The 118153-nt window shown below is 37.8% G+C and overlaps 1 protein-coding gene across 2 annotated transcripts; it reads right to left on the bottom strand.

Annotated features, from left to right (window-relative positions):
* Positions 1–6454: 6454 nt before the first annotated feature.
* htr4 (5-hydroxytryptamine receptor 4) lies at positions 6455–104916 on the bottom strand. Of its 2 annotated transcripts, XM_087798512.1 has the most exons (8): positions 104636–104916; positions 67023–67101; positions 47811–47924; positions 42362–42562; positions 36612–36765; positions 31199–31767; positions 25305–25395; positions 8701–8783 (listed from the first exon to the last, which is right to left on the bottom strand). In XM_087798512.1, the coding sequence occupies exons 2-7, from the start codon at positions 67076–67078 to the stop codon at positions 25332–25334; spliced, it is 1158 nt and encodes a 385-aa protein (XP_087654638.1). In that variant the 5' UTR covers positions 67079–67101; positions 104636–104916; the 3' UTR covers positions 8701–8783; positions 25305–25331. The 2 variants fall into 2 exon arrangements, with proteins under 2 accessions (XP_087654637.1, XP_087654638.1); XM_087798511.1 differs by lacking the exon at positions 25305–25395 and having other exon boundaries at positions 6455–8783; positions 104636–104915.
* Positions 104917–118153: the final 13237 nt, after the last annotated feature.

Genomic DNA, 118153 nt, shown 5'->3' with positions numbered 1-118153 from the left:
TGCTCTGACGTCACCGTATGCCTGATGAGAAGTCGTCAGCTCACAATCTGATTGGTTGAAGCGTCAACGTGCTCTACACCTGTGTTATGCTTCAGGGCCCCCAGAACTGATGATAGCTTTTCCAGGTAAACTAGCAACTAAAACTGGTTCAACTCTGATTGGATAGATGCTGTTTACCATTGTTACCATTTGGAATTATTTATTAAGAAGCTATTCATGGGAAAAAATAATACATTTACAAATATTTTTTTATCTGATGTGAATGCTTTATTCCGAACATGTGTAGGTCCATTAGAAAATATAACAACTGCAGACAATAAAACAGAACCAATGAGATTAGGAAACAAAGATAGCGATAGTCAAAACAAAAATGATATGAACCCACATGTCCGAAAAGGAGTAGGCTGAAGCATAGGCTTATTTTGAAGCGTAAGCTTATTTATTATAATTAAAATAAGTCTGTAATTCAGATAGTTCTTAGGCCAGCAGATAAAGCTTTGCAGGCCCTGACCACCGAAATCTTCCATTAATATTACATACATTTACATTTTAAAATGTGTAATAAGTCGGAAGTTCTCAGATTCACAATACAATCCTTTTTTTTACTACTGATTTTTAAAAGGGCAAAGGTCCCAACTCTCCTGACTCACTCACATGTTTCAAATATTGAGGTCTTCCTCTCCAAGATCATGATCATGTTTTAAAGTCATTACTTTATAAAGCTCTCCCCCGTCTGAAATCGCGGCGAACGAGAGGTTACGGGTGCGTAGTCTATATGATGTAATAATGGCTTCACTCCTCCTCTGGCCAGCTGTATTCACACCCCGCTTTGTTTACACAAGGAGTCCCTTGGAGGTGAAGACCACCATAGAACGAGGGAACCTTTCAAACTGGAGTCTCAACTGAATCATACGAGTGGCCAACAGTCCAAGTCATGAGAAAAATAAAATACTTTAATATGAAAAGAATAGTCTGAAAAATTACATTAATCTCCCTTTAAATCTCTACAGGCTAGTTTTAGCGTAAAGTACTGCTGATGCTATATAATGAAACAGTTTCAAAGGCCACTAGATGGCACTCTTAGTGAAAATGATATTGGGTTATACAGTACATACAGTTGTGGAGGTCCTTCATCTTGATCCAGAGACAACACAAGGGTCTAAAAGAAAATCCCTGAAAAATGTTTTTTCATTTATTTTTAATTTGTAGATGTTTAAATAAACAAAAAGCCTCCATGGTGTAATACATCTAGTTTTCATGGCCAGAAATCTTGAGGCAAAGCGCAGAATCAGATTCACTTGTTTATTCATCCAGCGCCGGAGTTTAACCGCTGATATGTGTTGCAAACTCTCAACACTCTCGCTGTGACCTCGCCGGCCCATCATACTCACACATTCTAATTTTCCTCTCCACTACCCCCTCCAGAGTCCACCGGCCTTCAGCCCTCAGGACTTTACGAATCATCTCTACAGCCACTTCAAGATTAAAGTATAATCTCCAGGCTCTGCTGTTAATATGACAGCCTTTGACACTGAACCAAAGTCCTCCTTCCTATGCAGCGGACTGAAGTCTCAGCGTCAGTACGAAGGGAACTCAAGTCTTTTACTTTTAAACCGGTTCACTGAAACCACGACTGGTCTCAGTTTTTACCTATTTATAGGTCTTTCTTTATTTGTTTACACCCTTATTAACAGAATTTTATCGGACTATTGTAACAGTTTGTTTTCATGTCTTAACAAGGAGGAGCTGTCTCGCCTGCAGTTGATTCAGAACTCTGCAGCGAGAATTCTAACCCGCTCAAGTAGGAGAACTCACATTTCTCCCATCCTTAAAACTCTTCACTGGCTTCCAGTTTCTTTCAGGATCAACTTTAAAATGTTGGTTCTTACTTTCAGAACTATTCATGGTCAGGCTCCTCCTTACATCAGTGATCTGATTCAGCCTTACACCCCAGCTCGGGCTCTGAGGTCTGTGGATCAGAATCTACTTATGGTTCCACGCACACGGTTCAGAACCAGAGGAGAGAAATCTTTTCAGGCTGTTGCTCCTAAGTTTTGGAACGATCTTCCTCTCTCTTTACGCTTGATGGAGTCTAATGACTCCTTTAAGAAACATCTTAAGACGTGTCTATTTGTTCAGGCTTTTCCTTGATTTTCTGGAAGTCCTGTTGTGTTATCAGTTTTATCTTGATCTTTAAAATATATACTTTATTGAATATTGTTTTGATTGTTTAAGCGCTTTGTGACCCTGGTCTGGAAAAGCGCTATACAGTGCCGTGCGAAAGTATTCGGCCCCCTTGAACCTTTCAACATTTCGCCACATTTCAGGCTTCAAACATAAAGATATAAAATTTTAATTTTTTGTCAAGAATCAACAAGTGGGACACAATCGTGAAGTGGAACGAAATTTATTGGATAATATAAACTTTTTTAACAAATAAAAAACTGAGAAGTGGGGCGCGCAATATTATTCGGCCCCCTTGCGCTAATACTTTGTAGCGCCACCTTTTGCTGCAATTACAGCTGCAAGTTGCTTGGGGTATGTCTCTATCAGTTTTGCACATCGAGAGACTGGAATTCTTGCCCATTCTTCCTTGCAAAACAGCTCGAGCTCAGTGAGGTTGGATGGAGAGCGTTTGTGAACAGCAGTCTTCAGCTCTTTCCACAGATTCTCGATTGGATTCAGGTCTGGACTTTGACTTGGCCATTCTAACACCTGGATACGTCTATTTGTGAACCATTCCATTGTAGATTTGGCTTTATGTTTTGGATCATTGTCCTGTTGGAAGATAAATCTCAGTCCCAGTCTCAGGTCTTTTGCAGACTCCAACAGGTTTTCTTCCAGAATGGTCCTGTATTTGGCTCCATCCATCTTCCCATCAATTTTAGCCATCTTCCCTGTCCCTGCTGAAGAAAAGCAGGCCCAAACCATGATGCTGCCACCACCATGTTTGACATTGGGGATGGTGTGTTCAGGGTGATGAGCTGTGTTGCTTTTACGCCAAACATATCGTTTTGCATTGTGGCCAAAAAGTTCGATTTTGGTTTCATCTGACCAGAGCACCTTCTTCTACATGTTTGGTGTGTCTCCCAGGTGGCTTGTGGCAAACTTTAAACGAAGGCCAGATTTGTGCAGTGCACGACTGATTGTTGTCCTATGGACAGACTCTCCCACCTCAGCTGTATTATCTGCAGTTCATCCAGAGTGATCATGGGCCTCTTGGCTGCATCTCTGATCAGTCTTCTCCTTGTTTGAGATGAAAGTTTGGAGGGACGGCCGGGTCTTGGTAGATTTGCAGTGGTCTGATACTCCTTCCATTTCAATATAATTGCTTGCACAGTGCTCCTTGAGATGTTTAAAGCTTGGGAAATCTTTTTGTATCCAAATCCGGCTTTAAACTTCTCCACAACAGTATCTCGGACCTGCCTGGTGTGTTCCTTTGTCTTCATGGTTCTCTCTGCGCTTTGAACAGAACCCTGAGACTATCAAAGAGCAGGTACATTTATACGGAGAATTGATTACACACAGGTGCATTCTATTTATCATCATCAGTCATTTAGGACAACATTGGATCATTCAAAGATCCTCACTGAACTTCTGGAGTGAGTTTGCTGCACTGAAAGTAAAGGGGCCGAATAATATTGCACGCCCCACTTTTCAGTTTTTTATTTGTTAAAAAAGTTTAAATTATCCAATAAATGTTTGAAGCCTGAAATGTGGCGAAATGTTGAAAGGTTCAAGGGGGCCGAATACTTTCGCAAGGCACTGTACAATTAAAAATTACTTACTTACTTACTTACTTTTATTCTTGTAACTTTGGTACATTTTTTTGTTATTCCCACCACATAAAAAGGTTCTCCTGCTTTTTCCCGTTTCTCTTGAAGCAGTACTTGTATGTATTGTGGCACCTTAGATAGTTTCATATCCCACTGTGATCAAGACGTTGAAGCTCTTCCTGGCATCTCCATCTTTTCAACGAGCGCTTACAGTTCCCCTCTGGATCAGGAATGTCTCGGCGTGAAGTGTCTAAAGAAAGCAATCAAAGGATGAGCGACAAAAGCAGATGGAGCATTTAGCGTCGGATTAAAAAACAAACGTTGCAGAATTTGGAAAATAAAAGCGTCATGGAACAATGTAATCCTTTCTCGAAAATTACCAGGAGGGTGTTCGTCATCTCTTTCTGCGCCGTTATCACTTTTTTTTTTCCCTCTATTAGCTTCATCTCCACTTAATCTTCTCAAGAGACGCCGAGTCATTGACTTCTTCTTCGCGGAGGAGGAAAGCTCAGCGTGAAGATAGAAGAGCTTGTTGACGGCGAACACAAAAGAAAGTCAAGAGCAGGATTATCAACGAGTCTTTAATTAGCCTTTTTCATTCTAACAACAGATTCATATACGACGATCCGGAAATAAATACTCTGATATATATTTTCAATCTCAATTTGCACATTGCAAATTTCATTTCATTTTCCATCTTCCCATCTTTTACTTTCTGCATTTAAAGACGCTTACCGTAAGCAATCAACTTCATAGGACATATTCTAGGATCGTTTCTTTCTTAATAAAAAATGCAGATCGAAGTCTGAACTATTTAACAACCAAGTGATTCATGGCAACACTGTAGGCCCGACTTACGCTTTAGTGCCTAAAACAAAAATCTTAAAGTCTGGAGAATATGGTTGCTTATATTCTAAAAACCTAAATTTGTGACTAGAATAGCTTTCACAGATGATTTCCTGATTCTTAAACGTTTGAAACCGAGACATTCTCTGGCCAGAGCTGAAGTAGATCATCATCGACTGGTGCCGGGTGTGCTCTTGGACTCCTCCCTCCTTTCCAGTCACATCTTAAATAGCTTTATGATATTATTGTTTACATTTCTCAACACTAATAGAGGATTTAGTTTTTTTCTAACACAAAACCATTAGCACAACAATGCTATCCAATAAAACACAATGTTAGCTAGTTGCTATTATATACTTCTGTTTTTGAAAATGTGAAAACCTGATTACATTAGTTATATTCAGGATATTTAAAATCTTAGGTGGTTTCATTAAGTTAACTCACAAAACCACCAGCGGTCAAACAGCCGTACATTTGATTGAACAGTGCAATTGAATTTGTGGTGCAATTCAACGTTTTATTTCAGGACTCTCTGTGAGGACGATGAGGTGGTTCACCTTGGTGACTTTTTAAATTTATTCCAGGAAACAGGATCACAGACGCAAGATCAGATAAAGGGATTAGAATCAGGTTTGAGGGAGTCAAAGGGTGACTCGGCTGTGGCTGGGCAAATGGAAGTTCTGATGAAGCTGAAAAAACTGGCAACAGATAAGCAGGGGTTTGATGAAGATTTTTGAATTCAAACAAACTCGTCTTGAAAACGTTTCCGTGAGAGGCGGTTGGATTTCATCACGCCTTCTCGTGGTGTAATCTACCTGAAGTAACTCTGAAGCTCTCGGATGGCTTCACTTTCCAGCAGATTGATTTCTTTTAGGGATCTTGTGATGTGGCTGGTACATCTCCAACTCTTGCTTCATTAAATTCATGAAGGGGGTCCAATTTTAGATTCAACACACACAAGGGACCATGTTCTACTTTTGCGGTTGCCACGGAAACAGTAAGAAAATATTATGATTACATACCAGCGGGAATGGATCCATACCACACCCTTATGGGTAGAAGTTTTTTTAAGCGGGAACATGTATCGAAAAGAAGAAGTGGTAACTGTCCAAGGGGCATTCGATACCATGTCCACAGAAAGAAATAACATCTTAATCTAATTTCTCTTTGGTTTTTTTTGCCTAAAAGTGTTTTAAGAAAACATTCTGCAATGTTACATCAGCTTGTTTCTCTTGACACTTCAAGACACTCGTTTATGGTTAAAAAAAACAAATCTTGAACTTGAAAAATGGTAAATAAGTAAAAAAAACAAAAACAAATTACGCTGATTCAGTTTTATGATTAAATGATTTTGAACATTTTATTTAACCTGGTTTATTTTTTTTAATTTTAACATCAGTTTGTTTGCTCCGAAGGACCCGATTCACCCAAAGACCACTTATTGCAATTTTGATTTTCCACTCACTTTTGACCCCTCTAGCAGATTTGACTACTTTCATTGGAATGCCAAGCAAGAGATGGCAGAAGGTCACTTGCTATTGGTTTGATCCCATCTTGAGCGGTAGAAGCGACGTCATCCAGAGAGACTCCAGAGAGAGCAGTTTTATCTTCTCCTCCACACGGGCCAGACCGAGGACGCCGTTTGTCTGTCTTTATAAGAAGTGGAGGTTTTGACTTCATGAATTCAATTTATCTGACTTGCAAGAGCAGCAGTTGACTTTGAAGTCAAAATAGGTTTCTCTTTGGAAGTGGAAGACGACAAGCTGCTCCCCTGACGCTCGGAGGACACTTTACAATGTCACGTCACAGACAGATGGAGTCAAATATGATTCTTTAATTCAGGAAATGAACCTGCACATGTGCAAAAAAAAAAAACACTTTTGGATTTGTTCTGGTGTTGCATAGAATGATACTAAACAGTAAATAAATACTATTACTGTGGCGGAATGTTTTCAAAGGACACGCGAATATACAATCTTGACTTCAGCGTGGATCGCCATGGAAACAGATATTGCACCAGCATCATCACAATTACCTGCTGAATCATTCATGAGCATCTTTTTATTCATTGTGGTCCACTTACTGCTTATTGCATGGAGTTAAAAAACAATAGAACAAAGCAACAACAACAAGAACAACGCGTTTATAATGCACTTTTTTAATGCAGCCTTGTGACCACATTTTAGCTGAGTGGGGATTTAGAGAGTGTGACCTGGGAGACAAACATCCCGCGTGCTCATGGGCAAATGCCTTTTAAATAAAGAAATCGTATTTAATCTCTTCTGAATAAATAATACTAATGCCTGGTTAGTTTGGCTTGTTGTGACCTCTGAGATGATTGTTTGCACCAAACGTGCAAAATTTAGTTTAACAAACACCAACAGCTCAATATTACAATATTTTTGACAGTTATTTGGTCTGTTTGTTCTTTTCATCGTGAGCTATGCTGCGTTCAAGTAGGCAGGGAAAATACTGAATCATTAGTGCCAGACGCATCTTGCTAAATGCTAATACTAGCTAAATGCTAGTGTGTCTATGGTTAAATTGATCTGATCTAAAAAGTGATCAATCCACTTTGAGTCGCAGATTTCCAAGTCAAAAGTTCGTACCAGAGTCCCAAACTTGTAAATGAATCCTAAAATTTTCTCTAGAGTAACTTAGTTTTGCAAATAGAACCACCGAGTCCCACACATCCGAGTTAGTCATTGTGACCTTAGTAGAGAGTGAGAACACAGTGACAGTAGCGGATTCAACTTACTGAATCATACAAATCTGAATGCATCAATACAGTTTAAGATTATAGCAAATCTGCATCATGTGAGTCCTACAATTCCAAGTCATTTATTGAGACTCGACTAGTGAGAAGAGGTAAAATTTTGAGAGTAAAACCTTTGGTATCACGTGAGTCCCACATATCTGATTCAGTCCTTGCAAATTTAATAATTAATCATATTTATCATATTTACTGAATTATAGAAAATTGATAGTTTCCTCACAGTTTAAACTTGATATACATCTGCATCATGCGAGTCCTACAAGTCAAAGTCAATCATTGTGACTTCACTAGAGATGAAGTTATTGAGTTCAACTTACAATCAATTTTTTTTTCTCCGATTTATTTCAAGTTAGAATAGACTTGAACTGATATCATTTGAGTCCTACACATCCTATTTGAGTAATGAATTGAACTTACTAAATAATACAAATCCGAATCCCCCTTTACAAATATAGTATTTTTTTTAAATTGGCGTTGTGTGAGTCCCACACATCCAAGTAATTCATTGTATAATTAGTTGTGAGGAAGTAATTGAATATAACTTAATTGAAACTATTTCTGAGTGAGTTTTTTTAAATTTAAAATAGATGCAGAAACGTATTAAATCATACAAATCAGAACGTGTCCTAACTCACAAACCTGATTGAGTTATTTCAACTTAAATCATATGCAAATGTGAGTCCTACACGTCTAATTCCGTCTTTGGGACATAAATAGTGAATTGAACTTACTGAAGAATACAAATCTGAATGATTCTTTGCAAATTAAGCTTTATAAAATCTGTGTTATGTGAATCCCACAAGTCTAAAGTCAACCATTGTGACTTAAGTAGTGAGGAAGTAATTGAGTACAACCGATGTCTGAATAAAACAAAGCTAATATAGATGAAAACGGGTCATGTGATCACTTAGTGATCTTAGAGACCTTGGCCTTGAACGCAGCATTAGCACACACGCGAAATAAAAAGGTCATCATGTTAGAGCGATTCGGTCGAACACGTGCCGGCAGATTTCCATCAGCACCACTAGGCGGAAACACATTTGGTACAAGGACTGGAGCCAGAAACGAGACGGACGCCCGTGCATGTTGATATCAAAGAGCTTTGGCAACACGGTTAGCTGCTACACTTCCCAAAGCAGTGATAATCTCTCGGCCCCACGGCTCGACCTTCTCCGGACCCAACGTCTGCGAAGGGGTCCTCGAGGTCCGCCAGTCGTCTCCGAGAGTCTCCGTCTCGGCAAGACGACGCTGGCGTGCGGAGGCGACGGCGGGAGTTTTGCTTGGAGATTCCACCGACGAGTCGTCACAAGCAGGACTCGTGCGACTCCGAGTGCAGAGACTTCTTCTCCAGCTCTGCGTGGAGCCCGTTGTGAAGGACAGTATATCTGCGGGGAGAGGAGAGAGATCACATTAGAAACCTGATCTTCAAGGTGGAAAATGACATTAAAGTACAGCGAACAATCTTTACACTGCTCGTACCCACAACTCAGGATCAGAAGTTGTGCACATGAAAAACTACTCGACAATGTCTCACAGCAAACCGACGCCTACACTGCAAAAACTGGATGAATTTCCTGCATAAATAAGGGTATGATGGAAAAAAAAAAAAGATTTACTGTAAATTGTGGTTGTGGGAGTGAGAGTCAGAGGCGGCTGTACCAACGATGGATAATGAACACAACAGGAAAGTCTGTATCGACACAATGAAGTATAAAGAATATGTCTGAAACCTTGATTCAAACAAGTTGACGAGTGATAGTCTGGTAGGCATGACAACTAACTTTGACAAATCAATTTATTTCAATCTTATTTTTAGCTCAGTTTTCATCGAGCAGAAGCAAAGTCTTTAATATTTATATTTATTAAAAATGTTCTTTTTCTGCTATCCAAGCTCTAGTATTTAATCCAATTTATATACTTATATATATACACACATATATATATATCATAGTTATTCATTGTGATAGTGAGAAAGTAATTCTACATATACTATATAGATAGATATATATAATTAGAAAAGGAACAGATAACAAAGGAAAATAAAAAGATAATATATCCTAGAAGTTCTTTATTAACTTGTATGGCTAATACCCGCTGCTGTGCATGTGTTGGGCTCAGTTTTGAACCATTAAAAAAAAACAGAAAATTGACTTTATACAAAAAAAATTGTGAAATCATGAAAATAATCATAAATAATGAAAGTGTTGTTGTTGTTTTTTTAATAATGTTTTAGGGTAACTTTTTTCAATTTCTTACCATTTGATTATTTATGCATTATTTTATATAATCATGTGAAATAAGCTCCTTGGAGGGGGTTTGTTTTGTCTTAGTGCTTTACTAGTTCCCATATTGTTGTTTCTTTTTTTAAACATACTTTTTCGTCGTAATTATATTTTTAATTTTTATATTGAGATATTGTTTCAGTAAACCTGTAATAAGACATTATTATTAATTGATATGGTTAGTATCACAAAACTTTTACATTGGCCAAATACTTTCAGTCAAGTATTAGTTGATTTGTTTTGTTGAGTGTTTGATAAATTGATAAATCACAATTAATTGATAAAATAACATATATAAAATGTGATTTCCACAACACAATTTAATCAGACTGTAAAAACCTCCGTAAAACTACAAGCACACTCCAGCGTGAGTCCAGTTCATTAATTCACATCGAGTATCCATGAAGTGTTTTTCCAGCTGCAGACGTATTTTATTGTCCAATAAAAAAGGCAACTCAGCTGTAAACCTCGGTCAGCTTCTACCTTTTAAACCAGACTCATGATGGCTTTTCCAGTAAGCAGATACGACGCAGATAAATGTCGTCAGCACGACCTCCACACAACTCTGAAGGTATTGGACATCAGGGAGCGAAAAGGAGGAACCTAACTAAAAGAGTTTGGTTTTGGATTATGATAGATGTGTCTCATATTTCAGGTTCAATTGTTTGAACACGACTCAAGCTGCAGTGGGACATGCAGGTGGAGGTTTTTCAAAGGTGAAAGGAAAGTCTGGACCTCTTAAGGAATCCAGTTAAAGCAGCACAACTTTATATTTTGAACATTTTTTTCTCAGAATACAAAATAAAAAAATTCTCTCCAGGACAGAGATGTTAATTTTATATCAGAAGTAACTTTACCTCCAATAGAAATGAATGCAACTGCCATCTCGGCAGGGCACTAGTGGCCGTTTCTATAGTAACTTTCCTTTTTTTCCTCATTTTGTAAATTAAGCCAGAAACAAGTGTGTTCAATGTTGACCTGATCTAAATGTTTCCTCTGACTATTAAGATAGATTTAAAATGTCAAAAATGTTTTGCTCCGTTAAACATTTATTTTCTCTTAAGCAAAAAACATGACTTAAAAACACAATACAAATAACATACTTGTAAATATTTATACTAAAATTTAAAATACAAAAACTTCCAAATTCTACAATTTTAAAAAAGAGTTAACGTTGTATTAACATAAAATCAAAATAAATTAATTTAGAAAATTCAGAAGTCTCAAATCTACATTTTAAGTTGTGAATCTATTATAACCTCAGTAGCACTTAAAGCATATTTAATGGGGGTTTCTGAATTTCCCTAAAATTAAAATTCAGCAGCTGTTTTCATTTCTATAATGGATTTTTGATGATGATTTAGTTTAAAATGATTGACAGGTCACACCGCATCACTGCAGTGCTCTAATGTCTAGGTTTTGACATCAAAATATAAATGTTAATCTTGAGAACCGTTGCCGTCAAGACATGAATAAATCCATCGAAAATCTCCATCAACTGTCCTAAATAATGATGTGAAATATATATATATAAATATATATATATGGTTTGACCTATGACCCTCGAGGGTCGAAAAGGGCCTTCGTTTCCGGCGCAGGTTTGCCACATTTTTGCTGGCATTATGAAGAAATGTTTAGTCTGGGTTTAATCCGAGCCTTCTGTCTCTGTCCTCTGGCCTCATTAAACAAATCTCCATCCTGCCTCCCGCTCTGTGGGCTCAGCTGTGTACAAACAAAGCTCCAAATAAACACAGGACAGATCCAGTCACATGTAGCGCTCAGATTAGCATCCGTGTGGGAGAGACCGACGTCGACAGGATGTTGCACTAAAAATAACCCAAGGTTTTAATCTTTGATCTAAATGATTTTCGGTGATTTAGGTTCCATTCCAGCGGGAATTCAAAGCTGGTTTACTTTTGAAAATTGATAAATGGTTGTGACGATGAATTTCATGCGGCGTTTGGCAGCAGGAAGTGATGCCAGTTGCCGAAATGTCAAAACCCATCTTTGTAGCTTTGTTTTTCACGCTTTGACTTCTTCTTGATGGACGGAGAAAGCAAGAAAGTGTTGGGAAGAAGATCAATTTGTCCAGTTAGCATTGTTCTGCTAACGCTATATTCAAATCTCGCCAAATCAGCGCCGATATTAGGTCGAACGTGATTGTTTATGACGCATTCATGGGTGTTACATTTGGCAACAGATCTACAGAGGTTGCAGAGTGAATCAATACAAGTCAAATACCATCTTTCTGAAGCCTTGACATGAAAGATTTTTAACGTTTTAAAAAGTTTAACAAGTCTGTATTTGAAGTTGTTAAAGCAACACTGTTAGGCTAGCTGCTCATGTCCATCATTACGGACATACATTTCTGATTACTTTTTCTGATTACTGTGAAGAACCTCCCACTACTTAGTCGACATTTAAGGTGAACTATCACTTTAAATTCTTAATCAACACGAACAGTCTTGTTTGAAATGAAACCAACCTCAGAATATTTCACATTGTTTTTAATTTATTCATTTCCTGCCTCGGCATTTTGAGTTTAACTTCTGTTTCAGTCGAGTAAACAGGGAGATTCAATACATTCCCATTTTTTAGTAAATCTTTGGGGATTAATAATAAGAAAAATATATTTTTATTTCTGTAATATATGGATATATATATTTATACTTATTCTGTGTATTATGTCAGGCATTGTACTACAGGCAGTTCTTGACTATGTTTGTGTCGTCATGATGATGTGTGTGCGTTACGGAATTGCATAAGTTACGCACTTAGCGTACGTCGTTAGCGTACGTCGTCAGCGTACGTCGTCAGCGTACGTCGTCAGCGCACGTCTTTAGCGTACGTCTTTAGCGTACGTCGTTAGCATATGTCGTAAGCGTACGTCATTAGTGTACTTCGTTAGCGTACGTCGTCAGCGTACTTCGTCAGCGTACGTCGTCAGCGTACGTCGTCTGCGTACGTCGTCTGCGTACGTCGTCTGCGTACGTCGTTAGCATACGTCGTTAGCTTACGTCATAAGTGTATGTCGTAAGTGTACGTCGTTAGCGTACTTCGTTAGCGTACGTCATTAGCGTACATCTTTAAGGTACGTCTTTAACGTACGTCTTTGGCGTACGTCTTTAGCCTATGTCATTAGCGTACGTCGTTAGTTATAAACTACCAGAGCAACATCCATGCTTGCGTCACGTGTCCCTCTCTACACGAGTAAAGCTAGGAGACGAACCCGAATATATACAGTGGCGACGAGGATGGGATATCTCTAAAGTCAGAGAATCCCTTGGAGGCAGAAAAAAGGCGTGACAAGTAGATCTCAAACTTGTAGCTCTTAAAGATGAAGAGGCTAACGAGAAAGTTAGCGCGGAAGCTAACACAGACGGGACTACACACCTCGATGGCTGCTTTCCAAAATCGGTGCGATTGGAGAATATAAATAAATAAATAATTCTCCGTTGTTTTGGCCATGAAGCGGTGTTTATTTGCTCCGATCCATATAAAATGAAGATAAAAACAAATTTTGAGAATCACTCCGTAGCTCTTGTTTAATCAACAGATTTGAGCGGCCGCTCTGAAGGCCACACTCGTCCACTCTCGCCCTCTAATCGCACACTTTCCGTCTCCTCTTCAGATGATGATTCCAGGCACACTCGTCTGGAGAGTGCACGGCTCTCACGTCTACACTTCACTCTACCGGGTCGACAACAAGCAATCTGGGATCTGCTGGAGTGAGATGGAAGGAAGTCCGGGCGAGACGAGGTGAAAACAAAAGCATCTGCATTTGAATAGAAAGAGATTAACGCAGCGTTCAGTAGCAATCAAATGATTTGCCACGAAATTATTCAAAGTTTTTCGTCCACAAAAGAAAGTGGAATCTCAAGGAGCGGATATTTATTATCTTTTGAAAGCCTGGAAAATAAGATTCATGCGTTTTGTTGTGTAGAAAACGAGAGGTTTGATTTTTAAATAACATAAAAGATCTGAGAGCTTAAATATCTGTATTAGTTATTTTATGATTACATAGATTATTTGTAATCAGAGAAAAAGACGGAAAAAAAGTTTGAGAACAACAAAAATAAAAGTATTCATATTATTTTCTGTTTATCATCCTCGCGTACACAAGTTCTCTCCGAAGTCTCTACCTCCAAGGGACTCGTTGTATAAACAAAGCAGGGCGTGATTACAGCTGGCTGGAGGAGGAGTGAAGACCGTTATTCAACATAATGGACTCTGCTCTCGTAACCTCTTGTTCGCCGAGATTTCAGACGGGGGAGACTTCAACATTTGAAACTTGGTCAGGAGAGTTTTCACATTAGTTGCTCTTTAAATATAATAAAACATTTTATTAATGTGATAAATTAATAATGGGAAAAAGAGTATGTTTAAGGTCTGCTTCCTTATACTATTTCATTTTTAGTTACAGGTACATAAACCCCGAAATACTACAAAAACTGTCCTCTGGAGTTTTAGTATTTTGAAACCCCTGAACGATGCACGCACTGATAAAGACAATTCATAAGATTGACTTGTGAATATTTGCGCAACTGCAAATTATTTAAGTTAAATATCAAGTAACTCTTACTTTCCAGTATTGAGTACCTACCATACAAACATAACAGCTGTGAAAATGTATTTTACTTGATTACATCCACATTTTAACCTTTATCTTTTTAAATTAATGAAGTAATGTCTACTTGTTTTTCATAGGCAGGAACATCATTTTATTCTACATATTAAGTGGACACAACAAACCCCAGACAGGATTTTCAAACACCCCCTGGAAAATACTACAGATATATAAAAAGTACTTACATTTTTTAGTAAAATTATGTGCCAAAACGTGAAAGAAAAGGATACAGTTTTGATTTTTGTTATATAAAAATAACTTAAATCTTCACAACTGTTATGTTTTATGGTATACCTCACCATTACATTTACCTGAAAATGTGCGTACACATACATACATTATAGAAGTCAATGTTATGAGTAGTTTTTTCAGTGTACCTGTTCAATTGATGCATCTTAAAATACTCTTAATAGACACTAGAGAAGTGTTTTCCCCTCTCCAGGAGCTACAGGTGGAGGCAGGGATGAGTCAGACTTCTTGTGAGTGACGTCTGTCTGACGTGGACTAAAGAATAGGAACCGAAGGTTCCTCATTAGGTTCTAATAGTGGCCAGATTCCCCGCCGAGCCTTCAGGGATTCAAGGCGTCTCTCGAACAAAAACATTCTCCCTCATTTTACGCTTCTTCCGATTAACCAGCGAGGAGCTCAAAGACGGAGCTTGTTAGGGGGAGGTTAACCCACAGGAGGCGCCGGCAGGTTTGTGACGCACGAAGATGGACACTTTGATTCAGCATCATTTTATTTATTTTTAAACTTCTCTAAAGAGAGACTTTAAGCTTCCATCAGACTCGGGCCCTGAACTCGCAGCCGGGGTAATGGAGCGACGACTGACTCATCAGGACGGAAGTTTTCTTCCTGAACTTTGGCACAAAAGAATAATCATTTTGAGAAACACATTTCCTGAAAACTTTCATTAAACGGTGGATAGGACCTGAAGACACAGAATGAGAACAGTATGCCGTTAAAACAGGATTTGAAAAAAGAAAAGAATAAAAACAAATAAGACTGAATAAATGTAGATGAATAAAATAAAAGACAACAATAAAAAAGGTGATCTTTACATTAAGGGAAATATATGACGTTAAAACAATTATAAAATGGTAATAAGTAAAATAAATAAAAAAAATAACATTTTAAAAATAAACATAAATAATAATCATAATAAAATAATAATAAATAATAAAACAAAAACAAAACTAAGATAATATACTTATACTATACTAAAATTAATCAACTAATGACTGACAAACAACAATATAATTTATATAATAAATGAATACAATAAAATAAAAATAACAATCGTTATTATTATAATATTATTATTATAATATTATAATATAAATTTAAAACATGTAATACAATATAACATAATATAATATCCTATAATATAATATAATCATATTCTATACTATAAATAAATGACCAACCAACAAACAACTGTAAAATGTATATAATAATTTAATACATCAAATAAAAATAAATAAATATTCATAAATAATTAAAATTAATTAAAAACATGTTAACTAATATAATAAAATACACTTTTTGTAACGTAATATCATATACTATAACATAATATCATACTATTATATACTATACTATTATACACTATACTATACTATTATATACTATACTACACTATACTATTATATACTATACTATACCATACTTTTATATACTATACTATACTTTACTGTAAATACATGTCCAACAAACAAACAACAGTAAAATGTACATAATAAGTTAATAAATAAAATAAAATAAAACAAAATAAAATATCTGAAGTTTTCCTGATCCAGGTCAATGTCACTAAAAACAACTGTTGTTATTTTTTTAAATAAATAAATAATTTATTTATTCTGATTACATGGCTTTTGAGAACAAGGCATTATACAAGGAAGGAGAAGTACGTCTAAACTTTATAGGTCTTTGTTCAAGTTTGAAGTCAAGAGAAACTCCATGTATCCTCAAGGTTTATTTTCTCACCCCTGTCGCTCATTGAGATTTGCTGGGACCAATTTTTTCTCTTCTGTTATATTTAGAAATGTCTTCAGATCACTCCCTTATCATTTGACAGTTTCATTAAAATTGAACTGAATACAAAAAAGACAACTCTGTCCTTGAAAGCATCGTTCTCTGTAAAACCAAAGGCTCAGATGAAGCCTTTTACAAAGTGATGACCCTCGACTGACCGCGGCGGAGAGACGAGCGGCGCTGAGGCTGAAAACACCAAAAGTCAACTCCATCTTCATGTGAACATTAGAGCAGGCGTCGCCCAGGGCACTGACGCGTGAGGAACTCTGGGTCCTGCGAGGCTGCCGGGGTGCTCACACACACACACACACACACACACACACACACACACACACACACACACACACACACACACACACACACACACACACACACACACACACACACACACACACACACACACACACACACACACACACACACACACACACACCCCCCCCCCCCCCCCCACACACACACACACACACACACACTTAGCATGAGTAAGTGATCTGAGAGCTTAAATAAAACACTCTTCTATAAATACACATTCGCAGCAGCAAGTGCGTCGAGTTAGAGGAGTTTGGGAGTGTTTAGGACGGAGCAGAGATCACAGATGCGTTCACATCTGAAAGTCATTAAAACGACGTTCCTGACAGCAGAAATTCAACTGAAAATTCAGAGTCAATACATTAAAGAAACAACTCTGTGAAGTTATATTTATATTATGTATAGTGTTAAGTCGAACAAGACTGCGTGACTTTTCGTGTTGATAAAAAATGTAAGTTAAAATTTGTATTGTTGTGTCCACAAAAGTACGTATTTAAAAAATTAAATCACTACTACAAATTATGAAGGAAAAAGAACAAAGAAGAATTTTAAAATTAAGAGGAACAATTAATATTTTCATAATAGAACCTTTTGATCGTTTTATTTATTAAAATGCTTTTTTTTATGGATATTTCATTTATCGATATAATATGAATATTTCCAAATATCATTATTTAAAATGACCTTATTATAAAAAGTATATACAAATCAATCAGCTTTAAAACGATATTTGAAATAAATAAAAATAACATATATATTAAGGTGAAAATGACATTATTTATTGTAATTATGATCAATGATTTATATGTTTCCCACATAAATTTAAAGCGACTACTTAGTTTTAATATTGGAATACCCTAACAAATATGAGATGAAAAAACAACATTGTTTTGGATATAATTATTTTCTGTAGTATTTAAAAAAAAAAGATCTTCACTATAACTTTTCTGCTCTACACTCTAAAAGCAAGATAACAAAGCACCTATTAAATATTAAATCTGTTTTTCCGAACTTCCCCAGCTCTGGCGTGAATCTTACCCCGGACACATATCCGATCTGACTTGAACTCAGCAACGATTGTCTCTTCCTGTTTCCACACTTCCATCTCGCCCCAAACCAACTCAATATTTGGGGGATAAACTTCTTCCCACTTCCACTTCACTAGATAATGTCTGGTCGGCTTCGTCATCGACCACGACTGACTGAAGGCCCTTTTTTTTTCTTTTTTTTTTTCGTGTGCTCTCATCTGGACGTGGGAACATTCACGCTGACACTCCATTAGCTCGGACAGCCTATGGGGAAGACGGCGAGACGCCGGCCGGCCGCCCGGGAGTCTCCAGTGGGCATCACTGTATCTCACAACATGATCAACTCCGGGAGGTTCGTAAGATACTCGGCGGATTGTTCTTCTGCCGACCCTCTGCTGAATCGATCAACTCGATGCACTCTAATGTTTTCTATTTAGGATCTCAGGCTGAGTTGCCATAGCAGTTGCGGGCACGGAACATTCCTGCCGAGCTTCTCTTTACCTGGAAGGCAGGAAAGTTCACATCCTGCGTCGAAAATAGCTCCGTATTTACACGGCGTGAAGACTCCGAGACAAACATGTCCGTCAAAACAAGCAACAAGTAATCAATGACTGAAACCACAGGTTTCTGCATCAGCGAGAGAAATCCTAATTTCCGTCCATGTCACTGGATCATATCCCACTGTTTCGTACCCACACTTGACCTGCGGGGATTCCTGCTGTTTTATTTCCAATTAAAGATCTAAGCTGCCCATCTTAGCCACCACGACAACCTTGGAAATTCAACCCATTATCCCCGTCGCCATAATGAAGAACAGAATATTCCTGAATATGAATCCGTCCTCTTTGACTTGTGTCCTTTGATGCTGGTGGAAAGATGGAGGATCTTCTGCCGAGTTGTCGGTATTAAACGGCAACAAAAAAAAGATGATTCACGTTTCAAAAAGCTGCTGAATTAAAAAGAGAGATCAGACGCTCGTCGTTGAATACCGAGATCACGAATCCTATTCTGACTTATTGTCACGCTTCCCTGATGTAATGGAACCACGGGAATACGAGCCAGGATGGGACAACGTTGTTCTTTTATGACGATGAAATGAAGGAGAGAAAGAAGACTTTCACCAAATATGACCCAATTGATAATTCAGGTCAAGTTTCTTTTATGTTCAACTGATCCTGGATTGTGTCGGGGGTCATTATTTCATTGATTTACTTCTGCACTCTTTCTTGCTCTTTATTTTATTCCTCTTTTCACATTGAAACGTTCCATTTAACCATCATGAAAGGTTGAATTTTATGGTACTTTCTTCAAACATCCCACTAAAACAACGTACCGACCAAACGGCGTAAGAAAGATTTCCTTAACGACGCTTGAAAATTATGTTGCCAATATAACATTGAATTCCCATGATGCATTTCTGTATGCAAAGAGTTTTGTCCCGTGTTGAGAGAAGCTCCTGCCCTCCATTTAAAAAGGATTGATTAGCACTTTTAACATAGGGGCAGGGTTTAAAATCCACCAAATCACATGTGCCAGTTTGTAATTGACAGGAGGAAATACATGAGGAGGAAATATATAAGAAGGAAAAAGATGAGAAGGAAATAGATGAGGAGGAAAGACAAGAGGAGAAATCACATGAGGGGGAAATGGATGAGGAAGAAATAGACGAGGCGGAAATAGATGAGAAGGAAATAGTTGAGGAGGAAATAGATGAGAAGGAAAGACAAGAAAAGGAAATACATGAGGGGGAAATGGATGAGGAGGAAATAGATGAGGAGGAAAGACAAGAGGAGAAATCACATGAGGGGGAAATGGATGAGGAAGAAATAGACGAGGCGGAAATAGATGAGAAGGAAATAGTTGAGGAGGAAATAGATGAGAAGGAAAGAAGAGAGGAGGAAACACATGAGGGGGAAATGGATGAGGAGGAAATAGACGAGGAGGAAATAGATGAGAAGGAAATAGTTGAGGAGGAAATAGATGAGAAGGAAAGACAAGAAAAGGAAATACATGAGGGGGAAATGGATGAGGAGGAAATAGATGAGGAGGAAAGACAAGAGGAGAAATCACATGAGGGGGAAATGGATGAGGAAGAAATAGACGAGGCGGAAATAGATGAGAAGGAAATAGTTGAGGAGGAAATAGATGAGAAGGAAAGACAAGAAAAGGAAATACATGAGGGGGAAATGGATGAGGAGGAAATAGATGAGGAGGAAAGACAAGAGGAGAAATCACATGAGGGGGAAATGGATGAGGAGGAAATAGACGAGGAGGAAATAGATGAGAAGGAAATAGTTGAGGAGGAAATAGATGAGAAGGAAAGACAAGAAAAGGAAATACATGAGGGGGAAATGGATGAGGAGGAAATAGACGAGGAGGAAATAGATGAGAAGGAAATAGATGAGGAAATAAATGAGGGGGAAATGGATGAGGAGGAAATAGACGAGGAGGGAATACATGAAGAGAAAATACACAAGGAGGAAATAGACAAGGAGGAAAAAGATTAGGAGGAAAGACATGAGGAGGAAATAGATGAGGAGGAAATAAATGAGGAGGAAATAGACGAGGAGGAAATAGATGAGGAGGACATAAATGAAGAGGAAATAGACGAGGAGGAAATAGACGAAGAGGGAATACATGAAGAGAAAATACACAAGGAGGAAATAGACGAGGAGGAAATACATGAGGAGGAAAGACATGAGGAGGAAAGACATGAGGAGGAAATACATGAGGAGGAAATACACGAGGAGGAAATACATGAGGAGGAAAGACATGAGGAGGAAATACATGAGGAGGAAATACACAAGAAGGAAATACACAAGGAGGAAAGACAACAGGAGGAAATAGATGAGGAAAAATAGAAGAGGAGGAAACAGATGAGGAGGATATAAATGAAGAGGAAATAGACGAGGAGGAAATAGACGAAGAGGGAATACATGAAGAGAAAATACACGGGGAGGAAATAGACGAGGAGGAAAAAGACGAGGAGGAAAGACATGAGGAGGAAATACATGAGGAGGAAATAGATGAGAATAAATAGATGAGGAGTAAACATGAGGAGGGAATAAACGAAGAGGAAATAGATAAGGAGGAAATGCGGAAGAGGAAATTCATAGTAAATACACAACAAATGGAGAAGTAGGAAATACATGAGGATGTGTTGATGAGGAGTCAATAAATAAAGAGGAAATAGACAAAAAGGAACAACACTAGTAGGGTATACTTCTTAAGGAAAAACAGAAGGAGGAAATACATGAGGATTTATTGGACGAGGAGGAAATAGAAATACACAAGGAGGGAATACATGATATAGAAACTCATAGGGAGGAAATATACAAAATAATAGAGAAGGAGGAAATACATGATCAGGTATTAGATGAGTAGGAAATTAATAAGAAGGGTATAGACAATGAGGAACTACACCAGGAGGAAATACTTCACGAGGAAATACATGATGACTTAATACAGGAGGAGGAACTACATTAACAGGAAATAAATGAGGGGGTATTAGTCGAGGTGGAAATAAATAAGGAAATACACTAGGAGGAAATACATGAGGAGGAAATACATGAGGAGGAAAAACACAAGGAAGCATGTCTGACACTGTAGATATGGACACAGTATATATCTGGCATTCCGAAGTACATGAGAAGAAAGGTTGATAAAAAAAAACTGTACTTTTGTGTGTAGCAATAGTATGATTATCCCTAAGTTTCCTGGTAGATCGACCTCTTTAAATTCAGAGTCAAGATTTTTTATGAACCTAAAAAGCTGTGCAGCTCAAACAGCATAAGACAACTTTTCTTTTCCTATACGATAGAAAACAGTTTTGCTAAAAAGTGCATTTGATAGTTCAATTTTGAGTCTTTGTTGCAGTTAAAGAAAGTTGAAGTTAAAGAAAAAGCCATTTCTAAATGACCCTCTGAACTCAGTAGGGGGCGTACCCAGTTTGAACTTCAGAAAGTGTTACCTACTGCTGCCAAAACAACGTCCTACACCTGAAAACGATCCAAACAAAGTTTAATCTCATCATGACCTTTAAACCGGAGTCCTCTCACGTCTTTGACCGCAGCGCCGACCTTCTGTCGGGGAATTACATCAGCAGGTTTTGTTGTGTGTTTTTCAAGGCCAACATAATAAGAACCCAAACAGTGATTTGACAGGTTCTCTGACGGGATCATGTCATTGTCTGACCGTGTCGCGCAACGGTTGAGAAAACGTCTTTGATAAAACGGTTACTATCGGAGCGCTCGGACAGATGATGGATGGCGTTGACAGAGACGAGCCATCAGAGTCATCTTCACAAAACACTGTCGGCTCACAAACAAACTCGTATGTTGGTATCGTCTGAGCTGAGCGGAGTTTTGACGTAAGAAGATGATAAAATACCAGTGGTATGTAACAGAGACTTCACTGAATCATAGCCTCTGTGACCCGAAAGGAAATGGTTTTAACTCGATGACCTGCAAAATAAATGTTTGAGGGATTTTTATAAACAGGAAATGACTCGATGAACTACCTTAATCACACACAGGCGCTCTTAAGACCTGTATTGCAGGACAGGAAGTGATTACGACATAAAGAATTAACACTTTTTAGTGATTCCTTTTGGAACTAAACCACTAAGTCACTCAGATTTTGACCAGGTTTAACTTCCGCCACATTCATAGACGCATGACTCTACTTATGAGCTTCTAAAGCTTCTTTTTTTACGTGAATAATGCACAATAGGAACGCGACGACTCAGAAATACTCCGACTTTTTCCGTTGATTGATGGAATGCCTACCGCAGTACCATTTAAAGAGCTATAACTTGTAGCTCACTTATAGCTCTGAAAATGGCGCTTTGGTCCGCAGCCAGTTCTGATCAGGGGTTGCTAAAAGTAAATATATTTATATTAATAACAAAAGTGTTTTGTTCTTTTGGATGAATGTCTCAACTTGACATCACTAAAAAATACTTTTGCAAGAGTAGGGAAAATAATTCATCAATAAAATAATAATAAGAAAAATTGAATAACCAAAAAAAATGTGATTTTATTTTAAAATTACAAATTTTAACAAACGAAAAAAGAAAAATAAATCACAGAAAGTTATCAAATGGTTAAAGAAAAAGGTTAAGTGAAAATATGAAATTTAAAATAATAATTTAGAGAAAATAATCACTTTGAAATTAATACAAAAAGCGATATCAAATAAACATAATAATAATAAATGTAGGGTTGTATTATGATTAATGCAATAAAGTATCCGTTTCATAATTCATGATTAAGAAATCACTTTTTACCTGACAATTAACCTCAAAATTATATACTAAAAAATATATAGGCTTGGTTGAATCATGTGAACAAAGAAATGAGACTGTTTTGAAAATAAAATTGATGAACGAAGTAACAAAAAGTGTGAGAAAGTCTAAATATTAAAGAAATCTATTCAGATACGAAAAAAAAAAGAAAAAAGTTTTTATTTCAGATGGATTTATTATTATTATTATAACTATTATTATTGTTATAATTGTTATAATTTTCTTTTAACTTCAGTGTGTAAATTAATGAAGATTTTGACCATATGATGAACATTTTAATTATATATTTACTCTGTGACATAACCACATAAGAGAAATGTGTCCGTCACATTGTGGATCACATATACCTTTTTATAGATCCATGTTTTTAATGTTTTTATCATTGTAAGCATCACAGAAAGTCCTTGACTCCATTCTTGGAGCAGAACTGACGTTATTTTAGATAAAACTCCGATGCTTCTGTTCGAGGCTTTGTTTATTCCCCAGAATTATTTCTAAGAGTCTTTTTTTCAAAGCGGATTAAAGTTCAATTGTGAGATTTGCTGCTCGCGTTATCGCTCCGAGCGTACGTTATGTAAAACTTTAGATGTCAGACGTCCCGAATCTTTTGTTCAAGAATCAAGCGGGGCGGAATATGCAGGCGTCCCTTCAGAATTATTCAATTGATGAAAAGCCGCGAGCTAGATTAGCTCTTTTGGATCCGTGAATCATTAAACTCTTTTAAAACTCACTATTGTCAGATCGATGTGGATTAACATTTTAAAAATGATAGCAATCATCACATTTTAAATCAGTACATTGATAAGTCAAAACAATCTATAAAAGGTTATTTTCATGATGTAATATTTAACAAAAGAGAGAAAAACATGCTGAGTGTGCACGAGACAGGAAGTGCACCGCCCATGTGTCACAGTGAACACAGAAGTTCTCACGGAAGCTTGAACAGATGAAGATGAGCACTTCTGTTTTTCAAGGATTCTGTGAGCGTTCAGACTGAGACGTTGTCGGTTACGATACTTCAGAGGATGAGTGGGGATTTTCATGCTGAGCGTGCAAAGACCAAGAACATTTTTTATTGCACTTAACTCCACATCTCTGCAAAAACTTAGAGGCATGAATCAGCTAATTTCTGAAAACACCTTGATCAAATTCCGGTTCGCCACCATCTAGTGGTTGAAGCGTGATAATGCACTGGTTGATGAAAGCACAAAGTGTTAGCTATGCATATTTTCTGGCTGGTGGAGTCATCTTATAAAGTATTTTTCTAGTATGAAAATCTATGATAAAATAGAAATATAGACATAATATTGTAATGACTGTAGGCCAAGGAAATATAATCAACGGCCAGAAATGGTAGTTTGGACGCGCCTGAGCTATTGTGTCAAAACTGACAGTCCTAGTATTTGTTGACACTATTTTCTAATCTCATAATTTCTTTACTTCTTTACTTCTATGTTCTTTAGTTTTATCTATTTTCTCCATACATGCACTTAGTTCTTTTGTTTGTTCTTGTTCTGTGTTTATGAAACTTGCCGTGAACTGGAACCTAATTTCCCGAATATCTCCAGAGTGATTAATAAAGTCTATCTAATCTAATCTAATGTGTGCATAAAATAAATAAACTCTGGTTCTATTAGTTACTGTCTTAATATACATGTATGTTGACATATATAGAATGAATTTATTATATACTGTTATTTTTGTCATTTATGTACTGCTGATTCAACAAATATTTCTCGGAAAAATAAAGAAATATAAATTAATCAATGTAAAACAAGAAATAAACTAAATAATTGTTTGAAAAATGAGGAGCCAGTATTGTGTATTATAAGCACGTTTTGCACTTTTCTTTTAAGAAGAAGTTTGAGGCATGAAACTCAGCAATATTCAGCTGCTCCTGGACTAGTAACTCTCATAAAGCGGGATGATTTTTCTGCGATATATTCAGCACTTTTTCCCTAAAATAACTTCAGCAGATTATCACGGTGACTGAGCTGTAAAGTCTTGAAGTGACATCTTAATTTATTTGGCTTCAAACTGTCCATTTTTAGACCCAGTTGACCCTCCGGACTCTCCTCCTCACCCTCAAAATGAAGCCAAGCGCTACATAAGCGTTGTCATATTTTCTTGTCCGATTATATTCGACTCTTTCTGCATTTCTTTTTATCATTGTTAAATATTTTTTCAGGGGATGGGGGCAGGGGGGTCGGGGTCACCCCACTATTTGAGAAGTCCTGGTCTAATGTAACACATTCTCCTGTTCACTAAGGAATGAGACAGACACGCCACATGGGTGTGAGTGGGTGAGACAGGAGACTCACTTGAAAGACGCCATAGACAGACAGCAGCTAGACAGGCACTGGCCTGGTGTTGCAGAACCAGAGCAGCAGCTTGGAGGCCGAGGAGCAGCCGCTGGAGGGGTCGAGGTCGAGGGGAAGGGTGAAGACAGTTATGAAGAGTGGAGGAAGAGAAGGTGATCAATGGAAGACAGGGGGGGAGAGAGGGAGGGATGAGAGAGGAGAGAAGGAGAAACAAGGTTAGTATCCAGGTGACGAGGAATAAGTGAGTGCGGAAGAGAAATTCACAGGTTATTGTGTTAAATGAAGGCGTGAGAGACGACGTTGACAAAAAGTTAAATAGTATAAAATCTGAACATTAAAGCATTTTAACTGAAATGTGAGAGTTGTTTCTACGCATGTCAGTAAATCACAACTTTCTGTTCGTGGTCGGACCAGGAAGAATCAAATTGACAAAGACCGTCTTTTTTATATATATAAATGTGTCGTGTGTTAGAACGTCTTCTGAAATATTTCATTCGTTCATTAACAAGTTTTGGAAAGTTATGATTTTAAAGGCGTTCGTGACATCATCACAATACCACATCTTTTATATAATGGTGGGGGGAAAAAAAATCAGTGGTCGCAAAATATTTGTTCGAGTGTTATTGTTCATGGTCTGCACAGAAAAAAAAAACAATCTGTTATATTGACTATTACTAGGGGTCGATACTGTATCGATATTTAGCAATGTATCAATTGATTTATTTTTTTAAAGGAAAAAAAAAAACATGTATATATATATATACATATATCTCTTTAACCAGGTAATAAAATAACATTTAATTTTTAAACCACAGTTATTTAATGAATCACAGTTCAATCAAGTTAAAAAAATATATATATATTTTTGTTCGTTTTTGTTTTGAAATTACATTTCTGACCATTAGATGGCAGCAGTCATTATTTCGTATCTTCAAAACCTTGCAATTACACAACTATTATTATAATTTTATAAATAATATAAATAATAATAATAATTCGTTGATGTAACATTAGCATGTGATTCTTGACATGTCAAAACACTTGTTTACATGAAGTATACTAAAAAAAAAAGGCCCTATACTAGAGAAAATTAGTAAAAAACAAACTTCATACAAGTTACTTTTAATAGTTTTTAACAAAATTGAATGCAGATATTTAAGCATTTGTCAGTGCAAAAAAGATGTTGTACCCCTGAAGTAAAGCATGAAGTTGAGAATATTTTTTTTTAACAAAAAAACTAAACTATTCCTACAAAAATCTAAGAACCAAAAGAAGGCGACAGTAAAACTTCTTTATAGAAATGAGCCCTAATTCTCCAACATCGGAGTTCCTGTTTCTAGCTTCGTTATGTTTACAAACAGTCCAAACAAACTTCAGATAATTGGCTCCGAGGATCTATATTAGGAGATGCTTAATGACACAAACGCACCTCGACCTTTCCCGTCTCCGGGCCGGGAAATTAATGAGCCCCGAAAATACGACGCCTTCAAAGGTCAGAATGTGAAGACACGAAACCATTTTAAACTTCTTCTTCTCACACAACACTCTTAATTCTGCACACGTATGATGATAAAAGTAGCCGAGGTATCGTAAAAAAAAAGAATGGAATTCTTGGCTCTGCATCATTGACTCTATTGGTGATGGATGTGAAGGGTAAAACGAATGTGCTGAGGCCTGTTTAACATTCATCGTGAACGGCTCAGAAATAAACGCTGACAGGAAGAAGACAAAGGAAAAACAAACAAACAAATAAAAGCAGGGATATACACGACAGGTCGGGTGAAGATGAATGTGATCGTAAAGAGAGGTGGTAGTCTGGATTTCTAATGCTTGGACTGAACATATTTCACACTTATGATCAACCAAAGAAGTTGATCGATTTTTGGGGGAGTTTATCAGCTTCTTAGAAATGTCATTAAAATAAATGTATTCCAAATCAAAGGAGTCAATTATCAAAATCTCTTCTAGTTTATGTCGGGAATCATGTCTTGCTCTCCTCATTACCAGAACGTCTCCCTCCAGTGAATGATGGCTGGTTTAGTGCCGCTTGTTTTCTCTGGTTATGAAACATGACTCCAGGGGCAGACATTAAACTTTACCGTTGGGTGTCTTCGTAAATATGGATGGTGTTTATATGCTTTTGGAGAAAACGCTTTTCTGTCGAGCTTTTAGTTGGATCATTTCTGGTGCCCACATGTTTGATTCCTCATTTGTTGCGTTGTTTGTAGCTTCAAAAGAAAGGTGTTTCTACTGCAATGCTGAGCTGTGACAGTAAAACACGAGTGAGGTGTCCATGGAAGTTTTAAGTTAAGAAGAACAGAAGTGCTCATCTTAAGTTAAGTCTGATACTTTTACTGTAAGTGCAGCGATTAGATCTGCTATTAGATCATAGCAAACAAAACCACAAATAAATCAAATATAATAATTATTTGAATAATACATACGAGTTTAAAAAGTAGGTATTAACTATATATTATGTGGAGTTTGACTGTGGAGTCCTTTCCAAAAGTACATGAAGAAGAATGATCAGTCGCAAGGTCAGGAGAAGATGGATTGGGAATGAATGAACCAATTTCAAATGGAAATGTGCGACCTATTTTTAAAGGGCTGGATAAGAGCAGCTAAAATGTTGAAGACGATAACCTCATTAATTTAGCAAGTTTAAGTTTGATTTTACTTTCTCTGTTTTACATATTAAATATAAATCTTCATCTTGTATTGTATTTATACAACATTCTAAATGTTTGTTTTTTTTACCGTTTGATGTTGGGCCTGGTGGATACATACAATTACAAAAGAAAGAAAATTCAATAATAACATGTTTAAAAATGTAAATAAGTAGAAAGTTTCAAAAAATCAAAATCAAAGAGTAAATAAAGAAAGCCTCATAATGTCATAATACAATAATATAAATATACTGTACATATACATATATAAAAACTTGATTGAAAAACTATATTTCTATTGTACCACGACAATATAAATATAGAATTGATAACAAATAAAATGATGATCAAATAATAAAGAAAATATATTTAAAGTTGGACTTATACAAGTTCACAGAAAACATGATGGAATAATTATGTATGTATAATTGTAGGGGTTGAATTGTGTTCATTTCATGCCTTCACTTCACTTGCTTCTTGGTTTTATTTTCTTGTAATTTGTACATTCATTTTATATATATATATATATATATATATATATATATATATATATATATATATATATATATATATATGTATATATATATATATATTATACATCACCTTCTTTTTTAACAGTTGCCTAGCTTTTAATGCATTTTATTTTAGAAGTTTGTTTGTTAAAAAGAATAAAAGGAATATAACGGACCAAATGTATACATGATTGTATTATTATCAACAGAAATATTTAAAAACAACTATAATCCATTGAATATCCAACACTGTAAAATCATATGTTGTAATGTTCTTCTTGTTAATAGCAAAGAAGTAGAACAGTTTTGAACATACGGTTTGACTCAAACATCCATTAGAACGCACAATCTCGCGAAAGCTTATCATCGCAGCCCGACCGCGACCTTGTGACCACGAATGCCTTTGTTGCTCTGGATAATGTACATGCCACATGAAGACCTCGGTGGGTTGAAAGGTCACTGAGATAAATGTCGTCTCGAATATAGCATTTCCCACCTAGCACCTAGTATTATTCGTTTAAGTATGTTTCAAGGTTGGGTAGATGTTCTTCAAAATGTTGAGAGCATGATCAATCCCCTCTTTTCAGAATATTCCGTGAAACCTCCAAAGCTGCTACGGCTCTTTCACTGGGAGGTTGGGACAAATGTCTTTTAAGTATGTTTGACAGGCCACTTTAAATGTTTGGATAATGTTTTTGAATATAAATGTTTAGTTTTTGTGTTAGAACATATAATTAATCAACATAATTTGATGCCTGTGCTTATCAATCCGGCTTTAAAAAGGATCTGGAATTTTTACAGCCACTCTGGAGAAATTATTTTCTAAGTCCCTCTGCTGAGGATCTTTTAATGTCTTGTTGCTCGCAGCCCTTTTGAATCATCGACACATCAGGAAGAAAAGACGTTGATGGGCAGAGAATCCATTTTAGGAAATTTATTTCCTTATCATCTCCTTTACTGACCATGTGAAGATAACGGAAGCTATTAAAGCTAGACCCGGCAGTGAGAAAGCACAGACTGACAGTTGAAATTGAATCAGAGCGGTTATCACCTCGTCAAAGTTTGAGAGGCGCGATTAACTATGGCTTTATTTGCATCTTTTTAAGGCACTTGTTTTTGTTTTTTAAATCAGGTGATGAATGAAAGACCCAACGTTTGTTCAAGGTCTTGTCTCAGAGCTGAACTATCGGGATGTCTTTCAGAGAAAATGAGCTCACAGCTACCAAGGTGCAATAGAAGACGTTCAAATTTACACGTAGAGACAATTTAGAGATGATTTTGTGATACGATAATAGGGTGAGAGATTCGGCACAGTTGGGGCAACTTAACAGCCTATATCTGGACTTTGGTCAGAATTTACGCTGACGTATGCAGTGAGGAAAAAGATCTGATGGACTTGAGATGGTAGCAGCCATTTCGTTTGCCTATTTTGTACTTTTTATAGAATAAAAACTGTAATTATTCCTCTTAGACAGAGTATTTTGACAGATAGATGTCACTGGAGAGATTGTAGGAAGACGTTTGGTCGGTGGACCAGCGACAACTATTTTTGCAGACAAACAAGTTTGCAAGCAATACGTCATCACCTGGACTTTTTTCTTTTTGTGCAAACATCATCATGAAGAAACTACAGTACCTTTTTTGGATGAAACAGACTAGGACTTGACAAGCTATAATTGCAAACTTTTGACGGACTGTTGGCCAGCATGGGCAGAACCTTGAACGCCGACAACGACACTTAAACGTCGCCCTAGATGTTATGTTGATGGATTTTTCTCCCACTCAAGGTTCCTAGAGACGTTGAGAAATGTAGCTACGTTTACACTTTGAACCTCGACTTCTCTATCACCATTTGCAAAGACAAGACAACTGGTACGGCAGAGTTCTTCATCACAGACTTCTGCATATTCTAAGTCTTTTGCAATGAATGTCATGTATCATTCATATTAGGACCATAAACGTACGAAGACCACGTTGCACTTTTGACACAGTATTGAGGATTTTATCTTCCATTGACTCCAAGCCTTTTCTTCTTTCTATCTTTACATAACTGTGCTCAAGGGATCCTTTAATTCCAGGTTGGTACACAATGTTGGAGCTTGTGTTAGTCTATAGATCTCCCCTTTAGCTCTCTTTTCTCCACAAACCGACGGCCCACCCCCCTCAAGCATTATGTGAAAAGTCACCTCCTATTACCTCGTATACATAATCAATGGTTATTTGTTCGACAGAAACTCACCATTATCTCTGCAGATACCCCCCCCCCAGAGGCTGCTGACATTCAGTAGAAGGCCTTGACTTATTACTCCTACAACCCATTAGTATTTCTAAACATAGAGCACGGTTCGCCGGATAAGGCCGAGGCATTAACTATGTTCTCCGGGAGAGAGCAAATGTTTCAGCTTGGTATTCTTCCCTTCCCGTCTCGCTGCTCTTTCAGCGATTATATCAGTCCAATGAAGACAGATGCAGCGCTGCAGGTTATCATGCTCGGATCTTCGTTCCCACAAAAAGAGGTACAAGATTTATTTTGTAAAACATGAAATGAATATTTGTTTTATTTATGTTTTCTGACCTTTGCCAAAACCCCAAACCATGCATGCATTATTGTTTTACCAATGACATTTAACCATTTAAGAATTTGTGTCCAGAAAATTGTAAACCATTAAGTACTTTTTTGCCATATGGTATTACATTTCAAGATGGTTCTACTCACTTGAGAACGTGTGTCGAGCCGTTGATCTGTGTTGCCGTACATGGAGTTCCGCCGACGAGGATGGACGGCCTGCGGTACCGTTTCCTCCCACAGCACAGGATGATGAGGAAGGCACGACGGAAGGACTTGTTGAGGAAGGCGTAAAGGATGGGGTTGAGCATGGAGTTGATGTACCCGAGCCACAGGCAGGCGGCCCACAGTTTGTCTGGCACCGTGTAGTCTATAAACGGGTCCACCACGTTTGTGACGAAAAAGGGCGCCCAGCAGAGGCAGAAACACCCCATGATGATACAGAGCGTCTTCGCCGCTTTAGTTTCAGTTTTCATCCTGTGATTCCTTTGATGGTCGGCGGAGTCCGGCGCACCGGTGCCGGCGCCGCCGGCCCGCTGCAGCATGCTGATCTGAAGGGCGTGCGCTCGGGCGGTGATGTAGATCCTCTGGTAGGCCAGCACCATGAGGACCAGTGGGATGTAGAAGGCCACCACGGAGCAGGTGAGGGCATAGGGCTTGTTGACCATGAAGACGCAGGAGGTGGAGTTGCTGCCTTCCGTGTATCGCCTCTGCTCGATCTGGAGGAAAAAGACAAGGTCGCCTTTTTTAGCAGTACAAAGATAATAAAAGGAGCCACACTGGTTAGGTTTGGTTATTCACAAGTTATCAGCTTTAAGACCTTATCTCTGCCGTTAGTCCTACAGCCCATTTAGCCAACACTTTGGAAGTATCTCCCAAAATACTCCAACCAGCTTTTCAATCAATGTCTTTCATGAAATTAGACACCATTTCTTCTTCTGTCACTGATTTAGTAGGTCTTCACTCATCTGAATGTATTGATCAACTTAAAGGCTTCTCAAAATGAAATGCCTGTAGCTTGCCTGAACAAGCAGCTCTTCCATTAATCATAGTTGAGTCGCACTATCATCTCATCTCAGCAGGGAAACCACCGCTCAGAGCTTCACGATGAATAACGCAGGGATCAAACCAAACTGCTGTGGGAGGATGGCGCTCAGTATGGAAATCTGACGCCAACACCGTTAGTGTCTGACCATTAAATAGAGCAGCAAAGCATTAGTGGGCCCCAGGAAATGTCACCATTTAATATATATAACATAAATATAATTTAAAACCTTTGTTTGGAAGATGATGTTGGAGATTGAAGAGAAATACAAACGACAACGTTTATGGTTGAGGCGAATGAGGACACGATGGTGGGAGGAGGATGATCAAGGGAATTAAAGGATGAAGACACATTGAAATGATGAAGACGCCACTTTGTTCTACTTGTTCCTACTTTTCACAGCTGGACTACACTCCAAGATTCTCGAGGGCTTACTAGGCAAATCCTCATGAGCCTTAAAGGGACAGTAAATTTCACTAGTTGTCTACTCACCCTCATGTCAACTAAGGGTTGGGATTATTTTCAGAGTAATCTGTTCCTTTTAGAGTTATTGAAAAACAATCCATGTTTAATATAGCGACAGATTCTCAGCTGTTTCCATTTTCATCTTTGTCCAAAAAGACACTTAAAAACATCCAAATACCTCCATATTACTCATCTGTTACGTCCATCTTGTATTGATGTCTTGACAAGATAAATTTGTCAAAAAACCCGACCAGGACCAGTAGCAGTGCAGACGTATATTATGATATAATGTCAGTGTAGACTTCCTTCTTTGTCCACTATTTCCGTTGTCTTTGGACAACGATTGGTTAAGGATGGATACAGGCAACTTAATAACAAACTGAATTGAAACGAAAAAATCATATTTTTTGTCACTGCATTGGGGAGGATGAATATTGAATAAAAAAAATGGATTTCCAATGATGTATGCTATCATGATGATGAGTTCTCTGAGAGGGAGTGAGACAAAAAGATCATTTGTTGAGAAAGAAAGTGAGTCTGAGGGCGTGTACCTAGACACCAGGCTAATCCTCTAGCGCCTTTAAACTCCAAGAATCAACATCCAGATAAGGGGGAAACTGGCAAAGGAAATAATCCAAAGAACAACAACAAAAAAAACAGCAACTGAGGTATGTTGAGCATATTGTCAATGTAAAGAGGCAGCAAGTAGAAGTATGGATATACTGTACTGGAATGATTGTTACACCCCTGGTCTTGAAAAGGGCTCTAAATATAAATCACTTACTTACTTACATCGGTCCCAACTAGCAAAAGCTATTGATTCCCCTCAAAGATCTATAAGAGATTAATCAGAAGAAGGCAGTCTGCACTAAGGCAGGAGCCAATCGATTTATCTGTCTTGAAGTTTAATTCCATTTATTCTTTAAGAAATCATCAAATATCAAAAAAGCAAGTATAATCCACTAAGATCAACGACAAAGAATACGATCTTAAAAAGGCACAATTATTATAATTCCAGACTTTAAGAGTATTAAAGGACGTTTGATTCGTTGCACCACACGGACTCTCGCTCTCATCTGCTCCCACGTGAGCAATTATTCCTTGGATTCCTGAAGAGAAGATTGGCAGCCGCCTGCTGGACTGTGCTTTTAACAACAGGACTTTGTCCCCGGGGGAGAAGAAAACAGACTCCAGTAGTGGGAGTTCAATTATTGTAAAGTATTAGCTTCCAAAAGTAACACTTCGAGGCTAATGAGACACTTTTGAGTCAGTAGGAATTTTCCGGATACAAGACAATTCTAGGGAATTATTTTACATCAGTGGGTCTAATTTCACAATTGATATGAGTGACCTAGCTTAGCTCAGAAGAACTGAGAAGATTGTTACTAAGGAAAGACAACGGCAGAGGTGTCCAGACTTTTTTAGAAGAGGGCCATATTTGATGAAGAAAAAGTTTCATCATACCAAGGGTTATGACATTAGGGGTGTCTTTATCTTCAACCAGTTCAACACAAAATTGAAAATTGTTTTCATGGACTCACAGGAAAACCTTTTCACTATTGAGAATTGACGATCAACTAAAGGTTTTCAAAAGTATTGAGAAGTATTGATACTAAAATGTTGTATCCAAATACTTAAGAATTTATCTTCTTAATGGCTGTGACCCTGTAATTTAAAACTCTAATTATTTTTGTCATTTTGAATGAATGATTTATTTGTTGCACTGCCTCAGACCTGAAACATGTTATCATAGTTAGTTTTTAATGTTATTTTTTTTTATTATAAATGTTTAACGGGTGGTAGGGTTAATTGTAAAATTTTGTAACGGAGGTTATTTTATATAAGCATTTTTCTGGTTCATAAAAAAAACACATTTTTTATATCCTTGTGGTATCGAAAATTGTATTAAGTATTAAGTCGAAGATTTGAGTGACGATCCTAACATCAACAGGTGCATTCTGTGGGGTTTGCAATTTACTTGTGGGTCATAAAAAGTTTTTTGCAATGTGTTTATAGTTTATATCATAGACAGCGGGCCACATGTGACCTATTCAAGGGCCATAAATGGCCTGTACTAATCCTTTGAACATGTCTAATTAAGTGGTTACAATAATAATAAGTATATAAAAAATAAAATTATGTGTTAGGATGATGTATTCTATGTTAATCTTTGTTTCCTTTTTTGTGTTATTTCCTTTGATTTATGTTCTCTATATTTGCACTTTGTTTTTTTTCTTTGTTCTCTTGTTCTTATTTTTATGAAACTTTCTGTAGCTTCTATTGTCTAGTGTGAACTGGGAACCGAATTTCTCAAAGTAGATCTCCAGAGGGATTAATAAAGTCAAACTTCTAATGGGGAAGAAAAACTTTGAATTCATCTATCCATCCATCCATCCATCCATCCATCCATCCATCCATCCATCCGTGATAGTTTAACTTACTTTATTGTCTTCATCAACGTCAGAGTTTATTCAGACAATAAAGTGTTCCACCTCCAAATATGACAGTCGGTGTTTCGCCTCCATGAATGAATGGCAATTAAGAACAATAAACAGCTGGGATTCCGTTTTTTCTATGGTGTTTTTGGCACCCAGGTGTAGTTTTTGGCAGGAGCCACAAACTTTGCAGAATAATCAAGTGCTCTAATTAGACCCACTGAGAAAAATGTGTCACTGTGAGTCACTGGAGCTCAGTGTCGCATAAAAGTCAGACTATTAAAAATAAGCTTCCTTTTTTTTCGACCTCAAATTTACCTCTTAAAAACTTTTTACTTTGACAATTTTGGTGAGATTTGTTGTGATACATTCCACAGAGTCAACAGCATTATACATATATTTATTAATTCTATTTCTGTAGGTTTCTTCAGATTTTTAGTTTTAGTTTCTTCAGTTTTAATTTTGGCCTCAATACGAGTGTCCATTGTAATGCCACATGAAAAGGATGAACGAAAACTACAAATGGTGTTGTTATCTGGAAGATAATCGTCTCCTAGATTCATCTTCCACTATTATAGTTCGTCTTTTGACATCGATTGGTGGCGGATGGACATTAAAAAAAAGAAGATTCATGTATGCCAAATGATGATGAGTTCAATGAGGGGGAGTGAGACAAAAAGAGCAGTTATTAAGTGAAAAAGTGAGTCTTAAAGTTGTTTTGTTCTGGTTAAAAACCCCACTTTTAACTGTTCTTCAATCTTCATCTCATTCAGATGGCTTTTCATATATTCTCTTAATTTTATTTTATATAACTTGTTACATGTTGTGTTTGTTTAATTCAGACAGTCACATTTGTTTAAACATCAATCTGGAGTTTCTTTTTCTTTTGCAACAGCAGTTGATGTCAACTTTTTCATTAATTTATTCTGACTATTAACCTCAATTTGTTCGATGATTGGTGGCGGATGGACATTAGAAACAAGCATATTTCCTCATACAACTATAGATTATTTTAGAAATAAAACCAAAAGAAAATTCGAGCAGAAGTGCTTTTTAATGATGTACAGTAGTAAGTAGTATGATGATGAGTTTATTGAGAGGGAGTGAGATAAAAGACCAGTTATTGAGTTAGAAAGTGAGTCTTAAAGTTGTTTTATTCTGGTTAGAAGCTCCACTCCGGCTTTCTTAATTTCTTCAGATGGCTTTTTTGTAATCTTTCCTTTATAATTAACTGCAGATCATTTTTTTCTGAATGCCAAATAAAAAAGCTTTTTTTTTTTTATCTCTCTAATTAGTTTTTTATCTTTACAAACTAGTATTCTGTTAATTTGATTTTATATAACTTGTTACTTTTTGTTTTTTTAGTGTCTTTTTCTTTTGCAACAGCAGTTGATGTCAACTTTTTCATTAATTTTTTCTGACTATTTTCCTCAATTTGTCATTGATTGGTTGCGGAGGGAGACTAGAAACAAAAAGAAAGGGAGTGAGACAAAAGAGAGCAATTATTGAGTTAGAAAGTGAGTCTTAAAGTTGTGTTTATTTTGGTTAAAAACTCCCATTTGTCGTCTTAGTCAAGGTCTTAGATGGTCCAGGGTTCAAGAATAAAAACCTCACTCACCACGTGGTCAATGCCGATACTATTCCAGCCCTGCATGATGGGCAGGAAGGAGATGAAGGTGGGAATGCACCAGCAGCCCCCGATCATCAACGTGACCCTCATGGGCGTCATCTTGTTGCGGTAGACCAGCGGCTGACAGCAGATGGCGTAGTACCTGTGAAAAGACAGCGAGAACCAAAAAGTGTTGAAACAAAAGTCTTCAGCTCGGAAGGACAAACTCAACACGTCATAATCTACACTTGGCCGCCTTCCTTCGCTTCAATCCTCTCAGCATATTTCAGATGCTAACAGACAATCCCTCGGAATCTGTTCTTCGGCTCGTATTCCGAGCCATTACTCTCCCACGAGCGTGGATATACGTGGCACATTAAGATGCAGGGACTCCCAGCCATCTGCCCGGACGAGCCATCATCTGTGGTGACATCCTCATTTGCTCGCGAGCGCATGAATGGATTCGCATGAGTGATGGAGTGTAAAGAGGAGAGGAATGGGGTGAGAGGTCCGGGAAGAGACGAGGAACTGAAGGTTTATAGTAAAACCGGATCTGGCTCTACTTGTCATTTCTTGCTAAAAATGGTTATTTTAATATACTTTAATTACTTTTTATTATCCATCCATCCATCATCGGTTCAGTCTCCAGAGTCAATCCTTTTCTAAATTAAATAAACATCGATGATAGTGAGCTTTTCAGGAATAGTCCTTTTTTTCGTTTGAAATAGCTGCTGTTCCTTGAATAAAGTGTCAAGTTAATTTTGAATTACTTCCATAAAAGTTGTTTAAACCCAAAACTAAAAGATGAATCTGCATCCATCCTGCTGACGTCTTCCTCATAGTCACCATTTATTACCCGCTGTCCTTTTCACAAGTCGCATAAATAGTGATGCTTTCTCTCGCAGCTGTTCCCTCTATCTTCCGTCAGTTTTTCTCGCTCACTATTCTAGTTGTCTCCGGCACGCGAGCTGGTGTTGACTGGCAGCCAAGTTCCCGGAGAAGGAATAGTTCAGAGGCAACAGATGCTGCATCTTTTGCTGCAGGATCAATACCATTCTGATAACAAGCTGCAAAACAAAACAAAAAAAATCTCAGACTAGTATTTCTTCGTGACAGGATTTAGAAATCCTCTTCCCTGTTATTTTGACATATGTACTTAGAAAAAGAAGATAAAAAAAAATTCATTTAAAAATGCGTGGACTTCACTGTTTTATTAAGACTGGAAATAGCAATAATTGGGCATTATTTTGGATACAATATTAATGAAAATGTATTTCAATTCTGCATCTATTGTGTAAGATATAGAGGAATACATTTGGATTTTGGAGACAACAAAAAGAAGGAAAGATGTTTGGACACAAAGGACAAGAAGATGAAAGTGTTTTCAAAATTGAAAAGATTCAAAGAAAACTAAGAAATCTCTGAGCTTGTGCATCTGCGTTTCCACTTTCATACGTTTATAAATGAACCAACAACCTTGAACACACACTGATAACGTCAGCTTAGATTTATTTCACAGCCAGTGGGAAACAAACAGGATTCATCAATCACTTCAGTGTGTTCCCCACATAGAAAAATAAACTTTATCTTCCTTTTTGTACCAACTTTTGGTCACAGTCCAGTGAACTTCACTGACATGTCAATTCACATGACTGAATACTGAGTAAAAAGAGACAGGAGCTTCTGCTGGTGACAAATAAACCATATTTTTAGATAATTAATTTGTTACATTTTATCTCCAAGATACATCCAGATGCAAACATCTTTAAATAAAGAGAGAAATATCTTACAATCTCACTTTTGTTGCCAATAATTATAGATTTTTTAAATCAGAAATTAAAATATATCAATTTCAAATTTCATGTTGGTCGATATTAAATCAATTAACTTATTAAAGCCATTACATATCTTAATGATGCTGTATATTTTCAAATTATTATTACATTATTATACATTCAACTCTAGTTTTAACGGCGTAAATGTCTTTAACAATCCATTTTTTGAGTTTGTCTATGGCAATTTTGATTTCGTATTCATATCTTTAGACTTTATTCAATCACACTTATCTTTTTTATATTCTAGTCTTGTTATTGAAGTTCTCCAACGCTTCGTTTTACCTTTTTTTATTTCATTATCGAGATTTTCAGCTCATTATTGTCGCTATAAAGTTAAAATAAAATAATATGAAGCCGCTGGAAAGTGGAGAAATGTCTCCCAGTTGACCTAGGAATTCCAAGAAATCCTAGAGAGAAGTCTGGGTCTCTTCGTCCTGGTGGCTGCCCCCATGACAAGAGCTCAAATAAGAGGAACCAACTGGATGAACCAGGTCAAGTTTTGCATCACATGACTGTCCGGGATCATCCAGGCATGAATCTTGGTAATCCATGTAATCAAAAGCGACACACGCTGCTGCAGTTTTAACTTCTCCGGGGCGGTCAAGGTGCCCTCACTCGCTGCTGCCTCGGTTCTGCTCTCATTAGCGGGTCTCCGGTCCTGCCTCGGAGGAACCGCCCTCTCACGGGACGGATCTTCTTTTTTTTTCATTAAGCTGGCAGACCTTCCCTGACCTCGACACCGCCTCGGGGGCTTCTGGGACATGTAGGTCCTTAATACAAATTAAATAACGTGTTAATCTGACACACGCAAGGACACACACATCCTCCAGCTTCAGACTCCCAAATCCCGCTGCCTGTCCAGGGTGTCCTTTGCCTTTTTCACCCCAATGGGAGTACGAACCACAGCATATATTTCAGAGGTTACTACTGAAACGAATCTGAAGCAGCAACTTCTCTCATTTTTTCTCTTAATTCTTTCGTGTGTTGCTGAGAAAGCTTTTATCTCGACTCTGCAGAACCAACACAGGAAGGGAAGTTTCTCCTCCAACTGCCTTAAGAACTGATCCATAATCTTTTTCTTTTTTTTTTAATGTGTCTTTTGTTCTCTCGACTTTGAGATCAGCTGGGAAGAACCACAACTTTGTTAGCATTCTGGAGTTGATGGTTTCCTAAATATTAGCGCTGTTAGAAAGAAAATATATAAAAAGGAAATAAGACATTGAAAAAATATATATATACACACTACACTATTATACAATACAATTATATAAAATTAACATGCAAATATCAACGGCATCATTAAGTCCTCTGCAGCTAAAGAAATAATACTATTTTAAAGGAAGTTAAAAAGAACATTTTTTAACCATTGTTCTTTAATGATTCAGTAACGATCAGTTCAATCAACTTATTTTTATTTTTAAAAATTACACATTCACTTTATTTGTTAATTTTTGTTTTTTAAAATTAAACTTTCACCCACTAAATAGCAGGTGTCATTATTTCCTATGCAGACAAAATAAATCCTGCGAAATCCCAGCGATTGACTGAGGACGAGAGGATACAGCCGACTCCAACAGGTTTTAAACTGATGTTGGAACATATTTTGGTTTTAAAACAAATGAAAGCAGTTCCAACTATGACAAGGGTCATGTGGTCTGTAAATTCTGCCCCAAAGTCAAGTACTTGGACAATACTACAAATATATCCGATATGTTAGTACGGTAAACACAATAAATAGTATCATTGCTCAAGTATCCTGAGCTACTAGCCAATACACACCTATATAATATTGAAGCAGACAAATATGTTTACCACTTCTTGGACTAGGACCACCTCGTACACTGCCCTGTTTTGACAGGCCTCATTTCTACTACCTCCTGCCCTCAGCTCTGGCAACTGACCTCGTCTTTTGTCCAAAACACTTCATCTCCTCGGCCCCCTGCTGTACACTTTTGAGTCTGAGCTACACCCGTGAGGAGAGATTGCTGTCGAGAAAGAAAGACATAGTAAGAAAAGGGACTAGGGTGAGGATCAGATCTCTGGGAGGTCGGAAGGATGAGAGAGGCCACAGGGTCCTGAGTGGATTCTGCCTCCCCTGAATTGTTCCGGGACATGGCGAGAGCTTTTGTGTCGACGAGTACAATGCTCCTCCAGAAAGATAATTGAATAAAGAGACAATTTCCTCCGTCGCCGTTGCTGAGCTCAGAGCTTTTGCTTTGTTCAATTTAGGCTCTTATTTCTGCGAGTCCCAATAAGAGTAAAGATAAACATGAGCGTGTAATTGACCTTACTTCAGCAGAACAATGGCCGCCAAGCAGTGACTGTGCACGTAAACCACCTTATCTTGAAACGCATATAAAACACTCGATTAAATGAAATCAATCTGCTCTGGAGTTTAATGGGTAACAGATACTGGAACACATCAGAGGACTTGTCGATCTTTAGACACACAACTAATCCTAAAAAAACTGTAGAAAAAATAAGTACATCAAAAATGCTTGTATAATAAGTCTAACTCGGAACCAGGAAAAATAAATAAAACAAATACTGAAACTTGACAAGATTTCGTCATTTGAACAATAAAATATTTATTCTAAAATAATAGCGAAGATGTGAATAATTCCCAGTATGCCAGGGTTGCTGAGTGTCCTGGGAGAATATTTTACTGAAACAATTGTAAAGCAAAAAAAAAAAGTTTGGGTTTTTGTTTAACTTGTTATCATAAAATGTGATATTATTATAGTAATGGCTACACTTAGACAAAGGGTGGATTTACAATGAGCTCCCTGATTTCCTCCCACACCCCAGAAGCCTTAATAGGAAACTTAAAGATTTTGATGTTGTGGTATCGTTTCCAAGGAGTCCCTCACTTATTGCCCTATGGCAGTGATTCCCAACCTGTGGGCCTGCGAAGGTATTGCAAGTGGGCCGCAAAATCGTGTCCAAAATGGAATCAAATTTTTGTGGGAGGATCGATGTAACTATATAAAAATAAAAATACACATAAAAATGTTTATAATGTTAAAACAAGTTAAGTTTAAAAGGATATTAAACATTTTAATTATTTTGTCTGTGTGTGAGTCTGATACTGAAAGTGTTGCAACATGTTAAAGATGCTGTGTTAGTAACTGTGGAGCTTCTAATATGTATCTCCTTTATTGATTTCAGTCCTTAATGTTCAATCTTCAATAAAAAAAAGTGCTCTGAGAACGCATTACAATGCTTTTATTTGTATTTATTTATGGGCCGCAAAGGTTTTTGAGACTTTAAAGTGGGCCCCGAGTTGGAAAAGGTTGGGGACCACTGCCCTATGAGAAATGATCAACATCACAAAAATCAGAATGTAGAGAGAAGGGAAAAATAAGTAGAATTGGAAATTTTAGATGAAAACAAAAAGTAAAAAAACAACTTCCGGCTTTTCTGGTTTGATACCGAAATTGTCACGGGAGAGACTCTGCTGCATGACTCTGCTGCATGTCTTGTGTCTGCCTCAGGCTTCCTCCTAACTCCTCACTAGCCCAGGAGACATTAGAGACTAAAACCCTCCATATGTCAAGCGTGTCTTGAACAATCAAATTATCTTAAATCCATCAACTGAAGTCGAGCGTCCTTGAGAAGTCGTTTTGTAAAAGTCGTCAATATTCAAGTCAGTTCATTTGTTTTCCCTCCAGTTTTGCTCTCTGCGCATAAACAGTCCGGAAACCAACTCACACACCAGCGATCACGCAGCTCCACATGAGGTGTGAGATCCTACCAGGGGGGACAATGTCACACAGCATCATCTCCGTAAATCCCTGCAGATTTCACAGCAGCAGGAGGAGATGAAGCGTCAGAGCTAAGCGAGTGGAAGAAGCGACTTCATCTTATCCGCTTTGAGACCTCGGCAGATGGAAAAACAGACGCCGGACGAGAATGCAGACCCACCTGTCCAGAGCGATGCAGCACAGGTGAAGAATGGACGCGGTGGTCAGAAGGACGTCCAGAGAGGTCCGGACCAGACAGAAGGTCTCGCCGTAGATCCAGTGCTGATGCACCAGCTCGATGGCGCCGAACGGCATCACCAACACCGACACCAGCAGATCGGCGAACGCCAGCGACACGATGAAGTAGTTGGTCTTGATTTTCCTGAAGACAACAAACGTGGTTGACAAACGATTAAAAAGGTCGTCAAGTTATCGTTTGTGTTGCTTGACGACGCTAGTTTTTAAGATAAAAACATTAAACACATATTTGATGAAACTAATTTGATGGAGGAGAACAAGTGCAGGTTTAGTTCAAGGAGAGTCTCTGAGTGTTTGGTGAAGTAGGAGATAAATATGATGCCATTATTTAAAAAAATGATTTCACAGAATGAATCAGCACAAACGTTTTTAAAATGTGTTAATAGTTGTTGAATTCTTTGTTTACGAGTTAACGCTTGTGTCAGAGTCGCATGCTTGTGTTTTGGCAAGAATCTGGCGATACGATACATATCAAGAAACAAGGACAAACACAAGATATATTTCGACACTGTAGTAACGAGGATATATTTGTAGTATTGTCTAGTGAATTTACAGCCCACATGAACCTTGATGAAGTCATAACTACTTTTTTTTGTAAACCAAAATATGTCCAAACATAAACTTTAAAAACTGCTGGAGTTAACTGTATCCTCTCGTCCTCAGTCAAAACGCCAGGATCTCACTGGATTTCAGTGTTCCTTTAGCAGCACGTAATGAATGCTGCCATGTAGTGGCCAGAAGTTTAATTACAACTGAAAAATGAACAAACAACTTTTTCAACTTACTATTTTTATGTCAATTGGTAAAACTGTTTTACAGCAGTGTAAAAGTTTTATTGTCTGTTGTATAAAAAAAAGTCTAATATTGACACAGTATTTCTAAAATAACCAACTTCTGTAGTATGTGTTTCTTCTTAATTATATATTTATTATATATATTGTTTTTCTTGTACTTATGTTTATTGTCCTGCACTAATGTTTATTGTTGTCATATATATATACTTGATTATTTTATGTTTTATTATTTGATTCACATTATAATTGTTTCTATTATCATCAACAATACCGTTGTTCTGTTTTTTTTATTTTTAAACATGTTTACTCTTTGTCTTCAATATAATCTCTGTGCATTTTTAATCTCTTTTTTTGAATTGGTGTGACACCTTAAAAAAATATCATTGCATAATCTTATAATTCCAAAATTCTAAATCTATTATATTAATGAAAAGTAAATAGTTTAATTAAAAAAAAATCGTTCGTAAACAGAGGATTTTAATGGGGGTTTGTTGCCACAGCACGAGTTAGTAATGAACAGAGGAGCTCCTTGATTAAACGCGCTAAATAAAACAAAAGCTTCATTAACGCGCGTCAAAGGAGTTTTTTGGCTTCTCTTCAAAACAACGTTGATAATTAAACATTTGTGGATCACCTGGACGAGCTCTTTCATCCAAATTTGAAGGTTTTGTTTCCCCTCACAACACATTCTTGTTTTTGTCAACAAAACAGCGTGATGTGAAAATAAAAGCTTCGACTCACACGGCGCTCAGGGGGGCTTTCCTAGGTGGTTTATGGCATTTTCACAATGTGACGTGTCGTGACATTTAGAGACGGCAAGGTTGACTGAGCAAACGTTACACTGAAAAATTCTCGGAAGAGAATCTACGTCATACGTTAAAAAATAACTGAGACCTTTGTCATTTTTCTGGGGGGTTCCCTTAAATAAAGAAGTCATCGTTATATATTATGTTTGACACAATACAAGGTAAGGTAGACACTGTATTGTGAGGCTTAAGCAACCCATTGCTATTAATATATATTAACTATGGTATATGGCATTTAATCAATATTTAATGTATTTGAATTTTCATGGGGGTCTTCTGTCCCCTTATGCCCCCCTCCATCTCTCCATCTCTCCATCTATCTATCTCTCCATCTCTCCATCTCTCCATCTCTCCATCTCTCCATCTCTCTATCTATCTATCTATCTATCTATGTCACATGTCGAAGTCGTCCTCTCCAAGATGCTCCCTCATCATGACCAAGTTTTGAAGTTATTACTTTATAAAGTTCTCCTATGTCTGAAATCTTAGCGAACGAGAGGTTACGAGTCCATTATGACATAACAATGGCTTCACAACTCCTTGAGCCAGCTTAAATGATGCCGCTCTTTTTGTTTATACAATGAGTCCCTTGGAGGTGGAGACTTTTTCAGGATTTATTACGCACACAGAGACAAACCTTGATGCTTGACCAATCACGGCAGAGTGGGTGTGGTTATGGTAAACAAGATTAAGCACATTTTCTAATGTAAATATTTCAATGAAAAGAGAGTTTTGTAAAAGTTACAGCCTGTTAAAAGTAATAAATCCACCAACATGTTTTGCCTTCTTTTAGCACTAAGCAGTTTCCAGAAAAACGCATAGTACCTCAACTATTAAGGTAGACTTTTCATCAGAATTTTGCCGGCCCTTCGCCCTTAAAGTGAGAGGTCTGCAGTCTACATGCTAATGTTAATTTTTATAAACATCTATCTATCTATCTATATATATATATGGTTGACATTTTATTAAAAAATGGCCGTCCACAACCTCCCTTCCACTTTCCTGTTCATCAAAGTAACATTGTCACCCCAGTGGACACAGCCTGGCTGAATCCTCCTGGATGTCCTATTAATAACCGAGTGTGTTCGGTGGAGGTTCATCTTCCCAGCGAGTCTTTCATTCAGGTGATATCACATTACAGTTGCAGTCTGAGGGTCATGTTTACTTAAACCGGCCGAGTCTGAGTGATGTTCAGGCAAATGGGTCATTTATTATTTACAGCATCGGCACTGGCAGAGCATCTGTGTGTGTGTGTCTGTGTGTTTAAGTGTATGTGTAAAGTTGTGTGTTTGTCCACACGTTCGACCGAGTGTGAAAAACAGGGGCGAGTTGTAGCAGTGACTGTGTTTGTGTCGGCCCATTATTGATGAGTCGTTTAGCTCCGCTGAATCACCTTCTGGCCGAATCAACTCCCTTCTGGAGAGACGAGCGTGTGTGTGTGTGTGTGTGTGTGGGGGGGGGGGGGGTGTGTGTGTAGGTGTGTATGTGTGTAGGTGTGTATGTGTCTTCAGTTCAACGCCCGACAAGCAGCCCTGCTCTCATCTTGCATTAAATAATTAAACCATATTTTGCTCTGGCTAATAAAACTATTGATTTTGTCAACTTCATTCACACAGGAGTGATTTCACTGCTTATGTGAGGAATTCCCAGTGTGCCAGGGTTGTGGGGACAATATCTAACTCCATCATTTGTAAAGTAAAAAGCTATTTTTTTATGTTTTTGTTTCAACTTTGACATGAAATATTTTACTGACAACACTTAAAAGAGGTTGGGTTTACATTGAGCACTCCGATTTCCTCCCACACCACAGAAGCCTTAAGAGACAAGTGTATGTTGACCTGTCCAAGGTGTCCCCCACCCATTGCCCTATATAGCTGGGACATTTAGGTTGATAGATAGAAGAAGGGTGCATTTGTGGCAAGGTAGACATTCATTGTTGGAGAAGAATATTTTTCTAAAAGTATATGAACACAAAGACAAATGTAAATGTTACACTTAAATAAAGGGTGAAAAATAGACAAAAATAAAATGATCATTATTATTAGACTTTAGATTGTTTCGAGCTGGTAACTGTTGGGGATAAACCATCAGAAAGAACACTTAACCTTTTTGCTTTATAAAAAAAACATCTGTATATTATTCTAGTCTTTTTTTCCAATGGTTAACTTTGTTCGTGTTTCTCGGATAATCAATAACTTACGATGGAGTATAAAGATGCAACGGAAACAGTCCTTACTTCAGAGCAAAGTGGGATATTATATGAGAAGGTTCTGTATTACTATCATTGTTACGAGTAAAATTATTGTGATTTTAAAGCAAATCTTTAGTTTTTTTCTAGCCTGACACATTAAAAGAAAGTTTTGTGGTCATAATTATTATTATTATTAATAAAAGATGCCAAAAAAAACAAACATTAGAAACATTGATGAAAATAACCAGATAATTATAAAAAGCCTTATTTAATAAATAAAGCTGAACTACAAAGGAATAAAATGTGTTGGATTAATAAATGCGATGATTCTAGGATGACAATAAAATTGCTGGTGTGTCACTGACCTTATGCTCTGAAAAGAAACGTCATACGAGGCGTCAGTGGAAACAGAACTCTCATTTGGAGTCATTATCTAATTGTAATAACACAATTATCCAGACAGAGATTAACAATAATTACCGACGGATCTGACGACCGTCTCACTGACGCAGATTAATTTAACAGGAATAATGGAAGCGACACCGAAGCTGAACGGATAGTTCGGTGGGTTCAGAATCAAAGTTCAGGCGTATAAACTTTCGCTCTTCTCTTGTTTCTGCAAACGCTCCAGGAGAGGACAGCGAGGGAGATTCACCAAAATCCCTCGACGGGATAGAAAATAGCAGCTCCTGGAGTGTTGTTTCTCCTGGAGAGAGACTCCTTTGTGGATTCTCTTGCGTGTAAACAAGGACAAAACAACCAACAAAATGTTGGTGAGTTTTTAAACAATTTTGATGTTGTGAAAGGTCCCAATCTTAACTTTCGTAATCAACTCAGAGTATGAATATTTAAAATTAGTTCAATCGAAACCCTTTGGTTTCATTCTTTGGTTTTGGGGGTTTTGATACTAGAAGCTGCAATGCATTACGTGGCTTTTTTAGGCCAATAAAGTATATTCATAAATTTGCTTCATTGTTGTCCATGGTTGGCGGCAGCAGAAGACTTTCCTGTCTCCAAAGAGAGACGTAATCTGACCACCGTGTCCTGGGTCTACCCTGGGCCTCCACCCACAATTTACTATGAAAAAGTCCATCCTTGACAAGGTAACCTTGGGAGAGAGTTGACTCTACTATGCGACTCTCCTGGATGACACAGCTTTGCTCTCTTAGACTGAGTCGGGACAACTTCACTGATGATTTTGTCTTCTGGCTCAGCTCTACCTTTCCACCTCCAGCAAGTCTTAATGGTTGATACACTGAAGAGACCCTTAATCTCTATCCTTCCCTCACTTAAGAACAAGCCCCCGAGATTCTACAACTACTCTGGAGATGCAAGAAAGACTAGGGAGAGTCCGAGTTTCTCGGTAGTCTAGGAAAACCTCCCTGGAGAAACATCACGTCCAGATACCAGAGACACCTCAAAAAGATTCTCATTCGAACAAGCGCCTCTAATACGAGTCTCTCCTGGATGTCTAAGCTGACATTTCTAAAGACTGATTTTGGCCAAACATGTATTTGAAACATTCAACACACACAAGTACACAAATGAGATGTTGTATGTCTTGAGTCCCGGGAATTGTACCTGAGTTGACGGTCCTTGCAGACGGCCACCATGACCAGCAGGTTTCCCAGGATGCTCATCAGCATGACCAGAGACAGGAAGCAGATGAGAGCCAACCGCTTGGGCATGGTGTCGCTATGGAGACAAAAATGAAAGAAACAACAAAAAAAACATGAGGTCGGAGTGACACGGCAGATTCCATCGCTAATACAGACAGACACGGAGGTCACACATGCAAACGCTTATTTAATACAAGTGTGGTAACCTGCTGACATCCAACGATTCTTCTAGACTGGAGGTGTAAAAGACACAAAATATTTAGCCATTTTTGTCGTTGGGCGAACAAAATGTAGCTAGATTGGTTATAATAATAATAATAAGATAAGATAAATAGTTAAAGTACATAGATAAAAAGAGCTTTACACAATCATTTGATGTTGCTTTGATGCTCAATCTGCGTAGTCTGTTTCCTTTACCCAACCAAATTCCTTTCCTTCATCAGTGTTACTTTCATTCTAACATAATCACTTATCTTATCTTAAACACCGACATCTTCTTCAAGGAATTCAAATACTTTATTCAATTTAACTTCCTATTAAAGCTTCCACATCTTTCTTTTACTCAAGACTCCTGGAAATACCCAAGAAAAGGGAAGGGCAGAGTTGTCTTTTGCCTTCTGACGGATATAAAATGTAAAGAAACGGAACATTTTGCTACACGAAAGAGCTAACCAGTTCGCCCTGCCTGCACTCTCTTCTTCACCTCCTACTCCGTTCCTCTGTTACAAATTAATTCTCTGATCTTTTCTCCTCATGTTCCCTCTCACTGATTCTTTGCCGTCTTCATTTGTATTCACACTCTCTCGACTCCAGTCTGGCGAGCCGGCTGCTGTTTGTAGTTTTAAGGTTGCGAGGTGGCGAAGAGGTCACCGAGGAAGTTTTTATTGAGCACTCAGGGAAGCTTAATGAGGTTCAAAATCTGTTCTCAAAGTTACTTCACTGAACACGTTTCAGATTCTCCAGAGGATTCTAAATAATCTTCCATCAGAGATGGTGCTCGTAGCAGCGCCACCTGCTGTTTGTGAGGACGTAAAAGTTGCTGACGTGGCACGTAGACGATCAGCCTCAGACAGGGTTCAACCAAATGTCTTCAGGCGTGATGACTACTGCAAGTTTAATGAATAAAAGCCTCAAGAGCTCTTTGAAATAAACTTGTTTAATCCATCTCTGACATCGCAGTCGGTCCTCTGAGGACCGGAGCCACTTGTGTCTCTGTCTCAGCGAGACATTTCTGCTTTTAAGTCGTGTGAAATATGCTGATAATGTCAGAAGTTCTCGCTGTGGCTGCAGAACAGCGTGATACATCCAATCTGACAAATGAGTTTCCTCTCGACATCAGAGGCTCAAAGGACGAGTCGCGGAGTGGAAATGAGTTTTGGGCTTTGATCAGCGGCGCTCGACTTAGGCGGTTGACTGTTGTACTCATCAGTTCGTGTCTGTTTGTACAAAACACTATTTTCATTGAAATATTTACATTAGAAAATGATCTTAAGGCTTCCCCACTGAAAACACTTAGTTGTCTGGAGATGAAATCTTGTTTAATATAACCACACCCACTGTGCTGTCACTGATCAAGCATCAAGGTCTGTAAAGTCGTCATCAATCCTGTAAGTCCAAGGGACTTGTTGTATAAACAAAGCAGGGCTTGATTCCAGCTGGCAGGAGGAGGAGTGAAGCCATTATTACGTCATAATGGACTCCGCTCTCGTAACCTCTCGTTTGCCCAGATTTAAGTCCGGCGAGAACTTTATATAGTATTAAGTTCAAAACATGGTCATGATGAGAGACTTACTGCAGCTTGGAGAGGAAGACTTCAACATATGAAACATGTGAGTGAGTCAGGATTGTTGGGTTTTCACACAAGTTGCCCTTTAAGAAAGAAAAGGTAATAGAAATAGAAAAAAGGAGCTGATTTTATATTTCTTAAAACAAGATGCACTTGAATACATAGGAAAACTTCTATAAATCAAGAGTTGGCCAAAGTCAAAAAAGGTTTCATGACAGTAGGACTGTGCAGGTTGACCAAAATATCATGTGAAGTTTAGTGTTTTTCAATATATCGGTTTTGTAGCTAAGAATAAGCATGATAGCTGAGTCAAAATATTTATTGAACATATTCATCGCATGAATAATGATTAATCTTTTATCAAAAACAGGTGAATATCTAAAAAAGAAGTAACAATTTCAACTGGGATTGTATCCTTGGCGAGGTGATATGTGACCACCATAGTTGTCTCGAACCACTGCCATGTCTTTCTCTTAGATGTAGTTCCTTTAATGTCCTGAATGGATCTATGACTGTTCACTGCAGACAAAGATGCCACTGCTAGCTGCCAAAAACAAGCGCTTGGTCCGGACGCTTGAAGCCAACAAACATGGCTCTTCTTTAAAAAAAAAAAATCATATTGACTCTTTGCTTTGAGGGGTCTTTCCTGCTTTACTGTGCAGCCGCTCTTATAGTGTGGCAGTGAAATGAGTCCCCGCTGAAAAAATATTCCTGCAGTAGACGTTTTTGAAATTGTTTAGTGGTATGTGAAAGATTCACATCATAATTAAAATTATGAGCTTCTTGATACAAACCGGTATATTGCACAGACCTAATGTACTTCGATGGGAATCAAACTAGGAGGAACGTACAGCAAGATAACCACCAGGCCTTGAGGTTCCAGATAAAAAGATCAATATGGGGCGCTCTCACACTTAAAAAAGAGAGGTTTTATTGTTTATTGTCAAATACTATAAAGAAGAAAGTGTGATCTAGTGGCTTTTAAATATACAGACCTATGAAACCTCATCAAACAATAACTAAAAACGACAAAATTGTAAATTTTCAGTTGGAAAATTATTCTGTTCTTTGAAAAAATATTAAAGCTATTTAGTTGTTTTTTTTTTAATCCTACTGGTGTTTTTATTTTATTTTATTGATTTATTATTATTTAAAATATTGAGTTTCACTTAACAAAGATAATGCTATGGATGTATAAAAAAAAATGTAATTAAAAAAGTTTCTGAACACCCAAAAGGTTTTTCTTTTTTAAATGTCCCTTCAGGCCTCCCTATGCCAAATGTTAAATAATACACACACAAAAAAAAATCCTTGATGAATTTGATGTGTGCATTTTTGTGTGGTTACAGTAGTTCCAATTAAAACGGTTGTTCAGATATTTTTGATCAAATGAAGTGTGTTTCTCGCGCCACAGGACAAGGACTACACAGGAATGTGATACTAGAACCTGGAGCGAGTAGATACACCTCTGTCGACACTCAATCCACACGACCTTTGACCCGCAACTTTAGAGCAATCAGCGAGTAGCAGCTTCGATTAGTCGTCCGGAGTGAAATGTAGGTCGCGTGGGGGGGGGGGGTTACTCATGAGAACGAAAATAGTTTTCTCACATCTGCACATTCACTTGTTCGCTCACATCAACACGATCCTGAATTTTGGTGGTTGGTTTGAACACGCGGCTCTGGTTTGATGCCAGATCAGGTAGCGACTCCCGAGCGAGCCGCTGAGTGCCAGATGCTGATTGGATCTAAAGAGCGGGTCTGCATCAAGACAGGAATGTCGGCCGCCGACTCTCAAGGACTCGCTGCAAACGCTGCGACTGCGGAGCTGATCCCAGGTCAAGTTCCACCGTTTCTCCAAGACTTTGCTGGTCCAGAAACACTTGACATTTTAATAATTACTGCCTCTAATGGAAAGCACAGTTGTTTGAGGACTCCTGGAAAATAGATCAAACTGAGAATTTAATATATTTAGATGGACGGAGGGAGCTTTGTTTTTGCATTGGGGTAATTAATTTGTGAAGTTAGGGTTCAGGTGACCACACAGCAGCCAACCAAGGTGAAAAGAACAAATGAAAAAAAATAATCAGAATATAAAGAATGCATATAAAAAACGAATTATTAAATTAATACAAAAATGCATAGAATTTAAAGTCAAGATTGCTTTTAACCCTAGTGTTATCTCTGGGTCAAGGTGACCCCAAGGCCCGAAAAATAATGTGTTTGAGGTACCCCTTGTGTCGCCTTTGAGTGAAAGTGAAGGACCTTGTTGGTTTCCACAAATATAAATGCAGTTGTTGAGGTTGTTCACCCTGACCCAGAGACAATACAAGGGATACCACAAACACGTTTGTTTTCACGCCTTCGGACCCTCAAATAACACAAGGGTTAAAAAATGAGAGAAAGCTGCAGCCATTCCTGGATGGGTTGCTAGATCTAAATAATAGCTTAAATTAAACATTAAACTAGCCAATGAGAGTAAAAAAAAGCAATGAAAAACATCATCTATCACTCAGTTCACATGTAAAAAACTTTTTTTAAGCCTGTGATTTATTTTTTAACAAAGTCAAAAAATGGAGGAAACTGAACCAACCTGGCAACACCATTTCCAACATGGCGGTACATCGCTGCTGGCTGAGACTTTTATTTATCTAAAAAGGTAAGTTTTTCCCTTACCCATGAAGACCCTCTTTCTGCAAACCATACATAAATGTAGAGAATCTAATCCTCGCCCCTTTTTGTCTCCACTGCTACTTTCATTTTTTAGCAGCTTATTTCCATGTTAACGTTAATTAAAGTCCAGGCCTGGAGTGTTCAAATGAAGACAAGGAGTTTCTAATTAGTCCTTTACTCAGTCCTGAACTTTCTAATCCAGAGAAACCAGGCCAGACAAAACTCCGACGTCTCTCTGGGCTCGTCGCTAAATAATTCATTTGTGGCTGCCCCCCCCCCCCCCCCCCCCCCAAAAAAAAATGGCATCATCAAACATTCATTCATCTAAAATAAAAGGAGTGAACCCTCGGCAACCTGCGACATCAGCGAAGCCTTCATCCAAGACGGTTATTAAAAGACAACAACATTCTGTGCCGACCCTCTGCTGGGAATACCTCGCTTGAGACAATGCCTGGTGCAGCCCCCCCCTGCTGGGCGAAGACAGCACTGCCGTTTCTTTTGTTGGTCGGTCGGCGGAGTCGGTCTAAACTGGTGTGGAACGTAGATCCCCGGCGAGACAGACGGCGGAGGATTGTGTCGTGACAGCTTCTCCTGTCAAACCCTAATAGAGGGATATCTGGGACCTCGGAGCAATTGCACTTGAGAGCTGGAGAGGAAATGAAGAAAGCGGGGGGTCCGATCAACCCCAAAACAATGAATGTTCTTTCGTCATCAGCACTGAATTTCCGAGTTACATTACAGCCTCTCGGATAAAGCCCCCCCGCTGGCCACATAAATGAGACGAAATGTGGCAATTTTAAACTTAATAATTCAAGTTTTCATATTAAAATCATCGTAAAAGATCTCTCTCGTGGCTCCACAATCTTCTTTAACCTCTTTAATAAATCTTCTATTCAACTTCTGGTTCTCCTCCGTGACAAGTGAGCCATGTTATTCCACTTGTTGCCGACTTGTTTTCTTTTGCTTTGAGAAGCGATTAAGAGAAAACAATCTCAGGCGATGCTCGACGGGTCGAAGTGAAGTCGTGTTTCAATCTCACTGTAGTCGTCGCCGTCGCCTCGGAGGTTCTGTCACCAGTGTTGCGTGTTCACGTCAGTTAGGCTGAAGTGGTGCCAAGGACTTTCCTTAAGGGCCGTTTGTCAAACCAACAACTACAACAAGTCCGTTATTGTTTTTGTAGCTGAGCAGGTGGGGCTTTCAGGTGCTGCTTGATGGGCACAGTTTCTGCTTTTTTATTATAAATATTCAAAGTTTGGTTGTCTTAATTGTTACACATTGTAAAATAGGTTATTATTTGGCATTTTATTTTAAGTATAGGGTCTTTTTTATTTATTTTCCTAATTTGTTGTATTGAATAGTAGTATTGGTATCCAGTTAAAAAACAAAAACGTCTGTATTGTGACAACCCTAGGATATATTAGAGTAAAAAGGGAATAGATAAGAGGATAGATATGGATAGTTCAGATAAATGGTTCAGACGTCCAAGTGGATCGATGAACTGAAATGGTTCAACAGTTACAATAATTTTAAGTCAGGGGTCTCCAAAGGTTTTTTGCACCACTGTATTATGTCAGCATTATATTCATGGACCACCCTTCAGATAAAAACGGTAAAAATGAATTGTATTCAGTTTGTGTTTCACTCATTTTTACTAGTTTACAGGTTAAGCTTGTGTCTTGAATCGCAAGCTAATTTTACCTCAGAGAAAATACCATGTTTTTGTCAAAACAAAATACATTTCAGACAGTAATAATCAATAATATAATCTTTCTGAGCGGCCTGGTAACCAAGGACCCCCCGGACCGGGGGCTGAGGACCACTGCCCTAAGTGACAACGACGTTGGATCATGAGGAGGTTAAGGCTTCAGCCTCAAAGTAAAGTAAAGTTTTCTCCAGCCCCAGTTTCCTCGAGGCACTCTGGTTTCTTCCCACACTCCAAAAATACACAAAGCGACGAGTACACTAGCATATCATCAGCCAACAGCGTATACCGTCATCTTGACCTGATTTTGTAAACGAGTTTTGGGGGAAAAACATGTATATTTCAACAATCCGTCCACATAAAACAAAAAGTCAACCTTCCTTCCAGTCAACTTCTACTTTTTAGGTTGCGTCGAGGAGTTTATGCCGTGGGAGCTGAAGCAGTTATTCATGAGACTATATTTCCAGCAGAAAGATGTAAATTCATGAACGCACACAAGCAGAACCAAGGCGGTGATATACAATTTGACCTGAGAGGAGATTTGTGGAGTTATTGCAGCTGGTAAAGACTTGACGTGAGCCACGATTTAATCAAACTCACTCTTGTTAGAGAGAAAACAATAAATTCAGCTTTTCTTTTTTTCGTCCTTTTGCGGTTCACTCTTGTTTCGATTTGCAATACCAGCCAAGGTTTTTTTTTTTATAACATGACAAAAAAGAGAAATAAATAAACAAAGAAAGTTCAATAGAACTGAGCTGCACTTCATTTACATTTTGACTGGAGACTGAATCATCTCCAGGGAGAGGAGAAGAAGGCTCCTCCATCCGGTTGCCTAGCGACGGCTGAGGCCAAAATGATTTTGTTTGTTTCTGCATGTTTTGACACTTTAAAAGCACAATCAACACTTTGTCTGAAATAATGCAAGACCTTGATCACATTAATGGATGGATAAAAGAAAATACAACAATGTAGATTTGGAGGTTTTCATAAATGTAAAAGCCTTGAATGGCATTCTTTGGCAGCACTTACAGGCCATGTTGAAGAGCAACTAATGTGTTGATTTAAGTGTCTCTTAAATTGATCTTGGACCTTTACTGTACTCATCAGTATGTGTCCGTTTGTACAAAACTCTCTTTTTATTGAAATATTTACATTACATTGCAATGCATTTATGGACTTTGCTCTCGTAACCTCTCGTTCGCTGAGTGCTCAGAAGGGGGAGAACTTTATAAAGTGATAACTTCAAAACATGGTCATGATGAAGGACTTGTGAGTGAGTCAAGAGAGTTGGGTTTTCACATTAGTTACTTTAAAAAGAAGAGGCACTTGTTTATGTAACTATGAATACGAAATTCGTCTTTTTAAGAGCCAGAATTTCTGACTTTACCGACTTGCAACATTTCTGAATTTGAAACTAAGAAATAACAGTATGCATTGCTGTCGAGATAGATGGTATAAAGATATTTTACACATATTTCTTCACATTTAATATTGCATAATAAATAATAACTATTTAAAAAATAAATTCTTTGGTTAGTATAGTTTAATTTAATGGAAAAAAGTTGTTGAGATGGAAGGGATGTTCCTGTTCCTGAGTCAGGAGTCAATTTTAAAGAAACTAAATAAGAATAAAAACATTTACACCGCTACGCAAGTTTTGAATCAAGAAAAATTAGTAATGTACGGCAGCCACTGACATGATGTCGTAAAAAAAAATTTGTGGCCACAAATTGAATTTTTAGATAGATTTTAGATAGCTTAGTTTCTACACCACACAGCTCTGGACCCAAGACAACCAAGTAAAACTGACAAATGCAGAATCAGGGAATGGAATGCTGCAGGTTTGGGGTCCAGGGCCTTGTGCTCCAGCAACTGAACGATCTGTGCAGGTGATGTCAAGGGGGTAAATTACAATACATAAATTAAAGGATTTAAATTAGTTTTTGTCCATGAAAGACCAAAAAACAATGACTAACTTAATTAATGAACTTAATTTTCAAGTATCCCAAAATCTGACCCTAAACAAGCTCTCAAAAATGTTCAGCTCAGAAATGACAACAGTCAGGGAACATTCAGCCTCAAGAAGAAGATATCCATCCATCCATCTATCTATCTATCTATCTATCTATCTATCTATCTATCTATCTATCTATCTATCTATCTATCTATCTATCCATCTATCCATCTATCTATTTCGTCCACAAGGTGACACAAGTTCACACTCTCCCCAAAAGAACCCGACATTCCTGGACTTTTCTTACTCAAGCTGAGATAAACTCATTGAAACGCCTAAACAAACCTATCAAGAGTAAACAGCGAGGCTGTGGAATGTCATGTGCTCACGTTGACCAAGAAACTTTTACACAATCCTGCGTCAAGAGCTTCTGTATGGAGTCGAGAATCAAGCCTCAGATATTCTGTATTTTAGAGCCGGTTTTGTTTACTTTGAGTGGAAAGCGCTCAGGGCAGGAACGTCTGTCGAAGCCTTTTTAAGTGCAATATTGAGTTGAAAATATACCTGAAGCGACTTTATGGAGTGTGGAGAAGATTTATTTAATTATTTTCTGCTGAAGGTGGAGAGAGATCACAGACCTGAGATCAGCATCACTGCACAGAAAAAAAACAAGTTTTTAGGAAGAGTCTGTGCTTTAACAGAGTCACGATAGTCGTAGTTTTGAAATTGAATAAAAAAAATGGCTTTAAAATATTCAACAAAAGTATAAAATATTACTATACGTTTTTCAGTTTCAAAAATAAACATATTTCAATATTTTTAATGATGTTGGGGATGTAACAGATGACACTGTTTTTCTTCTTCTTCTTCTTTTAAGACAGTCTTGATCTTGTCGTGATCAACAAACGAGTAGACACTTGTTTCTTTCCTCCACCCGGTTATGTCAGAATTGTTTTCATAGTCAAGACGGAGGTTGCTTCCTTCACAGGGATTAGCCTGGTTGCCTGGTTACCCTATTTCGTTGCCCGGGGGCCAAAGAAGCCAAGTGAAGTGTAAGGCAAGTCACTCAAGTGACCCGTCAAAGGATTTCACTTCCATTTTTTCCTTCCCAAAATCTCTGCTGGAAGAGTTTAATTTATAGGAAGCAGAAAGCATTAGATAAACAACATATTTATTGTAGCCATAAACAACCTACATTTTTGTATTAAATAACAACTAGGTTGGTTTCAAACTATCATTTTTTTGTGAGTGTATCCATCCTTTGACCCACTATAAATCTATTTCTTTAATATTTCATATTGCTTCGTGTTTTGGTAAATGTAAGGATTTTTCTTAAGAACTCTGGATATTATTTACTTATTAAAAATACCCATGAATCAAGAGTGGTTATATGTGTACTCTGTATTTTTCTATATAGGAACTGATCTTATAAAATTGTTATCGCAAAAAGTATTGTTCAGGAACCAGTTTAAAAGTGAAGACATCGAAATCAGTACATGAAAATTTTCGATCGATACCCAGCCCTAATAACGACCACAAAAGCACTGAGAGCGTCCAAACATCTGCCAATGGCCAGATTTCACACAGTTATACAAAAATACAAACAGATAAAAACCCTCTGTGGGACTCGAACTAAAGACCTGGATTTTTTATGGACCGCAAGCAACTGTTTTAATTATTTGATTGTTTGTTCAAGCCAAGACTGAGATGAGCTTCTTGGCAGCGGTATGCTCCGCCTGAGTGCGCATATATCGACCGATTACTCAACTATTTATCTTCCGGGCAGATGTTGAATTTGTAGCACTTTGTCACCAAATACTCTCCACTTCCTGTAACTCGTGTTCAGTGACGGACTCAGCAAATGTTCGCATACCTGATCTACCTATTCGTCTTTGAAATCAGTGTTCGCGTCTACAGTTTCAGGGAATAAAAGGAGCAGGTGACCTTCAAACCGGGAACGCCTGACTGCGAAAATTCTCTCATCTTTGAAGCCAATTCATCATAATTATGACCAGTGACCACAATTACGAGGAAAAGAAAACCTCAAATTGCTAATGAACCAGATGCTAAATCATGTTGTTTTATGAAATAAAATATTCCTGTTGTGTTATCAGTTTTATCTTGACCTTTAAAGTATATACTTTATTGAATATTGTTTTGATTGTTTAAGCGCTTCGTGACCCTGGTCTGGAAAAGCGCTATACAAATACAAATTACTTACTTACTTATTGTTTGGTTCAACTAGAGCATTTGGATCTAATATTATTTAAACTTTTACTGTAGTTTATTGAAATAAGATAATATTCTATGAGCTACCAGTGATCGTATCTGTCCTTTGATTCCCTACAAATCGCATTTTTTAAACATTTCTATGACATTTTAGTTTGTAATAACAGTTTGAATGCAAAAAAGTCAAAGAACACAAACTCAGTAACTACTGTAATGTATGTATATTCCTTAAGGCAGATTTTTTTTCTTTCCTGCAGCTGTTCTTTGGGTCCGACTCTGATCAGCTCAGTGGAGAAAGTCAAGAACTTAAAACCACAAAACCCAAAACAAACAGTGGCGTCTCCCCAAGTCCACCGCATCATTAAAGCACACTTGTGTTCTGTGCAGCTGCCGCAGCAGAGAGCAAGTACAGCGACACACTCCGTTATTGTTTCACTACACTACATGCTTGTGTGTGTGTGTGTGAGAGTGTGTGTGGAGGTCAGACTTTGGCTCAGAGGAAGTTGTCAGCACAGATTAACTAATTGTTCTGCACTTAAGCAGGAAATATGGCGCGCAGATTTCAGCAAGGATGAAACTCCTCCCGCCGTGTCCTCAAAACACTCGCAGGAACTTTCAGGCTCAATGATGAAGGAAACCAGTCCTTTTTACTCCTTTTCACTTCCACCTCCGTCATCCTTCACTACTTCCTCAACCTCTTCACTTCATCCTCATTTTCCTTTCCCGTCTCCTCACTTTCTTCTGATCATCACTTTCTCCTACTCCTCATGTTATATTCTTTATCTGCCTGTGCCTTCTCCATATATCATCTACTTCCTCCTCCTTCTGTTCCTCCTCATTTTCCTTTCCCATCTCCTCACTTTCTTCTGATCTTCACCTTCTCCTCCATACTTTCTTCTACTCACGTCATCCCTCTCCTCATCGTCCTACTCATTTCTCTTCACTTTTACTTCCTCCTCCTCAGGTCATCCTCCTACTTCTCATTTCCTCCTCCTCTTCTCCACTCCTACTTCCTCCTCCTCATCCATCCTACGTCTCGTTTCTTACACTTTCTTTTTCTTTCTCTCCCTAATTCCATCTCCCTCATCCTCTTAACTTTATCCACCTTTTAATTTCATCCTCCTCAGGGTTAACCAAGCATGTTCCTGTGCCGCCTACAAATATCATCCACTTCTTCCTCCTTCTCTTCCCTTCATTATCCTCCTTCTTCCTTTTGAATTTGACATCCGTCTCTACATACTTCCTTCCACTCACTTCATCCGTCTCCTCATCTTCCTGGTCATCGTTCTCATTTCCTCCCAACCACTTGCTCCTCTTCTTCACTTCTACTTCCTCCTCCTCTGGCCATCCTCCTGCTCCTCATGTCCTCCACTTATTCCTCCTTCTCCTCCCCTTCTCCCCTTCTACTTCCTAATCCTTGTGCCATCCTACTTCTTATTTCCTACACTTTCTCATTCCTTCACTTCGTCCAGCTTCTTTTAATTTCCTCCTCCTCACATCATCATTCTTCCTGTGCCTCCTCCAAATATCATCCACTTCTTCCTCTTTCTCTTCCCTAACTGTTCTCCTTCTTTACCGTCACTTTCCTGTTACTCCTTTTCCTCTTCTCCACTACTTCCTCTCCATATTTAATTCATCCACCTTGCATCATCTTCCTTATCCTCACGTTCAACCTCCTGCTCCTCCCCTCCAACTCTTCTTCATTGTCTTACTCTTCACTTCAAACTTCTCCTCATTTCCTCCTCCCTCCTTCCTATGTACTTCATCTTTCTTCTCCTCAACTAAATCTTTCTTCTCCGATCTTCCTTTCCCTTAACTCAGCCTCTTACCCGACTTCTTTCGGGAACACTGTCAATCATCGAGCATCGTGTTAAAGGGTGAAGATGCAAGTGCAGACGGGGTGGAAGGAGTGATGATGACTGACAAAAGAGGAGCAGCAGGAGTGAAAGAGAGTCATGATGCATGAGAGTCAGGTAGAGATGGACGAGTCAGAGATGAAGATGCTTTGGGAGCCACAAATGCAGCCCAAACTTTAATCCAGCCCCGGAAAATTAACCACCACTGGGGAGATTAGCTCCCCTCGACCATCCATCAAGCAACCCCACCTGCGCCAACTTTATCGATCTCCCGCCGCAGCGGTGTCAGCAGCTGGCAGCCTTGGCTTCGGCCGCTTTTCCTTGCGTACAGTTTATTGAAGTCTAAACTGGCCCCAATTCATAACTGCAGAGTGTGGAGTTGGCACCGAGCACCACCTTTTCTTTTTTTTTCCTCCTCCACAGGCTAAATAATACATTCAGTGACTGCTTATGTCATCACCATTCATGAAACAAAGTCAAAGCTGAAACTCAGTCGGTCAGGACAGCGAGTGTATCACGACGAGCGTCAGCCTCTCGGATCGGTGCGGGAGAAAGACAGCCACCGTCACTCAAAGAGACTTTCGCACATAAATAAAAAAAAGCCTTTTAGGACAAGCGACGCCTCAATCTGAACCAGAGAAAGACCAAAACTTTTTATTGTTAAGTTTTTCTAGTTGAATTTGTTCCGATAAAATGTTTTCTCTAACTTTATAAGGATCATTATCAGCCATGTTTAAGTAGACATAGATTAATTAAATTGTTTTTACCTTTTATTGTTTAATTTAATCTTCCAACTGTGACATTTCCAGACAGAAAATACTTCATTATTTATATATATATATACTGTATAATAGTGGGCTTGTGTCCTCCTGATCCTAATCTTATAAACTCTCAAATCACTCCACAAAATGTGTTGAAAATAAGGTGAGAGCAACTCGATCAGGTTTAAGAAAAGGGGGCATAAGTAAGGGGGGGAAGACCCATATGAAATTGAAAATTTCCAATTTCAATGTAATTTAACCCTTGTGTTATCTCAGGGTCAAGGTGACCCAGAGGCCCGAAAACACGACGAAGGGTCAAGGTGAACGATCTTAATCGTGAGACAACACAAGGGATACCAAAAAAACATTTGTGTTACCTCAGGGTCAAGGTGACCCAAAGAAAACGAGGGATAAACCTTATGTATTACATACCAAGTATGGTAGAATTGTATCCCTTTTTGCGGAATGCAAATTCCTCAAATTTTAAAATAGGACACATTTTAATAAACTCAATACCTTTTTTCTTTTACCATAATAAACACATTAAATAAGATTATTTTTTTGGCAACTGTAAGGCCCATGGGCAATGCCACATTTATAAGCTAGTTACTTATAGATGGCTTTATTTTTTTTATTAAAATTTTTTGAGGTGATAGAGAAAGAAGAAAAGAACCATGTGATGAGATGGATAGAATAACCAAATTCCCATTAGCTATGGTTCAAGACTATAAAATATATGAACTTGAGAAGCGATTCTGTCTGTTGAAATAGATAGCATATGATAAACAATTCACCTTGAAGCGTCTTGATTTGAGATTCAGATGGTGGATTAGGTCTGGGGTCACATCAATACACACACTGATAAAGAATAGTAAAATCATGGACTTTCAAGCCTTATATTCAAAAATACTCTGTATTCTAATCAGGGTCAGGGAATAGCAGAAAATACAAACTTGTACAGGATACTGAGGAAACAGAAAAAATATGTGAACATAAAAACAAAATGGGAAAAGGAAATAGGTATAGATAAAACTGAGAACTGATTTAATAGATAAATGAACATAAAACCCACAAACGAGTACATCCCCCCTGCTTGGAGAGAACACGCGGGAAGAACATGATTAGATTTTTCTTATCATGCCAAAAACAAAATATAATCAGTTGTCTGTATACCAACCTTGCCAGCGAAAATGTGGAGAAACTGATTTGAACTATTCCCATATTTTCTGGTCGTTTTCTGAAATGATTACTTGGAGGAAGTAAATAAAATAAATGTTAAAATACTAGGTTATAATTTTCAATGTACTATCCTGTAAAATGGATCTCTGTTATTTCTAATAATTCAGGAATACAAATACCTTGTAATAAAATTGTGTTTGTTGAGTAAACACTAAGAAGAATAGACAGACATTTCCTGGAATTTACAAAATGGATTTTTTTACTTACAAAATAAAAACTGAGGAAGGAAAATTATGTACGAAATGGCAAATATGGACCTACATTTATCATTTTAATTAAATGGATTTACATTTATATGACAAATTCATTTTTTTTTTTTAACTCTGACTGTATTAAATATATATTTTTGTAGGAAACATCAATCTAACACATTATATAGTTTTTGCATTCATTTTAAATTTTTTCGTTGTTGTTTTGTTGTCATTTTGCGTTTACCGTTTTTGTGCGTAGATTAAAAAACAACCCAAAATTAAGTTAATAAATGAATATACATTATAAAAAATCCAGGTTTACAGTGATTCTTCACAAAATCTGTTTGTATCTGTGTCTGCATTATTCAGGGAATATGAAGATCGATGAACAAAAGCCGCAACACAAGCCGGCAGATGTATCATGTTTTCAGGTCCCCATGTTTAATTATACTACTGAACACAATCACCTGAAGACCGGCCACATGACACCTGAGGTGGTCGAGGTGAAGATTTTCTAACAGGTCAGCCGAGGCGCTGACATCCGGCGGCTGTGATTTTCTCATTGATTAACGGCACAAAAAGACCACGGAAGTCCTTGGCCGCTGGCCAGAGAGCGAGCGCCGGAGATGTATGTCTGACGTGGAAGTGAAAGGTGATTTTTATGACACGGTGGTGTTATTTACCCGGACCATATCTCACCCCATCGTAGACTGCTGACTCCCAAGGACAACGACTACGCTTCTTTGTTCGTACATTATCGAGAAAACATTTAAAAGTCCCTGAAAAATCCATCCATCCAAACTTGTGTCCAGCTCATGAGCGACTCGGAAACTATAAAACACTTTAATGCCGTTTCACCTCCCGGCGTCATTAAACATTTTATTTGGCCGAAAAAGGAAACTATATATATACTATTCAGTTACAGACGAGAATATAATAAATATACAGACACACTCAGTGGTTCAGACATTGGAACATTTGGTTGACCTTGGAAGACGTTCATAAGATTTAACATGATTAATAAATCATAGAAATTCTGAAACCTAGTGGTGGGTCTACAGTGAATCACTCCCTTGGCGAGAATTCTTAACCCAACCCCCTTTCCCTAATGCTAATGCAAAAAAATTAAAAATCCTGCAAAAAAACAAAGAGATTATTTATTGCAGACCCAACGTACCCCAACAAACCATTGCCAAATACAGGATATGAACCAAGGAAGTTGAGATCAACCAATTGAGCTACACATCCTACCAATGATCCCCGATGGTGTTGTAAGGAAAAAACAAAAGCTGAATTTATCGTGAATACCATGGTTTGTGATAAGAACATTAAGTACACAAACCCTGGACTTCTGAAGGATTTTCTAAATTTGCCTAGCACATGCCGCCCCAAAAATAGGACGTGTCCAGGTAAAAGTGGATGTATGGTGACTCCAAATTGTGTGGCGTTATTTTCTAATAACATTAATCAACTGAATCAACATAATTTGAACGAAAGTTACTGTAAACAGAGTGGGAATCTTCCTCCGCACAGAATCACTACCCACGCCCTATTCCCAGTGATACGGTCAGTGACACTGAGAATTTAAATGACAACAATATAAGAAGTACCTGAACTAAAAGAAACAGAGAGGTAGAGTTTTAATGTTAGCAGCCACAAGACAAAAAGGTATCTATAAAAACCTTTATAAAATAACAATACCGTCATCTGGGATCGACTCTGTGATCCCGTGGATAAAAAAGATCCTCTACAGGTGTCATTATGTGGTGAAGGACCAGTTAATGATCAATGGGTGAGTTTACCGCAATTACAATCTTCTGTAAAGCTCCACACTCCAGAACTTTTTTTTTTCAGATGTGGATCATGCTGCCCCCACCTAACACCTCCGCCCTGGGTGCCTGGCCAGTTTTGCCCTAGTCTAGAACCGCTACTGATACCGTATGTCAGTACTTAAATACAGGAAACCTCAAAATATCCGTCATCCTTTTAAATTGTTTGAGGGGTATACCGACAAGTTTCTTGGCACAAGATGGACCTGCCGAGGTTTCTGTCGCTCTGCTCTCAACACACTCAAGATAAAGGGTCTCTCACTTGACCTAGGAAGACTGGAAAAAGTTTCTAGAGAAGTACCTCGGGAGAGTACCTGCAAGGTATGCTCAATTTGGATCTTCGGGAAGTCAAACGAGAAGGAAATCTAGAACCAAGGTTAGTCTACAAGTTTGGTCGTTTATCATTCCGGCATAAGGGGAGTCGACACATGGTCCGTGGTCATTAACCCATATCCACAGATTACAGATGGATGGATGTTGGGCGTTGTGTACTTGTCAGCGTCTGGTGACAAATGTTCACGCGGCCGTTCATCTGTGAGATGAATCACAATCATCTTCGTGTTATAATTACGACCATCTGTGCGGACTCTTTCAAACGTGACAGGCGACTACATGTTCGTGAAGCAACATGTCAAGAGGACAGAAGAAAAATAAAAGATTCTGAGATGATGGGACCAATCATAGAAGGCGCAGATTGAAAGTAAATCACAGGTTTTGTCAACCGAAAATAAGCTTTTTTGAAAGCCAATGATTAAGCTTTCAGTTTCCCAACATTGGACATTCGACAGGTTGTATAGATGCAACTGAGCATATGTGGCACCATCCATACGCGTATGTAGGGCGTCGCGTAGGCTCGTGTGATCTTTCATCATAAATCTTTTATGCTAGCAGAAGCAATCTTCAAAATATCAAGGCTGTTCAAGGCGACGCCGGAACGTATTATGGCACGGCAGGAAAAGTGGGTCATGGTAAGAGAAAAAACGCTTATATTTACTGATGATTTGTATGGCTGTTGACCACTAAGTCACCAATCATGGTACTTTTGTAGCTAAAAAAGGAATGGCGAACTAGAGCAGGTATGTAGATCAAGTTGATCGACTGCTAGCTACAAAGCTCCAGAGAGAAATAAAAAAAGTAAATAAAAGTATTTTTCAGCTAAAAGGCTAATCTTTAAAAAGGCTTTGTAAGCTATGGTTGTTTTTTATATATTGGTTACATTTTAAAGCCTGAAAAACTTTGTTTCCATCGCCATTTCAGAAGAAAATATCAAGAGAATTCTATGCCAGTGACCAGAAACCCTTAACCCCTGGACCTAAAGGCATCATATGAAGCAGTAGCTCCTCTACTTTACTCAGTTGGACTTGAAAGGCGCCAACCGTGGATGCATCAAGGCTGAACCTTCTTTCTTTCAAGTCTCAAACCACTTCTCTAGTTCACCCCTTTTTGATTGACCACTGACTTTAGACTAGGGATGCAAATTATCGATTAATTAATTAATCAATTAATTCATTATCTCGTCGATCAATGATCGATTAATTGGTGAGTGGCATTATTTTCTGAGAACCTGCATTTCCCTCTGAATAGGTTCTTTCGACTGTTTACATAAAATGCTAACTTATGGTTATCCAGGTGCATAGCAAGTTTTGCTGTCCCATCCGTGGCACCAGGATGCACACTTCAGCCTACTTATGGAATTTGGGGAAAGTTAGTTCTCTACTCTGCTATGCTCAGTAACGGACCCCTCCTCCCCCTAATGTGAAACCCACATATAACCAAATAGGGCTTTAGCAATACACTAATCTTACGATACGATATAGTCAGCTCACAATATGATTCCATATGTTTCGATACATGGTTTTCTGAACGATTTAAAGCTAAAATATGTTCAAACATCAGCTTTGAAAAGCCGCTGTAGTTGACTGTATCCTCTCTTCCTCAGTCATGGCAGAGATCTTGCAGGATTTAATTGTTCCTTTAGCTTAGAAGATGGGTTTAGATAGATAGATGGATAGAACTTTATTGGTCCCTCTATATATATATATATATATACAGTGCCTTGCGAAAGTATTCGGCACACTTCAGCCTACTTATGGAATTTGGGGAAAGTTAGTTCTCTACTCAGCTATGCTCAGTAACGGACCCCTCCTCCCCCTAATGTGAAACCCACATATAACCAAATAGGGCTTTAGCAATACACTAATCTTACGATACGATATAGTCAGCTCACAATACGATTCCATATGTTTCGATACACTGGTTTTCTGAACGATTTACTGAAAGCTAAAATATGTTCAAACATCAGCTTTGAAAAGCCGCTGTAGTTGACTGTATCCTCTCGTCCTCAGTCATGGCAGAGATCTTGCAGGATTTAATTGTTCCTTTAGCTTAGAAGATGTGTTTAGATAGAACTTTATTGGTCCCTCTCTATATATATATATATATATATATATATATATATATATTTTTTGTACACACTTTATTGTAATATAAACCATAAAGGTAGTACGATTTAAAATAAAATTTAAAAAGCAAAAAAACATAAGACGAGCAAGATTAGAGTGAGCTTTTGATGAGCGCTTTAAATCTACAGATGTCATTGAAGAAAGTTCAACTGTAGAAATAAATCACATTTTCAGTTGTTTTTAAGTTGCTCAGAAGTCTCTCAATTGAAGCCCATGTTGTTAAAACGCCTAGCAAAGAGTGCACCGTGTTCTACCTGTGATACCACCAGGTGTGTCACCTGATTAGACGGAAATCCTTGAACAATAAAGATGCCGTTACTTTGGGAACTCTAAAGCAGTTTGGTGAGGAGGTTCACAAACATCCTCACTTTGAGGTTGATTGTAGAGTTGCCTCGCAGCAGAAGCAGAACGCCACAGTCAGACGCTCACAAACCATCAGCAGCTTTAAGCAAAGACTCACGTCAATCACGAACGATCACGCGTGACTTCTCACCTCTCACTGACAAGCTCCTCCATCACCGGCATCTGGCCTGCGGCGCTGACGTTCATGTGACCATAGATTCCGACAGTCCCTGTGGGCACAATAATAGAATTAGAAATCTTCACAATAACCCTCATTACAAATATTTAACGGCACCAACAAACCGAACCTCGCGCCGTGGAGCGCGGCACCGACTCGGATTCTCCAGATTGCATTAGCATATCTAAGTGGTTCGCAATCATGCAAATGAAACGTTGGCGGTTCGCCGCCGAGCGAGGTAGTGCTGCTTAATGTGGATTCATCAAGTCATTTAGGAGGTAATTGAAGTTGTTCACCAGTCACTCATCCAGGTCACAGGATTTTATGATGGTTCTCTGACCTTCATTTTTGCTGCTTGATTGGCTTGGAAGACTTAATTGAAACCAGGAGATATGAGATAGTTATTAATATGTGGGTGGAATCTTTCAAGATGATTAGACACAACAGCAAAAATATTTGTTCCTTTTTATATTTTTAAAAATCTCGACTCACAATAAAGAAATGTCTTGCAAAAATGTATTTTCATTTTTAATGTAGCGAATGAAGCTCATTTGTCGACATCTTCGTCCAAATAGACACACTTAAAAACACGACTGCTTGTTTGTAAGGTCCATCTTGTATTGGAAGATTTAGCATGAGTAATTGTTACGAAAAAAGATATATAAGTCTTTATTTTGAGTTTGTTTATAGTAGGAATTCATCAGTCTCTTGGTTCCTGTCTGACATCTTTACTCATTGAAACACATTGCAAGTGCCAGTGCGCAAGATTTAGGCTGCTAGCCTAGCAACAGCTTCCAAAAAACAAGCTTAAAATATAGACTTGTTTAATTTTATCTGGAACAATTCCTCTTGTCGAGGCTTCAATACAAGATGGATGTTACAGACAAGCACCACTGAGGTTTCTTGATGTTTATAAAAACGTCATTTTTTGGGCAAAGGTGAAGCTGGCCTAAGAGCTAGCATCTAACATCTGCTAAAACAATCTTAAAATATAGACTTGTTTTTTTTTCTCCTGAAAAAAAAAAAATAAAAGGTGGACATTACAGACAAATAGTATGCAGTTATGTTTACATTTCTTTTTGGAGAAAGAAGAAACAGGGCTCCAGTAGCTACATTAAAATGAACTTAAATGTTTTGCCTGTAACTTTGGTTGACATGAGGTTGAGTAGAAAACGAGTGAAATTTGAATTTTGGGTTTCTTTCACTTTTAAAAACCTTTTAAAGTTTGGTGTTATCTGGTTTTGAGTATGTTTTTTTGTCATTTGTAAATATATTTGGATTATTGGTTGACTGATGTAAATATGTAAACCTTTATTACTCTGTTTTTATTGTTCTATTAACTAAAATTAAATTAAATAAGTAATTACAAAAATAAACCATGAGGTCAGTAAAAAAAAAACATTAACAAGAGTTAATTATTAAGTTGAATCTAGACTATTGAAGACTTGCTTAATTGCCTAAAAAGAACTTATAAGAAAGGAATTCCAAAGTAAACTTGATCGACTTCGAAGTGACTTTGTTTAATAACAGAATCTAAAAAGCCTTGACTCAAAAGTCTGAAAACAAACTTGTAAAACTAAGAAATAAAACCAGGTCCAGGTCTGCATCAGAAAACAAACAGAAGAATAATTTTTAGTTTGTTATTTTTCTCTATCTTTTCATGTTAATGTTCGTTTCGTGCCCCTCAGTCATTTGAATCCATTTGTTTGAGATCGTAACGACTTGTTTGTCCTCATTCTTCTTCTTCGTTATATCTATTTCCCTCATTTTTTCCTGCCACTGTTTTATTCTGTGAAGTCGTTTTCCTGATCGTGCCCTGCAGGCACATGAATATTTAGAACGACAATGATGGGCTGAATCACTCCTGGACTCACTAGTTCTCATTTCCAGAGGTTCATGAGCGTCACGCCAACAACGTCTGAGTACGAGGCTCGTTCATCTCAGTCTCAACTTGATTCATTTTGCTCCACATCTGGACGCGTCCATTAATATTCGGTGAAATCTCAGACGAGCCTTGGCACAGGTTTCCTGGCCGCCCTTGCGTTCAAAAGATTAATTAATTCTTCCTCGTTGCTGAATGATGAATGTAAATATCTGCGGTGATGCAGGTGCGTGGAGAATGAAGGCGGAGTTCACAGGAACGAGCGGATCACGTGGCGGATGTTGAGCGGCTGAAATAAGTCTTTCCTTTCGAGGATTTGCTTGATGACCTGAATGAGTGTGTAATCTTCTCACTGGACAATCTCCACACGCCAATCATGCAGACGGTGACTCATGTTACATCAACTGGATTAAGGGATACGTATGGATTCTCACCAAGACGTGCCGCGGACACAAGAGAAAATGGTGCAGCTTTCATGTCGCTGCAGGTTCATATGATCATTTGTAGACAAATAAAAAAACTTTTTCAACTGACGGAAAAACAGATAATAAATCAACTTTTAACATATATTTCTAGAATATTTCAGGAGTTCATAGTCCAGTAGTACTTCCGTCTTTACCAGTTTGCCACAAGACATACAGGTTTTCATCTTATTAACTACCGGTATTACATGTCTAAATCCTTGTCTACAGTTGTATATACACTTGCTTGTTAAGCAAGTGTATTTCAAGTCTTTTCAGATTTAACAGTAAAAAAAATGTTTTAAGTACATATTCACAATACTAAATATTTATTCTATTCTATCTATTTTGGGGGGGGGGGCATTTCTTTTTATAATATTTATTTTAATTATTGAAATGACATTGCACTTATTCACTTTGTCCTCTGCAGGTAAAGGAACAATAAAATCCGGCCAGATCCCGGGGATGACTGAGGACAAGAGGATCCAGTCGACTCCAGCTGCTTTCAAAGTTGATATTTGGACATATTTGGCTTTCAGTTCTGTTATTTGAGCTAAAAGAGAGCAGAACAATCAAAAGATGTCTCTAAAAGTAAATAGAATTGTATCGTATTGAATTCGTATGATAAGTGTATGCCTACTAGCTATTTTACAAAATCTACTTTAGGAGTTCTTAGTCCACTAAGCGCTTTCTTATCTTTTGGTTTTGGAGCAGTTACCAAGCCTTTTTTTCGAGTTCATAGTTAAACCAGTCAATTACAGACCTTTAGAGTCTACCATTGAATTCTTGTTGCTCCTCATTTACAATTCCCAGACCTCGTCTTCTGAGCCTTCTTTGAACATCCTAGTTTTAACAAGTCTATTTTGGACCGTGTATTTCACAAAGCCCAAATCTTTTTTCACATTTCCCAGCTGACATGTCTTTTTTCAAATAGTTAACCAAGTCTTTTATACGGATTCAATTTTGTTTTCTGATTCCTGGTGAATTTATAGCTCAAGTCAACAAAGTCCAGACAAACAGAGTTTTTACAGCTACTTTCTCAACTAGATTTAAGTCGATTGCCAACTTCATTCTAAAACTTATTACATTTCTTTAAGTATATTTCAGTCACCTAATAGGCTATTTCTTACTTGTAAAGATTCACAAAATATATTCAGTACATGCTTGTTATATACTTCCTGCTCCAATAAGGTATATTTCGGCTTTCACAATCATAGTTTACCTTTTACTCCTGGACTATTTCTTTTTATTTTAGAAGTTAACAGAGTCTATATGCTACCTGGTAAACCAAGTCACTTCGGTTTTTCCAGTTTAAAAAGGTACTAGTTAAACCAATTAGTGTTTCATCCATTTACGTCACAGTTTTAGGCCTTCTAGTTTTCCTAGTTTCTGGCTAACCAGGTCAATTTTGTTCCTCCTGGTCTACTGAGTCTTTTTGTCTAGTCCAAAAATAGTGTAACTTAGTGTATTCATGTGAGAAAGAACAAGGCTTTGTTTGTAGCCGTTGAGCCGCTAGCACACCCCCAACAACAAGGAACCCGATCTTCTTCCTTTTCAATCCTTTCAAAATAAAACAGCGGTAGTAAATATTAAGACAAGGGCGAGTGCCCAGAAGTTCCTTACACTAGTTATATTTGAACCAAAACTGTTATGACTTCTTAATATTACTTTGTATATTTAAGGTTTTCTTCTGACTGAATGGTGGAAAAAAAGCATATTTTAGAAGATTCCTGTATTGAAAACCCATTATCTATAACCTAAGGGTTAAAAGAAATCCTAGATTTTACTGAAATTGATGGCTTCAGAAGAGTCTTCACATGCCTCTTGTTTACTGTTTAGATGTTGTTACTGACTTCAATTTAACCTGACAGAAGAAAAAGTAGTTTCACATATCCGTGTGAAAATTGGTCTCTGCAAAGACCTTGATAGAATGTTAGAAAAGATTCCTTGGCTGGTGGATAAGGTCACGGGTTCTCTCATAGGTCAGTCAGAGAAGATGGATTTGATCCTGTTCAATAAACGAGTTTTTGATCACCAATGTTGGAAAATGTGTCTGAACTGAGGGAGAAGCTAAAAAAATGGAGCGACATGATGTGTAACAGCTTTGATACATTCATACTGAAGGAGCTGTACTTGTGTACGAACCATATGTCATCACAACACATGTGCCTGAGGCGGCCATCTTAAGATATGTGGCAACATTCATGACTGGAATACGCAAGAGAATTATCTTCTAAGTTTTATATACGTTCTTGTCGGGAGGATTTATCTTCAAACACACACAGATAGATTGAAAGGCCGTGACCTCAATCTCACGTCACACAGATACAGATCTGTCCGTGACGCCGCTGTTACATGTCGCTTTCTATACGATCACTCACGAGTTTATACGACACATCAGCAGCTGGAATCCTTTTTCCAACCGAACCAAGAAACAGATTTAATCCAGAGTACAAGGCTTTATCCAGGGATTATGCTTTACATATAACCGAATGACACATGAAACTAAGACGTAAAATGAGTCATTTTACAAGAGGAAAAAGAGTGACTCATGGGTGAATGAGTCATCAATGGAAGGGTTTTTAAAGTGAGAGTTTGAGGCATGACTTTAATTTTCAAAATATTCAGTTTATTGAAAGAGTCATGAATGAGTTACATGGATCAATTTTTCATCAAGGTAAAAAAAAATTATATAAATGTATGAGTCAAGAGATTTATTTGTTCCCAAGTGGAACGTTTGAGTCATCGATCAATGAGACGTGAAGTTCAAACGAGTCATTAAGTTTTAACGATGATTTATGGACTTTAATCAATGGTTCGTGGCGTTAAATAAATGATGAGTCATGAAGTTTGAATGATGAGTCATGGCGTAAAAAGATTGAGTCGTAATGTTTTGAATCATGAGTCATAAAGATTGAATAATGAGTCATAAACTCAAACTTAAAACCTCATGACTCAGTTAAACTTTAAGAGAAATAATATATATTTATAAAACTCGTTTAACTCACTCTTAACAAGATGGCAGCTATTTTAATTATTTACCTAAAGAAGCGACAAAACATTCCTGTAGATTTATTTGGATGAGTAAGCGAGTTACAGAGTTTTAACAGAGTTTCAGCAGATTTTTAAGCAGTTTGAGTCAGAGAGTCGAGCAAACTCGTAAACTAGTAAAACAGTTGGATTTAAGAGCTCAAGGTAAAGCATTTAAAGTGAAAGCCAACCCTAAATACGCGTTAAACCAACTTTAACTGCTTTAAAATTAAAAAATTGAAAATGGTATTGCAAGAACATGTGGAGCAGAAAAGCAGATGTGTGATGGAAACATCTGATGTTGGACTAATATATCCTGGAAATGATTCATGCCTCAATTGGGGTTAAATCCCAACCTCTAGATGGTGAAACGATCCATGACGGCTTCGGTTACTTCATAAATCGACCGCATTAGATTAGAAAAGCAAAGCGTTGAAGTGATATTTGACATGTTTTTAGAAGAAATCAATGATCATCTCCCTGTGTGGGTGATTACAGGAGACAGACGTGATTGATCCAGGCTGAAGTTCCATGGATCGTGTTGCAGCTTTTTTTGGCTTTAAATTGGCAAAAATGTATTGATTTCTCTGTTGTATATGACTGGAATTATTTCTTTAAAAAAGTGATTAAGGTTTTATGATTGAAACATAATTTACTTTTTGGGAGAAGTATCGTTATGTGCAAGGTTTTTATGCTTGTTATTGAATCGTTTCATTACTTTTATGGGAATAATTGTATACGCAGCCGCGGCGCTGAGGGGTTTTTATGGTTGGAGGATTTTTGCAGATGATGTGGTCCTGTTGGCTTCATCAGAACAGGGATGAAGGGATGAACCCCGGCACTTTCAAATCAGAGTCCATGGTTCTCAGTTGGAATTTGGGGGGGCCTTCTCCGGAGTGAAATCTGTCTCCAAGTCGATGAGGTCAAGTATCTGAGGGTTATTTTCATGAGTGAGGGAAGAAGGGAGTGTCGGATCGACCAGCAGATTGAGGCGGTGTCAACACTTATGCAGACGATGCACTGAACTATGATGGTGTAAAGATCATAGGCTTATACCGATCGATCCAAGTTATCACTCTCACCTGTCGTCACAAACTATGGAGAGACAGTCTCAGCTGGCAAATTGAAACCATTTGTTTAGTCACCACATCTTTAAAACATTAATAAAAGAACTACTTCAGTTATTGTATATTTTCCCTTATTTTATATCTGATCGACGGTGAAGTGAAGGCGAGGGGAAGTGAACAGATGACGGAGCTAATGGACACGGAGTGGCTGAGAGGGTTTGCTGCAGTCTGTCAGCTCTCATCTAGTCAGCGGGAAATGCGGGGAAGTGAATCTCTAAGAATTTTTGAAAGTGAAGTGACTTTTAAAAAGTGCAAGTGTGGAAATATTAAAGCAGTGAATGCTATAAGAAATAAAGTCCAGTGAAGGTAGTTATTGCTCGAGTACAGGGGGGATCAATCACTCAGTTTAGACATATGCTACTGTGGATTGATCGCTGTGATGGGAAATATTTGTAAGACTCCGTCATGGAACCTTCATTGGAAGATTCTCCTGGATTACCTAGCTTCTTTACCCTAAGAGCGAGTCACGGAAACAGCTCTTGAATCTTTTTTTTTAACTGTCTTTTAATCTAAATTTCCCATCTGTCATCAATTGAGGTAACAAGATTAAACTTTTTAAACAATCTTTTTATTAATTATGTCCAATTTTATCGATGATTAAAAATAATTTTATGCCAATTTAATTTGAATAAATACCTAAATTCCTTGATGATTAGTTTCTTTTTTTTCATAGTTTATTTAATAATACTAAATTGTGCTATCATAAAAACTTTGAAAAATATTTATTTGGTTTTGATCATGAAAATAATAGGTTTGTTCGCTTGAAACTGTGTTTTTTCGACATATATTTAATTTTCCATGTTAATATTGGTTATACCATCAGTCTTTATTAAACACCTATTCATTCTCTTTAGATTTCATTATTTGGGTTATTACTGTCTAATAAGAGTTTTTAAACGTTATATATATAAACGTTTTTTCGTTATTATACTCGACTATACTTTTTAAAAGTTTCTAGTAATCTGGTAATGCAAATTTACACATATCCACCCTAGGTATTGCCTCTAGAGGCAACTTTATTAACCAAATGGCAGAAATGAGTTAAAGTAGAGTTTAAAATATTTCTTGTCCTCTAAACACTTTTATATGAACAGGAATAAACACTTGTTTAATCCAGGTTGGAAAGACAATCTGCATATGAATCAATTATTTCTTCATTTAGAGCCAAAGATTAAATTCAGCATCATATCTTCTAAACACGTTCTGAGCTATAATAAACAGCATGCCTGATGAAAGCCCTAAAAAAAAAACCCTCTTAGCCTAAATTCTTTGGCACAAGACCTCGACACTATCAGTCCACTCCAGAGTTGCATCACAGAGTTGAATCGAGCAGCGTATCTGGGCCAAGTGAGGTTCAGCCAAAGGGCTTTTGGAGGGACAACAAAGAGGGAATCGCTATGAAAAACAAATTGACTTGTCGCGCCTTTATTTTTTTCAGTAGTTGTTTCTCTATTTTGTTCCAGAGTCGTGATGAAGAACTGAAATAAAAACTGTCCATAGTAACTGTGGTGACGACGTGTTTGTATTTAAAATAACTCAACATGCTTTCTTTCCTAAACCGTCAAAAGGTTAGCGTTTAGGAAGTCAATCCGTCTCATTAGCACCTAGTTCTCAGTTTTAAATCTGCTGTGAACCACAGTTGGCATCACTCTCAGGTGACTTCCTGCAGTCAGATTAAACTCAGAGCAAACACTTGTGCTTTCATCAACCAGACCCTTTGCCCCGCTTTCTTAATTTATTTATCTTTGAACTTTCTTACTTTCCTAATCTCCTGTGGGCCACAAGAAAATGACTTGGGGGGCCCACAAGTGACCAAGTCACTTCATGGAACTTCTGGTTTGACTCTCATCAGGTCGTATGGTCTGGTAAGGCCTAGCAGGACAGACTGACTTTTTGTTTTAGGCAACCTTCGGTCATTCTGTAAAAAAGTTTGCAGGCTCTCCCTGCACTTGGGTTGGTTTAACCGGGTAATCCTTAGTGTGAGTGTGTGAATGAAGGGTTGTGTGTTTCTGGTCGCCCTATGACAGGCTGGTGACCTGATCAGGGATTCCCCCACATCTCGCCCTAAGCAGCTGGGATAGCCTCCTGCTATCCCAATGAGTCATATCACTCAATATATATATAAACATCTATATTATATATAATATAATATATATATAAACAATTTTAAACAATCAATAAAAGTTTTACCTTACCTTACCTCACTCAAGGTCCGGGGGCCAAACCAACCAGGGGTTGGTTTAAAATTGAAAGTAGAATATTGTCCGTTAATTTCCTTTAAAGACGCCCGTTTTTTAAGATAATATCGTAGAGAAAAATGATGGATGAAGGACTTCAAACTGTTATAAATTGGGGGTTTTTAAAACACATTTTGTTCGGCCGGTGACCTCGACTTATAGAAGATGTCGTACAAGACATTTATGTTTTGACAACTTGTCCTTAACTTAAGCAGCAAAAAATTAAGTTTTTGCATGAAAACACTATCCTTAAAGAATTAGGACAGTGGTCGTAATGTTTGTGCGCTCATACTTGAAATGATAGCAGACATATTTCCCTGATAAAAAGAAGCTCCTGCACCTACACGAGTGTTCAGCAAAACATCCACCTCAGAGGACAATACGTTGTTTACTGGGATATAAATGATGAGAAATAAAAGCGGGAGAACTAATGGATGTACCAGGAAACAGATGCTATCGCAGCGGGCTGTTTGTGTGCACGTGTAATCGAGCAAAGAGGTTCGTGCCCGCCGGGTCACTCAGGTTTGGAGACTGAATACGGCCGATATTCGAAACGGCAGCACTGATAAAACAAATGATGATGAATGATTATTATCTCAGGTCAAGTGGAACTGGATATACACGCTGATAGTCCGTCTGCGAAACACACGTGATGAATTAAGAGAGAAAAGACCTTCACTGAAGTCTTGAGGCGTACACTGAAAAAAAAAAGCTCATGACAGATGGACTGGAACTAATTTGCAGACTATGTAAGGACAGACCACACACGACCCTGCAGAGCTCTCAGCCACTTCATCCACCCACGAAGATTCGGAGAGGTTGTCGGGATTTACACTCGTGATGAAAATAAACGCATTCTCGGTGACATACTGGGTCTGAATGCATCAGAATGAATTGGAAATTCTGTCTCGGGGCTCAAGGTGACTTAACAAGACAGAAATAATTCAGCTTTTATCTACAGAATATGTCCTCTCGTCCCTGGAGTTTACGCCTTTCATATGGAGATCATGAAAGAGCGAGACCTCCGCTTCCCTTAACAAAAATGAGAACCCGGCTCCTGTTAATCTGTGATGAGGGTCGGAAAAAGGTTGAACATCCTTTTCACGTGGGAGATATTAACAGATATTTTAGTTACAAATAGATTTTCAGAAGCTATCGTGTCAAACTCTATGCTTGGGTGCCAAATATGGATGGTCAATTCATTTATTTTGGGCCATCACATGGCATTTTATTAAAAAAAAAAAAAAATCACAATCAAAAAGATGTTTTTGTTTTGACCTAAGAAGGTGCCAGATAACCTCTGGGAAAGATGATATATTATGACAACATTAATAAAGAGTATGCCAATAACGGGAAAAAAACAACGTTGTTGAGATAAATATGAGCTTCTAAGAATGATAAGACAGTACATTTAGTCAAGTACAGTATATTTACATTTAGCTTGGCCCTTAAATTTGACTTGGAAAAAAGTTTTCGGCGCCTTGTGTAGTCGAGTTTAAAACCCTTGCCTTAAATGAGGGATGTAATGACACATTCTACCAAACCTGAAACTCAAAAATCAAAAGTAAAATCCTGTCAATGTGATACTTTTTCCCCTTTTTTTCAGACCCTTACTTGCTTCTTTCTGTTTTATCATGTCTTGCCCTTTGTAAAAAGTGTTGTTAAATATATATAGTCATATCTGATGTATACGTTTTAAATATTTCACCATTTAAATGACAATAATAGCAACTTCAGAATCAGAAACTTTTACTACTAGTGTTATAAACACGAAAAATGATTTTTTTTGTGGTGGCATTACAGAATAAAAGAAGGAAATAATATGAATGAAATGAAAGAGATTACAATAAATAAATACAATAAATTAAAATGAGATAAGAGACCATGACAATGAAATGGCATGTAAATACATAATTAATAAAAATAGAATAATACTAATGATCATACTGACAGAATTGTTTTATGTTTACAGTAGGAGTTCATCGTTTTTAAAATCCAATCGTAACTGCGGTATGTGATGTCATCTCTAGGGGGCGTCCCGGACACTTCCCGAACCTACACGGGCATCATTGTGGTCAAAGTAGCCATCACTTCTCTCTAATAATTAAAGTTCCGTCTCTGAGACGAAAGCCTGGAGACGTTCCTAATAGAGAGCGTGGACAGTCGTGCTAATTAAGTCGGGATATTATCACAAAGAAGGTCTTCACAGACTCTTCAATATTTAATTGTACATCCAGCGGGAGTTTCTGGAGCCAGTTGGTTATCTAAAGTTAATGATCCTCAGACTGCCACACGTGTTCACTTAGACCCAGATTGTGCATGTGAATGTAAACTCCATTTCTTTTTTTTATTTTGGCGTCAATTTCTGGTGTAATTAAACCTTCAGGGCATTGTGGTGTTATGTCAAGAGATGCGATATTCGACACTCGCTTTCTTGGGTAATTGGCTTTTCTTTCCACAAACAAAGAGAACGCCGGCTTGAGAAGCTCCACGGATGTACCTTGGAAACGCTGCAGAGAAGATTTTAAAAAGAAATCGGGGTTTGTGGGAGAGGTTTGTGCTGGTGTAGCCAATGTTTTGGAAGGTAGTCGACATTTTAACTCTCGATCTCTATTATAGAAGTCCATTATTGTATTGGTTTATATCAGTGATTCCCAACCTGTGGGCCGCAAAATAATTTCCAAATTAATGATTTTTTTGTGGGAGTGTGGATGTAATTATATAAAAATAAAAATACACATGATAATATTTAAACTCGTTAAGTTAAAAAGGATATTAAACATTTTCAAATATTCTTTTCATGATATTGTTTTTCCTTCAAGTATTATACATGTGGCAAGGAAATGAGAAGAAATTATAATGCCTTCGTATTATGGGGTCGTAGGTGGGTTTTTGAGACTTAAAGGTGGGCCCTGAGTTGGAAAAGGTTGGGGACCACTGCTTTATATCGTGTTGACACCTCATTTTCTACCAATTAATCACATTTTCCAACAACAAAACTAACATTTTAGTCATCGTCCAATCATTTTAGGCGGCCCATGACAATGATTGAATAGTTATACGTCAATCAAACCAATATTTGAGTAAGTGAGATTCAGAGTCAGTCTTCTGTGTGTCTGAGTTCTTGAAGGTAAACCTGAGACCGAGGGAAGATTCACACAAGCATAGGGAGATATTAAAACTCTCTCAAGGAAGATGCACGATTTGTTGGACCAGAAGTTAGTAACCATTCATGCAAGAATTTCTTTTGTATTTCCCCGTCAGCGAAAAAAGTCTGTCACTTAAAATCGATCATTTTTTCGTCACACAAATCCCCTTCAGTCCTTGTTCAACCATGAATCTCACTGCATCCGTTCTTTAGGTTTTTAAACCAACTGCCCAATACTTCCTTTATCTGATCTTCACTCGTCTCTTTCAATGAACAAATGAGTGTCTCGACTAACCGTGTCTTTGCCCCTGCCTAGAATCACCCCTGTTCATAGTGCAATATATTCCCTATTCTACATTCATATTCGGCTATGGAACCAATTTAAATATATATTTATATAATATAAACAAGTAGAAAACAGTATACAGGATTTTGCACAATTTCTCTAACATTTGTACGCTGAACTAAGTAAACATGTAGCTAAATGTCCCTGTATACTTTTATTTTGTTTTCATCATGACTCCATGAGTGATGCGGAGGTGAATTATTGCCACTGCCACTAGGAGGATCTTCTCGTCTCTCCAAAATGTCTGGAAAATGATCATCTAGACGAGTGGTCCCCAACCTTTTCCAAATCAGGGCCCACTTTTTAGTCTCAAAAACCTTTGCGGCCCACCTCCGACCCCATAAATAAGAAAATATTTAATATATTTTTAAACTTAACGAGTTTTAACATTTAAAACATTATCATGTATATTTTTATTTTTATATAATTACATCCACCCTCCCACATAAAAACGATACCATTTTGGAAACAATTTTGTGGCCCACTTGATCTAGACTAATGACCTTTCAGCGAAGGTTTTATGGAGGAGTGCAAGTAAGGTCAAGGAAAGATGGAACAAGCGGGCAAGAAGACCCCCATTAAGATTTCAATGTGCACGTCTCCTTCTTTCTTTTGGGGTTAATTTGTTTTTACATTACCTTCTTTGGCATTTATACGTTTGTCATTTCTATTTAAATAAATATTCCTGCATTTTCAGACCCTTAATAAAAACCTACATACCTGACTGACGGATTATGAAAGACATATTCTATATTAAATACCTTTTTTAGCAATACTACAGCCATAAAAAAATAATGTGTAGAGTTACACCTTATAAAATGGTTAACAATTTAATAGTTTCTCAATTTAAAAAACGATTTCGTTTCAAACCATGGCCATCATTAGATGGTTGGAATCACAACCCTGTCTTCTTGTAACAGCTGCCGTCCTCGCCCGTTTTCCTCCCTTCGGTGTTGATTCATGCCAATTACGTGGCTGCTCATGTGTCCCCGAGCCGGGCGGCGCTTCATCCACAGCCACGTTATTCACAAATTTTTTGGCGTTTGAAGGGTCAGCCCGAAAAAGCACCCCTTTGGACATCTGGACCGACTTTACATTTTCCCTCCAAGTCGGCGAACGCACGCCTGTTTGGCTTCGCTTGACAGCGGTAATTAAATTGCGCCGGGATGCCGTCGAGGGGCGTCGCAGCTGCCACCTCTCGAGGAACTCGGGGCAGGTTGCGCTTCACGGTGACAGAGTAGAGCTCGTGGTGGTCGCGCCGGGACTGCGCTCTCGCTCAACCCTGCTCACACATGGAAAGTATGTATACTTCTGTTCCTCTTCTGGAGTTTTTTTTTCCTGTTTAATTAAAATGCTAATTTGAATTTGACGGTTATTTGGGGGATTTTTCAGGCTCTCAGCAGCACAATGGAGTCTTCATGAGTGGAATGCGTCATCAGTATAGTCAAAATTATGGACAGCCCAAATTACATTTCCACGTTTGTGCTGTTATAGCAATGATGCGACTTTAATGGAAGCTTTTAGTCAAGAGAGATGTCTCCGTCTCTGGGTTTTTTTTGTGTCATCGATGGAATGGTGGTCAAAGTGAAATTTTTCAATTAAATCTCGGTACTCTGAAAAAAGGTAATGTTGCTGGAACAGTGTTTAAAGAATAGCCAGATTTTGTCTAAAATCTCAAATATTAGGTTTCACTTATTGTATTGTTGTTTTGGTCATTTTTGACTTTGTTGAATTTCGGTCTGGTTGCTACATTTTATCATATCTTGACCAAGCTGTGGATGAGGCCCTCATGGACACTTTAATGAAACTAAATAGCACCTTCAGCTCCAGACTAATACACTATAGGACATCCGAACCTTCTTTCTTCTCACTTTGACCAGGTCTTTTAAGACCTTTTTTGGTAATTTTCTCCCCTTTTCTGTACTTTTGTAGTGTGTGCCATCGAGAAAAAAACGACTAGTAGTTATAAATGTATGCAATTGTTAATATTTAAAATGATGTATAATGTTTTACTTACAGTAAACGTTAATACATACAATGGAATAAAAGTAATACTGTAAAATAATTAACAATAATTGTGTGTACTGTATGCCATAATATGTGTACGTACTGCTGAAACAACTCAAATATTCCTGAAGTGGGAAGAATAATCAATCAATCAATCGACTTACTACGTGCAAAAAGTACAAAAAGATGACCATGTTTGCAACTTCGTGACAGTGGGTCTGCATGTAATTGTGCGAGTTCTCATTTTGTATTGTGAGTTCCAGACGAACACCAACACTGATTAACCACGGAACAACTTTACACAAAAGAATAAGTGGTAATTTAAATAACCAATTTATAAAAACAAGTGATTCATTTGTGTTCATGTTTCAAATCATGTTTCTGTTGCATGTCGACCTTTTGCCACTGCGGACAGATAAAGGAGGAGGTGGGAATAATTGAATAAATCTGTTTTCCAGGAATCCCTTTTGTTGTCGCCAAATTGAACAGATTTTTCTGAAATAATCCACGTTCAAATAATCGTGTTTCAACACATGTTCAGATGATCTACTTATAGTCACTCAATCTGCAGCGGTACAATTGAACCGTTGAATGGATGAAAATATAATAAGCATTCTATCGGAGCACAATAAAACTATGTAATAAGAAATCCATTTCACTTATCTTAATCCACTCTGGACCGGCATAAACAAGTCCTATCTAAATAAACAAGAAAGCAATCAGGAGTTGTCCCAACAAGAGCCACGAGTCATCATTGTGCACAATAACAACCAATCGGCGTCTGCAAACGCCACACCCTTGACTCACCCGGACAACAAAAAAAAGACACAAATCCTAAGAGGAACATCGGCTCGTAATGACACCGTTTGACAGACGGAGGGCAGAACCAAGTCTGACGACAATCTAATAAAGTGGTCCTGAAAGACTCGATTATGTAACGAGTCAATAAGCCGTACCCTCTTCAGTGTCCTTGAATGGGAACACTCAGGGTTGCTAGGGACGTGTCGTCGGTCCGGCCTGGACGACATCTCCAATGAACTCATCCTTGAAATAGCTTTTTCCTGTTTAATCGTGATAAGACATCCAGTCTTGTTAAAACCAGAGGCATAAAAGTAAAGCTAGAATTTTAAAGAGATTACAAATACTCACTTTTGATTAAAGACAGCGTTTCTCAGATGTAAATGGTATAAACTCAGTTTTTTACTCTTTTATCCAGGACTGTGATCTTGAAAATAATATTCCACATGAATAAATCCTCGTTGATTGTTAATCAATGTGTTTTGAAGATTAATTAGCATCTTTATAAACACTGCTGCACAAACAAACTATCCTTATGAAGCCGACATGTCATCAGCTTCATCCTCAAACCTCTATTCAGAAGATTAACTCCCACAACCCAGAACAGTCTTTCAGTTCGTTTTAACTATCCTCTATAGCCTAAAGGCTAATTATGGGCACTGTAATACTCATTGATTTGAAGGCAACGCTCTTCTTTGTTTGCTCTTTTGCTTCTAATTGCATTTCGGCTCCTGCAGGAACAGTTCAACGGCGCTCTGGCGCTTTTGAGAGAAACAAACTAAGAGGAAAAAGAAGGAGGCAACGCACACGTCTTTATCAGTGAAGTGCTGCAATCATAGCAAACAACAATTTTTTATCGTTGTTTGGAGTTGGCGTATGCAAGATTTACTTAACCTCAAATGTGAATTTATTTCTCAACTATTGAAGACAATTTCTACCATAGGAACTCAGCTTGTTAACCTTATCCAATTTTCCTCTCCAAGATGCAATAAGTCCCTCATCATGACCATATTTTGAAGTCATTACTTAATAAAGTTCTTCCCCGTCTGGAATCCCAGCGAAGGAGAGGTTATGAGAGCAGAGTATTATGATGCAACAATGGCTTCAGCCCTCCTCTAGCCAGCTGTAACCACACCTTGCAGCAGAGTGGGTTTGGTTATGGTAAACAAGATTTAATCACCAGAAAATGTATGTGTTTTCAGTAGGTGGGGCTTAAGCACATTTTCCAATGTAAATATTTCAATGAAAAGAGAGTTTTGTACAAACAGACACAAACTGATGATACAATAGAGTCCAAGATCCATTTAAGACACACTTACATCAGCACACAAGTTGACCTTTAAAGTAAAGGCAACTACTTACAGCTACGAGCAGGAAACACACTGAACAGAACTTAGCACACATCACATGACTTCAGTGAGTATTTAAACATCATCCCATACTTTTAAAGCACCTCAAATGACAATCAGCTTTGTTCTCCGACATATTAAAACCAAACAAAAATTGAGTTTACAAAATATAGTTCATCGCAATGGTCATCAACCCTGAATATTTCTCTAAGCTGGGACTGTGGACGTCGATGATGATGATGATTGAAAGTTCTGAACCGCCAGTTTTCCCAATCTCTAGGCACACAAACTGCAGGATCAGTAAATGCACTGATGGCGATTTGGAGTCGGGGATCACTGGAGAGCAACAGCAAATATCAGATGACTCTTGCTGGTGCAGGACGATAAAGCATTAAAAACTCCCTCTGCTCTGGGTCAGTAGATTGCCAGCAGTGCTGTGGAAGTTTGCTACAAATGCATTTGATGATAGATTTTGTGAGCCATGACAAATGCTCTCCAGGTAGGCCTGCAGTCACACGTGGTCTATAGGGATTCTATAGAAGACGGAAGGTGTCACGACTGTTGGTCTGACTGATCAGATTCAATGATGGGATGCCCGGATCGATGCAGCCGCTGAAGGAAGAGGTGAGAAAAAAATCAGCACAAACTGGGGACACATCAAACTTACTTTCTCTTGATACCGATACCAGGCGGGCTGGGTATCGTTCCAAAGTAGTCTATACTAGAACCAACACCTTCCCTCAATTACTGACTCCTGAACCATATTGCTTTTTACCAACTTAAATAATTTAATTTGTATATTCTTAAGATTGTTTTATTTTGTATTATCTCTTTTATTATTTCTTTTTTCCTTGCACTTTATTTTTTTCAACTGTGCTGTTGTGAAAGTGTGTTTCCCCTCTGGGGATGAATAAAGCTTTTCTATTCTATTCTATTCTATAAGATAAATGAGAAAAAAAAGACGCTTTGCAAATGTTACAAATCTTGAGATACATATTCCAGCTTTAGCAAAATTGGTTTTCAGGAAAAAACAGCAACAATTAGAAATTAATTTGTCATTAATAACAAGTGACAAATTAATACAATCACTGCATTTGTAACTGAGTTTTCCTTTAGAAAATCCACACATTATCAAGTTTTAACTTTCTTTCCCTTTTTTGAGAGAACTTTGGTCATTCGTTGAATTAAAAAAAAAAAAAAGACTAACTACATATTGAGTTACAAAGTTGGTATTTATTTAAATAGAGTGTTTACCAGCATTTTGAGATTATAATGGAAATACAGTTTAATTGTAAACTTTTTTTTACCCTCTAACCAGCAAGAAACAAAGACGACCCATTTAACAATATACAACAATAAAGTCTTAATTTTATGAGGAACAAATAATGGTGCAATTGTCAAGGTATTTTAGTGAACACAAAAATACAAACTGTTGTAAAACAAAGATACCACTTACACATTTACAAGGATTGGATCAGTGCATCCCTAGTAGTCATGAGGGAACTTACTTTTGCTTGTAAAAAACAATTAAGCCAAAAGGTGATTGATTGATGCATTTTCTACCACTTTATCACTTATGGGGGATCATAGGGGGTTGTAGCCAATCTCAGTTTAGATGCGAGGACACCCAGGACAGGACCCTGGTCTGTCACAGGGCACACAATCAAGTCTGTTCAGGATGAATTCTTGAAGGAAGAAAAGTGCCGTCCACTTACCAACAGACTGACGTTGATGCCGAGAATAGCCAGCCTGAGACAGACAGTAATGAGACATCAGTGACTCTTATCAAGCAGACGTTAAGCAGTGACACCAAGAACCCGCCTCTGCCCCGTAATTACCACCATCAGTTTATCTGTCAGAACCCAGTTCTTGACCCGGTAGAGCTGAAGCAAGCAAAGATTGCCTTTATGGAACCCTCAGACACGCTAGCTCTTTAAACACCATTGTCAGGCGTGTGGGCGAAATCTCCCCACCTCTCCCAGATCCTCACGTAGCAATTTGTTCAACACATTCCAGGACTTCAGTCAAAGAAAGAGTCGCTCATTTGTTCCATTTCTGACAGGCTGGAGCTCAATATCCAGATTCTGGTGACAAATAAACAACTTGTTCTTTACTTTTTGACATCCTATCATCATATATCTTGGTGTTCTCATTCATCCATGACCTCATTGATTATCCTCGCTTTTCTCCAACACTGGTGCTCAAACATTGTCTCCTTTTTTGTGTCCAGATATTTGTCCTCCCAAACTTTGTCCCTGAACCTTCCTTCTGATATACTCATTTATGATCATAACTTGAAAATGACACAATTTTGCCCGAAATTAATACTGACAGAACATGACATGATAAAAAGTCGTCAATGAAAACACTTTAAAAGCTCAACTACTTTGTTGAGACATTTGAAATATCACTTTCATTTAGCAAAAATAAGTAAATAAATAATAAAATAGACTTCTGTTCCATCACAGAATCAGCGTTTAAGTACCGCTTTGAAATAAATACCAGACGAAAACTCCCTCAATCATTTTGATCTGTAACCCGAAGAACACAGATCCGAACAAGCTTTGTTGTGTCCCTCAGTGTTTTCTATCCCCATCAAACATCTCCAGCAAGTCGTAAAGAAAAGCTTCAACGTCTCTCCTTGAAGTAGTTTCATGTCTCTTTCGACATCTGAAGCAAATTTCAATAATGCAGCGGCGCATCTTCAACTCCGCTGCAGTCATAAATAACAAGCTCCGGTGAGCCGTGGCGAGCAAGAGGATACAGGGTTTCGCTGAAGCCACCGCATGTCTCTCTCCTGTGGGTTTTGGACAGAACAATGTCCCCGTGAGTGCCACTGACCCTTGCAACGGTTCACCCGTTCGTCTCTCCTTGGACCACTTTTGGCAAGTTCGAACCGTTCTCTGTCGTTATTCAAGGAGATGTCAAGACTATTTCGGGCGGATTCATGTCACTGGGTGGACTTTAAAAAGCTCGGAGATGTGGCGGCTGGCGGCTGGCAGATGTTGTTAGCGTCACTCATGCCGAGGAAATGACATCTGTTTATAATGACTTGTGTGTCTTCTCAGAGGCAGGGACGGTCTGAAAACCGGAGTTTACGAGCCATTAGCGAGGTTTGAGGGATTCAGGAAGAAGTCTCGCTGGATCATTCCAAAAAAATCAGTCTGTTCTATAAATACGGTTATTGCTCAACAGTGAATTAGCCTTTCAACTATTTCTCTGATTGATGCTTAACATGTGGTAGAAACATTTTTATTTTGATAGAATTAAACTATCATGATCACAAATGCTGACATTTGAAACTTACTAAAAAAGGAAGAGTAGGTTTGATTACTAGTGTGTAATGGCAAGAATCTGGTGATATGACATGTATCACAATACATACTAAGATACATTGTAATACTGTAGGAACACGTATATACTTGCAGTATTGGCCAAGTACTTGACTCTAGCATTGCAGAATTACAGACCACATGACTCTTCACGAAGTCGCTTAAAACATTTCTTTTGATACCAAAATGTGTCGAAACATCAGCTTTAAATCGACTGTATCCTCTCGTCCTTTGTCATCGCCGGGATCTCGCAGGAATTTCAGTGTCTTTGGCTGCAGAGGACGCAATGATTGCTGCCATCTAGTGGCATGATTGCTGTGAAATATGATATATAAATTGAATTGAATTGAATTTTTGCAAACTTAATTTAACTGTGAAGCATAAAATGACCATGGTATAAATATGAGTTGAAAGCCACAAAAATACATTAACAAAGAAAATATTGTTCGGTGCTGTCGAAAATAATTGGAATTGGAACTACTTGCAGTCGGGTACCTTAAAGGTACACAGACGAAAGGGAAAAGACAAATCATAAGCAGTTGGTTTCTTTTCTTGTTGATGATGGTTGAAGTAGCCTTGACAGAACCGAAAGAGTACATGACAAAGACCATTTAGTGCCAAAGAAGACCAATTCTTTTGGATTTGTAGAAAAACTAAAAAAGCAAACACTATAAACCTGTTCCAGCATTAATAGTTTTCAAAGGTCCCCCAACTGCTTCTATCAATCACCTGAATTTTCCTTGTTCTGACTCTGGTCGACTACCTTTTTCTTCCCAGGCTATCGTTGGCTCAAGCTTGCCCACCTGCTCAGATATTTTAAAAAAACAATGTCTGGCCTGAGGCATGATTCTGTAATGAGTTCCGGGAAACCCGAGTTGTTTACCCACATTCATCCCCATTGTCCAGCCATGTGCATTTTCCCAGGGGACCCTCTGAAGGTTGAGGTTGGGGTATAAGGTTATTCTCCCCTATCATTTGTCCCTTTTGATTCCCAAGACTCTCCTGATGGCATTCATTTGTCATGCTTCAGTGATGACCAGGAAGCTAAAGGCCAGAGTGACCAACAACATCAACAAGTTATCTGCGTCAATCTTTTTGCCCCCGAGATTGATGACAATCTTCTTGCTAATAACAAAGAGGGGGATCATAACTGCGTATAAAGAACTGTCTTCTCTCTCTTCACCAGTTCATTTAGTCTTTCGCTAATCAACAGACGACACAAAACCTCTCCTCCCACTTACCGGCTAAATTTACAGCCTAGAAGAGTTCTGGGTTACAAATCTCCCACTCTTAAATCACTGTACTGAACCAGGAAACAATACGTTAGCGGAGGACAGTTTGCTCTCAGAGGGGGAAAGTGTCTGATGGGAACCATGTTCTCTTAAATCAACTTGTATCACGGAGCCCGCTAAAAATAAAGCCCCTCGGCTCAATCTGGTTACCGAACAGCAGGATCCTGACGTGAGGAAACAGGGTCTTTAAAGGTGAATGATAACCTGGACTCTTGTGAGCATCATTGACACACTTGTTGTAGATTTTTTGGGCATAGATGACAGGCTGTCTTGGGATGGGACAATATAGTAGTTGTGGGTTACCCGGCTTTACAGCCAGCATCGTCAAGAAAGTTTTAGGATGTTCCTTGGAGTTCCACATCACTTCGTCCTTTCACTCTACTTCTTTTCCCTTTGTCTCAAGGGCCGACTTTTGACCTCCACGTTCCCTCCGGGGAAGTAAGCCCGTCTACATTGAGGTATGGAAACATAATCCAGTGATATAAAGGAGGGTCAGGTTTGTATTTTCTGGGTCTTAAATGGATCAAGCAGGTTCTCACTATGATTTGATTTCATCTTCCAGAGTGCATCTTGCAGGAACATCATGTCCTGAAGCGTTAGAAGTCCAAAATCACCCCACTGAGAGCAGCAGTGCCGGCGCTTCCAAGAGAGGCTGGAGTATTTACCTTTGGCTTGTTAGGACAGTGAGAGCTCGTCAGTTTATGCTGGCGGAGATTTAAGCAGACGGAGATGGCACCACGAAGGCTCATCACAGCAAAATATCAACACGGCCTCTGACACATTCATAGCTGCCAGTGTTTACGTAGAGTTGAAAGTGTCACGCTGAAAGTCAGATAGGATTCGATGAGAATTAAAAGGATTCACAGTTTTCAGAAAATCAGATACGATTTAAAAATAAGAAAAAAAAAGTTCATTTGAGGTGAAGCTACTAAAAGTTTGCTTCTCTAAGATTGTAAAGAAGTATTTGTATTTAAAAAATATACATCTGTGGTTGGTTTAAAACCCACTCACAGAAAATATAAAGTGCATTTGACAAACTTGAGACCTGAGTAATAACTACTTATAATTGCCTGAAAAAAAAATTTAGGCAGGTATTTTTTTTAAGTATTTTACCACCTCGATTCTCAATAATGTGTCCATATGACATTGTTTTCCCAAAAAAAGATTTGGACATAAAAAATTAATAAATAAACCCACCCACATATCCGGCAACAGTCAGGAAACGTTCATCTGCCTCTGCTAATCAACATTATGGTTTCCAAACAGACCAAAAGCTGCTGCATCAACATCAAAAAAGCATCTACTGTCAATAGCCAAACAGTTTGTATGAACAGAGAGGGCTCATGTGATGATGCCAATTATGGTTTCGTACTGGAACAGTCTTTTCCATGCATCATCTAGCTAGCACAGTATTTGCATAAATATTTGGCAGAACTTTTTTTTAAAATAAACCTTTTCTGTGATTTCTTTTGAATAACAAACGAAAACAATTGGGAATGTCTGGGTTAACTCACAAGCAATTATAGTATTGATTTAATTTATTTCCTAAGATTCTTGCAGGTAATATTGTTGTAGGTTTAGATAATTAAAGGACTTTCAAAAAACAAAATAAAATGTATGTATATGGAAGATATGAATGTAGTCAAAGATGATACTCACTGATAATTTGTTATAGGTTGCAAATCCAGTAATGAAAAGATAGATTAAAGTGATAGTTGACGAAGGGTTGGGATTATTTTCAGGGTAATCTATTCCTTTTCAAGAGTTATAAGCAAAAATGTATGTCTATTCCAAATACAGCCACACTGCTCATATGTAAAGTCAATCTTGTATTGAAGCGTCGATGAGAAGAATTAAATAAGTCTATATTTTACACTTGGTTGCGGCAGGCGTTTAAAGAATAACAAGCGATATAAACCGGAAGTACTCCGGGTAGATATCGCCAGCGCTTCCAGTGTAGACAGACTTTTCTTCTACTCGAGGCTTCAATACAAGATGGACGTTACAGACGAGCAGTAAGGAGATATATATTGGTATTTTTAAGTGTCTTTTTGGAGGAATCTTGCCCACTGGGCACCAGTGGCTTTATCTAAATGAACATACATTTTTACGTATAACTCTAAAAATGAACAGATAATCCCAACCCTTAGTCGATATGAGGGTGAGTAGAAAATGAGTGAAGTAAAAATGTTGGGGGAACCAACCCTTTAATATTAAATTCACTAATATATTGATTTTAATTCAGGCCACGATTTGTGACTCTGATTACCATTGGGCCCCTCGCTTGATTGAGTTTAGCACCCCTCGTGTAAACGGTTGAGATGGTGTTTGATTTATTCACCTCGGGATGTTTACTTTTTGCCGATGAAGCGGTTCCTTAAAGCCAAGACCATTAACCTTCACGAGACAGTGGAGCAGCTGGAGTGAGTGTGGGCCCCTCGTCATAAGAGGGTCAAACGTCCTGTTTGCATTGGAATAGATGGAGCGTCAGATGTAGATGGTGATCAGTCTAAAGTTAGAGCTGAGATAAAAGACAAAGCTCACTATTGACTGGCTGAAAACTTGTGCTCCACCTTTGTAGTGACAATAACATTGACCAATCACAGCAGACTTGTAACGGTTATTGTAAACAAGATTTAACCCCGAGAAAAAACAAGAGTTTTCAGTGCATTTTCTAATGTAAATATTTAAATTAAGAGAGTTTCGTACAAACAGACACACACTGATGATACAATAGTGGTACAACATCTATTTAAGAGACACTTAAGTTGCCCTTTAAGGTGGCTTGTTGATCTTGTCCACAGGGAGGAAGCCACTGAAGATACATCGGACACAGAGACGGTTGCCTTGTTTGAAGAGGTGATGGTGGAGTGGGCAGTCCGGACCTCTTTACTACTGAATACTGGCAGAAGTCCAAGGATAAAACGCTCTGTTACGTCAACCTGTCCTCCCACATGATCGCAATACAAACGAAAGTAAGTAAATTTCTCTAACAAGTATCGAGTGGCTTCCGGTAAAAAAAAACCTTCACATCACCATAAGGTCCAAAAAGCTGTCGCAACAATTCATACGAACACACACAGGATGACATTTCGGTGATAAAATATTGCAGAGACGCAGCCCCAGCTGTGTTTGCAACCACTCCTCACATCTCTCATCGCCTTTTTCCATTCCTCTCGTTCCATCTTCACACAGGCGCGGAAAACAAATACTTGGACAGGATGTCTGGATGGAGGGTGAGAGTCTGCCCCCTCGTTGACCAGAGGGTTGGCACGAGAGTCCAATGTGAAAGTCTGTCCTGGACAGACGCTCGAGCAGCAGCTGGGGCAGATGTTTTTGTGATTTATTGTCAGATTTAAAATATAACAAGCGATGATGGGATTGTTGTAGGAGGAATGATTGATGAATGATGGGGCGATGGGGGCAGCAGCTGAGTTCCAGACTCCTTCCTAGTTCCCAGGTGAAATAAGTGCCATAATCTTTTACATGGCATAGGTCTTTCTGAAGTCATTCTCCCAGTTGCTTTCGAAACTGTGTGAATTTTATTTAATCACACCATTTGTTCAGGAGTTAATTCATGAGAAGCCCCCATAAGTCTTGACACATGAAGACAAACCTGTTCTACGTTTGGAGGTCCTAATGCAGAGGTCTTCTGTAATAAAAGTGAAGTCTCACTTTAAACCTTTTTTTTTGCAAAACGTCAATGTCAATTTCTTTTGTCAAAAATAACCATTACTAAAAGGGTTGACGTCAGGTTACCACCAGTTGGAGTCACTTTGCATCATTTCCAGGTCTCCGCCTTGGTCCACTTCATGCATCTCTTTTGCATACCCAAATGGTGCAAGTCAAATTGATGTTTCTTTTCCTGCTGTGGCAGCAGTAGTAGGCTTAGAAATACAGTGAGGAGGGATTGGAATGGCTGACGTAAGACAACAGAGAAATGTTGAGGAATCAGCGGGTTCTGGTTCTATAAGCTGGCACTTGTGTTAGCATTAGGTTGTCAACAACTTTAAGATGATAACCATTGATAGGATTGACTAGTTGGCTAGTTTTTTTTAACTCAATCTCGCTGAAAAAGTGTCGGATGGTCTGGTTGATCTCCAGCTCTGTGATATTAGTCTTTTTAAAAATGTATTTAATCTTAAAGTGAACAAACTTCATATCAAAATCATTTAGTTTGTATCAACTAGCAACCTATACATTTCTTCTGGCTCAAGTGTGCAGTACAACATTTTTTTTTTTATCTAAAGTGACTTCTCCAATATCACGTATAAACTTTGTCTTCACATTCATATCTAAGATCGACAGACAAAACCACATTTAGAACTTGTGTTCGGAGCCGCTTATCAGTGAGGGAGCAGCTGTGGTCACAACAAAAGAGCAGTTAATAAACTTCACAGATGTCAACCAGCTGATAACAACAATCCAGGCATAAACCAGTCACACACTGACACACACGGTTTGTTGAAGCGTGGGCATGCTTGGAAAAGTCTCAAACATTCGCCACAAACAAGCATGATTATACTAGTATCGTGCCAGTGGAAAACCAGCACCGAGGGTCCAATTTGACTTCCCAGAATAAAGATTAACTTTTGATTTCATGCAAGATTTTAAATGGTTGGTAGGGAACATCCAAATGCACAAAAAATATTTGATGGTCCCAGTTGAATAGATTTTTATCATAGGCTTGTCATAAATCGTAAAAGAGTATAAAAATAATTTTCTTTGTGTGTCCATGAGGGTCTGAAATCCCTTCAGATAAAGGCTTTTCCCTTTCGTCTCTTTTAATCATACTCAGTTTTGTTTTAGAACTTTTAAACGTCTTAAGGGGTCAAATTTAACACCAAGTAGTAAAAAACCCAAATGTGTTCAAAACTCTGCATCCTTGTTTCAACATAAATAATTCAAACATACTGTACATCACCTGCTTTAATAATGGCAGTTACCATGGCAACCCACCATTGGGAATGGGGGTGAAGATTGGATGACTTGAAGTGACTTTTAAAAAGTAGCAATTCATCATCCTTTAATTTGTGCAACATAAATCACACGGCTTCAAGAGATTAGCTTGAGGCTTCATCTGAAGCCTGCTGGATTATAAAGGAAGTGCGACCTCAGAACATAATGATTTGAAATGTGCCTGGAACGGCAAATCTTACCGATAGCCTCCTTATTCCTGTACTCCGACCTCCTCCCCGTCCCCATGCACGACTGTGGATTTAAAAACTGATACTTTTGAGCTTCAATTTTATCTGCGACTGCGGCGGCCAAGTTTGCCTTTCATTCATGTTTGGAAGCAGGATTATTGGATGAAATGAGAAAACATCAGAAGTTGAATTTAATTCAACACCGAGTTGCCCCAGAACCTTGTTCTTTAGAGGACATTATGACACCAATTTATTCATATACTGGAAAATTGCCAGCGAATCCATTTCTCAAACTAGGCTTTAAGTAATTTGTCCGGAGTCCTGCTTCTAATGACGGAAGGTCTGATCAGTTCAGTCGGTGTAGAAAGAGCTAAGGTAAGAGACAAAGTTCTCTTCTTTCCAGTCCGACTTAAATCTAAAAACATTATATTTATACTTAAAGGAACTAGAAACTCACATGAAAACTCAACTTTCTTGACTTTAATAAACAATAATTAGTTCATAATTAATACAGCCAGCTGTAATCACAACCCGCTTTGTTTATACAACAAATCCCTTGGAGGTGAGTTGATGATGTGCGGTAACAAACCTCAATGCTTGACCAATCACGGCAGAGTGGGTGTGGTTATGGTAAACATGATTTTTCAGTGGACGAGGTAAAGCATTTTTTCCAATTTAAATATCTTCATTTTTAGAGACACTTAAATCAACGTTCGTTTCTTTATGACTAATTCTTAAAAGTCATGAATTTACTTCTAGAAGTGTCCGTCAATTGTCCGACCTGGATTTCTCGCAGCAGAATTATTGTTAGAATTTTTCGAGAAATTCGTGTTAAAATAACCACACATTGAAATATCTTAAGTAAATATTTGCACATTAATTATTTAAAATTGTTCTGAGGAACAAACGGACGACTTCAAATCTTCCTCTGTTAGTTTCGGCTCAAGCCGAGTGAGGCTGATGGAAACTGACGGCAGGACTCCGGCAGCCTCCAGTCTGCATGCATAAACAACCTCAAAGTGCTTTTGCTCCGTCGGAATTGGGGAGTGAAGCCGTCACTTTTACGCTAAGTGACTTTGGGGACGAATACAGGAAGATTTCAGCTCCATCAAACAATGGAAATATGAATGAACAAAGTTTCAGAATTATCTTCAATCCAGATGAAACTCAGTCCAGAGAGGCCTTTTAACGGAACTGCTCCAGTTCTGGCCGACGCTTTCCACAGTAGTTTGACACCCAGAGAAGTTGGTTAGAGCTTGAGAGCAATGACATCATCAAGCGATGTGTTGAAAATACTAGCAATGCATAGAGGAAGGATTGTTACTTCCACAATAAAGATTCTGTTCTACACGTGTAACCAGCGCTTCTAACCATCATGTAACCGGTTACATGACTGATTTTTATGATTTCATACATGTCATCGCAGTTGCGCTATATAACCACTAAAGGTTTATTTTCCTAATAAAATACTTGTGACCTAAGCCCTTACAGCAATTGGACAAAAAGTATTTATTCTTGTAGATCCACTTCAAATAGGTACTAAATTATAGCCAATTAACGGATATACCACAGAACTTAATTTAAATATATTTAAACTATGCAGTGCACTGAAAAGACTGATTTTATGTGGTACACTGCTGTCCAATATGTCAAATTATTGGTAAACTATGAAGTCGCACCACAAGTAACTACTGTTATTGTTATACTCAGAAAACCACTGTTGCATTACTCCACGAGTCACGGTAGTATTACTCTGCGAGCAATCTTAGCATTACTTAGTGAGTCACCGTAGTATTACTCTGTGAGTCACCATAGTATTACTACGCGAGCCACCTCAGTGTTACTCTGCTAGACACCGCAGTATTACTCTGCTCGTCACCGCAGTATTACTCTACGAGTCACGGTAGTATTACTCTGCGAGTCACTGTAATATTACTCCACAAGTCACGGTATCATTACTATGCGGTTCTTGTGGTATTGCTCTGTGAGTCACTGTAATATTACTCATAGTATTATTGTATCATTTTCCTGACTGTGGAGCATTGAAGCATATTCATCCATGACATCAGAACAAAAGAAAATAATATGGAAGTGTCTTTTATTTGATTTTCGTAAACTCAGCCCATTTCTAACAAATACAGAGAATTGAATTTAAAGTCCAATCTCATCATTGTCACTCGTTTAGATCATAATGCATATGAAGACTGATAAAAAACTTTTCCAACACACCATGTTTCTAAATGACTGCATGACTTGTTTTTCCCAAATGCTTCTTCACCCAAAACTAAGCAACAGTAATTTGCATAGCGCACATGAGAGGATGGTTTTGGCAGACCCTCGCTGCTTTGGGACCGACTCAACATCCCACATACGATAGTAAGCAGAAAATTTAATTCCTCTCGCAGCAACAATCTGGACGCTTTTTTCTTTTTGTCAGTTTCACTATGTTTGGCTTTCTTAAGTCATTTCTTTCAGCTGGTTTGGTGCCTAAAGATGTTGTTACTGCCCACGCTTTGATATAAAACAAAATATGTTCATGCAGCGCGAGAGGTAAACATCCCATTAATCTGCTACTGAGCCTAATTTACCATCCTAAAATCTGCTGAATGTGTTCTTCCGTCCGGCGCCAGAGCAACATAAACAGAAGATGAATCTTAACAACTGTTTGCATAATAAAAACCCGCCATCTTCATCTACCGTTATGCTCCAATAAAGCCACAACGAGATCAGATGTTCCAACTGTCACTCGTGTCCCATCAGTGGATGCTAACACAAGACATTAGCATCGTTCTTTTGTTTCATTCAATGACAGGACTCTTAAAACTAGTACTGTGTTGATGAATATTCGTGAAGGTGTACAGTATATTTTCAGCGCCCAGTAGATGGCCCTCATTCTTTTACCTTTCACCTACCGACCCTTAAAACTTCATGTAGCCTCATCACTTTTGGTACCAACATCTACTGGATGCACTTGAGTTGAGTTTAAGGAGACATTTCATCTTAATTGTCAATCCTGCATCAACATGAAAGGGATTTATTTTGGTCTCAAACGCATAAATTCACCTCAGCGCAGCTCAAGCAGGGCAGGAAATACAACATCACATTAAGTTTAATTTATTACTTAATAATAGCCAACATAACAGATCAATCCTATAACTTTATTCTTTGTGATTTTCAGACTATTCGGACTTATAAATCATTTAATTTTCTCAAAAAATCGACATGTTTCTAAACTATAGAGCAGCACAGCCAGTCACCAAAATATTATTCCATGAGTCACCGTAATATTATGTCGCAAGTCACCGTAATATTACTCCACGAGTCACTATAATATAACTCCGCGAGTCACTGTAGTATTTCTTCGCAAGTCAATGAAGTCTTACTCTGCCAATCACATATTGCTCCGTGAGACACCATACTATTACTCCACGAGTCAAAGTGGTATTACTCCACCCGTCAACGTAATATTAGTCCACGAGTCAATGTAGTATTTCTCCGCGAGTCAACATAGTATTACTCCGCAAGTCGACATAGTATTACTCCGCAAGTAAACGTAGTATTACTCTGCAAGTTAACGTAGTATTACTCTGCAAGTTAACATAGTATTACTCTGCAAGTCAGCGTAGTATTACTCCGCGCATCAACGTAGTATTACTCTGCGAGTCAACGTAGGATTACTCTGCGAGTCAACGTAGTATTACTCCGCGAGTCAACGTAGTATTACTCCGCGAGTCAACGTAGTATTACTCCGCGAGTCAACGTAGTATTACTCCGCGCTTTAACGTAGTATTACTCCGCGCTTCAACGTAGTATTACTCCGCGCGTCAACGTAGTATTACTCCGCGCGTCAACGTAGTCTTACACCAGGAGTCAACGTAGTCTTACACCACGAGTCATCATAGTATTATTCCACGAGTCACCATAGTATTACTTCATGAGTCCACAAAGTCATTCACCGCGAGTCAATGTAATATTACTACACAAATCAGCGTAATATTACCTTGCAAGTCATGTAGTATTACTCCATGTTTCCTATAGTTTTACTCAGTGAGTCATCGAGTATTACTTCACAAGACATCGTAATATTACTCTGAAAGCTCCCTAAAGTGTTCACGGAATTACAATGTGGTTTTTTTTTCTTCTTGAAACACAGATGGTGAAATAAGTTTATAAAACTAGAATGAACATGAATTAGTGAGTCCACCTGGAAGAATACATTATGTCCTGCCGTGTTTCAGAAACTCTGCTCAACAAACAAGCTGAAGTCGTCTGTCCGAAAAACGCTGCGAGAGTTTCTCCTCTGCAACTTTCATGATGAAGACGTTAGCGCGTGAATAATTAACACTCCGGCACTGAAATAGACTCAGATTACTATCGTCTGGGAAGGAGCTTCCTAAATGTCGTGGCGTCGACTCCTCAAAAAAGGTGATTCCTTCCACTCCAGATGCTCCTGAGCGAACATTAGGACAGAAGAATGAAGTCGTCTAGAAGAAGAAAACAGATTTTGGATGTGGCCGTCAAGCAGACCCTCAGACCTCATGCCGTCTGCTCCATTGAAGTGTCTGTTCAACTTTCTTTTTAGAAGTGGACACCACTCAAACTGAATCTGACCGCCGGAGGCTGCCGAACAAAAATAAACTGCAGCTCTCCCTCCTTCCTTCTGGGTTTCCCTTTTTTCGCTTCATGTACATCTTCCACTCTTATCACAAACTGGCGGTGACTGATCGTTTTTTTACTTTCCTTATCTTAATTTAAATTTAATACCTTCATTTGTGTTATAAGTGAAAAATGTAACCATTACTACTATTTCAATGTGGAATTATTAATTGTTGGTTTTGTTATTTTAGTTGTAATTTTATTGTGTACTTAAATTTTAAGTTTGCTTATAGCTTAACATGGTATTGAAAAGTTTACTGGTATTGTCATTAACAATTGTATTGGCAAGAATGTGGCGATACGATACGCATAACGATACACAATACGATATATTGCGATATATTGTGATACTGTAGGAACGAGGATATATTTTTAGTATTGTCCAAGTACAGAATTTACAGACCACATGACCCTTGATGAAGTCATGTGTCTAAACCTCAGTTTTAAAAGCTGATGGAGTCAACTGTATCCTCTCGCCCTCAGTCATCGCCGGGATCTCATGGGATTTCCTTGTTCCTTTAATTGTGAAGGACATCTAGCAGTGAAAAGTTTAATTGGTACACAAAAATGTATAAACACAGAGAATATTTGAATGTTACTTGTATAAAATAAATAAAAATCATGTTATTTGATTTCATAAACTCTAATCTAAAATAAAAACCTATAAAGAACTTTGATAAAAAATAAAACATGAAAATGGAAAGAAAAGGATCGAAAGCTTGCTGTTAAATAAGGAAACGGTATCATGAAAGAAATACATTGTGGTATTCAGGTGTTAATATTTTCTTATACACCTAATTATGTTGTGCAAGTGCAAGTATAAGTCCCTTTTGTTAGTTTCATAAACATCCACAGCTACGACGGAAGAAAACGTCCTCATTAAAGTTGACTAATATTTTAAGTGCAAAGCTCTGTTTTTGGAAATGCCCCGTTACATAAGAAGCTGGCGAGCTTCTGAGAACACCCACGGGCACACGAGACCAAAAAGCAAAATAACAAAAAAGTCCACTTTTGTTTTTAGCTTCACTTAGAGTACAAATAATTCATGCTGGCTTTAAAATGTTTAAAAAAAAGTAGGTTAGGGAAGCTTCCCTAACCTGCTTCAAAACAAACCTGCTTCAGAACAAATTACCTTTATGCAAATAAAAATATTAATATATATCTTAGAAAATATATTTTTTAATAATACATTTAAATAAACTGTGTATATTATACATAGTTAATGCACTGCATTATTTATTTATAATTTCATCAAATGTTATTTTAAAAGACTTTATACAATGTATTGTATAGGATTCTTTAACTGTATTATTTTTATTTAAGATATATATATATATATAGTGATAAATCTATTAAAAATGGCATCCGTAGTGGACAAACAAATGTATTAAATGCTCCTAAATTATTTAATGAATCATGACAACGGCAAAGGAAATAATGATGCCAAAGCTCCACAATAGCGTTGTAAACTACATTAATTCTCCTTCTTTCACACAAAAGTGATGACCATAAAATACCTGAAGAGATTAATATAATATATATTTTTTAAAGTGATACTGTTTAAATATGTAAAAGAAAAAAAGAAAGAGAAAAATTTAAGATGTATTTGAAAATATATTTAAAAAATAAATCTAGTACTGTTAGTTATAAACTTGTTTTAATATGTACTGTTGTTAATTATTATCATTATTCGTTTTTCTTATGATCTTTATTATTATTTTTATTATGTGTATTTAGGAAGAATAAAAGGAAAATCAATCGGTGTTTTAATTTCTTTGTTTATCATTATTTATATTTATTTAGAATTTTATATGTGCTCAATAAAATAAAATATGGCAAAACGTAAGTATTATTCTAGTCTCTAATATAGTTTAATAATAAAAAAACTATAAACAATCAAATGATTTCTATGCAGAAAATGTGTCAGGTGAAGATGTTTATGGATGAGAAGACATTGAGCAGTTAAAGAACGTTGAAAAAGCTCTTCAGCTCTGATCTTGTTTCTCTGAAACCAGGGCTGGAATCTTCACCAACACACCGGCAGCTTCCTCACTCCCGGGATAACCGGTTATGGCCAAACCCAGGGAAGCATGGCGAGCCATCAGTGTGCGTTTCACCGGCTCGCCGTTCACAGGCGGCTCTGACAGCCTCGCTCGTCGAAGGGCTGGTTTAATTACCTCTATTCAGTCGCTCGCCACAGACAACAGGCTGAAGTGAGGGGTGAGATTTTCATCTTATCCAACACTGCAGACATTAATACGACAATTCTTGGATGTGTTTGAATACGTAGCTCTGCTCGGGCGTGTATTTTAGAACCGAAAAAACATCAAATAAAAACTATTTTTGTCTTTTCCTGTATTAACGGCCACACAAAAATCTTTACGAGTCTTTGTGGGTGTAATTTAATACTTTAATGAAACAATAATGGTTGAGAAATCCGTCGACCAACAGTATTGTCCTCCTATTGACCTCATCAGTGAAACTGTTACATTTCGTAGGTTTTAATTAAGTTAGTAAGTAAAAGCGCTTGAATAATCAAAAGCACTACCCATTTTAAAATACCTACAAATTTAAAAGCTCAAAAAGGTCAAGACAACATAGTGACAAACACGGGACTCCCAGAAAATCAGGGAAAAGTGCACAACTAAAAAAGATCTTAGGATGTTTCAGTGGAGTCAGTAGATCCATCCTCTGGTTGGTGTTCAGGAACCATCAGTAGATTCTGATCCACAGACCTCAGAGCCCAAAGGCTGGATCAGATCCATGATTTAAGGAGGAGTCTGACCATGAATAGCTCTGTAAGCAATAACCAAAAAATTTAAAATTGATCCAGAAAGAAACTGGCAGCCAGTTTTTGAGGATCAGGGAAATGCGAGTTCTTCTACTAGAGCAGGTAACAAGTTACTGCTTTGAAGGAGCAGTTAAGGTTCAACATTCGTTTATTTTTAACTTTTAATTTTATTGATCCACAGACCTCAGTACCTTCCATAACCTTTTTTTTTTTTTTTAGATTCTGTTGACATGTCTGCTGTCTAGATAAGCATTGCTTGACTTACAGGGTATCTTGGTTTGTGATCTCAAAAGGTATTTTAAGCTGTGGTCCACTTAAAATACTTTGATACACACTTGAGAGCAGACGGGAGTCCTTGGACAAGTGTCGAAAAATGGATGAATTCTTTTAAAAGTAGAGTATAGATTTGTGACTGGGGGTTAATGTGTAGGGACTCTTTCTGACACTCTTGATTAAAACCGAGCCGCAACCGATCTTTCACAATCTCGGCCAGAATGACCTCATTACAGGTTCATCACCCATCTCTGATTAGTTCATTAGCAGACTCGATTTAGAATCAACATTTTGACATCTTCACCCGATTGATCAGACTTTTTATGCATCACGGGGCAGACCTATAACAGATTTAGAATCCATTAGTGGATCACAGCGTTCCAGACGAGCTGCCGGTGCAAAAACCAAATGTCAAAATATTTATATGAAATAGCATCACATGCTGGCACGAAATCATAATACATCAACAAACTGTATTATTATGGAAGTCTATGTTAGTTAAGGGTTCTAAATGTCAAGAACCTGCCGATACGATACGTGTCACGATACAATGGCAGTCATACGATGTATTGTGATACTTTAGGACATATTTGTAGTATTGTCGAGTACTTGACTCTGGTGTTGCAGAATTTACAGACAACATGACTCTTGACAAAGCCGTAACTGCTTTCATTTGTTTTGAAACCAAAATGTGTCCAAAGCATCAGTTTTAGTTGCTGGAGTCGACTGTATCCTCTCGTCCTCAAGTCATCTCTGGGATCTCATGGGATTCCATTATTCCACTGCCGCGGAATTCTCTCAGGATTTCAATGATCATTTAACTGCGTAAGATGTAATGACTGCTGCCATCTAGCTGCCAGAAATGTAATAATAATCTTTAACCGCTCATGTAAGCTGTTCCTTCAACCCAAACTTACAGAAAAACAAAATGCAAAAATAAAATGGCTGAAATGTAATCTGATGAATAGTGATGGTCTGATGAAGCTTCATAAAGCAGTGTCATGTTGTTTTGAGGTCAGTAGGTGGCGCCATCAGTTTAAAAATAAGGTGTTTCATTAGAACAGTTGTTCAAAACATAGTGCATAGTGTAAACTAGTGCAGAGACCGCCATCTAGTGGACTTTGAAAATAATGACACTGTTTCATGAAGCTTCATCAGGACCATCACTACTGATGAAGCCAACAGGGACATGTCCTCCACAGAAAACAGTGACCAAACCCTGAGTCCAAACAGAACCAAACCAGAACCCCTTACACCCTCGACTACCTCTAGAAATCGGACCTTAGTGGAAACAAGTCCGATTTACTTGGGGACCAAGCCCTGACCCCCGTAATACAGAGAACACAGTATATATACCTCATATTCCTGAAAAATGTGTTTCCAAGGCTCCCAAAATGTTCAGTTTTGCATTCGTCCAAACAAGAATTCAGGAGCTTCTGGAATGAAGCATGAGAAGGAATTAGCTTATTTCACTATATCCAAGTTGTTTCCCACTGTCTTCGCCCTCGAGTCAGACTCAGGGATTCCCTTTGAACCACAAAAACATCTTTCCATTCTTTCAGTTTGTTTTTCCTTCTTATTGAATTGAATACATTTTTGTCAGCCACATAAATAGACGGGCCATGACCCGTGAGCAGACGCCGCGAATCTCAATGCAAACACGACCGCTTCAAAGTCCACTCGTCAACGATGATCGTCTTCCATATGTGAACCTCCGGGCAGGAAAATATAGAAGTTTTGCTCAACAAAGAGATAAAACCTGATGTAATAGTTACACAGCCGCTTCTGAAAAAAAAGGTCAAATTCCCGAGAGACTCTTTATAATTTGACGGATTTTACAGTCAGTGAAACAAGCTTTTAATCTAAAAGAAATTCAACCTCATGCGCTTTAATGCAGAAGTGGATGATTTATTTGTCTGACTGTGCTTCCTCCTCAGATACTGGTGAGAAGACGGCCTCAGTCATTTCCTCTTCATATTGTCGTTTCTTCATTTCCCTTCTCTTTGTTAAGCACTTGTGCTTTCCTTGAATTAGATTGATAACCTCTAGGTTAAAGGTGATTATTCATACATTTAACACGTAAAAAATGGATTAAAAAAATCAAAAAATCACAGAATGTAATTAAGTTTTCTTCTGCAGAAGAAGGAAAAATAGGCAAATTCAAGAGATTTAAATAAAAACAAAAAAGGGAAGTGCAAATGTAGGCTAAAAAAGAAAAAAAAAAGGTTTACAGTACACTAATCCATGGCTCCTCATGGGATTTACATTCTAAAACCCCCTTCCCTGACAGTGAGTGTGAAAATATGTTTACTTTATTTATACATTTCAGTCCTTTAAAAAGCCTCTTCATGCGCTTAAAAACTTTCCCATGCTCTCCACCTCCAGGACAGTGTTAGCATGAGTTAGCTTGAGGGCCAGGACCCTGAGAAGACGCTCGGACGACCTCTCAACTTGGGAAAGTAACTCACAACTGCACACAAAAAAACAACACAGGCAGGACTTTGAGGCAGCACGGGTGCAGACTCGACAAGTACTTTGATGCCAATCTTGATCGTTGCGCCATATTTACGCAGAAATATAAAGAAATAACTACACAACCTGTCACAAGAGTGAAATTAATTTATTCAGTTGATTCAACTACTCTTTGTTTTATGTTTTTCAGTTTTTGTATTTTTTTTTTTCCGCTTATTCTGATCTGTGTCTTTGAGCAGCAGCGGTGAGAAGCCATAGAAGTGAGTGAACACCTTAGAAAGAATAATATGAAGAAATAAAAAATATATATCAACGTTTAATAAAGTTTGCAATACAACTATGACAATATGAAAACAAAAAATTACATTTGTTGATGCTGGGAAAATTATTAGAATCTAAAATTTGTTTTCTTTTTTTTATGATTCAAGCATCATGTTTACAGTGAATGATCAGAATTACTCGACCAAAAGTAAATAAAGCTCTTTTTTATAAAAAAAAAACAATGAACTTGTATTTTTCTTTCAATAAATTAAATATAAAATTAACTCTTTTTTCCCCTCAATAACGCTGAACAACCAATGGAAGAAAAGAGAAAATGTAGAAACCTAGAAGATCATAATCGTATCATTGTTAAGTTTAAACGTTTATAAAAAAGAAAATTCCACAGTTATTTACATATAAACAACACTAAAAACTCAATTTTGGAGGTTATAAAGTACAGAAAAGTTGCCAAAATGCCACAAACATTTTAGTTAGACACATTTGGACAAATTGTATTGAAATATTAACTAATCTAATGACGAACTTTATCGATATATAAACACACAAAATGCAACAAATCATGCATTACGTGTAAAACCAAGGGAGCGGATGATTCAATCGACTCATTTTTATAGTTTCCATTTTCGCCTTTTTACTCTCGTATTTCTCACATTGTCTTGCTTTCTCCTGCTGAACTAAAACAGATCTCATGGTGTCTGTTAAAATAAAATAAAAAATAAATTCTTCAACAATCCATTGACAGGATCGATCGCTGACGTCACAGAATGATGGGTGAGTGACACGCAAAACACACGCGGCTGTCACTGATATCGAACACGTGGAAAGTGACATGTAACTTGTTTTTACAACACATTTTAAAAAAAAATTCAAAGCGGGTCCAACCCCCTCCAGAAGCCCCTCAGAGGTGATGGTTAAGGTCACGACATGAAGAGTGTTTGGGGAAATAAAAAACTCACCATTTCCGTGCGGAGACACCGGACCCTCCGTGCATGTCACGACACTAATCCCCTCATTCAAGAAAACATGACGTCGAGGCGGAGGGTGGAAGCCTCGGGTCCGATCCGGGGATAGTCCGAGTCCTGGAAGCGACGGAGACGACGTCTCTCCGCGCGCGTAAAGACTGGCTCTCCGTGCGCCTCAGACAGTAGTTTCAGAAGACGCACTTCTGGTCGCAGGTTGAAGGAGAAGAAGAAGAACTCGCTGGAGCTGCGACTGGACATGAGCGATCTGGAGTGAAGTCCCTCCTCTTCATCTCCACCTCCTCACCGGCGACCTGGTGGGAAACGAGTCCAACTCAAATAAGGGAAACAAGAGACACCACTTCCTTTTTTTTTAATGCTTATGATCTGAGAAACTAAGTCAACAATGCGACCAGGATTGATTTTTGGGGGCTTATGAAGGGGGGATCTCTCCTAAAAAAAGAAAAAAAAAAGGCGAAGCCCCGCCCCTCATAAAATATGCACGCATTTTGCTTGGCTCCTTTAGCTCAGCTCAACAATTGCACATCCATATTTTTCTTATAAATTAACAGATATTTTGGTTTTTACAATGAAGGTTATTTAATGACCTGAGACGTTGTCACCCTATCTGCATTCTCTTCTTCACCCAATTATTGATTTGTACCTGCAGTTGTAGCCAAAACTAAGTCGCTGTGTCGACGTTTTTAAAGGGCATCAGACAGAAGCTCTTCTCTATAATCCTTGGCTCTGAACAAATGTTACCTAAAACATCAAATACATGAGTAAGTAAGTCATTAACTGAGCTTTTATTATGACACTGATTCCTTATCGGGAAAAACAGGATTTTAATTTGTCTTTTATTTACCAACTATGATCTTCAATTTGTATTAAAATGTTCTCTGAACTTTACTAATACTAAGATTTTAATTAAAAGTAAATAAATGAGAAATGTGTTCATTCATTCACTTTCGTCGCTGGCAAAAAAAATTTGTAAGAATTCCTAAAAATGAATTATGATTAAAATGAATGAATTCATTGTCTACTTTATCCCGGGTCGGGGTCACGGGGAGACTGGAGCCTATCCCAGTATTATAGGGCGAGAGGCAGGGGACACCCTGGACAGGACGTCAGTCAATAATTATTATTGTTATTTATTACGATTCCTTTTGACTCGTTTTTTTTAAATTAAGATTACTGAAGTGTGATCGACCAAAACCACTTGACCATAAAAGTGAATGAACAACAAAATTTCAAATATAAAAATTATATTATAAAATATAAATATATATTACTTAAAATACTAAACATAAAATACATCAGCAACTTAAAAAAAAACTTGCCGTTTAATCTCACTGTCAACGACCAATGGAAGATAGGAAAACATGTTATTGTTAAAATGTAAAAAGAATTCAGAAAGAATTTGATCAAAAACATCGAGTTTCACAAAAATTAAATAAACACAAAAAAAAAATCTGAACGAAAAAAGAAATATACATATAAAAAAGGTTAAAATGTGATTTTGTCAAGTAAAGAGGAAACTACACAACAATACCACCTTGTCATTTTTTTTTAACGTACAACAGATCCTTCAACCTTGACTGCATCCAGATGGTTACATGTGAAGACATCCCTCATCGCACTCACATTAGTTGGAAACATCCGCCACGCTTGCTTTCCTCTCTCACATGCTTCTCACAGAAGAAAAAAAAAAACAAGACATCAAAGATTGAAGGAGGCGTCTGAAGCTAAACAGCAAGTGAGCAGAACATCACTACTAAAGTTGGACGCTTCATTATTTCTGCATCAAATGAGAGGATTTCTGCAGGGCTGTGCTGCTGCAGGAAAGAGACAGCGTGGTGCACAGACGAGCCGCTAGAGGGCGGTGTCAGCGGCCGCTAGTAGAAGTAGATTCATTGTTAATATATTAATATTTGCCTTTGATGTGACCTTTAAACTAAATACCGTTGTTTGATGGTTCAGGAAAATCGGCTAGAAGAATATCACTCACACATGAAGGGAGCCTGATCCCGAAATCAATGACCTTTGAACCGTAACTTTGATTCACCGCCAAGGTATAGCAGAGCAAAAAGGTTTTTTTGAACATCGGCGTCTGATTCTCGGCTGCTCTGCGTCAACACCGATTCCCTCTGCCTTCCAGGAGATCAGAGTGGCTCCTCCAGGGCTGGTTGGAGGGGCTCAGATGGAGGGAGTCCTCAGATGACTAATGTTCACATGCTACAGATGGAGAAGGTCCTCAGAGGCAAGTCGTCACGAAACACACATCTGTAAAAAAGGAAGAAGAAAAAACATCAGAGTAATGTAACATTCAAAGTTAGATCCATCATATCGTAGCAGCAGTGGTCTTAACTTAACATATATGTTACTTCCCATTGAGAACCATGGCCTCTGATGTCTGCTTCACACACACTGAACCCGAAAAGATACGTTAACGTTTTAATTCGCAGGAGGATATAAGGTGAAGGTTCTTGTACACAAACATTTACACTAAAAACAAGATAAGTGATGGATCATATTTCTTCTTTTTTTTTTTAAACACATTTTGCTAATTTAGAAAGAATGTTTAGTTAATTCATGTTTTTTAAAAAGTAGTAGCTAAGATCATTTAAAGAAAACGTAGAATTAACAGTCCGAGCGTCGTGTGAAGCGACAGATTCATAAACCTCTGATCAAAAGACTAATGGCCAATTATTTCCGTCACGGACGACTGGAGACGAAACGGCCGCATCGTGAAGATAAAAACCGGAATCCATTTGGCGCACTTGTTCTTCATATCAAACTCCATCTGAGCGCTCGCTAACAAGCTTCTGCAGAATCCAGGAAAAGCAATTCTGGGTTCCTTTTTCGGGGCCACGGTTATTCAATGAGTCCTCCTGGACACGACGTAATACATTTAGACTCCGGTCTATGACAATTATTTATTGTTGTCTTCAGAAGATGATTTAATCTTGTTCTTAGTCGATCTGACGACAAATAGGTTGCAATTTCAGTTCCAGCTGGTTTCCTCCAACAGTCGACACGGAGGTTAATCATGAAGTGTTAGTTGAAAGCTGGAGGCTTGTCCTGGGTGTCCCCCATCTCTTTCCTTATGTAGCTAGGATGGACCCACAGTACAATATCCATCCATCCATCCATCCATCCATCTCTATATCCATCTATCTATCTATCTATCTATCTATCTATCTATCTATCTATCTATCTATCTATCTATCTATCTATCTATCTATCTATCTATCTATCTATCTATCTATCTATCTATCTATCTATCTATCTATCTATCTATCTATCTATCTCTATCTATCCTTCTCTATATCCATCCATCCATCTATCCACCCTTCTCTATATCCATCTATCAATCCATGTATCCATCCTTCTCTATATCATTTATCCATCTATCCGTCCATTCATCTCTATATCCATCTATCCATCCATCCTTCTCTATATCCATCTATCCTTCTCTTTATCCATATATCCATCTATCCTTCTCTTTATCCATCTATCCATCCATCCTTCTCTATATCCATCTATCCATTCATCCTTGTCTATATCATCTATCATCCATCCTTCTCTATATCCATCTATCCGTTCATCCTTCTCTATATCATCTATCCATCCATCCATTCTTCTCTATATCCATCTATCCTTCTCTTTATCCATCTATCATCCATCCTTCTCTATATCCATCTGTCCATCCATCCTTGTCTATATCATCTATCATCCATCCTTCTCTATATCCATCTATCCATTCATCCTTCTCTATATCATCTATCCATCCATCCATTCTTCTCTATATCCATCTATCCTTCTCTTATCCATCTATCATCCATCCTTCTCTATATCCATCTATCCATACATTTCATCCTTCTCTATATCCATCTATCCTTCTCTTTATCCATCTATCCATCCATCCATCTATCCATCCATCCATTTATCCATCCTTCTCTATATCCATCCATCCATCCATGGATCCATTCATCGAGCATTTGAATTCAAGATAACACCATCCTTGAACAACATTCCTTGCATCCATTTTGCAATTGCCGTCATCAAAATATATACACAAAATTGGAATTCTGTTCAATAATGTGAACAAATATAATTTGTAAATAAAATTAAATAATAAATTTGACATCTCACAAAATATCATTGTGAAAAATGTCTTTTGAAAGTAAAACATATATATACTGTATATATATAAGCAAACACAAAGATAAACAAAAGGTCAAATAAACTTGATTCGTTATTTAAATCAAGGAGGGAACAATACATCTTATGATACCACAATATTTTTTCTTGACATACAGTATGTCTGTCAGATGTCAATATGAGAAACATTTTGCTGCATATATATTAAAAAAATGTGCACAAAGTTGACCATTTCCAGGAGCTCAGGAAATCGACCAGTTTTGTGAGCCCGTTGGGTTTTAAAAGTGTATTCTGCGGAGGGTTCGGTCCGGCAGCGCGGGACGTGGAGGCGGCTCAGTGATAACGACCGGCTCTGAATGTGGCAACAGAGACCTGCATCGCTCTTTTCTCCAGCTTCCCTGCGGTTAGCAGTGCTTTACCTGCACAGTCGGGGATTCAGCAACTGCTGCATTTACAGCTATTTCTCTCCACTCTGTGTTTCCGTGGATCGGCAGGTAGACGATCACATTTACATACTCGCACGGATCAAGACAGCACAGGATGATCTGGTGCGCCTCGGAGGAACGCGATGAATGAGAGGATCATGTTGAGTTAAACGTGCTTGAAGAATCAAAGAGCATAATCCACCTGGCCGGGTTGAAGGGATTTGGGGGAGCACTGGAGCATGGAGGCACCTACAGTGATGCGTTCAGAGGGTCAAGTCTTTGTTTGATATCAGGCATCAACAGCTGAAACATCAGTGCAGTGAACAAAGAGGAGAAGATAATCTCTTATCTGAGCTCTTTTGGGTTTTCATACAAAACATCATGTTCTTTTTCGAACCCTAAATATAGAAGCTACATCAGATATTTTCTCAAACCTCATAAGGGTCCTTCTTGTGGGAGCTTCTTGGGACACCCTGGAAAGGCCACCTGGACTGTTATTTGCATCGACATTTTGGAAGTTTCTCTAAAGATAAATTTGACATTTATGACCTCAGCCTGTTGCTTGACCCAATACACTTAGATGAGACTATTTTGCTGCTAATGCCCTGGTATTATTGGATGGATGGATGACAGTTGGTTAGATAAATTAAGGGATGATGGTTGGGAAAATGGGTGGATGGAAGGATGCATGGATGTATATTAGTGGGTATATGGATGGATGTAGGATAGATGGTCGATAGAATGATGGATGATGGTTGGGCAAATGGTCGGATGGCTGAATGGATGATTAGCAGACGGACGGATAGATGGATGGATGGATAGATGACTAGTGGGCAGATTAATGAATGGATAGAGGTATGATGATTAGCGGATAGATGGATAGATAGATTAGATAGATTGGATAGATTAGATAGATTAGATAGATTGGATGGATTGGATGGATGGATGGATGGATGGATGGATGGATGGATGGATGGATGGATGGATGGATGGATGGATGGATGGATGGATGGATGGATGGATGGATGGATGGATGGATGGATGGATGGATGATTAGCAGGCGGATGGATGGACAGATGTGACGAAGAAATATACTTTTCAAATCCAACAAAGGCTGCTTCTACAGTTGACCAAGTTTAACTGGGCAGCACGATATGTCAACCGAATGTTTCGAAGACACAATGATTGACTTTCATCCATTTATCAGCCTCAAACTTTTGCTGAAGTTCATCCCAGTTACATAGAGACGAGAGACAAGGGACACCCAGGAAAGGCCTCCAGTCCATCGCAGGTAACCTATAAACAGAAAAACCTCTAACTTCCACTTGAAATTTGGATTAATTTATTAACTTCCGTTTGGACTGTGGGAGGAAACCAGAGTCCAATGACGCAAGCAAGGAGATTTGGTTCATGAATCAGTTCCTATGTATAACCTTTTGTCAATCAAAAGTATGACGACGCTGATTAAAGGTCAAGAGGAAGTAGATTCTTGACTCAGAAAAAGATTAAAAGTGGTCGATACTCGCCATCCTCCCTATCGGAACAAACCCAGAACCTTTCCGTCATCAGATTCCCTGCTGACGTCAGATCCGAAAGTTGCTATTTTTACCAGTTTCGTAGTTTAGTTCAAAAAGCTGTTTGTGCTTTTGTTTTGCCCAGAGAAAACGACACACTGTCCCGCTGTTGCCAAGACGAAGAGCTCGGCTGAAGGAAAAGGTCAAACAGACTGTTTCTGCACCGAGCGGATAATCATATCGATAACGAGAGTCTGGGAACAAAAAGTCGACCAAAATACCAACATGACGGACAAAAAAAAACAGGGGAGTGATGATGCACGACACAAACACTTGAACACTCCAGAGAGTCCGTCTGACAGGTGAGTAAACTCGGGAGAGTGAAAATAGAGCTCAGTTCTGTCACTTTTAATAGCTATTAATTGTTGGAAGGGTCGATGAGTGTCTCATCTTTACGCCTCAATAAACTTCCAGACAGACGGCCCGAGGTAATTAGCTGGAAGAAAACACCTTGTCTTAATGTGTCACTCGTAGCTCAGCGGACCTGGAGTCAGCGGAAAATAGTTCCGGAGAGGAAGAAAATTGAGCTCTGATCATCATGAATCCTCAGACGGTGTTATTAAACCAGCTATAAATAATACAATCCTGTGTCTAGTCCATTTCATGAGCTCATAAAAATGTAAAAATGCTTTAGGAATTTGACACATTATCACATTTTAGAACCTTATTTCTCATTTATTATTAATCAAGTGGGAATTTTTTTCAATAAAAATTCCCCAAAATGGTCGCACAAGAGGTCTGTTGAGGTGGTGGGAAGACACCTCTGTTGAACATAAGCCATTAAAGTATTTTGGAGAAAACTTTTTTGGTAAATTTTGTTTCTGAGTTTGTACATTTGTTCCTTTTTTCCAAGTTTTTAAACGTTTTTCAGGATTTGAAAATGTGTTTAAGAGTTAAAAATGTGTTTCAGAGTTTGTAATTTTGTTTCAGAGTGTGAAAATGTTTTCAAAGTTTAAAAATGTGTTTCAGAGTTTGTACATTTGTTTCAAAGTTTGCAAATGTGTTTCAGTGTTTGAAAATGTGTTTAAGAGTTAAAAATGTGTTTCAGAGTTTGTAATTTTGTTTCAGAGTTTGTAATTTTGTTTCAGAGTTTAAAAACGTTTTCAGAGTTAAAAATGTGTTTCAGAGTTTGTACATTTCTTCCAGGGTTTGTAAATGTGTTTCAGAGTTTGCAATTTTGTTTCAGAGTTTGAAAAAGTGTTCAGGGTTTTAAAATGTGTTTCAGAGTTTGTCATTTTGTTTTAGTTTGTATATCTTCTTCACTAAATGCTAAATAAGTTTCAAAGTTTGCTCAATTTTTCCACAAAATATTTACTTTGTTACAAAAATTGTAACATTTTTCACAAAATATTCATTTTGTTTAATTTGTTTCAAACTTTGTACTACTTTTTTCAGAGTTTGAAGATGTCTTTAAGACTTTTAAAAAAAAAATCGGGAAAATGTTTAACAAACAAAAACAAAATATAATTTTTTTTTCAGAGTTTGTAAATTTGTTTCTGACTTTTTACTATTTTTCCAGAGTTTGAAAATGTTTTAAGACAAAGATTTGTTAAAGGAAATGATAATTTTGTTTCAGAGTTTGTACTTCTAGGCCGCCGTAGTTTTCTTATTTTGTTACATCGATAGTGCAACGTAGCCAACGCTAAAAAGAAAATATATTCCCCGGAGCTCATTTAGCTAAGTAGCATCATGAAGCTAATGACTGCTTTCAGAGAGAGATGCTCCTTTTTCCAGTGAAGGTCATGAGAATTATTGCAAATAAAACATTAACACAGGAGGTCTTGTGAGGTCGTGGGCAGACACTGCTGTGGATGATAAGCCATTAAAGCCTGATGGAGAAAAACAACGTGACGTCGCTTCTGACGTCCAGGCCGACAACGTTACCAATCCCCCCTCAGGGAAAGTGAAGATGGAGATTTAATCTTCGATCTGTTGACAGATAAACTGAAAATAAACCTGCTTCCCCCGTATTACTGTTGCTCGCCGGCGCTCCAGCTTTTGCCGGAGACAAATGAGTTCATCTCTTGTTTACTGCAGGTGGAGATTGATATGGAGTCAGCATGGCCGACAGGTTTGTAGTTATTGGGTTCATTGATATTTGTCCATCCATGGACCTCACTGGTCGTCTTCTTCTTGAACAATTTTGCTCCGACGCCGTCTTTCCTCCCACGTGTTGAAAACCTTTTATCTCAACCATTACTTTGTCGTATGAATTCTCCATATGAGCTTGAACTCTAATACACGTTTAACTGTGACAAATATAATCAAAGAGGGAACTCTTGCGCTCTATAGTGTTTCTTTGTTATATTTTGTCCTATTTTAAAATATAAATAAAAGAAAATAATACATGTATTTGAGCTAGCTATTTTGAAGAAAATCATGACATGTTATTTTGGTTTAATTATACATATAAATGTGAATACTAATAATCATACTTTGTCATAACTTCATTGAATCCTATCAGTATATTTAATCTCCTAATGTACATGTTCCATCTAAATCTGTCTCCAAACATCTCCACATCAGAATCAGAATTCTTTATTTTTGGTTTTATCAGTAAAGGGTAAGTTGTGCCACATTAGACACACAAAATTAAAAATAAAAACATGAAAAAAAAAATGCAATTTAACTTGTTATTATTTATGATAAGTCTTTTGTTTTTTCATGATTTTACCGAGGGGAATCAAGTACAGCAAAAACAATAAAGGACCCAGAACAGAACCTTGAGGGACTCCACGCAACAGATCTGCCGAAAATACAAAACAAACAGCAACAAAACTTACAACAAAAACACAAACTCTTGAAACCCAATTACACTTTTAAGAAATTGAATATTTTTATCAAATAAAGTTTAAATTTTGTTTCAGATTTTGTAAAAATAAATGTTTTAAGAAAAAAGTTATTTTGTTTCAGACTTTGAAAGATTTTTTTGAGAATGTGTTTTAGTGTTTCTAAATATCATTAAGGATATCGTAATTTTTTTTTTCACAATTTGTACAATTCTTTCAAAGATTGAAATTCAGTTTTAAAGTTTGAGTTTACACATATGTCACAGTACAGATTGGAATCCAGTAGAATCTGGAATCCTACTTGTAGAGATTGGAATTACAATCTGTCCTAGGAGAGATTGGAATTCTACCAGGACAATCTCCAATTCCAATAGGAGAAATTTGGATTACATCAACATGTTTTGGAAATTTCAGCATAGGTGAGCCTACATTCACCATTACTATTCTAGGTGAAATACTTCATATTTTAGATATCTGAAAACTCTTCTGCCAATACACATTGTAACCATGGGGACAGCCATCTTGGAATTCATAGTTCATATTGGAATTCCGATCTCTAGGATTCCAGATCCTACTAGATTCCTATCCGTGACATATATACTGTATGTATGTATATATATATATATATATATATATATATATATATATATATATATATATATATATTTAAAATAATTTACATAATTTTTTCTTAACTGGGAGTTTACAGATTGTGCCATGGTTCGCACACAAATATCACCGTGTTTTTCTCCTATAAGATATATTTAACTGGAATTTTTTATCCAAGCAACCAATGATTTATAAAGGATACATATATATATATTTAAAATAATTTACTTAATTTTTTCATAACTGGGAGTTTACAGATTGTGCCATAGTTGCTGTTTTAAAGCAGAATTCAATTTTAAGAATGTAGAATGTATATGTATGTTCATCATTCATAAAGATTTACAGTACACATTATCAGAAGGTTTAGTCAAACAATTGTTATACAACTATATTTGTCACGGTAAACACCTACTGCATGTTTGTTTATTCTGAAAAACCTTACAGTAAAGTATTTTTTGTGTCATGTCAGCAGATTTTTGCTGCTGATATCCTGTAGCTATTAAAAGCAGCTAAATGTTTCTGAACGCAATCACATCCGTCACAGTCACGGTCCATGAGCTTAACACGTGTGAAGGAAACAGCAGCCGACAAACAAATCCTTATCTGGCTTCGTGCAGCTTCACCCCCCCGAAAACCAAATGTTGGGGATAACACCGAGATAATCAGGAACAGTTTATTGAAGAGTGCTTTTTTATCTCATCGCTGTTTACACTAATCTGGGAAATATTTATTTACAGGAGATTACAGTGCGGGTGGTTCAAGACAGGTGAGAGAGTGACATGTTTTGGGATGAGCTTCAATGTGTTTCAACAAACAACTTTTTTAAACACTCAATTTATAAAATCTGGAGGTGGAGTGGAGGGATCTTCTGAAGCATCTTATGGACCAATATATGTAAAAAAATCATAATTCCACGTTATATAAAGATTCAATTCTCCTTCTCTGATTCGCCATTTCGACTCTCCACTAACTTTAGACCCAATGGACTGACCTTCTCATGCAAAAGCTTTTTTTTGCAGCAGAAACTGACGACCAACTGTACAACAAGTGTCGGTAAATCATGTGTGAAGAAAGCTTGGTCATCCAGGATAGACTCAAAGTAGATCTGCTCCTCAAACTCCATGGATACAGACCTCAGAGCCCGAGCTCGGGTGTAAGGCTGGATCAGCCTGACCATGAATAGCTCTGAAAGTTAGAACCATCATTTTAAAATTGATCATTAAAGAAACTGGCAGCCAATGGAGAGTCTTTAAGGATCGGGATAGAGTTTTGTATTAACTGCAGGCGAGACAACTCCTTGTTAAGACACGAAAATAAACTGTTACAATAGACTAAACGAGAAGATGGACGCATGGATTAGAGGCTCCAGATCATGTTGTGACATAATTTTCCTAAGTTTAGAGATTTCTCTCAGTTGAAGAAAACAGTTTTTTGGTCAGTTTTTTTTGCAGTGTTGAACTGGAGACCTGTCTTTGTCAAAAATGATGTTGAACTGTTTGCTTAATATTCTATTTCTATTTTCTTTATTGTCTTTTGTGTTGGGTTAAAAAGAGCTGGAGGAAACTTTCAGAAAGCTCTCGAAGGAAACAACCGTGACCTTTTTTTTGGAGTCGTAATTGGCCCTTTAAAGTTTCCTGTAACATGTGCCACAATAACAAGATCGAAAGAGTTAAAAACAGAAACTTGTTTTGATTTCAAATTGTTCAAATCCGCACTGTAAATGGCTACCTTGATCCCGGATCCCAGACTTTAATTGGATTTCAAAGAAAGGAGAAAAATGAGAGTCTGAGCTGTGAATAGCGTCGGCATCCTGCTGGTGGCGCCACGCTGCGACTCAACCTCGCTGTATGTAAATCTGAGTCATCAGACGCTCCAATCATCTCCCTGAAGTGGAAGGAAAGACTCTAAGAAAAAAAATATATAAATACTGGAATCAATCTCGGCGCCTCTTGCCACCTACATGGCACAGATGGTGTTTTGTGAAACTTTCAAACTGTATGAAAGTTCAGCTGCAAGACGTGTCTTCTTACCGTCGCTCAATCAGCCGAGCAACCCTGGCTCTCGTCCGTGCTCGAAGGATTGCTGTGAAAACATTTGCCTAAAGGGAAAAATGAGGAGGAAGCCACGGTGTGTAACGGGAGAGGGTTTTTGGAGTGATGTTGTTGGATTAGGACGGATTACTGGAGAAAAGTGTTTGGTCAAAATGAAAGGAAGAAATGAACAAACAAGTAAAGCATGAAGCGAGTCGACCTTCACTTACACGTCCAGGAAGGTCAAGAGTGTTTTTGTAACGACTTCTTTCAGGCCACGTACCTGGACTGACCTCAATCATGGAGACAATACCTGTTCATTACTTCTGGAGGTTATCAGTCCCTCTGTTGGCAAAATAACTAAAATAACAACTGGACATGGGTCTAAAATATTATCTTTGGTCATGTTACAAGGAAATCTGAGTTATTTTGATGGCATTTAACCATTATTATTGTTTATATGAGGTACTTAATGATTTTTATTAAATATATTTATCATTAAATTGACAAATTTATCTCTTTTAGTGACAACCATGACTATAGAGAGCAACACTGAATTCCCTATTCATCTTTTTTATCGAGTGTGTATGTTGCGTAAGCGAGTCCCAGAATAATATTACAAATATTAGAAAAAAATTAAATATGTATGGAAAACAGTTATAGGCCCATGTAGCAGCGTTAAATTATTATATATTTTTTTTACTTTTTAAGATTTTAAGTCAAAATACACATAAACAGCTTGTCCTACCTTCCAGTTAAATTAACCTTAACACAATTATGACTGATAGTGAAGCTATAAAATACCTCGTGAAGATTTAGGTTGGTTTCAACGACTTGTGAAAATGATATTTCACTCATAATTTAAATTTCACTCATTTTCTACTCACCCTCATGTCGACTAAGGGTTTGGTCTGTTAATTTTTAACAGTTAAACAATTACTCTGGAAATAATCAGAATCCTTACTCAAAATGAGTCATTATTTTCTAACTAAATCAATCATTTCAGAAATTGTGAGCATTTTGATCAAAGAAAGTATTGCAAAGAATATACCTAATACATAATTTTCTGAAGGAGATCTCCAGAGGGATTAATATAGTCTATCTAATGAAGTCTTCCCATTTTAATATAAAGATTAAAACAAGATTAAAAAAGGAAAAATGTATTGTCACTCTTGACACATCTATTTTCAGGTGAACTAGAAAACAACGTGTCGATATTGAAAATAATAAATATTTGAAAACTTTTCTGTTGAGGCGGTGTCAACCACTTTAAAAACACATGTTTGGTGCTTTGAGGAAGAACTTGACGAATGACTTAAAGCCAGAAGACGACTGTGGTGCATGCAGAACATTTGCTCTCCGATATTGACTTGTCAAAGTCCGGCCCAGGATTTATGTGCGCCGCTCCCATGCCTGCTGGATATTTTTTGGGGAATGGTGAACCCTCAGCTGACCCACTACAGGAGTTTATAGTGCGAGTCAATGGAGTTTTTCTTGGCCAAACCAGCTGCACAGAATATGCTTCTTGGTTCTCTGCTAAACAGCAAAAAGATGACTTCCCCGCCGAGCCAATCGAGCTGTGGAACGATGATGAATTGAGGAAGAGAAGCATAAATTTTGGGCCTCATCTACTAAGAGGTTGTACGCACAAAAAACGCATGGAAGTACTTTTCCACATCAAAGTTCATATGTATCAATAATGAAAAGAGCGTTAAAAAGTTCCCGACAAGTTTATAGGTGGCGTACGTCCTTATTAATGATCAATATTGATAAAAAATTAACACACACACACACACACACACACACACACACACACACACACACACACACACAAGTGTTTGTAGAAACACAAGTGGATATTAAATTATTTATAAACGTAAATATATGTTCTCATTCACCAAACTGATGATCTGTGTTTATTAAG

This window comes from Callionymus lyra, chromosome 9, assembly GCF_982586985.1.
Source record: "Callionymus lyra chromosome 9, fCalLyr1.hap1.1, whole genome shotgun sequence".
In the NCBI taxonomy this organism is placed as follows: domain Eukaryota; kingdom Metazoa; phylum Chordata; class Actinopteri; order Syngnathiformes; family Callionymidae; genus Callionymus; species Callionymus lyra.
This window is presented reverse-complemented; position numbering and strand designations above follow the sequence as displayed.

Coding starts and splice junctions, on each gene's coding strand:
- htr4 (XM_087798511.1), bottom strand. CDS start 67,078: ATGAACGTCAGCGCCGCAGGCCAGATGCCGGTGATGGAGGAGCTTGTC. Junction 42,563..47,810: donor TGCAAGGACCGTCAACTCAG/GTACAATTCCCG, acceptor TGTTGTCTTCAG/GAAAATCAAGACCAACTACT. Junction 8,784..31,198: donor GGCTCGACACACGTTCTCAA/GTGAGTAGAACC, acceptor CTCTCCCCGCAG/ATATACTGTCCTTCACAACG.